The following is a 121,896-nucleotide window of genomic DNA, read 5'->3' as shown; positions in this document are numbered from 1 at the left end:
CAGACAGGAAGATGAGGATACATAGATATAGAGCTGTTTTGTTTGTAACAATAACATGATACATGCTTTTATTGTACGCCAAATAGGTGCCTGCTAAGGTTTTGTCTACATGTTGTTAATGAATTACTTTTCAATATTTCTTATTTTGATAATTGGTTTCTGTATAAGCCATGTAACTAATAACTGTTAAATGTTAATGCCACTATATCACCCACTTTACCATCCAGTATTTTTATTATAAACTCCATACATCTTTTTTATTATAAATTTCACATACATACCATTTATTATTTGTTGCAGTCATCAAAGATTGCTATCCTATAGTAAATACATTTCTTTAAATCATTACAGTTGGAATGCAAATGATGATTTGTGAATGGTAAAGGTAAAGCTGTCTTTAATGAATACTGTATTTGGAAATGGGATTTGACCAAGTATCATTTATCTAGCTAGAATTTAACCCACCTCCCATTTATACACACTTGTATATATAGGCAGATAAATAATTCAGTTGTTCCTTGACTGAGATAGAACCTAGCCAAATTCTAGGTAATTTGCTGTAGGAAGGCTTCTAAGTGGCATATCAGTAACTTGCTCAAGAAGTGGATCTGGGTCAGTTGTGGTGGCTGTCCAGGTGCAGTGGCTCACACCTGTAATCCCAGCACTTTGGGAGGCCGAGGCAGGCATATCATTTGAGGTCAGGAGTTCGAGACCAGCCTGGCCAACATGGCGAAAACCCATCTCTACTAAAAATACAAAATTTAGCCAGGCTTGGTGGTATGCAATGGTAATCCCAGTTACTTGGAACGCTGAGGCATTAGAATCACTTGAACCCGGGAGGTGGAGGTTGCAGTGAGCCAAGATTGCAGCACTGCACTCCAGCCTGGGCAACAGAGCAAAACTCTCAAAAAAAAAAAAAGAAGCAGATCTGCCTTGCCTTTGAATGTAACCTAACAGATTTGAGCTCAGGTCTATGAAGGCTGGATGGCATAAAGAAGAAAGACATCTAACTCTTCTTCCTGCTGGGTGAATGTTTCTAAGTAAATTTTCTCTCAAAGTTAGAAGAGCCTAATTTTTTTGTGCTTCTTTCAAATGCTGGAGTTTCTCAGAGTTCAATATTGGGCTCTTTTTTTTTTCTCTACACTATATTATTTTCCATAGGGGATCTCATCCACTCCCATGTCTTCAAATGCTATCTATATGCTAATGGATTATAAATTCATATCATCTGGCTGGGTCTCTTTTCTAAGCTCTAGACTTCTATATCTAACACCTTATTCTATACCTTCTCTTGGATGCATGACAGGAACGTCAAACGTTATATGTCCAGAACAGAATTCATAGTCATGCCACAGCACCTTTAAACTCAGTCCTTAACTTAGGATGGCTCAATTTACAATTTTTTCATTTCACAATGATGAGAAAACTATATGTGTTCAATAGGAACCATACTGTACCCATGCAACCATGTTTTTCACTTTCAGTATTCAATAAATTATATGACATACTCAACACTTCATTATAAAATAGAATTTGTGTTAGATGATTCTGCCCAACCACAGGCTAATGTAAGTGTTCTGTGCACGTTGAACAAAGGCTAGGCTAAGCTATGATGTTCAGTAGGTTAAGTATATCAAATGCATTTTCAACTGATGATATTTTCAATTTACGATGGGTTTACTGGGATGTAATGCCATCCTAAGTCAAGGAGCACTGTATTTCTTATAATATTCCCAATCCCAGGCTGCTAAGAGACACCACGTATTTTCACTTACCTAACTATACATATCACCATGTCCAGTTGACTCTACTTTCTGAAGGTAACTTGAGTCTGTTCATTTCAACCCATCTCCCTGGTACAATCGACAAGTTTTCCACCTGCCTACCTGGTTTCACTTAATCCACTTTTTTCTTTTTACTCATTCACACAGTAGCCAGAGTGATCTCTTAAAAATGCTGTTATGATCACAGTTTTCCTTTGATTAAAACCCTTTTGGCGTGCTACAACAGAGATGAACCTTGAAGATACTATGCTAAGTGAAATAAGCAAGACACAGAAGGGTAAATATGATTGCACTTGAGAATAGTAAAATTCATAGAGACAGAATAGTGGTTTTCAGGGGTAGGAGGCAGGAGGGAATGAGGAGTTATTGTTTCATGGGTACAGAGTTTCAGTTTGCGAAGAGGAATATGTTCTGGAGATGGATGGTACAGTGGTTGCACAATAATGTGAATGTACTTAGTGCCACTGAATGTACACTTAAAAATCATTAAAATGGTAAATTTTGTTACATATGTTTTGCCACAATGAAAACAAAATGCTTTTGTTTGTTCACTGCTGTTATGATAAAGATCTCAACACCTGACACCCCCTACGAGACCCAATATGATCAGATCTACCATTCCACCCCAAGGTTTTTATACTCCAGTTACACTAACTGTCTTTTTTCAAGTTATTGATGACACCAAATTCCTTCTTACTTTAAACTTCCCTTAATGTTCTTTCTGGAATGAAATGCTCTTCCTCTCTTTTCACCTGGCCAGGTACTATTACTCATTGTTTTATCCCTCAGCTTATATAGCACTTCCTCCAGGATATTGTCCGTGACTCTCTCCAATGATAGATCCTTCTATTTACAATCTAACAGCACCTATACTTCTTTTTTGCACTTATCACAATTATGATTTATTATTCAGTATCTGTCTCCTCCAACATATTGCAAGATCTGTGAGACCAGAAACTATATTGCATTTTTTTTTTTTTTTTTTTTTCTGAGACGGAGTCTCGCTCTGTCGCCCAGGCTGGAGTGCAGTGGCGCGATCCTGGCTCACTGCAAGCTCCGCCTCCTGGGTTCACACCATCCTCCTACCTCAGCCTCCTGAGTAGCTGGGACTACAGGCACCCGCCATGATGCCCGGCTAATTTTTTGTATTTTTAGTAGAGATGGGGTTTCACCCATCTCTGTTGGGTGAAATGTTAGTCAGGATGATCTCGATCTCCTGACCTCATGATCCACCCACCTCGGCCTCTCAAAAGTGCTAGGGTTACAGGTGTCAGCCACCGCGCCTGGCTGAGACTATTTTGTCTTATTCATCAAACACCTTTCAAAGAGCTGTCATTTACTACAAGTTCAAAACATTTATAGAGTCAATGAATCAATACACAATTGAATGAATAACATCTAAATGGTAAAGAATAATTCATTAATGAAATAATGAGGGCCAGGTGTGGTGGCTCATGTCTGTAATCGCAGCACTTTGGGAGGCCAAGGAGGGCAGATCACTTGAGGTCAGGAGTTCCAGACCAGCATGGCCAACATGGTGAAACCCCATCTCTACTAAAAATATAAAAATTAGCTGGGCATAGTGGCATATGCCTGTAATTCCAACTACTTGGGAGGCTGAGACATGAGAATTGCTTGAACCCTAGAAGTGGAGGTGGAAGTGAGCCAAGATCGTGCCACTGCACTCCAGCCGGGGTGATGGAGTGAGACTGTCTCCAAAACAAAAAAAAAGAAGTAAGGATTACCACTTAAAAGGTATTAAAAAAGAAAAAGAAAAAACATAATATTTACTTATCATTTTAAAAATAATACAAGTTCCCTATAGAAAACCTGGAAAATCCAGATAAAATATAAAGAAAATAAGTATTGCCCTATATTGCAACCCAGTGGTAATCATTGTTGCACATCTTGGTATATTTCCTTCCAGTCCTTTATGTGTTTGTATGTGTGTGTGTATGTCTGTATTTCTTGAAAAAACACTCAAGTGGGATAATATGTATACAATTTTGTTTCTTCTATTTATGTTGTACCATTTACTATTGCCATATTATAAGTAATTCTGATTTAGAATATCTTTTGATAAATCTTTGACCCACATCTTGGATTTTTATTAGAATTAATAAAAGTAGTTATACTATATGAACATGAAAAAATATGAATTAGAAAACAGATAAAAGGAACAAATACCTCACCATAATCTAACGATACAAGAACGACAACTTACTTTTTCTTTAACAACTTAATGTTTTCAAAACTTCGCTCTGTTCAGGTGGCAGACACTCAGATTTCTGTGAGCAGATATAAATCTCAGTTGACAGAGTTAGGTGATTAGGAAATAATTTTTTTTTTCAGAATTCATCTTTATTTCTATTTCATTTCACTGAGATAGCCCATCTGGGGCCATGATTAAGTACACTTAGCTTATAGAGTGCCAAGGCATTTGGGAAAAACATCTGGCCCTTGATATCAAATGTCTATGCAGGCATACAATCATCCTGTTTTATTCTTGGTCATTGGTCCACAGTGCCAGTAATTCTCTCATTTCTCTCTGTATGGGCTCATCAGATCCAGTGGCTTTTTTCCCACAGGGTAATAAGACTCCTTCTGTTGCTTTTCATAAATACTACAACTTGGAAATCTCTGCAAGTCAATTTTTGAATGTGGGTAGAACCTGTGAATATGACGATACAGTACTCCTATGAACATGTTACAAAGGGAGATTACCCAGGTAGGTCTAATCTAAGAAATGGGGACCTCAGTCCTACAACTGCAAGGAAATAGATCCTGCCAGCAATCTGAATTCGCTGTGTTAAAATCAGATCAAACCTTAAAAATTTTTAAAAGTTTAGCATGCATACAAAGAACAGTTTATAAACTGGAAGACATCTAACCAAAAGTGGCAAGAAGCCCAGCTCACAGCAGTTACAGTGCAGCTTACAAACATTGAGGAGGAAGTATTTTGACCTTTGTTACATTCTTTTTAAGGCAAGTAGAGCTGTTAAGCTGATTTGTCTATAGTCGATTGGTTTAATTTCATTGAATCAATCAAGGACATTTTGTGCTTTGTTTATGTCCAGAGCAAGAGTTACAGGGAAAAAAGGATGACTTAAGTTTTGGCTACCTGGCGGCCGGGCGCGGTGGCTCACGCTTGTAATCCCAGCACTTTGGGAGGCCGAGGCGGGCGGATCACGAGGTCAGGAGATCGAGACCACGGTGAAACCCCGTCTCTACTAAAAATACAAAAAAAAAAAATTAGCCGGGCGTGGTGGCGGGCGCCTGTAGTCCCGGCTACTCGGAGAGGCTGAGGCAGGAGAATGGCGTGAACCCGGGAGGCGGAGCTTGCAGTGAGCCGAGATTGCGCCACTGCACTCCAGCCTGGGTGACAGAGACTCCGTCTCCAAAAAAAAAAAAAAAAGTTTTGGCTACCTGGCTACGGGTGGTTGGACTTAAAATATCTAAACTGGGGCCTCTAGTTTTATTTATCTTTAACACTTGAAAGCAGATTCTTGCCAGAGCCTCCAGATAAGAACCCAGCTTGGCTCTTGACTTCAAATCAAGGTATTCTTCCCAGAGCCGTGAGATAAGAATGCACCAAGCTTGGGTGGGTTCTTATCTTGAGGCTCTGGGAAGAATTCAGTGAAATTAAACCAACTGGCTATAGACAAATCAGTTTAAACAGGTATGCTTGCCTTAAAAAGAATGTAATGAAGGTCAAAATACTTTCTCCTTGATGTTTATAAGCTGTTATATATCCATGATTACCAGGAGGCAATTGAACGTGGCCAAACCTTTTGATCTATAGAATTGGGACTTCTTATCTATAGAATTGTGACATCATAAATGGGCGTTGTTTTCAGCTGTTGAGTTTGTGGTAATTTGTCATACAGCAGTAGAAAAGTACGGGTTGAGTATCCCAAATTCAAAAATCCCAAACCCAAAATGCCCCAAAATCCAAAACTTTTTGAGTGCCAACATGACACTCAAAGGAAGTGCTCATTGGAGCATTCTGAATTTGGGATTTTTGGATTTGGGATGCACAACCATTGTAATGCAAACATTCCAAAATCCGGAACAATCTAAAATCTGAAACATTTCTGGCACCAAACATTTCGGATAAGGGATACTCAATCTGTAATACAAGGGGATTGCATAAAGTCATGATTATCAGGAGGCAAGGAACATGGGGATCATGTTAGGTCTGTATAAGGGGCCACAGTACCCTGTCCAGAACAGCAGAACTGCCAGTTAACTCATAGAATCATGAAATATAATAATGAATGGGGGTTGTCTTAAGCCACTCACATTTAGACTGGTGTGTTATACAGTTAAAGCTAATTGTTACAACTTCTGGGGTGAGAGAAGTATAGATCAATTCCTCTTAAATGAAAAGCCCCATCATATTTCCAAAGATACTGAAGAATATAGAAAGGGCATGAGATCTGAATTTGAGCCCATGACTTTATAAGTTATCATTTATTGATGATTTACTTATTAGCACTGTGGCAGGGGCTCTATATTCACTATCTAAACCACACAACTCTAAGGTAGGTATTTGGAAGGCTCGGTGAATCTATGCTATATTTTCATTTTGTGGAGTTAGATAACCTTGATTACATTCACCACTGAATCCTCAATTCTCCCTTCTATAAAATGGGCTTGATTATACTATTTAATTCACAAGATTACACTGCTCTGTAAACTCCCGTGCAAATATTAGAACTCATTACTAGCAGTCCAGGGTTCTGTTTTCACATCATATTTGCCACTGAAACTCATCTATAGTGACTGCATCAACACACTGTATCTACATAACATGTACTATATGGGCATGTATATGTACACTTGGTTTGTAAGAGTCTGCACTCTTATGGGTCCGTTCGCCTCCCTGCTTGATCAAGACATACCAATTAACCATCAAAAGAATATAATTCACAGGTGAATGATAAGATCTGGTTTTGGAACTGGGGAATGGGAGCTAATATTTTTGAAGGCCTCTATGTTTCAGGCACCAAGCTAGATGATTTACATCTATCAGCTGATTATGATTGAATTTGTTTAGACTGGGTCATTTAGAAACCATCTCAAGTAATTCTACTGTGTAATTAAACTGGGTCACAGTAGAATTCTACTGTGTATCCATGATTGAGAATTTCTGACATACAAAACCCCATTAAATCTTGCAAAAATATTCCAAAATAGGTGATATGTTTATTTTACAGTAAGGAAATGGATGCCCACAGACATTAACTAACTTTCCCAAGAGCACACATCTTGTAAAGCCAAGTTTTTTGCCACTTTACCAAAATGACAGGTTTCTTGAACAGAGGAGACAATCACTCTCACCAAATTAAGGGAGATACTAAACCGAAAAGCAAGAAAGACTGAAGATTCCTACTTAATAATCAAATCCCCTTGGTTGACCTTGCTATTCCCCGTGAAACTTTTCCAGCCATATCAGTCCTTGTTTGTTGATCTCTTCACTTTATTTCTATTACGAGAGTAACTGGCTAATTTTGATGGTGTTCATACTTATCCTTACCATATATTTGTTCCTACATTTGTCAAGTCCTCCTTGTACATTTCCTAGTTGCCAACCTGGTGTCACAGCGGGCAAATCATGGGAAGAGCCCTGGTTTTGGAGCCAGACCACCTGAATTGGCCTCCCGCATGGACTTAGCTGTGTGGCAATGAGACAAGGCATTTTATTCTTTGAATTTCCGTTTTGTAAGCATAAAAAGAGGAAAAATAAAACCCATACTTTAGTAAGGTTTAAAAACACTACACTCAGCAAGTCACAGCTAAGTCACCGTCACCAATGGTAGTCAAGTGTGTGGTGCAGCAGGAAACACTTGGAGTCGACTCCTTTACGGAACTCAAATGCCCTCACATTTAGGGAGAAATAGAAAGAATTATGACTCATGAAATCGAGCTGGGGCTGGCACTTCTGTCCCTCCCAACAGGTTTCCAGAAAGCTATTTACACACGATGCATTCGCCAAACCACTGGAAATCATTCTACCCTATACTTTTTCCACCCTGCCTCACGTCCTTGCCCTATGACCGGGTTCCTACCCCAACCTCTGCCCCAACACTTAGGGGAGGAGTTGCGGGCCTCTTTTTACAGTGGGTAGGATTCCGAAGGGGAGAGTAAGTCAGTAAGGCTCCACCCATTTCACCGGAGGCCTAGAGACGGCCGCTCCCCTTTCCCCTCCCGCCGGACCTGCCAGGAGGTGGGCTGGCGCGGAGGGAGGGCCCTGTCCCCTGTCCCTTTAAGGAGGAGGGCCAAACGCCGGCCGAGAGTGCGGCGTAGCCCCCACCCGCCGCGCCCTCACCCCAGAGCAGCTGCAGCCCCAGCCAGCCGCCCCTCCGCCAGCGGAGTCCGCCGCTCTGACCCCCGGCAGCAAGTCGCCACCATGGTGAAGATCGTGACAGTTAAGACCCAGGCGTACCCGGACCAGAAGCCGGGCACGAGCGGGCTGCGGAAGCGGGTGAAAGTGTTCCAGAGCAGCGCCAACTACGCGGAGAACTTCATCCAGAGTATTATCTCCACCGTGGAGCCGGCGCAGCGGCAGGAAGCCACGCTGGTGGTGGGCGGGGATGGCCGGTTCTACATGAAGGAGGCCATCCAGCTCATCGCCCGCATTGCTGCTGCCAACGGGGTAAGGGATGCGCGGCCCCGCGCCGCTGTGCCCCCTGGCGCGTGTGCGACGTGCGGTCCGCGGCGCCCTCCCTCGCTCGGGGCCGGCTATTTCCGCGCGCTGCCGCCCAGGTCTCCACCTCCCGCTCCTCCCCCTCCTCCGCGCTCGCTCTTCTGGCCTGGAGGCCCGACGGAGGTCGCCAGGCTGGGGAAAGTGGCCACGGGACCCGGCAGACCTGCTCGCCTGACTCCCGGGACGCGGGGAGGTGCGGGCGCACTCTCCCAAGGTCACGCCCGACTCTCCGTCTCTAGCCGCTGCTTTCCCTCTCCCCGTCCTCCGCCCCTCCCGAGGCGTCTGACATTTGCCTTAACCTTGCCGCCTTGGAAGATACGGTTACGGCGCAGTGCTGTCGCCTTAAGCAGGAAAGGTTAGACTGCCGCCGCCTCGCCCAGAGCCCCCTCGCATCCGGCCCGCCCCCTGCTATTCTCGGCTAGTACTGGCGCTTCCTGCTGGCTCGGAGCCTGACACTGTGGGGCAAGGGTGGCGAGAGCACCCATCCCCCTGGGGCGTCAGGCTGGCAGATCTCAGCAGGCGGGTGCCAATCTTCTCTCCCCGCCCCCTAGTTTGCCTTGGTTCCGAACTCCTGCCCTTTGTGCGGCCTGCTTGCTGGGGGGCAGGCTTTTGAAAAATCTAGTCTTTGCCCAGTGGTGCCCGGGATCTCTTCCACCGACGGGGCTGGAGCTGAATTTTCATTAGAATGGCAACATACTGAAAGGCGCCCTTACGCAAGCAAGCAGTCGTGGCAGGCCAGGAAATTAACTCAACACCTTGGTTCTGCCCCCGGCCAAGGGAAGTTAACTGACCTGATTGGGCGAGTCCACTCGGATAGGGGAAATTAAAAAAAAAGGTTTTTCAGTAAATTTGATAAATGGAAATGCGGGGCCGGGCATGGTGGCTCACGCCTGTAATCCCAGCACTTTGGGAGGCTGAGGGTGGTGGATCACCTGAGGTCAGGAGATCGAGACCATCCTGGCTAACACGGTGAAATCCCGTCTCTACTAAAAAATACCAAAAAAAAAAGAAAAAAATTAGCCGGGTGTGGTGGCGGGCGCCTGTAGTCCCAGCTACTCGAGAGGCTGAGGCAGGAGAATGGCGTGAACCCGGGAGGCGGAGCTTGCAGTGAGCCGAGATCCCACCACTGCACTCCTTGCCTGGGGGACAGAGAAAGACTCCGTCTCAAAAAAAAAAAAGAAAAAAGAAAATGTGGATTGATAAGTTGGGGCTAATTATTCACTTACTTTTGTAAAACATTTCTAAGGAGTTCTAAGGACCAAGTTTTCTATATTTTAAGTGAGATTTGACTTATGCCCAATTCTTCTGGAACGCATCCCCTGAAATGGATATTTTTATTCATTTTAACAGTACTTTTTTATCTTATTTTGTTGACATTGAGTACTATTTGCCAAGCACCATGGTAAGCGCTTCATTTCTGGGTCTCATTTATCCTCCTGCAGCCCTATAAGGTAGATGCTATTATGGGTATCTTCAAGTTGCCAACGAGAACACTGAAGCTTAGGTAGGTTAAATAATTTAGAAAAACTATAATGGCGGCACTAAGAGTCCAGTATAGATCTGCCAATCCCAAGAACTTGAACAGCTCCTGAGAATGAAGGGACCCTTGATCTCGAAGATCTGTTTTCCAGGCTCCAAAATCTAAACTGGGCGCTGTCTACATCTGCTTCCCTGGGCCAAACATTTATAAGCATCAGTGAGAGAAGATTGCCTGGATTTGTTTACTTTGTGCTCCTGAATTTTCAGACAAGCACAAATTCCCATGAAAGAAGAACAGACAATAGCTGTATCCCAGTAGATCCCTTCATGTCCCTGTTACCACCTGTGCTGAATTTGCATTTCATTCATTTATTCAGTCAGTCATTCAACAGATCCTGTTGAATACCATGTTCAGAGAAATGTGTGGACTAAAAGGAGGATGCAGACCCAAGACTTGTCCTTGAGGAGCTTACAGCAGAGTGGGAATTTTAGGTGTCCAGATGGAAATTTGTCCATTGGGAGTAGTGTGGGGTGGGAAGGAAAGAATTAGTTAAGACTAAAAAAAAAGTTCTTAAAACTTCATCACCCTTTAGCCATTGCCTTATTGCGCTTCTCTCAGCCAACCTTTGTAAAAGCTTTCTGCATTCACTATTTCTCATTCTCACCTGCAGTTTACTCGCCATTTCACTGCAATCTGGCTTCTGCCCTCTCCACTACTCCAGTAGAATTGCTCTTACAAAAGTTACTAGTGACTTGCCAGTTGCTAAATTCATGGAATACACTCTAGGTCTAATCTTATTTGGCCTTTCTGCTGCATTTGGCACTGCTGATTTTGTACTCTTGTAAAGTTCTTCCTCCCTTGGCCTTGCTACTCTCCTGATTCTACTCACACTTTTTGGAAGTTCCTTCAGGGGCTGCACATTGACTGTCCCCTAGGTTTCTTTTTTCTTTCTTTCTTCTTCTTTTTTTTTTTTTTTTTTGAGATGGAGTCTTACTCTGTCGCCTAGGCTGGAGTGCAGTGGCGCAATCAGCTCACTGCAACCTCTGCCTCCCAGGTTCAAGCAATTCTTCTGCCTCAGCCTCCTGAGTAGCTGGGATTACAGGCATGCACCACTACACCTGGCTAATTTTTATATTTTTAGTAGAGATGAGGTTTTACCGTCTTGGCCGGGCTGGTCTCGAACTCCTGATCTCAGCTGATCCACCCTCCTTGGCCTCCCAAGGTGCTGGAATTACAGGCGTGAGCCACTGTGCCTGGCCTATTCCCTAGGTTTCTACGCTCAGGTTGTTCGCTGATTTTGTTCACTCCGTCTACTCACTCGGGATTTAAATATGCTACTCTTTCTCTTGTGATATGATTCAGTCCAGATAGCATCTTCAGAAAGCTTTCTTGACACCCCATCCCTACCACTCTTCTCCACCTATTAAGTGCTACTTTCCCATAGATAATTCTAGAATATATATATTAAATTCTAGTGAAATTTTCTGTTTACATGTCACAGCCTCCAACTGGAGAGTAAGCTTCTTTAAGTCAGACCTGTGTTTTACGTGTATCTGCAATGCCTAGGACTATGTAGCATTCAATGAATTCTTGTTTATTTGCTCTGAACTGTGAGTCACTTTTGTATTCTAGCACTTGATTTAAAGCCAGCATATAGTTGGTGACCAATAAATTTATTCACATCAAACATTTATTATGTGCTTGCTTTGCATCAGACATTGTACTTGAGATACAAAATATTTTTGCCCTTGGGAAAGACATAGTCTGGGAGGGGTGATAGACAGGAGCAAGCAGACAGCACAATGTGTCAGGTGTTGTGATGGAGGGATGTGCAGGTGTCTTTAACCCGAAGGACTGTACTTGGGAAGGGAAGATGAAGGGAGGGAGGCTCCATAGAGGGGTGGTAGCTGAATTGAGTCTTAAAGAATGACTTGGAGTTCCCAAAGTGGGTTTGTCTGGTAGGAGGAATTCTCAGCAGAATGAATACAAATTGAGGGAGTTTAGATTAGATACAAATACAAATTTCTAATCCTTTTTTGTTTCATCCACAAAGGTTGGGAATAATACATACCCGGAGAGCCTGTTGTGAGGATTAGATGAAACAACATATTTACAAGTACCTCACTTGGAAACTATTCGCATGACAGACAGATGTGTTATCAATGTTTTGTTGGTATTAGGACACAATCCAACCCGATGCAGATATGAGCCAACCAGATGGTCTCCCACCTTCCTCTAATCCTCAACAGCCTCAACCAATATAGAGGGGTTCCGTGTTAGTCAGAACCCAATTGGGTACAAATGACAAAAACCTTACTTGGATTACTCCAAGTGAAAAAGGAATTTATTGGCCCATGTTACTGAAAAGTCCAAGAGAATCCCAATGAATTCTTTAGTTGAAACTATTCCTGGTCTCTAAAAATCACTTCTGGGTCTAATGCTCTGCAAATGATCAGCATCAGAAATTGAGGAGAGTTTAAGCTCACAAGTAAATGAATGTGTGCATATTTTGAAGGATGATTTATCACCACCCTAAGCAAACTAAAATAAATGCCTTCGTGGGAACTTATGAGTAAGGAGGGTATTTGTTGTTGTTGTTGTCGTCAAATTACAGGGATTCTTTTGTCACGACTCCTTTGCTACTCATTTGTGCAAACTGTGGAGCCCCTTCTCAGAATATATATTTTTTAAAATTTGAGACATGGTCTTACTCTGTCGCCCAGACTGCAGCGCAGTAGCGCGATTGTGGCTTACTGCAGCCTCAGTCTCCCCAGGTTCAGTTGATTCTCTCACCTCAGCCTCCTAAGTAGCTGGGGTCTACAGGTGCATGCCACCATGCCTGACTAATTGCTTTATATTTTTTGTAGAGATGGGGTTTCACCAAATTGCCCAGGCTGATCTCGAACTCATGGGCTCAAGCGATCTGCCTGCCTCGGCCTTGCCTCCCAAAGTGCTGAGATTACAAGTGTGAGCCATCATGCCCGGGCAGAGTAATTTTATTTTTAAGTGAATAAACCAAAATACAAAGCATTACAAAGGAAGCAAAATTATACTGAAGTATAATCAAAATATTAAAAAACCAGATTCGTGATATATCAAGATACATGCTTCTTTACTGACATATTAGATAGCAAGATTTGTGGAGGATTTAATACTGCCTTACTTCAGAGTAGTGGTGAGTATAAATGATGTTTTGAGACGTCTGCAATCTCAGTATTTTGAGATAAGTATAATAGGATATGAAAATATAATTTTTATTGATGATAAATTCCTAGGTAGTAGTAGTAATAGTAGCAGTAGTAGTAATAATACTGTGGTTTGCTTCCTACATTTATAATAAAAGGAGGTGCTAAATTTCAGTTAGATGTTAGTGAAAATAAAGATTGTTTTGTTTATTTTGTCATTCATATTTATGGATCCCACTGAATTCTACCCAAGCACCTCTTGAGGTAGGGGAAGGGGGTGTAAGCATCCCAAGTTAAGAACCCCACACTAAACAATGATCCTTTTTTAGTGTCAGGTGATGCCTGCACCAAAATGGACCTCAAACACATGACCCAGAGGTTAAGGGTCTCATGTTCTCAGAGCAAACTAGTGGGACTTTGCAAACTTCGCCTTATAGTGGAGGAACTCCACTGTCTCCCGCTTGAAGTGAACCACCCTTTTCTGATCTTTCATGAGATCCATCTGCAAACACTGCTGAAGGAACATGTTTCTGGCTATAGCAGTTCACATTTCCTGAAAAGAAAATAAAAGAACACTGAGCAGGAAAGGGAAGGTTTTGAGACTCTTGGGTAGTTGGAGTTAGGTGGAGGCACCTTGCTACCTTAACTTTAAACCTTATATCCCTGGGGCAGGGATGACTTGGCAGAGAAACACCTTCAAGTCACTTTTTTTTTTTTTTTTGAGACGCTGTCTTGCTCTGTTGCCCTAGGCTGGAGTGCAGTTGCAGGATCTTGGCTCACTGTAACCTCCACCTCCTGGGTTCAAGTGATTCTTCTGCCTCAGCCTCCCGAGTAGCTGGGACTATAGGCGCGCACCACCATACCCAGCTAATTTTTGTATTTTTAGTAGAAACGGGGTTTCACCATGTTGACCAGGATGGTCTGGATCTCTTGACCTCGTCATCTGCCCGCCTCGGCCTCACAAAGTGCTGGGTTTACAGGCGTGAGCCACCACGCCTGGCCCAAGTCACTTTTTAATATGCTGTAACCCCCACTTTAAAAAAAAAAAACAAAAAAGAAAACACTTTTTAAATTATGGTGAGGCCAGGCATGGTGGCTTACCGCACTTGAGTGGGTCACTTGAGCCCAGGAGTTCCAAACCAGCTTGGACAACATGGTGAAACCCCTTCTCTACAAAAAATAAAAAAACTTAACCTAGTGTGGTCGCAGGCGCCTGTGGTCCCGGCTACTTGAGAGACTGAGGTAGGAGGATCACATTCAGCCTGCGAGGTCAAGGCTGCAGTGAGCTGTGATTGCACCACTGCACTCCAGGCTTGGCGATGGCAAGACCCTGTCTCAAAAATAAATAAATAAATATAAAATGAATTATGGTGGGCTTTGAACAATTGTTCTCCCCGTGTTTACACTTTCTGATTTTGAATCAGCACTGAATGCCAGGATGGGTAACCTATTGTCCTTTCCATCCAGGAGCATACAATCTTTTGGGGGAGATAAGACAGAAGAAACACATAGACATACAAAGAACAGAATTAGAAGACATGCTGAGCTCAGCGAGAGAGAGAGAGAGAGAGAGAGAGAGAGAGAGAGAGAGAGAGAGAGAGAGCGAGACAGCGAGCGCATTTTGGATTGGGAAAGAAGAGGTGCCTGCACCTAAAACCAGTTATGTCTTGAAGAGCGGATAGTGTGCGATAGAAGATGGGGCTGCCCTTCAGGAAGGGGACCTGCTGAGAGAAGTGAGAAAGAGGGAATAGGCAGGACTCTTTTTTAGAGCCAGGCACTTAGTCACTAAACAATGTTTGTTACATAAAATATTTAAATCAACTTCCTTGGGAGTTTCTCTTTCTTGGCTTCACTAATGCTCTTGGTGAAACATCTTTTTCCTTTTTCTTTCTTTTTTAATCAAATCTAATGCTCATGAAATTTTGTCTAATAAAAAGAAAAACATTCTCCCTTTTTGAGATAGAGGGTTTTTGTTTTTGTAAACAAGATAACATAGGGAAGAGTGCTCTACTGTTTTGGAAAGAGTGACTCATTCAATAAATATTTATTGAGCACCTATTAGGTTCTGGGTACTAGGGATACAACAGTGAATTGAACAAAGTTTCTGCTCTACAGAGCTGTGGGGTTCTCGTTGAGCCTGACAGATGATAAACATGTCAAATGAAGATAAGTTCTCTGAAGAAAAATAAAACCCAGTAAAGGGGACAGCATTAGAGGATGGGCTGCTCGTTTTAGTGCAGCAATTGGGATGTCTGATAAACCTCATGACAGCAGAGACCTGAATGAAGTGAAGGAGTGAGCCATGCAGATATCCGTGAAAAGACTTCCAGACAGAGGAAGAGTTAGATGGAAAGGATAAACACATATAATCATTTAATGTTATAAAATTATGCCTCAGGTAAATAAATGTAGCATACATTTTATTGTATAAAGCGTCCCAATATACTATGACATTTTACATACAGATTATAAGTATTATTCTATTATAAATTTATCTTGGGATAATAAGATGTGTAATCAGCATTGATCTAATATTTAACAATAATTTTTTTCTCTCTTGGACTCTAGGGTAGGGAAAACTTTTCATCTACCCTCCTAGGTTATATGTTGGGGGCTTGCAAATTAAATGTAAAAGACAAATGAGCAACACAAAGACATTTGTGGGAGTTTACAGAAAAATGTGACAGGAGGCAGTTAGACTTGGGGGCCTATACATCATCTCAGTAGGGGAAGGCGGAGGAGGAGAAGAGCATTTGCTGGAAACCACGACTTTAGGGAAGATAAATCAGCCCTTAAGAGAATAGGTAGGAGATGTGGTAGTTTTATGCCAGTGTCTATTTAGTTATGGTAATAAGAGTCCATCTTCCCTGGTTGTGAAACTCCAGTGTTCCTTTGGGGCACGCTGCTTTTAAGACAGATGAAGGAGTTTAGTAAAAAGCCTATTTCTAAATGACTTTGGCTCAAAATAATTTTTATGTCACAGTGGTATAGTCTGGACCCCTTTAGACTTTAGAAGAGCTTTCAGGAGAATGATTTGACTGAGCTACACTTCTAAGAAAGTGAAGCAGGAAAGTTTGAACTGATCCCTTTATTCTCCTCCAAGTTCCCTTGAGGCCCACAGAGACATAGCCAGTTACTCTGTTGACTTTGAAGCTGTGCTCACAGTTGGGATCCACCTTTGAAAAAATGGCTCCTGAGTGTGTTAAGTAAATAATGGCTAGCCAAGGGCTTCGGTTGGGAGGACTGTGGAGAAGACTTTTCTCCCCTGTGGTCCTCAAAGCGGAAATAAATCACAAGGGGGCAGCATAGGGAGTTGTTGGAAAGGGTGAGAAGGCTGTGCTTAGTGTTGGGATATGTGGATGGATGTAAGCTGGGTTTGGTTTTGTTTAGTTTTTTAAACTTTAGCTGTTGGAAGTCCTCCTTCCTGTAGCTTCTCCAAATCACCACTGAGCTGATTCCCCAAGGTGCAAAGACAGCCCTGAATTAACACAGTGGGGAATGCTAATTAAGTCATGCCAATAAAGATTTAATCATGAATCAGAAACACTTGGAAAATTATGTTTTCATATTGGAAAGATGTTCTTTTTTTCTCCATGAGTACCCCAAAGTGTTTTTGAAGGATGAAATGCGATAGGTGGTAGGACAGAAATATTTGGTTGACTTGTCCAGTATGCTAATGGTGTTGGAACAGGGACTCCAGTCTTCTGATATTTCATCTGGTTGGTCTTTTCCATAAATAAATATATCCCAGAGCAAGTAGTTCTGGGGATTGTTATAATATCCTGGTTAATAGCATGGAGAAACTGGCTTGGGCAATGTTAAGTAGGAGTTTCAGAGCTTTTCATATACGAGTCCTGACAGTTTGTAAAAGGACCCCAAACAGAACAATTTTGGGAAATACCAATCTATACCATGCTGGGTGAATAGGACCATCTATACTATACAAGAATCTTCACACATTTAAGTTTCTTCTTTTTAAACTGCCATTTAAGGGCATGCAGGGAAGGTGAAATTTTGTTTTCGTATCCATTTATACCATATGGATTATTTTGGCAACTAATATATGAATTTGTTCTTGGCTGCTTTGAGTATGATTGATTCAGCCCAATAAGTATTTTCTAACCAGGTCACCACATGTAGGGTTATGAGGTAAGTGACAAAAGTCCTTCTGACCAAATATCAGTCCCGTATGTTGTACTCCAATATGCCCACAAGCATCTCTGTTGCTCAAGAGTGAATTGAAATGGCTACTACACTGTATGAGTCCAGAGGGCTTAATCTGCATGGTGTCATAGCCATTTGGGGGCTAAACTGACAAGTGAGAGGATTGTAAACTGGCAGGGAGCTCAAAATGAGCTGATTGGTGAAACTTTATGGTGATCTCCTAGGATGCAGCAGAGAACAATACAGGCCCAGTCCTCACATGCTTGGGACTTAAGGTGAAGGTTTGTGTTGGAGGCTAGGTGGGTTACGGACAAGTAGAGAACTGCCACAAGGTGCTGTCAGCACTGGGATGGAGGTGAGCAAAGGAGGCTAGGAAAGCACAAAGGAGGCGTGCCTGGTTCCAGCAGAGGGAGTAGGGAAATGACAACTAAAACCAGACCTGAAGGTGAAGAGCAGAGAGGAATGTTCCAGGCAGAACCAGAGGTGAGAGAATTTGGCATGTTGAAGAGAAAGCTCGCCTCACTGCCCCCCAACTCCATATTTTTGTTTCATACTCTACAAGGAGCAACTGCACTAAAAATGTACCTCATGTTTTCTATTTTACAAGTTACTGCCACATGCATGGCCTTATTTCCTGTCTACAGCAAACCTTTCAGGTGTCCCAGGTCACAAAGTCAGGAAAAGAGCCAGGGAACTGCCCCCACTTTTCCTAGAATGTAAGAGGTGTTGGGCCATGTTCCAAATACCAGGTTCCCACTGAGAGTGGCTGAGGATAATGCCAATCTGGGCAAAGTTTTAAGCAGGAAATGAGTATGTGGAGTAGGGAAGTGCAGAGATCTTGCTATGTAAGTCAGAGCTACTTTTCTTACTACTGGGTTGAATTAAAACCAGTTTCTGGAATCACAATGTAAAACAAAAGGCAAAATCCACCTCGAGGCACATTGGTTTTTATTCCTTAAATGTTCCACGTAAAAAATGAAAACTGAGTCAGCAGAACAGAATCCTAAGACCAGATGGCTTCCCAGGATCAATGGGGGCAAGCCATTAACTATCTTCTAGTTAACAGACGAAATTGCATTTTACAGTGGAATGGGTTTTAGAGTTCGAGTGGAAGATGAAACTTCAGTCAAAATCATCTTAAAGTCCCATAGGAAAGTACCACATTGGAGAACAACGTGTAACACAACAGGGTATGTCTTTAAATAGCAGAAGGACACTCAAAATGCCCATACTTTGAGAAACGTGGGGACTAAGACCGAGCTAGGGCCTGTGGTCACTGGGTGAAATGGTGGCAGAATTGCCCATGCTGTTTAAATTTCACTCTTTTCTTCTTTGTCTCCCTGAAAGTTCTATATACAACAGTTAAATTTGTGCAAGGTAAATACTTGTATGATGTGACTACACTGCACATTCTTTTTTTTTTTTTTTTGAGACGGAGTCTCGCTCTGTCGCCCAGGCTGGAGTGCAGTGGCGCAATCTCGGCTCACTGCAAGCTCCGCCTCCCGGGTTCACGCCATTCTCCTGCCTCAGCCTCTCCGAGGGGCTGGGACTACAGGCGCCCGCCACCACGCCCGGCTAATTTTTTGTATTTTTAGTAGAGACAGGGTTTCACGGTGGTCTGGATCTCCTGACCTGTGATCCGCCTGCCTCGGCCTCCCAAAGTGCTGGGATTACAAGCGTGAGCCACCGCACCTGGCCTACATTGCACATTCTTGATGCTACTCAGAGTGCACATATGAGAATCATCTCAATCATAATTCAACACATGCAACTTGGAGCACTTATGCCCTGTGCCTTTCTACCTGGCTTATATTTGAAATCTCTGTTAGATTTCCCTGTCAAGGCTTGGTCTTACCGCTGTAGATCTGTTTGGACCACTCTGAAAGAGTATAGTTTGAGGTGTCTTCCAAAGCGAATTTGATGTACACCACGTAGCCTATAAGGAATTTTTACAATTTTATAGGTTCAATCAACTGTTGTAACAGAGACTCAGAACAACAGTGGATTAAACAAGATGTTTTTCTGTCTTGTGGAATATTCTGGTGTCAGCAGGCCAAGACTGGCATGATGGATCCATGATGTTGGGACCCAGCCTCTTTAATCCTGTTGCTCTGCCATCTTGAAGGTGTTGCCCTTGCGCATCTGGTTGCAGATGACTCCCACCATCACATCCACATTTCAGCTAGTGGGCACAGGGGAGAGATGGGGCAGAGTGTCTTCCCCCTTTAAAATCAGGAAATTGCGTACCTAACAACTGCTCACAATCCACTGGTTAGATCTAACATGCAGGCCACATTTGCTTGCAAGAAGGGCTGAAAATGTAGACTCTGTATTGAGAGGCATATGGCCCCCTGAAAATGAGTGGTTCTGTTACCTTAAAGAAGAGAAGGAACACTAGAATTGTGTGCCATGGTCCACCTCTTTGGCCATGAAGACAACCATGCCCATTGTTCTTCCTGCCCATGAAACACAGCACTGCTTTCCAGTGGAGGCACCCCAAATTCCTTCCAGTTACCCAGTCAGTACTCAGTGTTCATAGTTCTCTCCATCAAGCCCATGTGTGGCTCCTTGTGTAAACTTAAAGACAAATTATCAGGCCCCCCATCCCCACTACATAACTATGTGTAACTATATAGGGAGGGAGTTACATAACTCTGTGTGTGTGTATAAAGAAAGGGGATATAGTTGTATATTTACATATGTAGACCAGTCACTAGCCATAGGAGTGTTCACATTGTCGCATTGTGCTGGCTGGGAATGTGCACTCCTGTCCTGGCAATGGAGTAGGTCCACAGTTCCCTGTGGACCACCCTTAGGGAGGAACTCTATCTACCTGCTCATGTAAATATATTTATTAAGTAAATATATTTATTGAGTAAGAGTGGGCATTGGAGAAGGCCCTAAAAGTCCTTTTGGGGCTGTACAGCTTATGTAACCTGCTTCCTGCTGATGAAAGTTGGAGGAAAAGAGGCAGGGGTGACTTTTGCAGGCCAGGCTCCTGGCTCTTTCACTGTACAGTACCTTCACAAATTTAGTAGGCTTCTGGCCTGTCCTGATCAGTTACATGTGCTGGTAATCACAGTGAAAGTTCTCACCGAGATAGTTTTGAAACCTAAAAACTTTGACTTGTATTTATTGGATGCTTTGTCCCTGCCTTGATTTCTCTATTACTGATGGCCACCTTGAGACAGGTGGAAAAGATAGGCTAGTACGAAGGCAGTATCCTTAATCTGATTTTGCTGATGGGCTAGTTCCCATTGTCTGACAGACAATCCTGGGGAATATTTTATTTATTATTATTATTTTTATTTTTTTGAGACAGAGTCTCACTGTGTCATCCAGGCTGAGTGCAGTGGTGTGATCAAGGCTCACTGGAGCCTCGAATTCTCAGGCTCAAGTGATCCTCCCACCTCAGCCTCAGCCTGGGACTACAGGCATGCACCACTACACCTGGCTACTTGTTTGTATTTTTCTAAAGATGAGGTTTTGCCATGTTGCCCAAGCTGGTCTCCAGCTTCTGAGCTCAAGCAGTCCACCCACCTTGGCCTCTCAAAGTGTCAGGATTACAGGTATGAGCCACCGCACCTGGCCCTGGGAAAGATTTTAGACACAGCCTTCTCTGCTAAGCCTGCTGCTTACTGTATAGCTGATTTAACTTGGTTGCACAAATAGTTGTCATCTCAACTCTGCGATGCCACAAATTCCTGGACTTGGGCAGCATCATTTGCAGGCCACAGTAAAAAAAAAAACAAAAACTTCCCTTAGCAGAGCCCAACCTGCCTTTATTTCTGTCTACAGAATGGCCAGCCTTTGCCTGAGCTCCCATCTTTATTGTAGCACGAGGTAGTCGACAAGCACTCATGTTCTGAATTCTCCAACCATTTGTCTCAAGCTACAAATTTGGTTGGCCAGTAGTCTGCCTTCCATGCTATCAGAGGCAACAAATTTTTCCATGCCATAAAAAGCATGCTGATGCCACATGTTTTAGATTCTGTTTTGGTACAGAATACCAACTTTTTTGTTAAAATTAGGTTTGGCTGTTGTTAGCAGAGTTTCTAAATAAAGTACTTAAAAGTTGATAGTAATGGAACCCTTCATTTCATATCCTGGGTGTGGGCAGTCCAGGGTTAATGTGTGGCTCCATTATACACGGGGACCCATGCCCCTTTTCTTCTGTTGTGCAGCCTTCCCTGGAGTGTTGCTCTTATCTAGGTCCGGGATGGCTGCCCACCACCTTACCTTCATGCCAGCCAACATGCCAGCAGGGGGAGAAAGATGGAGGAAGGCACACCTTTCTCAGAGATTGAACGTATCTGTTGCACTCATGTCCCATTAATCAAAACTTAGCTAAGCCCACCTCTAGCAGCAAGGAGGGCTGTGAAATATCAGTCTTATTCTGGGTGTCATCTGTCAAGCTAAACATTGGGGACTTGACAAACTAAATGAAACAGAGAATTGATGTTGGGAAACAACCAATAGTTTATACTGTCCTAAGCGTTCCTTCCAAATTTGGTGAAAATCACTGTCATTTTCAAGTGATAGTGTTACAGAGAGAAGACAGAACTTAATTTTATATGGGCAGCTAGATTTTTGGAAGAGACCTTGGCCATCAGTTATTCCAACCCCACTTTAGAAAGGAACCAAGGCACAAACATTGCCATTGTGCAAGAGTCTTAAACTACTTTATTGAGATACGATTCACATACTATATAATTTACCCACTTAAAGTGAATCATTCAATATTTTTTAGTATATTCACAGAACTGTACAACCATCACCACAATCGAACTTCAGAATATTTCCATGATCCTAAAAGAAACCCCTTACATTAGCAGCCAGTCTCCCTTGCTTCCCTACCCCTTCAGCCTTAAGCAGCCGTTAGTCTACTTTGTCTCTACGTTTGTGTGGGTAGACTTTACATGGACCAAACGTCCAGTTTTGGTTGCCAGGCAGGGGAAGTTACATTTACCAAGTGAAACCACAGGATCATGAGAAGCAAAGTAAGGGCTGTGTCAGGAGCAGCGGAATTAGTATCCCATGCTTCTGTATGCCTTGTCCTGAGCGTGGGAGGGTTAAAGATGTCCTCATTCGCAAGGAGCTGCCAGTTGAATGGGGAAGATTGACACATGCAAAACCAGACAGTAACCATTAGGTGTTATAAAAGCTAACACAAAAGGAAAAAGAGATGGCCGTGGGAGCTCAGGGCCAGCCTGGGATAGGCGAGTGTGCCCGGGATGGGTGGTATGCGCGGCGAAGGAGTTCTGCAGAAGATAAGTGTGTCTTTCTCGGCAGACTCTGTCCACAGCAGACCAGGCTGTCAAAAAAAGGAGGCGACATTTCTCCAGAATAGCTTCTTCATTTTCATGAGGGTAAGCAATCAGATTTCTTTTTTTATAAACATATTTGAACTTATATATCCAAATTAGTATCGTACCCTGCCAAATCGCCACTCTGGGAACTGTGCGCACACTCCAGTGATGCGTCTCGTGCTCAGAGCATTTGAAACTCCTCTATGGGAATTATCTTTCAGCTAGTCGGTTTATGGGTCACCTAGGAAAACCAGTCACATTATTTTACAGTCATGCCTCATTTTTCACCTAAAGTGATGTAACAAGATTTGATCAACCACTTTATTCATTAGACATGGCTCCAGCCAATTTTTGTCTTTTTCCAAAGTTCAAATCTGTTCTCAAAGGATGAAATTTGTCATGACTGAGGACTTTCAAAGAAAGTGCCACAGACAGTAAAAACAGTTCCCCACTAAAAAGAGAGAGATGTCAGCATTGTTTGAATAAATATGTTGTTTCCCAAGGTGATTGTTTTGAAGGAGGTAATCCTAATTGAGATGAATGTACTCTGGCATAACTGTTTAAAGGGAGTTACTGTATTTTATACTGTTCAAGCACGTTGACCTGTAGAGAGGAGCTTAGGAGACAGTTCTTGCCAAGGCAGAGTGTGGCATTCTGCTTTCTGCAGCCTACCGCAGTGGCCTGGGGATACAGATCTCTTCCATTCTGGTAAACATTTAAACCTGCTTAGGTGAGGCATTTAGGAGCTGTACAAAATGGGAAGGTTTGTTAAAATATAAACAGACAAAATGGCCAAATACCCGGCCCTGACTGAGGAAGAGAGTCCTGTCAGCTCTAAACCACAGAACCTGAAACCCAAATGCTAAGCCAGTGCCCACCTTGACTCTGTGAAATTGTCCCCTGACTTCAGAGGCCAGAAAATGGATCTGGGATGGCATAACTGGGTGGGGACAGGGAAAGGCCTTTTGATTTAGCAATAAAACTATTAGGTTACACCACCTCCATGGGGACTTTGAAAAATGCATTCTGTGGAACAAGATGAAGTGCTTTTTAAAGGAAGATTTTGAAATGAAGCAAAAGGGAAATAAGTGTAGAAAACTCAGATGGAATCAGGGATAAGATTGGCACCTGTCATGAAAGCCCAGCTTCCTCTCTGGGCTGGGCCCACAGTTCACTCCAACCGCTTTGTGGTCAAATCCATGAGAAAATCACTTACCCCACAGTTTGCCATAGACAGCTCCTCCATATGTAGAAGTGGTATTCAAAAGAGTAATCGTAATATCTGCCTTGAAAGATTCTTGTGAGGATGAAATAAAATTTGTGAAGCACTTATGGTAGGGCCTGACATTGTAACTGGTTAGTAAAGAGAAGATTCTGATGATTCTATGATTATTATGATTATCCCAAATACTGAGGCCATTGGAAGGCAGACGGAGGGGACAAGAAGATGGGCCTAGGGAGGGTCTTTGTGCCTCCTACCACCCTCACTTTTTGGCTGTCCTATCCTGCTTCTGTCCACACATTATCCCTTGGACTTTACCTGTCAGGCAGAGGTTCACAGTTGCTGTAAATCTCAGCCACAGGCCCGTCAATCTGAGATCTTCACCTGGTTTGAGTCACCAGCTAGCAGTGGCTGGCTAAGGATGGATATTTCAGGATGGATCTGTGGAATGGTTACTGGGTCCAGGCCAATGTCTTGCTGCAGATGGGAAGCTGCAAGAAATGTATGCTGGCATTTCTGGAAACCTCCCAGGACGTGTGGATGTGTTCATTTGACAAGCATTATGGAACACTCTTTGTGTGCCAGGCACTGTGCACAGTGGTTGGGGGTACAGGATGAGTAAGACAAAGTCCTTGTGCGTAGGGTGCTCATGCTGGTGGAGGAGACAGGCACTCCATGGCTAGTTACAACAACAGGGTGTGAATGCTAGAACAGACAGTCCTTGACTTACCGTGGAATGATGAATTACAGTTGTTCAACTTTACAGTGGTGTAAAAGTGATACACATTCAGTAGAAACCATACTTCGGATTTTGGATTTTGATCTTTTCTCAGGCTAGCAAAATGCAGGATGATACTCTAGGAGCGAGCCGCACCTCCCAGTCCACCATGCGGTCCCGAGGGTAAACGACCAGTGATGTACAATACAGGGTACTGTATTTAATAAATTACATGAGATCTTCCAACATTTTATTATAAATTAGGCTTTGTGTTCAATGATTTTCCGTAACTATAGGCTAAGGTAGGTGTTATGGGCACATTTAAGGTAGGCTAGGCCAGGCCATGATGTTTGGTAGGTTATATTTAATAAATTACATGAGATCTTCCAACATTTTATTATAAATTAGGCTTTGTGTTCAATGATTTTCCCTAACTAATAGGCTAAGGTAAGTGTTGTGGGCACATTTAAGGTAGGCTAGGCTAGGCCGTGACGTTTGGTAGGTTAGGTGGATCAGATGCATTTTTGACTGATGATATTTTCAACTTACAATGAGTTCCAAATGGAAGTCAGGCCACTTGGTGGCTACCTAATTTTACCACATAACTTCAGTTCATAGTAGTGGGTTGGAAGTGAAGACTTTGAGACTTTGCTTCAAATCTCAATTTCATAATTAATTGTACACTATCATGTATTCTGCTTAACTTATCTAAAACTGTTTTCTCGCCAGTAAAGTGGGATTAATTCCAATATCTGCTATGTCAGAGAATTTTATGAGGATTGAATGAAATAATGTACATACAAAGGTTTTGTGAATTCTAAGGTGCAACTCAAATATGAATTATTTGGTTGTTTTTGAAACTCCACTGTTGCTTCAGGAAAGTCACTCCACGGGACTAATTTAAGCCTCTTGCCCAAAACAAATCTGTACACACAGTTTCGTCTAGTTCTCTCAAAGTCCAAAACTCAGATGTGCTAAAGAATAATAAAAAAAAGTTACAGGCATTATGCCATTTTGAGAATCTTAGTGGAATATCAAAATTACATCTTTTATGTTAAAATTTATGTTAAAAGTATATATAATCTTTGGTGTGAGATCTGAGTTTGATTCCTGGACATGCTAGTTATTAGCTGTTTAATCTTGGGCAAATTGCTTGAGCTGCGTCTTTACTCATTTGTGAAATTAAAATAATATGTTGGGGGTTTTGATGGGAAATACACTTTAAACTTCTTGCTAAAGGTTTCCCAGCCATTACCCCCTCATTTTAACTTCTCTTCTTCCCAGATTTGCCAATGACCTGTCAAGATGCTCTACACCTGTTAGCTTATAAATTTCAGAACAGAAATGTCTTTCTTACAGAGAGTGTTTCATGCATAGAGCCTGGGGGGAGGGAGAACTGTTCTATATAACTTTAGGTTTTCAGTAATATGTCATCAGCCTGATACTTACTTTTCTCAAAAGAACACAGCAGCCAGCCCCAAAGTAAGCAAAATTGATCCTGAGTAGCTTAAGTACTGGTTACGGTGTTTTTGTATGCCAGGTCTACCCCTTACGGTTTTAGGATAGTGGTTGTGGTAAATAGTTGGTTGGGTCCACTTGCTCCAGAAACCCCCTTGAATAAGATTTGATGGGGTGCTTTCCATCCCTGAAACATTTACTGAGCGTTTTGTTATTGCTTAATACAGTGCTGTGTATTTGGGGCATGCAGTAGTGCGTAAAACGGTGTCTGCAAGTGGGCATTGCAATATAGTGTGAGAAGTGCCTCGTTAGGGTGTACTGGGGGCCCTAGGGAGGGGAACACACAGGGGTGGTCAGAGGAAGCTTCCCAGGGGAGATGTGTTTAAGCCAAGTACTGAAGGATGATGAAGAGGAAGCCAGGAAAAAGTGTAGACACGGGGGTATGAAGAAGACATTCTATGTAGAGGGAGCAGCACTTGCAAAACTAGGAGGTCCTTGTAGAAAGTGAAACCACAGCCTTAGACTGTAAAGTAGGACTCATCCTAACTCCAGCATTGCAGGAAGGTAAGAGGGAGGCCGCCAGTGACTCAGCTGCCTTAACCCCTGAGGTCACACAGGTCCTTAATCCCTGACGCTTTCTTTTATACACAGGCCAACCTAAGATCCAGTCTGGGAATTATCTTAAGGCCCATCCTGGGAATTCTCTTATGGCCCTGAGGGAAGGGAGGATTTTGGAGACAGGATCAAAAATGTAAAAAGCTATCTGTAGGCCTGGCGCAGTGGCTCACACCTGTAATCCCAACACTTTGGGAGGCCAAGGCAGGCAGATCACAAGGTCAAGGGATCAAGACCATCCTGGGCAACATGGTGAAACTCCGTCTCTACTAAAAATACAAAAATTAGCTGGGTGTGGTGGCACATGCCTGTAGTCCCAGCTATTCAGGAGGCTGAGGCAGGAGAATCGCTTGAACCAGGGGAGGTGGAGGTTGCAGTGAGCTGAGATCGCACCACTGCACTCCAGCCTGGCAACAGAGCGAGAATCCTTCTCAGAAAATGCTATTTGTAAGGAGGATTGGGTTGAAGTATTTGCCCAGTAACATATTAAGGCTATCAGGAGCTGGACGTGGTGGCTCATGCCTGGCCTGTAATCCTAGCGCTTTGGGAAGCCAAGGTGGGTGGATCACTTTAGGTCAGAAGTTTGAGACCAGCCTGGCCAACATGGTGAAACCCCATCTCTACTAAAAATACAAAAATTAGCCAGGCATGGTGGTGCATGCCTGTAATCCCAGCTACTTGGGAGGCCGAGGCAGGAGACTCGTTTGAACCTGGGAGGCAGAGGTTGCAGTGAGCTGAGATCATACCATTGCACTCCAGCCTGGGGATAAAGAGCAAAACTCTGTCTAAAAAAAAAAAAAAAAACGCTCTATCAGTTTGCTATGACTCTTATCTTTCTTTAACCAGCAGGTTGACACGTAACACCATCTGCGTGTGACCTACTGTCTTCACTGGGGCAAGCCTTCTAACTTGGGTCAACTGGCCTGAACCCATATGTAGAATGATTGATGTATAGTTCACTAAGTTAAATTATACATTTATAGACGCAAAAAAAAATTAGACATACAGTGTGGTTGTATTGTATCCTACTGCTCTAATATTAGGAAAGGGGCTGGGATGCTAGGTCAGCTGTGACCCTCTTTTTCTTGTTTGCATTCATCTCTATTTCTCTCTTACTCTCACCACTTTTCTACCTCATGTTGAATAGCGCCATGAAGACCCCTCCTTCATCACTGTGCCTGCAGTTATCCTGGGAAGCAATTATAAGCTTTCAGCCTCAACCATGCAGACTAACCGGCTCTACTTCCTTCACTATTGCAGTTTCTAGTTCTGTTCATAATTGTTGCACAAGACTTTGTGCTATTGCAGTTACTTGGAATGCCAGTTCCCAGGCAGAGTGCCCTCTGTTGCAGACACCTTGTGCTTTGGGAAGTTGTCTGTGATTAGGGGAGTAATTTTCTATTTGAGGTTGGTCTCAGGAAGGGAAACCACTCCCGACTACTGCCTGAAAACTCGCCTCCTTGCTCAGAAACACTAATTACAGGGGTCGTTTGATGCTCTCACTTAAATATTTTAGTCACTCACACATTTATTGACTATCTGTATGTGCCCAACCCCATTCCAGGTACTGAGGTTAAAAATGAGTGAGATGCAGTCTCTCTCTCCACACCACTGAGCAAAGGAGGAAGCTTGTTTGTATATATGGAGCCATGGCCCATGCGGGGTTATTTAATGCTAGAAACCAAACACTCTGAAGCAAAGAAAAGGTGTAGGGGGTTGGGGGGCAGGGTGGGGGAATAGTCTACCCAGAGTGCCTGTCACTCAGACCAGCCACTCTGCTGCAAAAGGAGTTGGCTTATCTTTATTTTTTTTTTAAGCACTTAGTTTCCTAGGGCTGCCATCTGCCGTAACAAACTGTGTGGCTTAAAACAATGGATATTTATTCTCTTGCACTTCTGGCAGCTTTGAAGTCTGAAATCGAGGTGACAGCAGGACCATGCTCCCTCTGAAGGCTCTAGGGGAGAATCTTTCCTTGCCTCTTCCTAGCTTCTGGTGGTGGCTAGCAATCCTTGGTGCAGTGTAACCTCAATCTCTATCTCTGTCTTCACATGGCATTCTTCCCTATATATCTCTTCTGTCTCTGTCTCCAAATTTCCCTGTCCTAAATCCTGTCATTGGATTTAGGGCCACCCTAATCCAGTATGCCCTCATTGTAACTTGATTACATCTGCAAAGACCTTATTTCCAAATAAGGTCACATCCCCAGGTACCTGGGTTAAGACTTCAATATATCTTTTTTTTTTTTGGAGGGGTGGGAGTAGTGCACCATTCAACCATGACATCTATGCTCTGTCCACCAAATGCAGGTGGGTTTTGTACAGACACCAAAGCACATATACTTTGCACTTGGCCAATAGCCCTTTGGGAGTCACTTGGGATCTATTTCCTCATAATTTTCTTCAAGTTTAAACAAATGTGATCATCCAAAGGAGCCATACATAGCCCAATGATGAGAAACATGAGCTTTGGCTTTAAAACTGGTGTTGAAGCCTGCCTTTCCAATTTATTGTGAGTCCTTGAGCAACTCATGTAACTTCTCTAATCCTCAGTTTCCTTATTGGTAAAATGGGAATAGTGAGAATACCTACACCGCTGAGTTGTTATTAAGCCTGCATGAAAACCTACATGTAATGATATTCACTGTGCTGAGCACTTTACATGATCTCATATAATCTTTTCAACAACTCTTAATTGATTGGTATTTAGACTCCTGTTTTACAGATGCAGAAATAGAAGCTAAGTGATTTGCCCAAGATCTCCAAGATACTAAAAAGTATCAAGAGTTGGAATTTGAACCTGGATTTCCACTGTGCTCCATTCCTCAAGACCCTTTTAATAGTTATCTAGTGCTATAGTCTAGGGGTTCCTAAACTTTTTAAGTGAAAGTCCAACTTTTTATATCCCTAAAGCCTTGCTCTCACTGAAGCCTTGATTGAGGCCAAGAGGGAATGCATTGCTGCTGCCCCCACGAACCACTGCCCATCTCAGGAATTCCCATAGATGCCCACATTTACCCACATGCTGTTTTAAAAGCTTTTGTTTATTGAGTATTTGCTGTTCACCTGGCTGCATATTACATCACGAGGCAAGGTAGCATGACAGTTACGTGTCTGGGCTCTGGAGACAGACTGCGTATGACCTGGTGTCTTCTTAGAGCAAGCCTTCTAACTTGGGTCGGCTGAATCAAATCTATATGTAAAATGAATGATATACAGTTCACTAAATCAAAGCCCATCTCCACAATCTGCCTGACCTTGGACAGATGACATAATCTCTATATCCCCCATTTTCCTTATCCCTAGGATAAGGGTTGAGAATAATAAGCCCCTATACAGTTGTGAAGATTAGATAAGTTAATGCTTGTAATGCATTTGAAACATGACCCAGCACACTGTGGCCTACTGAATTTATCTTCTACTATATACAACAACCTTTAAGCAGGCATCATTGTCCTTACTATTTTACAAATAAACTGAGGCCAGAAAGGCCATACACCACTAGAAGGTTCAAGCAAAGCCACGATTCAGATTCAGGCCTGTTTGACTCCAGAGCCCAGTGGTTAGAGCAGATACTGTACTTGATTCTTTAAATCCTCCTTCTGCTACCTGTCCCATTCCCCCAGTGCCTGGACCATTGGAGATGTTTAATCTGTATTTATCCACAGATAAACTCATTGCATCTATGCCCTCCTACCTGGGCTTACCTGCTTTCGAGATCAGGGGATGTGTTAGAAGGATGCGATCAGTCCTTATCAACACCCCTTTCTGTTTTTAGTAGTTTGAATAACATTTATTGAGTGGCTACTATATGGCCAGGCATTGTGATAATTATTTCACACATACCTTTCCTCATTTACTTTCAGAACCTTTTAAAGGAGTCTTCACTCTCTCCATTTTATAGAAACTCTGGCTTATAAGGACCCCATAGAAAAGGATGTTCCCTCTTTGTGGCCACCTTCATTCATGTCCTTTACAGCTGGACATCCTATTTTGGCCAGACCATATAATTGAAAGTGATCTTAAAAATGAGAAGACAGACAGAAAATAACCTTACCATTTCTCTCCTCTTCTTTTTTTTTTTTTTTTTTTTTTTTTTTTTTTTTGGTCACTCCCGCCTGGGTTACAGAGTGTCACTCTGTTGCCCAGGCTAGAGTGCAATGGCGCGATCTCGACTCACGGCAATCTCCGCCTCCCGGGTTCAAGCGATTCTCCTGCCTCAGCCTCCTGAGTAGCTGGGATTACAGGCCCTGCCACCACACCTGGCTAATTTTGTATTTTTAGTAGAGATGGGGTTTTGCCATGTTGGCCAGGCGGTTCACTTGAGGTCAGGAGTTCTCTCCTCTTCTTAAAAGCCCCAGAGTCCCACCATATTTTAATTATTTGATGGAGGGCCAACCACTGCCTGCCACAAAACTTAAAGGGGCACAATTTCCCTTGTGATCTTGCTGAAGGGAGCACCTAGATTTGTGCAAGGCAGCTCTGGGCAGAGGTGAGTGAAGAAGCACTGCCACTTACGAGGCTTCTGGCAATCTTGCTTGTTTTTCCATTTTCCACCACAAGAGGGAAACATTTGACCATGAATGATTTGAAAATCAAGCGATTCCTTAACTGGTTCTCTTTTTACCAAAGAATTTTAATAATTGTGCTCCTGGTAAGCTAGAACGGGGAAGGTTCTTCTGTTAGCGCCAAGTGAATATTCTTAAGGAATTGAAATTCAAATTGTCTTGAGAATTCTCCAAAAAGGAAATAAAAGACATAGAAAAATGTTATATGAACCACATAAATGGCTGTTTTTATAGGTCAAAATGTTTGAATATGGGTCATTTCTGATAAAACAGGAGATCTTCACATGTGCTTTACTTATGAAAAGCGGTTCCTAAGCCTTGCACGTCTTCAAATTGAGGAGATTGTTTTCAAATTGTTTCAGACGTAACCACATGGGTTCAGAATGGCAATTGTGTACATGGGGAATGCCTTCCATGGCTTCTCTCTGCCCTCTGAGTGCTCATAGCTCTCTTGTAGGCTCCCAGATGAGTACTTTTTACTCCATTTTAAAATGATTTGTTGGCTTATCTATCTCTCCTTCTGCACCAAAAGTTTCTTGGCAACTTGAGTCTTCCTGAGGTGTACAGTGCCTGGTGAAATGAATACGACACATAGGTTTATATAGGAAATGTTGGGTAGATAGATGGGTGAACAGATGGACAGCCAACTGACGCATGCTAAAGATTGTACACTCTCTGAGGCAGCTGTTTTGTTTGTTTTTATTTCAAAGTCTACTTCAGGAGTCTTTGTGAACATGGGATTCTGTAGAGCTCTAAGCCATCTGGCCCTTGTAATTCTTCTGACCTTGTACCTTCTTCCAATTTCAATGTAATTTCTCCTTTTCTTTAGAGAACATTTCCTAACTCTACTAAAATGCACAAAGCCAATGGCCCATCCCAATAGTTGGGTATTAAACACGCCTGCATGTTTTCAGATTCAGAGCAGTGCTAAAGGCTAATACTTACGCAGGGCTCGCAAAGCACTAGAACCAGCTGGTGCTAAGCTCTTTACATTTGTAAACTCCTGTCTCTTTATACAACAAATCTATACAGTAGCTACTTTCTTTTTTTTTTTTTTTTTTTTTTTGAGACGGAGTCTCGCGCTCTCCGCCCAGGCTGGAGTGCAGTGGCGTAATCTCGGCTCACTGCAAGCTCCGCCTCCCGGGTTCACGCCATTCTCCTGCCTCAGCCCGTCCGAGTAGCTGGGACTACAGGCGCCCGCCACCACGCCCGGCTAATTTTTTTGTATTTTTAGTAGAGACGGGGTTTCACCGTGGTCTCGATCTCCTGACCTCGTGATCCACCCGCCTTGGCCTCCCAAAGTGCTGGGATTACAAGCATGAGCCACCGCGCCCGGCCTTACAGTAGCTACTACTTTCAATCCCTGTTTCAAAGATGAGAAAATAGAGGCACAAAGAGCCTACATCCCTTGCCCACGGTCCCCTAGTCAGAAAATGGTACTCGGCCTGTCTCCTTGCTGTGGACTGAGGGAGCTGAAAGGAGAAGGGGAGGAAGTGTTCTCTCTTCCTTTTCTTGCCTGTACTGGACAGCAGGTGAGGCCTGGTTCACAGCTGGCAAACAGGACCCAGGTACTACGGAGCCCTGGTCAGCCCTGTAAAGAGATACAAGCGGCTATAAGTAGCAGAAGCCCAGTTAGGGTTCAGTGAGCCCCCATGAGGCCTGACACACAAGGACTGCACATAGAGAGAGGGGTGTCTCCTGCAGCCACAGGCTTCAAGACCCTGAGACACATTTTGGGAGGCCAGGCGGGCGGATCACTTGAGGTGAAGAGTTCGAGACCAGCCTGTCCAACACAGTGAAACCCCGTCTCTACTAAAAATACAAAAATTAGCAGGGCATAGTGACGCACACCTGTAATCCCAGCTACTCAGGAGGCTGAGGCACGAGAATTGCTTGAACCTGGAAGGCAGAGGTTGCAGAGATTGCACGACTGCACTCCAGCCTGGGAGACAGAGTGACTCCGTCTCCCCCCCAAAAAAAGACCCTGAAACAAGAGGAACCCAGGCAGCATCTCCTGTTTCTCTCAGCACATCTGCTTCATTTTCCTCTCTCTCTGCTGACCCATTTGTCAATGGAAGTTAGGTTTCTCAGTGTGTTATTTTTTTTTTTTTTACAAACTCATTTAATCAAGCACCTATGAATATTTCAAAATTTTAAGTCAAATATTTGTTTTCTTTTAAAATTCCTTATCTAATAAGGAAAACTTTTCAAGTATTCAAATTGTTCTCATGTAATCAAATAATAACAGCAGATCCTTGCCCAGGGCATACTATAGCCGCCCTGGTTTCAGAACTATCTGTTAATTGCTTCATTCAAACATGACTACAACAAGTAAAATAGAGCTGCTATCATTATCTCCATCTTGACAGATGAGGAAATGGAAGCACAAAGAGGTTAAGTAACTTGTCCAAGATCATATTACCACTAACTGGTGGAATAAGGGTTCAGACCGTGTCACTTTGGCCTTAGAGTCCATTCCCTCAAGTACTATAGTATACTGTCTGCATGTAATGACTTAAACTTATAAATGTAACACAGTCCAAGTTTTCTGGAATGTTCCACTAATGTTTATAATTTTGATAAAATTCTTCTCATAAAATTCTTCTCATACCTCCTTAAACTTAAAATCCTGTCTAAATAAGTAACACAACCTGCACTTAATTATAAACTGGAACCACAAGGCTGATCTTTAGATAAACTAATATCCCACATTTCTTAAATGTATTTCAAATACCAAATATACCTAGTTTTCCCCCACTTACTCCAAAAATATTAATACTATGTTCATTTTATTATTTGTATCCTATGCGATATACTTCATCATCTGTACACTTAATTTTGAGAGAGTATGTTTTAAAATGCCTACTTAGAAAACCATTTCTCTCCTCAAGTGATGAGGGGTTACCTTTCCAGTTGAATTGGAGTGACACCAGCTGGATGAGGTGTGGCTTGGCCAAGGGTCTGGATGTGGACGCTCCGAGTCCAGAATACCAGCGCCAAAAGGGAATCTCCAGTGGCTTGTGTTCCCAGCCCCTGTTCCCTGATTCTCAGGTCTGATGAATCTGCAAGCCCTACCTACATGAGAAGATTCATCGGACCTATTTTCTGCTTGATTCTATTTCGAATTATTTTCTGATTCTTCCCGTACATCAGATCCACAACTCTTAGAGATGTGTGAATGATCCAGAGTTGGATCCTGCATAGCTGTCACGGACTCTCGCATATTGTCAGGCTGTCGGCAGCAGTTCTGTGGATATTCTCATGACTCAACTGTTCTTGCCCCACAGCTGATAAGTTTACCTGTCTTTCTGGTTCAAGGGCTAACCTAATCTGACTAGTATACTTTTGAGTCCCAATTCTAGATTCCAAGGAGAGAAAACATGAGTGGTCCAGCTTTAGTCAGGTGTCTACCCCTTTGGCTCATGGCCTGGAGTCAGGGTCCTGGCGTAGAGACATGGCCTCAGGCCTTCACTCTCATCGCATAATTGGGGGACAGTTCTCAGAGAAGAGAGGGGATGAGTAGAAAGCACAGTATGGAAGAAGGGTCAGAGGAAAGAGGTTGTTTAAGGAGTATCTTCACAGTAGGAAAGAGAGAAAAAACAAAACAAAACAAAACAAAAAACAAAAAAAACAGTGCTTAAACTGGGCCAAGAACTCAAAGTTGAAGCTGTGTGTAGAAAGCTGGCAGAGGAACAGTGCTGGACAAGATCACATTGACTGGGACCCTCAAAGCCACCCCAGCTAAGGATGGAACCCTTTTTGCGAGGCTTGGTTAATCTTTTTCCAGTCTTCTCCAAGCCATTCAAGGCACCACTGCCAGCCAGTCAACTTTCCAAAAACATATTGGTTTATATTCTTTTTGCTTACAAATTTCCATAGTTCCCCAGCACTTTCAAAATAAAGTTGAGCACAATTCACAAGGCTCCATAGACTTGCCCCAACTATTTCTGCAGTCTCATCCCTGTCACTGCAACCTCTTGAGAGCCACAGCTCTATAAACACACCTTCAGGATAGCACCAAGGCCACCACGCTGTGATGGCTCCTTTCTGATGTGAACTTTTTGAGAACAGAGGCCCGTCCACCTTCGTTTCTATCTCCAACCCCACTCAGAATGTGAAAAAAAAATTCGTATCTTTACATCATTTTCCAGTTCATAAAGGCTTTCCTAGACATTCAGTGAGGCAACCTTCACAAAAACCTTGGGAGAGAGGTATTATTTCATGAAGAAATTGAGGCTCAGAAGGACAAGGGGGCTGACAATGACTGATAATCTACCTTATACCAGGCACAGTACTGGATGTTTTCACATGTGACCTGTTTTCAGTTTTCTGAACAAACTTCAGAGCTATCCCCATTTTATAGGCTCAGATGAGTTAAGTAATGTGCTCTAGATTGTATCTCTCATACATTTTACAGTGAAAGGTTTGAGCCCTAGTTGTATCTGGCTGCTGAACCTGTGCCCTTTCCATTAGAACGTAGTGCCTTGCCTGGGGCTGAGCATTTACTACCTGCCTAGTTACTGGTGGCTGGAGAAATGAATGACCTTTTTCCACTCTTGGGGACAAACACTTTAAGCCCTCTGGAACAGGCATCTGCAGCCATCACAAGCATAGGGCCTTAGGCTGGGGGGTCTGATTAACCCTGCTGCTTTAAGCCAAATTTCTGCCTTTCTGTCTAGTGCTTATGCCTGGAAATAGGATTATCAGGTCCATCCCTTATGCACACTGCTGGGACATTTGCTAAAAAAGAACTCTTGGTGTGAAGAGGTGAACCCATTCAGGCCAGCCCTCATATGGGGCCTGGGACATCATTATTAACTGTCCATTAAATATTTTTTAAAGAAACATAGAAAAGAAAGAGTGAATAAAGGATTGGTAAGTCTACGGTTTCTGCTGTGCTCTACGGGGAAGGTATCACTGCTGATGCGAGTGGGAGCTGGAGTCTTTGCGAGGCTGGGAGCGAAGGGGTTCATAACTCTGCCATTGTGAAATTGATTGGACCCAAGACCAGTATGGAAGTTCCTTGTCTGAAGGGAGTAATCCTTAAATCCGCCATATGGTTTAAATGTAATTTGTGTCATTGTGAAGGAGTACTGGCAATGCAGGCGAATTCATTAGGCCAAATTGGGTTCGCTATGCTTGACAGTAACATTTCTGAAGATGAAGCTCAACCTTTGCTGGAGAGCTAAAACAAATGAGTTTCTTAATAGCTGCCCCACTTAGTCTGAGTGTCTTAGGAAGCTTAATGTTTTTAATGTCTCTTCTTTTTTACTATACTTCACAGTCCATCTAACATTGCTGCTTCTGGTAATATTTTTATATGGGGTTGAGTTCTGTAGTGTTCATAAAATTATGATCAGGCCCATTTTTAGAATAGAAGCTTTTCTAGGGCAAGGATTATGTCCTTTTGGTATAGTTTTGCATATTGACAAACACCATGCCTGGCATATGTCGTTGCTTAAAATGTTGCTCTCATAGTTCTGCCCTCAGAAAGAACTTCACTGAGAGACTGGCAGGCTGCCAGCAGAGACCATGCTGGAGTGTGGTGTGTTATGTGGGCAGAGAGGCTTTGGTATGGGATGTGGGAATATCCTTGTGCCCAAGCACCCCCAAATTTACCCTGGGATTTCAAGATCTCATTAAGAAAACTACCAATTAACGTGGTTGGCTGCTGTGTTATTCCAATGAAAAGATTATTGGAATGATATTTTATAAATCTGGATCTATTATCGAATATGTCAAGACACACATGCCAGCCTAATGTACAAGCCCATATAAAACCAGGGAAAACTTGGCACAGAACTTACAAAATAGGAATTTAAAAAATCATTTATAGTAAGTTGAAAAACAGTGGTTATGTAAACTGTTAATAAAGCAGGCTTGCTTTTTCAATTAGTTTCTAAAGAATTTGATTTTTAAAAACAAATTAAGAGCCCAAAATAAGCTATAAGAAGTAGTTGTCTTTTGGCTGACTGGTTTTCAGTGTAATAGATGTGTTTTGTGAATTGTGTTAATGTTATGTCTCGAGGCATTTCCTGCGCATGGGCCAGGCCCATTTGTCATTTGAAGGGGCTCCCTTGCCAGTGGCCTACTTTCTGCCCGTGAGCCTGTTATTCCTGCTGGTCTTGTGCAGAGCAGCCCCGGAACACAGGGGCATTCTTGACAGAGGGCAGTTGGCAGCTACCAGTGCCTGTCTACTTTCGGATGCTACTTGACAAGTTAGTATAAAAAGACTCAGTTTTGTTGCTCAAGGGATGATTCACTTTTCCCTTGAAAACCTTAATTCCTCAGTGCATGCTTGGTCTGTTGTCCAGGCTGGAGTACAATGGCACGATGTTAGCTCACTGCAACCTCAGCCTCCCAGGTTCAAGCAATTCTCCTGCCTCAGCGTCCCAAGTAGCTGGGACTACGGGTGCACACCACCACGCCTGGCTAATTTTTGTATTTTTAGTAGAGACAGGGTTTCACCGTGTTGAACAGACTGGTCTCGAACTCTTGACCTCAGGTGATCCGCCCACTTTGGCCTCCCAAAGTGCTGGGATTACAGGTGTGAGCCACCATGCCTGGCTGAGAACATACATGCATATATTTAAATAGATCATTAATAAAATCTCAGGGATCAAATGGAATTGGATATGAAATTTATTTAGGTAAAATGTTTTTAAACATCCTAGTTTCTTCAAATACAAAGGACTTAAACTGCTTCCCTAAAAACATTTTATTAAAAGTCAAGGCCGGGCGCGGTGGCTCACGCTTGTAATCCCAGCACTTTGGGAGGCCGAGGTGGGCGGATCACGAGGTCAGGAGATCAAGACCACGGTGAAACCCCGTCTCTACTAAAAATACAAAAAATTAGCCGGGCGTGGTGGCGGGCGCCTGTAGTCCCAGCTACTCGGGAGGCTGAGGCAGGAGAATGGCGTGAACCCGGGAGGCGGAGCTTGCAGTGAGCAGAGATCGCGCCACTGCAGTGCAGTCCAGCCTGGGCGACAGAGCGAGACTCCATCTCAAAAAAAAAAAAAAAAAAAAAGTCAAGTATGCTTAAAACTGAGAAAATTTTAAAAACTAATCTTATATTCATATTATTTTTCTAAATAATAACTTGATCCAACCCTGTGTACTCAGAAAAACATATGTATATTTTTTTCCGTGTTTTGCTTACATTTTTAAGGATTGGTACATCCTCATGCCTATTTTTTTGTATATTCAAAGGAATGACCAAGCTTTTGGTTATTCAGGGCAACTTTGGAGGTATCTGTTCTTCTAGAACCGAACACTATTTTGTTAAATCTTTGGTGGCCAATGAATAAATCTGTTAGATGATTTTTTTCCTGATAGATTACATGCGTGAAGTAAAAAAAATTATTAGGTTTCAAAATGACAGTGATGTAGGAAAACCGGGGGTAACTTGAGCTCCCCCACTTCCATTTTAAGATTGACCTTTAACTTGCTAGGTGGCGTGGAGCAACTTTCGCTGCAGATGGCCTTCTCAGAGATGAATGCCCAGAGAGGCTCTGGTGTAAGGGGTGGCAGGAGCAATGAGAGCCACACCAGGGTGTCTTGTTCACAAACCTGCTTCGTGGGACTGCATTTGCCCTCTTTGCCTGGGCTCTGAGAGTAGAGCCTGTCAGCCACCTGGTGTTTACAACTGAAGTTGGCTGCGTGCAGCACTCCTTGGAGCTATCTCTACCCTAACAGGGAAATGAGACAAAAATAATTGAAGGGTATTTGGCTTGGTTAAGTGGGCAGAAGTGTCCTCATCAAAACAACTTTGAAGACCTGCTTTGTGTGTGGGTGCGAGTGGGTGTGTGGCCCTTAACTTGTTCACAAGGGACAACAACAACAAGGAATTAACCAAGCTTTCTCACTGAGAGTGATCGTCCAGGCAAACCCTCTGTTTTAGTTACTCGTACGACACTGTTGCAGCTTCAGGTTGGACAGACCTATTTTGGAGTCCCTTGACTGCTTTCTGGACACCCTCACTGAGCCAGTTGGTGGAAGTGAAGGATGAGTGATTTTGAAGAATGGATTTCTGAGACATACAGAAAAATGGAAGAAGGTCCTCTCCCTCTGTTGACTTTTGCTACAGCTCCCTACCACGATCAGAAACCAGGAACAAGTGGATTACGGAAGAAAACCTATTATTTTGAGGAAAAGCCATGCTATCTGGAGAATTTCATCCAGAGTATATTCTTTTCCATAGACCTAAAAGATCGCCAGGGATCATCACTGGTGGTTGGTGGAGATGGGCGGTACTTTAATAAATCAGCAATAGAAACAATAGTGCAAATGGCAGCTGCCAATGGGGTGGGTATATGATAAGTATTGTTATGTTTCTGGCTCTCCAAATAACCTTAATTTTACAGAAGTATACAAACGTACAAGGATTTATATGTGGTATACAGTTCAATTCTACTAACATCCAGTTAAGTTTCATTGTAACTTCAGTGATTGTATATTGTGAAAATACTTCAGAAATTACATTAGCCACACTGGGATACAGGAATGTTAAGTTCAGCTTCTTAGGTATTATGATCTGTTTTGTTGCTTGACAAAGTACCTGTTGCTTTTTAGACATTTAAAGCACCCTCCTGGTCTTAAGCTGTTTTATCTACATTCTAACTAGCTTCAGGGGCACCCTGTCCTGTGTAAGAGGGCTCTACTGAATGGTGGAGAGAAGAGGATTTTGTTTTCTTTCAATGGCTTTCTTGTTGAAGTTCAGTCACTTGTCAAACAGGAAAACAAAAGCCAGGGCATGCTGTTGTTTATGGATCCTTGTAGTCACGCAGAAATACTAGGAGGAGCTTGGAAAATGTTAGGTGTGAACCTTTCGAGAGGACCTGTTACAGGGGCACCTGCTTATAATGACCTTGGACACAAAGAAGCCCTGTGCATGGTGAATTTGTGCAGCAGGGTAGAGATAATAACTCCTGTAAGACTATAGTATGAGGAGGCTCTGCTAAACCTCTGCATCGTGAAAAACCGTTTTGGCTGGATTAAGCAAATGAGAAGGAATATTGTACCAGAAAGCATTGATCTTGATAATCGAACAATTCGCACAGCCCACTGGTTTACAGGAAGGTGGGCATCAGGACATTGATGTTTTTGCTCTGCAAATTCCTCTGTGGCACCAGAAATACATTTTTAGTGTTTTAGATAATGATTAGCAATTAGTTGGAGCACATAGTCCTTCAGTATCCACAAATTTTAAAATCTGTTGTATTTCTTTTCTGAAGAGATTCTGATTCTTACAAGATAAAATTTAGTATTGCAACTAAATATGTTAGACATTCATTTTCAGTGTATTTTCAAAATATGCTGAGCAGGTATGTTTGCAAAAGCCAAATTAAAACAAAGCAAAACAAAATAAAATGTACCACCACACTAAATTTAAAAGTGTTTGTAGATCCTATTGTTTATAATGAGAGTTTTCCTGATACTCAGTTTCAGAATCTGAATGCCTCTTATGTAAAAGTTGCTGATAAAGCACTCAAATATGAAATTATTATGAAGCATACACATTTTTAAGATAAAATGTGACATGCCATAAATTTTTTCTTTGAGGAGAGCTGCAAAGGGAACGGTATTAAGATGCTTTTAATCTTTTGAGAGGGAACGAATGGAACATTATTTCTCCACATATATCTAGACTGTTGAGTGGATCTGGTACACTGTCCCCTTTGCTGTGATATATTTGGCTCCATTTCATTTTTGTGTGGAGCTGAAGGATGTGGAAGAAGTGGTAGGAATGTGTAATTCAGGCACACCCTACAGACTTTCTCAGATTTGCCCTCTGAAGGTTTGCTAAATAATACATTTAAATGATAATAATTGACTAAATATGGTAGCTGCCTATTTGTTAGAGCTGTTGGCAGCCCAAGCAATATTTTCAAATCTTTTCAAGGTAAGCTTAGAGGTGAGAGCCGCCTTATTAAAAATAATGCTGCATTTAAAACAGTCATGCTAACCAACTGAATTGCTTAAAATATTAGTGGACTGATAAAGCACTTCAATCTGATGCACTTTAAACCTGTGAAATTCTAAAGGGTTTGATTTCTTCTCTTTCTAGCATATCCTAAATTCTGACTGTTTTAACATGCCTTTGATTATGGGTAGGACTGCAGGGAGGAAATCTAAAGGAAGGGTAATTATTGCCACAGATTTTGACAAAATTCAATCCTCCTTTCTCATTTTCATTAATACCCACTGTGCCCATAATCTGATTCTTGGAGGGCTTTTCAGCCCACTGAGCTAAATGGAGATCATTTTATTTTTTCCCTTTACCATACTTTATCTGGTGCATTTATGGGTTATAAGTTTCTCTTCATTTTTATTTACATAGAGCTCTCTGCTTTTAAAGGACATTTTATTGCACAAAATAAGATATTGATGGGCCCCTTTTAGAATATTGATATCTCATTCAGTCCCCAGAGCTCTAAACTGAGAGGTAAGTTTAGAGGTAAGACCAGGACCCATGTGCATGATTACAGGACAAAGAAAAAATGGAACTTTTTTTTTAATGAAACCTAAGAAAATACCAAGCCCTATTTTCAATTAAAAGGAATATTTAAAGTTTACACCCTGCCATGTTTGACTGTTAGATGTTTGGAGAACAATGAAGTGCCCATTTTGGTGGGGAGGCATGAGTTTTAAGGAAGGAAGTCGTGGGAAAGGAAGGCAGGCAGGGGAGGCCATTTGAGGATGGACTCTTAGTGCCTGGCTGAGGGGGTTATCTCTGACTTGGGAGCCAGGAAAGGTGAAATATACATAACATCAGATTTACCCTTTTAACCATTTTCACTGTATGGTTCAGTGGCATTAATTACACTCACAATGTTGTACAACCATCACCACTAGCCATCTCCAGAGCCTTTTTTAAAAATCATCCCATACAGAAACTCTGCACCCGTTACACAATCATTCCCCATTTCCACTCCCACCAGCCTCTGGTAACCTCTGCACTACTTTCTCTCTTGATGAATTTGCCTATTCCAGTTACCTCATAGAAGCAGAATCAGATAATCCTTGTCCTTTTGCATCTGGCTTATTTCACTTAGCATAATGTTTTCCAGCCTTATCTGGGCTGTAGAATGTGTCAGAATTTTATTCCCTTTTTTTAAGTTAAAAAATATTTATCCTTATGATCTGGCAGTCACATGAGAAAACAAAAAGGAAAAAAAATTATCCTATATATGTCCTTCCAATCACATCCATATCTATAGATTGCAATGTCATCTTTGAGTACAGTGAGAAATTCTTTAAAAAGTTTTAATTGTGGTAAAAACATATAATAAAATTTACCACCTTAACCATTTTTAGGTGTATGGTTCAGTGATGTTAACGGAACATTGTTGTGCAACATATCTCTAGAAATTTTTCATCTTGCCAAACTGAAAGTCTATGTCCATTGAACAACTCCCCATCTTTCCCTCTTCTGAGCCCCTGGCAACTACCATTGTACTTTGTGTTTCTATGGTGTTGACTTCTTTAAATACCTCGGGTAAGTGGAATCATACAGCATTTGTCTTTTGTGACAAATGCTGTACGACAAATTTCACTTAGCTAACGTCCTCAAGGTTCATCCATCTTGTGGCATATGGCAGGACCCCCCCCCCACACACTTTTAAGGCTGAATAATATTCCACTGTGTGTATACACAATATTTTGTTTATCCGTTCACCTGATGATAGACGTTAGCGTTCTTTCCACTCTTTGACTTTTGTGAGTAATACTGCTATGAAATTTGGTGTTTAAGTGTCTGTCTACGTCCTGCTTTCAATTCTTCAGGTATATACCTAGAAGTGGAATTTCTGGGAGGGTTTTGGAGTCAGAAAAGGGACACAGAATTATGATTTAGAAAGATGAACTAGATGGGTTTGAGTAGGTCAGATGGATCCAGCCAGGGTCGAGTAAGAGAGATTCATGTGGGAGAGAGGCAGGGGAGGTTGAGTTAGGAGCTGCTGCAGTGGGCCAGGCATCTTTAAGGGAAGGAGGGTAATAGAGCAGTGTCTCCCCTGTGTCAGATTGAGAGCAATATTCCTGAGGGTGATTCCCAAGAAAGAGCCTGATCTGGAAGGGGAGTTCTTCCACCAGATGTACCTCTTCTTGGGCTCAAGAGAGAAGCTACCTTGCTTCTATCTCTCAACTTTCCTTCTTGCTCTTACCCCTGGCATAATCCCCTCAGCCTGGAACCATTGCAAATCTCACCATAAGGAATGGTAGAATTAAGGGGTGACATGGGTGGTGTAGCTTAATATTGTCAGCCTCTCCTTCCACACCAAATACAATCTATATAAAAATTGGTATGCTTGGTGTGTAAATACAACTCGACAAGCCACCCCTAAACCCCTCCTATGGACATTCTGGAACTGCCTGAACATAGGCTTTTATTCTCATCACAACCATACCTGGAAACTGCTGGAAGGTGAAATGTCACTGTGTTGAGTCAGGAGGTTTCAATACTTTCCCCCACTATGGCCGCTAATATGCTGTGTGGCCTTGTCATGTCATCTATGCCAGTGTCTGCCATGGCACCTTTCCATTAATGCTTGTTATTATTGCTGCTGGATGGAGGCAAGAATGAATGAATGGGCAGGATCATGATAACTCTGGACCTCAGCTTCTTCATGTTTGCGGTGGTACTTGGGAGGAGCAAATGTGGGAATGGATCAAAAGTACCATGGGATGTAGAAAGCACTCTGTAGCTAGTAACAATCATCGGTATTGATTCCACACTATCTGCAGGTTCCTGTAGTCTAAAAAGCAGCCTACTGACAGCATCCACCCTGGTGGTCACCATTTCCTGGGGAAGGCAGGATATAACCAATATATTAAGGGAGCTACAACAAAAATTGTTCAGAGATCAACATATGAGAGCCAAGAGGTAACTGAAGTGAATCAGTTGCTCCCTGGGAGGTGGTTGGTAGTGGAGTGGTTGACAGTTTTCAATGAGCTATGGAAGGGTGGCAGAGCCAACAGTCCCAGAGAAACTGTCCCCAGGGAATCCAGGTATCTCATGGACATTTTCAACATTAGAAACACATCTTCCACCATCAAGTTGTTTCTTCAATCATATTTATCTTGGGTGAAGCAAAAAGAAATAACAAATGGAAAATGTAAAAAAATCCCTGTTTTTTAAGAGGAACTGACAGCACCTCAACCTTCTTTTCCAACTTGAGTCATGTTGAAACAGATATAAATTACTGTCATTTTAGCAAAAAAGATTTAGGAGCGGTACTGATACCGTCTGTAAGGGATGTGGGAAGTTAAGTTAAGAATGCAACAGAAGTCCCATCTGTCGCCCCTTCATGTAGGTCGTTCTGACTGGTTTACTCAGGAATAACTCCAGCATTCTTGTCTTAGGCCCAGGAGATAACCCAGGTACACTGTAACAGAAGTAGGTGTATCTTGCTTTGAGGAAACCCACTATATGAAAAAGCCAGGCTTGACTGGAAAGATAAATTGATGAGTCATTTTTCAATAATCTTGACATAAAATTTGCCCTTTTTACTTTAAAAAAGGCTTCTCTTTGGGTAGAATCCCTTTAACTAGCTAAACCTTTTCTTTTCTCCCATTGTGGATTGAAAGTATGATTGAATTGGATAAAAATGTGGATTTTCTCATATTCTTTCAGTGCATCCAAATTGTGACCCCGATGTGGAAAGGCTGTTTTTAATATGCTGTATTTTCATGCTGGAGCCTTACAGCGCACACACACCATACACTTCTAAAACTATAAAGTCCCAAAAACCATCTGAAGGAACTTGTTCAACATTGCTGATTCTACTTCAGTAATATGGTGGAGACATCCAAGCTGTAGATTTTTATTAAATGAAATCTTTTCTTGTCCAACAGATTATTATTATTATTATTTTGTCCATCTGCCTGTTGTCTTGGTGTTGTTTCTGAGCTGTGACTCTGGATGTATTGATGTTAAAGAGTGTGTTCTGGATTTCTTCTCCTAGATCGGTCGCTTGGTTATTGGACAGAATGGAATCCTCTCCACCCCTGCTGTATCCTGCATCATTAGAAAAATCAAAGCCATTGGTGGGATCATTCTGACAGCCAGCCACAACCCAGGGGGCCCCAATGGAGATTTTGGAATCAAATTCAATATTTCTAATGGAGGTGAGTTTGCTGTCATTTTGAGGACAGGTAAGTTTATATTCAGTAGGATAAACCAATACCTGGAGCCTTGGGAAACCAGGGTTTTGGTTCTGATCCTTTGCAGGGGGTAGGGAGATGCTCTTTGCTTCATTTCAGTGACAGTGAAATGCTTCTCATTTGACTATACCTGAATATGAAGAGCCATGCACGAATCTTCCTTAACATGATATTTTCTTTTAGAAAAATCCTGCTAGTTTGCTGGCTGAATGATGAAATGGTAGATGTGCTAGTGAAGAGGAACTGATGAGCTTTGGATTCTTTGTATTTCCATGTGAGCTGCACGAAGTGACCCACTGTTTGCTGTTTGGTTTCCAGGTCCTGCTCCAGAAGCAATAACTGATAAAATTTTCCAGATCAGCAAGACAATTGAAGAATATGCAGTTTGCCCTGACCTGAAAGTAGACCTTGGTGTTCTGGGAAAGCAGCAGTTTGACTTGGAAAATAAGTTCAAACCTTTCACAGGCATGTTTACTTTCCTCCTCTTTCTCCCCACTCCTATTTCCAAGTTGAGCGATTTTCCTTTCAACGTTTTAGTAGAGGGTCTTCAGCTTTGGAAAGATTTCCGTGAGTGGTCTGTAAGCTTTGCAAGTGTTCGTTAATTAACAAGTCTGGAATTAGGTTTGGGAGTCCAGAGACGTGGGCTCCCTGGGCCCTGCCAGGGATCAGCTGCATGACATCGGGTAAGACATTTCCAACACCCTAGGCCTCAGTTTTCATGCCTCGACTAGAAGACCTGTAAGATTACATTCATAGTTAACTTTTATTGATCTCTTGCTACATACCAAGGTCTTTACACACGTTAATCCATTTTATTCTCACAGTAGATCTGTCAGGGCAGCACTGTCAGCATTCGCTATTACAGATGAGGAAACAAAGGCTGAGAGAGATTAAGTAACAGGCTCAAGGGCACAGTCAGTGAATGGCAAAACCAGGATTTCAACTCAGGTTTGAATGATTCGCAAGACTACACTTTCCATTTTAGTTTTCCTCATTCAGTAAAATCAATCAGACCATTTTGGGAGAACCAAATTGCAACTCCCTACATAGGCAGCTGTGGCTAACACTTTGTTGTTGAATTATTATAATAGTTGACAGAATAAATATTTATAAAAGTATTCTGATTAATAAAATGAGGATGAGATGATTGGCAATGAACTTGCATTTTGACTTTGCCCTAACATGTTTTCTTTCTTCTGGATTGCAACTTTATGGAATGCATTTTATTAGTCATTCAGTTCCTGGCTAAAGGATGGATTGCATTTTTTTGTTTGAACCTACTCATGGAGAGCTGACAGTTGCATCCTAACAAAGATAAAGTGACACTTTGATCATCTCGAAGACATTCTTGAGGTTCAGAAGATACCAGTAGAGAGTTTCTTAAATTCCTCATATTTTGAAAATGTTCAGAACCCCTGAATAACCAGCAGTTCTGAAAATGTTCAGAAGCCCTGAATATCCAACAAGAACAACAATACTAAGTTCTTATATTTATATAAGTTTTATTTTTGTTTTATTCCTTAAGCAGTACCTGTGAAAAGTGATTCATTAAAAAATTTCATTTTCCACTTAGTACCATTAAGTCGTGATGACAATGGACTTGGAAAAAGAAAAGGAAAGAAAAGTAGGCATTGCATTTTCTGCTCTCTATAACACCAAAACACACCTCTCAAGATGACGAATGGGGAAGCACTGTGGCGGCATAGCAGAATTTATACAACCTCTGTTGAAAATCCCCGGTGTGCCTCATCCAAGCTGTGTGGGCAAGTTTCTTAACCCTTCACATGCTGAGTTTCCTCATCTATCAAACAGGACTAACAACATTTACCTCTTAGGAAAATTGTTAGTATCGGATAAGGATTGGTAGTATTAGATAGTATTGGATAAGGATTGGTAGTATTAGATAGTATTGGATAAGGATTGGTAGTATTAGATAGTATTGGATATCATTTAACAGTCGTATTATTGGAGCTGTTCAATAATTGTCCTTTTAAAATAGCAATAGCAGGTTTACAGCAATATAATCACATCAGAATATAATATTTCTAAATGTGTTTAGTCCTTCCATCTTTTCATGTTGCCTGTTCTCACAGTGGAAATTGTGGATTCGGTAGAAGCTTATGCTACAATGCTGAGAAGCATCTTTGATTTCAGTGCACTGAAAGAACTACTTTCTGGGCCAAACCGACTGAAGATCCGTATTGATGCTATGCATGGAGGTATACAATCATTTCTTTTCCATTCCCATCTCTCGAGGATAAGAAGTTGCCCTCTTCTGTGTGTATCATGATGCTTCAACAAGGCTTTTCTCAAGTCTCTCTGATGGTTTTTAAATAGGGTTATTTTGCAACCGGAGCAATATTCACACAGATAAAAATCTAATCGTATGTAGCAAAAAATAGTAGAGACACTCCTCGTGGTAAGCTTATGTGAAGGTCAGCGTTTCCACATTAAGCATCAGGTTCTGAGTAACATGCAACTGCTGTTGTGGACTCTCCCTCCCCCTCAGAAGATACCTTACATTCTTGCTGCGCGCCTCCATGTATTTCTGAGAGGACGGTCATTTGGGAGATGTGATACACATACTTCTGAGCCCCACACCCCCACTCACCTGCCCCCATATGCTCCTTTTCTTAGAAGAGGGCAAGAGCGAGCTGAGGATTAAATTCAGGAACAACAGGATGTGTGCAGCCCCCTCTTCTTCCTCCGTGGGTTGCGTGGTCATGTCCATAGAGAGGGCAGCGATCGCTGTGAACCAGAACCACGAGGTTTTCTCAGACATGTAGGTGTATGAGAATCCCTGAAACCTATACACATACATCTGCCTGGTTGCAGAAGCCTTTCTGCCTGCGATTGAACCCTTTTAGTGATGCGGTTCGGGGATTCCTGTGACACTGCAAACCACAGAAAGTCTTCTCCTGGTGAACTAAAACCTTCCATCCTTGAAACTTCTCCCCTTGGGTCCTAGCTGGCCTCCGGACTCCCATAGAATGGATCTACTTCCTTACTCAGACAAAAGCGATTCTGTCATTTTAAACCATTCAACAGATGTGTATTGCATACCTGCAACATGCATGCCTGGGGAATAGGCAGGAACTGGGCAGATCACTTTCTTCAAAGAATGTGCAATGTTTGGGGAGACGAGGTGGGTAAAAAACTAACCCCGGAGTCAGGTGTGGTGGCTCACACCTGAAATCCCAACACTTTGAGAGGCCGAGGCAGGTGGATCACGGGGTCGGGAGTTCGAGACCAGCCTGACCAACATGGTGAAACCCCGTCTCTATAAAAGTCTCTATAAAAATACAAAAATTAGTCAGGTGTGGTGGCACATGCCTGTAATCGCAGCTACTCAGGAGGCTGAGGCAGGAGACTAGCTTGAACCCAGGAGGCGGAAGTTGCAGTGAGCGGAGATCACGCCACTGCCCCCCAGGCTGGGCGACAGAGCGAGACTCCATCTCAGAAAAACAAAAAATCCCTAAAAAACTAACTCCTGCCAGGCCAACAAAATGAGAGTTGGAATTTCAAGTATTCTCTTTGGGGTTGGAAAAAGGCATAATTTGACTAGGGGTATAAAGAAAGGTTTCCTGGAAGAAGTGGCATCCAACTCAGTTCTTATGAAAGAAAGATCTAGAGTGATGAAAAATCAAGCAATGGTTGTTCTCATGGAGTCAGTGGCTGTGGCAAAGGCATGAAGGCTTAAAAATGGATGTCACATTAGGGAAACGAGAGGCCTGGGCTGGCCAGAGAATGGGGCATGTGAGGAGGGCATTGGGTAAGAGGAGCTTCTCAGGAAGTAGACTACTTTTCTCCAGGTCTTTTGACTGTTCCTCTAATGCTTTCGTTTCTATATGCCTCACAGCCCTGGCTGCCTTGACCTCATTCTGTGGTGTGTCAGTAACCTGCTTAACAGGTGACCCCTCATAGGACACACTTATTCCACAGTGTTCTGACCTCTGGGGCATGTACTGTATTGGGATTTGTACCATCCTTGATGAAAATACCCTCTCAGCATTTCAGAGATGCGTGTTCTTGGTAGTTATAGAAAATGCCACTGTAAACATATGTAACTGGCTTCTCCTGTTTGTTGTTGGTGGTGGGTTTTTTGTTTTCTTTTTTTTTGAGACAGAGTCTTGCCCTCTTGCCCAGGCTGGAGTGCAGTGGTGCAATCTCAGCTCACTGTGACCTCCGCCTCCCAAGTTCAAGCGATTCTCCTGCCTCAGCCTCCTGAGTAGCTGGGATTACAGGCACCACGCCTGGCAAATCTTTGTGTATGCGTGCGTGTGTGTGTGTGTGTGTGTATTTTTTTTTTAGTAGAGGCAGAATCTCACCATGTTGGCCGGGCTGGTCTCAAACTCCTGACCTCATGTGATCTGTCTGCCTCAGCCTCCCAAAGTACTGAAATTACAGGTATGAACCACCGTACCCGGCCTGTTTGTGGTTTTTTAATCAGTTTGTCAGCTAGCTTGTCATAGTAGAAAGATAACAGTTCTGAATCCCAACTCCCACTTTTCCTGGCCATGTAAGTTTGGGCAAATGTCTTTACCTCAGAACACCAGCATTCCAATGTATCTGTAAACTGCAGGTGATAATCATAATATAAACATTTATAACCTATCTGCCAGGGGCTATTCTCAGTACTGCATAACCATTAACTCATTTAATCCTTACATCAAACCTGTTAGGTAGTTAGCATTACTACCCTCATTTTGCAGATGGAAGAGACTGAGGCACAGAGAGTTTAAATAACTTTCCCAAAATTATTATACAGCCAATGATTGGCAGAGCTGGGATTTGAACCCAGACACTCTGATTCCAGAGTCCAGGCTCTTAAGCTCTAAGCTTTTCTGAAGGACTGAATGGGAAAGCACAGGTGTACAGTAGGGCCTTCATAATGGTTGGTTTCCTTTCCTTTCCCCACTCTGCCCTTCATGAACTGGCCCCACCTTTTCCAACATAATCTCTCATTGTTCCTTTTTAGAGAACATTCTTCTCCAGTCAGGCGTATCTCTCCACTAGTCCCTGAACACATTTCACACGTTCCTGTTGTTTCTCATGCCATTCTTCTCCCCAGAATGCATCCACCTTACCCCTGAATCCTCACATACTTTAAGGAGTTTCATTTTCTGATTCTGCATACTTTTATTCCATGCTGTATATAGTTGTGGGACCGTATGTAAAGAAGATCCTCTGTGAAGAACTTGGTGCCCCTGCGAACTCGGCAGTTAACTGTGTTCCTCTGGAGGACTTTGGAGGCCACCACCCTGACCCCAACCTCACCTATGCAGCTGACCTGGTGGAGACCATGAAGTCAGGAGAGCATGATTTTGGGGCTGCCTTTGATGGAGATGGGGTGGGTATAAGTGCATTTAAGTGAACTCTGGTGCAGGCCAGGCCTGATCCTGCAGATGGGGAAAAAAGTGGGCTGCTTCTGCCAGACCCAGGGAGTGACTGTTAAGCATCCCTCATTCTGACCCGAAGTCAGAACTAAATTACTAGAAGCCCCTCTTGAACAGGAATAGGAGTCATTAAATGAAACCCACACGTTTAATTTCAGACATCCATACTTGCTAACAGTGGCACGATGATTAGGTTCTGATTATGATAGAATGACTGGTATTTCCTGAGCTGGCTGAGTTCTAGATGCCTGTCTTAAGGTAGGTTTCTGCTCTCAACTAGCAGCTGGCTACTTATTTAATCTCTGGACAAGGTTTTGGTCTTATAATACACCCATTCGTTCATTCACATGAGCTGAATATTGAAGCTGTAATTTCATTGCCTATATGAAGATGATATTGAGAGAATTAACATTTTAATCATTCTCTACAATTAAAATGTTTAGAAATAAGCTGTTTTATTTACAAGGGTGACTATGTACCAGACAAGGAAGAGATGTGTCTTAGGTTTATATCCCTGGTATCTCACTGATAGTAGGCACTGTATACATTTACTTAGTTGAAAATATATTTTTGTTGTTGCTAGTGTTACCATTAGCTAGAATCCACTGTTTCCTGAAAAATAAGTTTTCCCTTATCAAAATGTTGGGAAATTAAAGGGGTTCCAGCAGACATTATTCTGTAGTACATCTTTGTGATGCAGTGCATGCTGGGAGTGTTTTTTGGCCACCCTCCCAGTTACTGTGGTACACAGACTGTGGTACACAGCTTACCCAGTAGACCTACCAAACTATGTAAACAGCCAATATTTCTTCTCTCATTGCATTTTCTCCTCCCCTGGGAAAAAGATGATTGGTTCCAGAGTCTGGAAAAAGTCTAGGAAGTTAAAGTTAGCTAGCCTCTGGAGGGAGAACAGAGGACTCAGCTCAAAAGGAGGTTGTGCTTGGATTTTAATTGAAAACAGTTTTAACTCTTTGGCATGGAGGTGTCTTTGGCCCAATGGTACTGTATAAACTCATTGAAAATAAAACCCAGTGTTAAAAAGGCAGTATGGAAAAGAGATCAATTTCAAATTTTATAGTTTTACATTTTATAAACCCCCCATGAAAGATAGTTTGATTTCTTGTAGTTTGATTAAAAGGTCTTTCTTTGATCCTCTCTTCTCCCCAAGGATCGAAACATGATTCTGGGCAAGCATGGGTTCTTTGTGAACCCTTCAGACTCTGTGGCTGTCATTGCTGCCAACATCTTCAGCATTCCGTATTTCCAGCAGACCGGGGTCCGCGGCTTTGCACGGAGCATGCCCACGAGTGGTGCCCTGGACCGGTAGGTGTCTCCATTCCCTTGGCCTTCCTGTCTCGGGTCGTCCCAGTCTTCACCGTACCCTTCACTGTGCCTGGAACATGTGTCCTTCCCTTTCAGCATGGACATCTGATGCATAGAGTGTGCTGAGTGATTCTTGTGTGAGGGGATGGGTGGCTTTTTCTGGATTCGATGCCCGTCTCCGCACTCCTTTGGCACCCTGGGCCTCCTCCTCCTGGCACTTACCACACTGTTCTAGTAGCCTGTTTTCTTGATGGGCTGCCCTGCTAGACTGTATATTTCTGCAGAGAAAGGACTGCCTTGTTCACCATCCTGGACTCTGCCTGACCATAGTGTGCCTGGCACATAGTAGGACAAACACACACACACACACACACACATATAATTTTTTAAAGTTAATGAATAGTTGAGTGTTAATGAATAACAGTAGAAGTACTCAAGACATCATTCTGGAGGATCACTTTCCTTTTGCAGTGTGTACAGAGTGTGGGTGAAAGAGCAGTTTGAAGTAATTTTAGAGTTTCAACAACTGGATCACTCATGCCCACACAAACACAGTGAATGTTTATATATCACTTCATTGTACAAAGACTTTGAGGTGGCTTGTTAGATCACACTTAAAAAATTGAAAAATGAAAGTCATAACAGATGAGGACCAGGGAAAGCATTAGTTAGAATATGTTAAGTGTGCAGGAAATGTTTGATGGATAAAAGGTAAAGAATGAATGAATGAATAAAAGCTCAAGGCCAGGGAGGAAAGTAGGCTGTAATATATCTCTAGGCTCTTATAATAATAGCTGATATTTATTGAACATTACCTTGTTGTAGACACTAAATATTTTACATGTTTTAATTCATTTAATTCTCAGATGAACCCCATGAGGTAAATGCTGTATTTAACACCTTTTTTTCTGGTGGGAAAACCAAAGGACGAAGAAGTAACTTACCCGAGGTCACCCAGCTGGTAAATGACTGACTCAGGATTTGAACCCAGAGCCTTTGCTCCCACCCACTGGGCCATGCAGTTGTTTACTGTAGAGGGGAGATGGTTATAGAATTGGTGCTGACTTTGCTTCAGCTAACAAGAAAATAGCCGCTAATATCCATATAGTAGTTTGTAGTTTGTATAGTGTTTTTTTATATTCACCATCTCAATTGATCCTCACAGCAGACCTCATTTTAAGGAAGAGGAAATGGAAAGTCAGGGAAGTTAACAGTCTTGTCCAAGATCTCACCACCAAATTAGAGCTAGCATTTGAGCCCAGCGCGTCTGCCGCCAGGTCCTGCATTTGAAATTATGAGCTGGTTTGAGGTCACACTATCATACGTTGGGCCTGTCAGGTCCTGGAATACCTTCTATGTCATCCAAGAACAGTGTAATTCCAATTTTTGGAAAAATTGATAACCCACATATAGAATCACAACTGAAGTACCTCATTACCCAGATAAAAGTTTATTGTACTTTCGTAGTTTTCAAAATCATAGATTTGATTTTTCCTCAAATATCAGAATGCAAAGCTGACATTGCTTTCCTGGAAATAAGGCAAACATTCTGGGGAGCCAATGTCACTCAAACAGTGAATGGAATTTATCAGGTAACTTTTCATGTTCAAAGGCAAAGGAATTTTTTCTTTAAGTCACTCAAAGGTTTTAAATAGTCTAAAGATACCTAGAGAGAAATAAAAGACGTGTTAGAAGGGAAGGGGAACCACTAATCAGTGTGGGTGAAGCCAGTACTTAGGGGAGACCCCACTGGGCGTTTCCCCTGGGGAGACTTCTGATGAGACAAAAGCAGCACTGACCAGACAGCTAAATACTGGGCAGTCGGTCATCCTGGCTTTGTGACCTTGGTCTGATCACATAACATTCTGGGCCCTGTTTCCTTCTCTGTAAAATGCTAACTGCCAAGACCCAGTATGTCATGATTCTGTGATTATAGGTGCATCAAAACATCATTCTTCTCTTCTTTATAGATTGATTATAGATGCAGTCTGTATCCCAAATGTGGGTTTAAATAGTCTAAACAGCAGCCCTGAACATTTTACTATGGATGCTTCTTCTAAAATATTAAACTCCATGATCTGAATTAATTCTTTCTTTTTCCGCCTTCTCTGAATCCACATATAATAGCCCATTGTACACAAGGTTTCTCTTACGATTTTCCACCAATCTTAGAATTATGTATGACTCTGAGCAATGCTAAATGGGACCCTTGATTACAATAAGGATCGCCCTTTTCCGTCCCTCACATGGCTACGCTGAGAGTCCTGCTGTGATGTAACTTTGATTTCATGCCTTTGAAGGGTGGCTAATGCTACAAAGATTGCTTTGTATGAGACCCCAACTGGCTGGAAGTTTTTTGGGAATTTGATGGATGCGAGCAAACTGTCCCTTTGTGGGGAGGAGAGCTTCGGGACCGGTAAGTCACACTCCTGTGCTAGCATTTTCCTCCCTGTAACCACTATTTCCAGTAAAAGCTTAGACTGCTAAGGTAGCACTGAAATAGCAACGGTAGCCGATGTGTCCTAAATCAAGGTACAGATTATTTATAACAACCCTGATGAAGTGTACACATTTGAAAAGGGGTGAGCACATTCAGCCAGAAAGGCTAATTTTACTTTCAGAGGATCACATCGACTCAGACAGGAAGCTGGGGGGCCTCGTCGGCAGCGTGGTCATTGAGTCTACAGGGATTAAACAGAGCGATAAAGAGATTTTTCTTCCTTCGGTGGTCAAAGAAACCTTATAAATGTTTTCATTTCTGAGAAGAAATACGGTGGAGCAAGTCGGTTTTTTGTTTTTATTTAAGAAGAGGTTTCAGCACAGCATTAAATCTTTCTCTTTTATAGGCCCAAGTTTTCTATAGCAGAGTAATCAAGGCTAAATGAAGGAAGACCATGAGGGTGGAACTAAGTTGCTAGGTGATCAAGAAATTAAAAATACATCCTTGTGCCTGAGGATGTATGTGTAATTGTATTAATATTAGAGTGAAAGAAGGGTACATAGTATTCTCAGAGGATGACCCAAGACCTATAGACCTCACTGTCTGTGCTCTCCTTCCTCCTCTCTGCTTGTCCAAATATTGACCCGAACTGCCACCTCCTTCACGACCTTCTCTGCTACCTCACGCTGCCTGTATCAGTCTCTCTTTTCTAAACATCTGTTCAGGTGTGTGGCCCTGTCCCATGTTATCAGTCTCCGGCCAGGTTATAAGGTAGTTAAGTGACTGCATCTCTTCTCCTTTTATTCCCTCTACCCAATATTTTTAAGTAAATGCGCTGATCTTGGTCCTATAGTACTCTACTGTCACCCTTTAGTGAAGAAAAGAAGATCAAAATCAAGCATTCTCTCAGCTTTGCAATTGAGTTGCAATTCATGCCAGGTTAAACAGAACAGAATACTGATTTCATTTCCTTTCCTATAAGTCTGCGGGGAGGGCAGGTAGAATGAGCTGCTAAATTGGAGGCACATATTTACAAAGTTCTAAGCAACTTGATATTTTCGAGAGTGGTAATATTCCTTGGCAATGAACTGCCTTGATAGAATTGGAAGGTATGAAGGCTGGATGAGTCTTGGGGTTGAACAACTTCCACAACAAAGGCTAGACAGTTTCCCAAAGTTGTGGGTGTTTAAATCAGAGATTACAAGACCACTGCTTAGTCCTTTTCTACTTCATATAATGGGCATGGTGCCATGCTATTCTGAGGGATACTACATGAATGCCCAATGAGCCTATGAACTGGTCTTCTCCCATGAAACTCCCCACAGTGTCATCTAGTTGAGGCCTCGCATCAGTCATTCTTTATGAATGAAGATGTCTTTGAAGGCAGCAACTGTGTCAAAACCTTTGGTTTCCTGTTCCCCTGTACCTGTATCAGTGTTGAGCCTAGTGAAAAGATAAAAATCTAGAGTCAGGTTTCCCAGAGCATGTGGGTATGTGGAAGAATACTAGTTCCATGAGAGGGTTCTAGGGGTCAAGAAAAATTGGGAAAATTGGACCACACTTCTCTATCTTGGATATTCACGATGATATTAGCATTTGAAGATTCCAGAACATTCTGCCATAAAGAATCCTGTTAGTACAGTTTTGCCTAAATATAGTTTACCACTATATATAATAATTATGATGATATTATACAATATCATCACCGCAAAAATGATTATTATTATTATCATTTCGTAGTATGTACAGTAACATCTTTTTCCACAGACGCATGTGGGAAGCCTTGGACAGGAGGGATCAGAGCCCCAGAGCCAAGTAGGAGTCCCTGGTGCTGACCAGCAGGGAACAGGCCTGAAGACAGGATGGCACAAGCTGCTCCTCTTACACGACAGGCCTTCAAATACAAGAAGCAGCTCTCAGGTCCTTCTTTCTTCAGGCCGTCCATCTTTGTTTCCTCCAGTCATTCCTCATTTCACATTGTTTATAGACTCAGCGCCAGCCTCTAGGTGCTTCTGAGTTTGCCAGTGCCACTCTTAGAAGGTGATGCCCAGAACTGAGCCCAAATCTTCCAGGGTTGGCCTGGCAAGTGAAGAGTGGGGTGGGATGATTATTTCTAGTGATTAGGACACAGTATTTTTCTTGACATAACTTTTCTTTATGTTAGTTTTTAGAAAGTTGCATAATACTGTTTAGCCCACGTGAGGTCGTGGGTAATTAAACCCTTACAGTTTTTACCTAGAACTATTTGCCAAGGGAAGTCTCTCATGTTATGTTTGTGGAATTGATTTCTCTGAACCAAAGTATTAGACTTTAGACTATTGTTAAAGTTTGTTCTCATTTATTAACACATTCAACAAATACCTAGTACCAATCATGGTTTTATATTTCATATCCAGAGAGAGAATGCTCTTCATTGTCATGGGGATAATCACAAGCTCTTTCTCTCTCTCTCTCTCTTCAAAAAAAGAAAATTGTTGTGTAATATTTCTGAGATAAACATTTAAACAGCCAGGCTGCATAGCCATAGATCTCCGCTGTTGCGAACAAGTGCAGCTGGACTTTTTGAACTGAACTCCTGATCTTCTTATTTATAGAGGAGTTAATTTTTAGCAACCATGCCCCTTGCTAGTGAATGTTTCCAACAGTTCTTTCATAGAGTTTCTCAGGGTAGACATTAGTGACTCTATGAACTTTGAAACATTTGAATTCTATAGCTTAATTGAGCACAGAGTGCTTTATTTCTGTATTTTTCCAGGCAATAGCAGAGATGATTTCTCAAAAACGTTTCCTTGACCTTTCAGAGTGGGCGAAATCCCCTGATTATTGGCTCTTGTGGCACCGTGTACCTCTTCTTTGTTGTACTTGTTGCAGCTGTGATTTTACAATTACTTATGGTTATTTGATTAATGTCTGTTGGCTCCACTAGACTGTATATGCCATGAGGACAGAGATCTTATGTGTCTTATCCTGCATTGTGTCCCTCGAGCCTCCCATAGGGCCCAGCATAGAACAGGTGCTCAGTAAACGCTTGTTGAATGAGTTCATGAACACTATTCACTTGGCACCTTCCATTTAGACAAACAGATTCCTGCTGCTGGAAAAGAAAGAACTTTGAAAGGTATCTGATGTAAATTCCTGTATGATGCTGTAACCACAGTGACTGGTCACAGCTTTCCGGCTTAACCACCCACCTCAATGGAGAATCCACACCTCACCTCTTGCCATAGTCTGGGGCCCTTGTAATGACTCAACACCACTTCCACTCCACAGTCCAGGGTTGGGAACCCCAAGGTCTTTGCGGGAAGAAATGCACTTTTACAAAAGAAAAGAAGTTTGCTTGCAAAGAGGTGCAAAGGAGTCTAACTTCAGGACTGGCCCACCGAGTAAAACAAACCACTAGCATCTGAAGAACAATCTTGGAATATTACTAACATTGTACATTAGTCTGTTACATTAGTCTGTTTGTGTACATTATACATTAGTCTGTTTGTGCTGGAGGAGCAGCAGCTTTCTCACCTGGATATGGTAACCACAGAAGCTAGGATACTTCTTCAGAGGTCAGCTTTACAAACACCAGGGATAAATGGGGACCAGAACTAGACAGGATGAGCCTGTTGTTGTTTGTTGATCTCATGGTACAAAGCTGTTTTTTCTTCCTAACCGTGGATGATTATGTACATGTTTATACACAATGGCAGAGGGCAGACTGTCAGTTCCATTCCACTTTAGAATTGTTGGGACTTTGAAAGTGAGGTCACTGAATAGTATACAATACCATGCATTTGAACCTTTCCTCAGGAAAATAGGGGGGCTTGGGAAAGAGCGATGGGAAACCAGGTTGATGATGAACTTGGTATCACTTAGAGATATGTAAGTTATGATCCGGTCAGGTCTAGAGGCTAGCAATATTTTTTCCCTGTCCTGTCTTTAAAGGTTCTAGTGCTAATGCATCATACAGGAGTGATAACTTAAAGAAATACAGCATTAATGCTTTGCAAATTTCTTTTAATTTTAGTTTCTTATGAAAAGTCCTTCATGTTTGTACATTTTGCATTGATTCATTCCTCAAATATTTATTGAACTTTGACTTTATCCTGGATACTGGGTTAGACTCTGGGACACATGGTGAACAAGGCCTTCTCTCAGAGGGCTCCATGAATTACAAGTGTGCAAAGCAATAGAAGGTGAAGTACAGGGGTACTTCAGGAGCTTTATTCTCAGGGTGCCTAACTTGGTTCTGTGGTGTAGGAGATCAGATTTTCTTTCTGGCTTTCTGCCCATTCTAACTTGCATAGCTACTGAGTACATTTCCCTGTAGGCAAAGCCCACAGGGGAAGATTGTAGCACCCCATGTCTGGGCATAGCCTAGACAGAATACCCCAGTAGAACTAGGCTTATACCCTAATTATAACTCACTCAGTTAAACTGTTATCTGCCTGTCTGTCTCCCTCACCTGTATGTCTGTGCTCATCTGTGACGGCAGGGGACACGCCTTGTGCATCTTGGTATCTTCTTATGTGCTTGGTACATGCTGGCACTGATTTACATTTGTTGAGTGTAAAGTGAAGTTTGCGTTAGGACACAGTTCCTACTTATCAGGCACGTAAACTACCTTCTTCCAAAGGCACCTTTTGGGAAGGAAAACAAGTTCCAGGGGCAGTAATGAGGCAGGTCAGGCCTCATTGCTAAGTGGAAGGCCTGACAGTTCCTGGGGCCAGCCTCCTGGGGGCTGGAGTGGTCTGGAAAAGGCTTTCCGAGGAGCTCACCTTCCTTTCCAAGTGAAGTTGTTTGTGCAGTGGAAGGCCAAGAGGACAGGACTGCAGACACAGCAGGTCAGCTGAGCCTCCCAGCCAGTTAACTGGGGCCCGGCCATTCTTTGGGCAGACTGTCTTTTTTTTTTTTTTTTTTTAATTATTATACTTTAGGTTTTAGGGTACATGTGCACAATGTGCAGGTTTGTTACATATGTATCCCAGACTGTCTTAACAACTGACTTTGGGCCAACCCCTATTTGGGCAGTACAACTCATAGTCTAGAGTACGGCGTGATCACAGGGAGTGGTAGAAGCACAGAGGACATGGGGAGGGCATCCTGGATAAGACTGAAGTTGAAAGTAATTGCAGGACATGTTAGCCAGGCTAGTAGGTGTATGTGGAATGGGCTTTCCAGGCAGTGAGAACTGTATGTTCAGGGGGCTGGAGGAGAGAGAGAAATTGACAGAAAGAGACAGACAGACACTAGTACTTTCAGGGAACTCCATGCAGCTGTTTTATGGCCGCCATGCCCCCATCCTCAGGCCTGTCTGTCACCTGGCAGGGGCAGAAGCCAGGACAGCTCCTGAGATGCCCATACTGGTAAATGTAACCCAATCCCTAACCTGTTAGCTCTTGGCTCCCTCAGGAATGGTTGACATTTTTCTTGGCTGAGACCCAGGATGTGCCCTACTGAGCCGAGTATGTGCTTATCACAAGGTGCTGATTAGGCTGAAGTAAAGTGACAGGTGTTTGAAGATGCTGAAAGGGTAGCATTCCTGTCCCCGAGTGGAGCAAGGGCGAAGAGACCCAGTGCAAAACCCACCACTGTCTTTTGTGCCAGCTGGGACTAGAAGTCCTTGCCCAGAGTGTTTTACCTTTCTCACAGTTAAATGAGCTTGGCTTCGTGTTCTTTCTAAAATTAAAACGTAATGAAACAAGTAATTTATGTTCATTATGAGAAAATAAGGAAGGAGGAAAAAAACACTGTAATCCCAGCGCCCAGAGGAAAGAGCATATTAGGTTATATTCTTCCATTTTCTTCTCCAATATGTACAATCAAGGAGCATTATTTTTAAAAGCATAATAAAGTCAGTGTAAAATGTAATAATTTTCCATAAAAGCCTTTTATTTTTCCCTTTCTTCAAAACAGTAGTAGTTATGTTACACCTTATTTATACAATTTATAAAATTTATACAATTTATAAAATATTTCTACTTGCTTTTTCGTAGTAATTTCTCAGTTATGAGAGAGAAGTTAGCATTATTTCTGTTTTGCAGTTGAAGAAACTGAGGCTCAGAAAATATGATTTGTCCAAATTCAAGTAGTTTACAAGTCACAGAGCCTCAAATTCAGGTTTATCTGATTCTTAAGTATCAAGCTTTATCTACTGAGCCACAACTGCGAAAAGAATAGCTTTAGAAACACGTACCTGCACCACTGGTATTTTCCACTGGAAACCTGGCGTCATTCATCAGAACCCTGAAGAAAATGAAATTTGCTCCAACTTCCTGAGTATTAATTGAATTACCTGGAGTTTTTGATACATCCAAGGTGATTGGTGATGAACCAGAATATCCAAAGAGGCTGAGGATTATGCAATTGGAATCAGATATTTGTTTATGTTACCCAGGGCAGGTATTTTGTTTACAGTATTAGGTGTATGATTTAGTTATCTCCAAGTAACTTGGCCAGAGTTGGGTAAGATTTTTAGATTTTATTTTCATTTCCACATAAAAGAAAAAATCAAGTTCCTTACTTAGGGCAGGAAAAGCCACAAAGGAACACTGCCTTCTATGCTTTCAGTCTAGCCAAAAAAGAAAAAAAATTAAGGAAAAAAAAAAGAAGGAAGAAAAAAACCCAGTGGAGACAAATGATTCCAAGCTGTATACTGCTGTCATGAATTCCCAATATATTAGGGAAGCTGCCAGAATCTTGCTTCTCAGGATGAACTGTTGCCAAAACATATCATTTGCAAAAGCCGTAAGAGCCAGAGAGCTTTTTGCTCCTTAAAATAGCAGTAAGGGCAAATAAAAGTCTAAAGATAGTAAAATTAGGTAAACATTTCTAAAATACGTTATATAAAGCACTAAAAATATTGCCTACTCTCTGGTTTTGCTGGCATCCGGGTTTTGAGGACTGTTAACTTCTAAAAGTAGTATCCTATTGAAGAGAAAAGTCTTTTGAAAGAAAAAGTCGTTTTTTTTAAGAACCAAAAATAGAAAGAGAAAGTGTTGGAGTAAATTGATTGGTTGATTCATTCACACAGTCTTTCATAATTAGTTATTTACCGTATTCCTTGTGCTGTGCTAGTCACCAGACTTAATTACAAGGATAAATAAGAGATGCCCCTAATAAGCACACAGTTAGTGGGGAGAAAGGCTCACAAACAGATGGTTGAGGTTCGAGGAGGCTGATGCTACCCCAGATGTTTTGTGCAGGTTGCTATAGGAGAAGAAAGAGAAGGGAGTTCATGACTGCCTAGGGAAGTTGGGAGCTAGTCTTAAAAAAGAGAGGACATTTGAGCTGGGTCTGAAAAGATGAAGAGAGGAAGGAAAAACAGCACGTGCCTCCTGCATACCCAGCATGGTGCTAGATACTCTAACAATTCCAAGAAGAATAAGACCCAGCCGGAAGTGCAATAGGGCAGGCACATAAAGAATTCAACATAGGATAATGTGAGAGCATGATTATAGAGCAATTGTATACAGTTCTATTCAGAAATCAGAAAATAAGGCTCCATGTAGACTGCTTTCTTTCAGAATAAGGAGTTTAAAGGCAAAAAAATGAGAGTTGTGCTCCATATCAGGCTCTTGGAAAAGGGTGTCCATGCATATAAGCACATTCTCTCGAGAAGCCCATTTTAAAATTTTGTTAAAGATTTTAGCAAGGACCTTAGCAGGAGACAGATGTCTCCTTTAAGAGACATCATTAAGGTTTGTTTAACCAAGGTTTGTTTAACCAAACCTTAATGGTTAAAGAACAATGTCTTAGAGTTGGAGTTGCTGGATCCATGAGTAGGTCCAGTTTGAAGGCTTTGATACTTTTTTGCCAAATTGATGTCCAAAAGGATTGTGCCAGCGTCCACTCCCACCAGCTCTATGGTGGAATCCCATTTCCCTTTTATTCTCCTGGCACTGGCTGTTCGGGTTTTTACACTTGTGGATTTTTACACCTTTTGTCAAGCAAGTAGCAGTTTCTCATTGTGGTTTTAACGTTAATTTTTCTTAAAAATAACACCAGCTTTTTATTATACTAATTGGTTGGGTTTATGTGTGTATGTGTATTGTTTGGCAAATCGCCTATTGATATCCTTGGCCTGTTTTTCTATTGAAATTCTTTTTTCTTATTCATACATAAGAATTTTTTCTATATTGAATGTATTAAACATCTGCCTTAAAATATATCAAATGTGGCCGGGCACAGTAGGTCACGCCTGTAATCCTAGCACTTTGGGAGGCCAAGGCGGATGGATCACCTGAGTTCAGGAGTTTGAGACCAGCCTGGCCAACATGGCAAAACTCTATCTCTACTAAAAATACAAAAATTAGCTGAGCATGGTGGTGGGCACCTATAATCCCAGCTACTCGGGAGGCTGAGGCAGGAGAATCGCTTGAGCCTGGGGGGCAGAGGTTGCAGTGAGCCAAGATCATACCACTTCACTCCAGCCTGGGCGAAAGAGCGAAACTCCATCTCAAAAAATATAATTATATATATATAGTATTAAACATCTACCTTAAGTGCTATCCACTTTTAAACAACCAGATCTCTTTAATTTTTTTAAGTTTGTCAATGGGTTTTTAATTTTGTCCATAGTAGTTTTACAGTATAGAAATGCTGATTTTTAAGTAGATAAATACATCAATTTTTTTATGAATACTGAATTTACATTATCACCCCTAAGATTTATATATATAAATATATAAAAAGACATGTATATTAATATAATATATACTAGTATTTAAAAGCTTTCAGGTTTTACATTCGAATTTTTAGTTCAACTGGAATTATTTTTGTTATGGTGTTCTATAGGGAAGAAAACAATTTTTTAAAGCTATTTATCCAGTTATCCAAACGCCATTTAAAAAGTAATCTACTCTTTTCCCACAGCCTTACAGTGAGACCTTTGTCATACGCTCAAGCCTCATGCGTGCTTGGATCTCTTTCCAGATGCACTCTGTTGTTCTGTTAAGCTACCAGACTGTTTGAATTGAATGGTTGGGCTCTGCATCCCCACCCAAATCTCATGTTGAGGGAGGGACCTGATGGGAAGTGATTGGATCATGGGGGGCAAAGTTCCCCCTTGCTGTTCTCATGATAGTAAGTGAGTTCTCATGAGATCTGGTTGTTTAAAAGTGTATAGCACTTCCCCCTTCACTCTCTCTCTCCTGCAGCCATGTGAAGAAGGTGTTTGAATTATTGAAATTTTATAATGGTCATGTTCTTCTGCTGTTTGTTCATTTAAGATCTATTCTGTTTTCTTCACATTAATACTTTATAACTGATATATCAAATTCCACCTAATTATCTCACTGACATTTTTATTGACTTATGCCTTAAATTTCTAAATCACTTTGGGAAGCATCAATTTCTTTTCAGTATCATGTTGCCTACTTAATATGTGATTCCTCCTGTGTACCCAGGTCCTCAGTCAGGCAGTGTGACTCCTTTATTTGGATCTGCACACCTACTGTTGAGTACTGTATTAGTCTGTTCTCACACTGCTGTAAAGAACTACCTGAGACTGGGTAATTTATGAAGAAAAGAGATTTAATTGACTCACAGTTCTGCAGGCTGTACAGGAACCATGGCGGGAGGGCTCAGGAAACGTACAGTCATGGCAGAATGATGAAGAGGCAGCCGGCACCTTCTTCACATGGCTGCAGGAGAGAGAGAGTGAAGGGGGAAGTGCTATACACTTTTAAACAACCAGATCTCATGAGAACTCACTTACTATCATGAGAACAGCAAGGGGGAACTTTGCCCCCCATGATCCAATCACTTCCCATCAGGTCCCTCCCTCAACATGAGATTTGGGTGGGGATGCAGAGCCCAACCATATCAAGTACCTTTTCAGGTACTGGGAGAAAGCACGTTTCTCACAGCAGGTTGCTCTCCCCCCGCCAGGTTCTGACCACATCCGTGAGAAAGATGGACTGTGGGCTGTCCTTGCCTGGCTCTCCATCCTAGCCACCCGCAAGCAGAGTGTGGAGGACATTCTCAAAGATCATTGGCAAAAGTATGGCCGGAATTTCTTCACCAGGTGAGCCACAGCCCAGCTGGGGTACAAGGTAAGGTGAGGAAGTGGGCAGAGAGAATTCTCGCGCATCCACAGCCTCTCCTGTCTTAAGTGCTAATAAAACCCTAGTTCATCCAGCCTCTCTCAGTTGGAGACCTTAAAAATAATTCGGTCAGGGATGAAATGAAGTCAATTTTTATGTCAGTCATAAAGAGTGAGGCTTTAAAAATTTAGCTAACATAATCAAAAGAATAAATGCTTTATAAGCATTTTAAATGTGCCCATTGGGTGGACATGATCATAACATTGGATTTGGATTCAGAGAAATGGATTAGAATTTTATTTCTTCCCCTTACTAGACTGGGGAGCCATTTAGCTTTTCTTTGTACTCAGTTTTGTCATCTGTAGAAATGGGAATAACAGTCCAGCTGTTGAGAGGATTAAACGAATAATGAGTCTGAAAATGTTTTGTAAACTCTGGGGCACTGAAAGCCTAGAAACTTTTTTTCATAAATTATAGAAACAGTTATGCTTAGTCCACATCAACTTTTCTGCCTTGTGAAATAGGTCCCCAAGGGCTATATACTTGTCAATATTTTTTTAATTTATTCAACAGATATTTACTGTATACCCAATTTCCATCGGGTACTTGGAATTCAGCAGTGAACAAAATACTTAGAATACTTAGTAATCATTCTTTATCATGCATACTTCTATTTTTTAAAAGCATTAAAAAAATTTTGACAGTAGTACTTTTCACTAATTCCAATTTGCCTTTTCCCCAGTTAGTGTAAAAATCTAACAAGAATTTTTCTGGACCTCAGTATTCCAATTGTAGAAAGAAAATATGGTAAGAAGCATATTGGATGAATTGTTTATGTATAAGAAGTGAATAGGTGTAATTTCTCTGGACCTCAGTTGCCTGTTCTATAAAATGGGTGAGTTAGACTAGAGAATTAAAAAAATATATCCCAGATTTTATAGTCCATGATCTCTGGATAGTCAAGAAAGAATTCAACTAAGTAAATTAAGCTCCTTCATCAGAATTATTTTATTAACTTTGGATGGGTTCATTGATCTCTTTCTCTCTCACGTTATTCTTTTGTGGAAGGAATAAGTAATAACTACCTGATACCACACAGTAGCCCTGGGAACCAAGGCAAAAAAATCCCTACTTTATAACAGACAGAAAAACCGAGTCATTCAGAACAGCAATCATGAACTCTCTAGAACCTAGAGTATCATAAAAACAGGGCCATGTCTGTTTTTGTACCCTAAGCACCCAACTCATAGTAGAGACTGCATAAATATGTTTTGAATAGATGAATGAATGAGTTAACAGGTGAACAATAGCCAGAGTAGAATAAGGTTAGGAGGGGTTGTTCAGAGAAAGTGTCACACCCTTGAATTAGTCACAATCCTCCATATAAAAACTACTTTAACATAGTTTTATTAATTATCAAATATAACTGCTAACCAAGTATTACAAATCAAGTCCTTAGTACCTGCATTTGTGATTAGTTAAAACTCCATTATACCTTCCACTTATTGAACAGAAGTGCTAGGCACTTTTGCATGCATTGTCTCACTTTAGCCTCAGAACAGTTATTGATAAGGTAGCTGAGATTCTGAGAGATAGGGCAACTGGCCCTGTAGTCACACAATTAATAGCCAATAGAGGCTAGATTCATAGCTCATCTGTCTGATTGCAAAACCCAGACTCTTTCTATTCCACCCCTCTGTGCCTAGGGTTTAGAAAACATTTCTCTGGAATACTCAGAGGTCAAAAATGCAAAGCACAAACACCTGGTTGTAATTTCTTGTTGTTTATCATGTTAACTGGGGGGAAAAGCTGACTTTAAGATTAAGGGGACTGTTTGGCCCTTGATTCATAGAATCCTGGAGCCAGAATAGGCTGGCCTTAATTCCTCAGCATTTCTCATGTCTCAGAGGTGTCATCTTGCATATATCGTATCTATTTCACGATTACAAATAAATATAGACTCTGCTATCTTGAGCTTCTAAAAAATAACTCTCTCAAGAGGGTGTATGCCACTAGGTCAAGAAAAGCCACCTGTACAAGTCTTTAACATCATAAGAAAGAAGTCAAAAAGAATTCTTGAAGGAAAACTCATCTTTATAGAATTTCATTTGTGGTGCACTTTTTTCCTTGGCCCTTTTTCATCCGCACTGGGCCTCCTCTGTCAGGGCGAACCCAAAGGACCTTGGACCAAAATCCACTCCCACTGAAAGGAGGGAGGCGGAACTTAAAATAAAACAAAATTTAAAAAAAAATTGGGAGAGCATCAGGATAAACAGCTAATGCATTTGGGGCTTAATTCCTAGGTGATGGGTTGATAGGTGCAGCAAATCACCATGGCACACATTTACCTATGTAACAAACCTGCACGTTCTGCACATGTATCTTGAAACTTACTAAAATTAATGAAAAAAAAAAAAAGAGGCATTTTAGATGTAAAGAGTCAGTGTTTGGCATCTTCATCTGGTCAGTGAAAACTTGGCCCTGCTTTAGGAAGCTCCTGTGGAGCTGGAACTCTCCTTAGTCAAAATCTCAGCAGCCTCAGGCAGGTCTCAGGCTGGGAGCAGGCCCAGCATTCACTCCAGAGAAGCCCAGGGAGCTTGGAGGAGAAGTGCCTGAGTCACGTGCTCCTTTCAAGAGAGTTCTCCAGAGATAACATTGCTTTTTATTTTACCTCCTCAGGATGTGGTGACTAAATGTTAGATAGCATCTTTCAAAAGCCTTTGAAACATCTTCGAGCTTTATTCTGTAGAAATGCCAAGATGGGTGTTTTCTGCTTATTCAGAAGCTCATAACCCTTCCCTGAAATCCTCCAAACCCTTCCTTTCATCCCTGGCCTGTTCCATCCCCAGTGACTGACAGGCCTATATTTTTTTTTGCCAGCTTCTTCTGAAGTTAGATAGTTTTGGGGGAGGGCCAAACAAATGATGAAGAAAGTGCTGACTGATAGGCCTTGGTGTGATCTGCAGTCAGCCCGCGGGCCTCAACTTCGTGACTTCTTCCAGGTATGATTATGAGGAGGTGGAAGCTGAAGGTGCAAACAAAATGATGAAGGACTTGGAAGCCCTGATGTTTGATCGCTCCTTTGTGGGGAAGCAGTTCTCAGCAAATGACAAAGTTTACACCGTGGAGAAGGCCGATAACTTTGAATACAGCGACCCAGTGGATGGAAGCATTTCAAGAAATCAGGTAGAAACAGACCTGTGTGTAAGTGGGAGAGAGACCTCAGAACTTCATCTCTGACATCTCAAGGGAAAAATGAAAAAGTTCCTGTTGGCCATTTTTCTTTTGCCGTGTTTTTCTATGGTAGCTGTTCTTACCTGGTTTTCTGCTGTCCCACGTGACTCTCACGTGCACTCCTTGGGACAGTGGTTTATGCCCTGGTTCTATGCACTGTCCGGTACTCTCATTCTGGGATTCTTAACCTGGACTCCAGCGGGATTTTTGCACCCTCTTGAATTATATGCAAGATGATGTGTCCATTGTACATGCAGAAAGGAGCCCCAGAATCTAAGAAAGAGGGAGAACTGTGGGAACCTAGATATCAGCTCCTCTCTTTTCTGTCAGCAGATTATAGCAGAGTGACAGCATGTAAGTGGCACTATCCTTATATATTTCTCTCATATGTTCTAATTTCTAAAGGAGAGAAAAACAGATGAGGCATTCCCAGACTTAGAAACATTGACCATCGTCATTCGCAGAACATGACTGGCACCCCACCTAACACAGCAGTACCTGGCAAGACGCCGCAGTTTAGGACCTGGAGCATCTCTAGATGTGGCCAGAATTGTTAGTGCTTCCCTCACTGTGTGCTGGGTACCCTAGGCTGCAGGCTGGGTCAGGCTTTCTCCCGGCTTCTTATGAACACTTAGGGCCCAGGGTTCTCTCACCTCTGCTTCTGTTGCCTGTTGTTGTCACAGAGTAAACTCATCTCTCACAATTCATAATAGAATAAAGAGCAGGATGAAGATTCTGTTACAACCTCCCAGTTTACTTTTTTCCAATTGACCCAAATTTTTGGCCTGGTCCTTCTCAAGGCATCTCATAGGGTTTGGAAGGGCCGGGCTGTGGGATTTACTGGAAGCTTCTCTCTGGGGAGCAGGCAGTGAATGGATGGATGGGCCACAGCAACCCTCAGTGCCTGGAGTCTCCCATCCTCAACTTCTAGCACAAGTGGTTTCTCATCCTTGTGCCTGTTTGCCATTTGTGAGAACTTTGGGTCCAGTTTGGATGATTGTAAATTATGCCTGACATAATTAGAAGAGAGACCTATGGTTGAGGAAGAAAGGGGTGTAGAAAAGGAGAGAGTGGAGCTGAGGGATGGCAGAGTGGGACAGAAGGTTGTGTAATTAAGCCTTCAGAGACAGAAGGGAAGTCCAGAAAAAGTAAATCCCAGCTCTGCAGTGCCTCTGGCATCTGCCAGGAGGGAGGAGAGGTGCAAAGGTATGTATAGGAGACAGTGGCCTAAGCTCGAGAGCTGCCCTCTGTGCTGTAAAGAAAGCAGCTGCCCCACTTTCTGTCATCAGAAAACCCAAGCATTTAGATGTGAGACCAGATAGGAGGGAAAAATATGATCCAACATATGTAGATAGAACATCTGCAATCTAGTGAAAAGAATTTTAGAGGCTTCAAGTTGAAGCTGTGAGGAAAGGAGAGCAACCCTGGTGTGTTACTAGAAAGCAAGAAATGGTCAGTGAAAATGGACCGTATCCTTGCCGTAGTGACGAACTGTGGCAAGTCTTCTGTGTATTTCATCTACTGTCTTCACTAATCAGTGCTAATGAATGGCACCATTAAACACCAGATGGGGACTGGTGACGAACAGCAGGTGAGGAGCAGCGTCTTTTTGGTCAGTCTTTGGCGTTATGCAAGGTTCTCCTTTTTGCAGAGGACGGATAGACTCAGAAAGACTGAAGAGTCCTCAGGCAACTTCTGTCCCAGCCTTCTTCCCTCAGGTTGGGAAATATCTACCCCAGAGTTCCCACACATTTTTCCCCAAGTGAGAAGATAATTGATGTGCAGAGATACTGCTGGGGAGGAAAAAGAGAGGGCAGCAGAGAGAAGGACGGGCTTGGCACTTCAACGGACCTCGCTTTGAGCCATCAGGGATCGGCAGGAGATTGGCCACTGGCTCCTGCTTGTTAGGTTGGGAAGAGCCAGTCTCTGCCATTTGGGACCTCTGGCTTCCTGTTCTCTTTTGAGGACCTTTGCTAGTGGTTTGTAAGAGTCCTTCCCCTCATCTGCCTGAAACCTCTTCTGCTCTGGTTTCAGCCCCTTTGGTCCATTTTTCCCTCTTGATCTGGGGGCTGAATTTTTGCATCTAGCAGCTTTATGTGCTTCATTATTAAGCTTCAAACTGGAATGGTTAGTCCATAAATCACAGGGAAGTGGGGAGAGGAGGGAAGCCCTCACATCACCCAGCATCACTGAAGTCAGGTTTCCCCTGACCCTGGAAATGCTTCTCCCACCATAGCTAAGCCCCCATCAGCTGGATGCAGAGAGGGTGACGGAAGGCAGGCTCACGAGGTGCAGCTGCTGCCATTTATCAAGGATTTAACCCTCCAATTGATCAAGTATGGATGAAATTACATCCCCAAATAGACCCCTCATAATTTGCCAGCCTTCAATCTCCCAGCATATGGGGAAAAAAATCTCTGCTTGTCTTTTCCAGGGCTTGCGGCTCATTTTCACAGATGGTTCTCGAATCATCTTCCGACTGAGCGGCACTGGGAGTGCCGGGGCCACCATTCGGCTGTACATCGATAGCTATGAGAAGGACATTTCCAAGATTAACCAGGACCCCCAGGTAACGCCCAGCCCTGTGCCCTGGTTAGTTCATTCTGTTCAAGGCAATGATAGTTTCCCATTGAACCTGTGTTTCAATGCCCATTTCTCAAATGGCTCAACAAGGTACCAGCTGTGCTTACTTTCTTCCATGTTTCTTTCTCCATGTCAACAGCATTATAGATAATAATTGTAATAGTAAAAATAGGGAGGCTGAGGTGGGAGGATCACCTGAGCCCAGGAGGTCAAGCCTGCAGTGAGCCAGGATCACACCACAGCACTCCAGCCTGAGCAAGAGTGAGACCTTGTATCATAAATAAATAAATAATTAATTAATTAAAAATAAAAAATTTTCTGAGCATTTGTGGTTTGCCAGGCTCTGTTGTAAGCCCATTATGAAAATATACTCATTTAATTCTCAAATAACTTAGACTATTATTCTCCCTGCTACAGATAAGGAAACTGAGGCACAGAAAAGTTAAGCAACAGTTAATAGGTTTACATGCCTAGTAAGGATAATGAATCTCTCTTTTTTTTTTTTTTTTGAGACAGGGTCTCACTCTGTTGCCCAGGCTGGAGTGCAGTGGCACAATCTCAGCTCACTGCAACATCCACCTTCTGGGCTCAAGCAATCCTCCCACCTCAGCCACCTGAGTAGCTAGGATTACAGGTACATGCCACCATGCTCTGCTCATTTCTTTTTTCTTTTTGTAGGGAGGAGGTCTTAGTACATTGCCTAGGCTGGTCTTGAATTCCTAGCCTCAAGTAATCCTCCTACCTCAGCCTCCCAAAGTGCTGGGATTATATGTTGAGCCACTGCACCCAACCCAGGATAATTGATCTTTAAATCAGCCCCTCATCTGGTGTTCTGCTCTGTCCCCAGCCTTTTGTTGCTTTGTTTGGTCTGATCACCTGCTTGGGCAGAACACACACTGGTTAGATTTGGTGGGGGCAGGGAGAGGCAGTTTCATGTGTCTTCACAGAACAGTCTGCAGACCTGCAGCCTGGTGAGCTGGGTTCCTCAGCTATTCCCCCAAAAGTCTTCAGAAGTATATCAGAGTAAGGAGGGACTCTGGGAGCAAAGGGTGGGACAGTGAACTTGAAGGACAGCCCCCAAAAATGGAGGAGCCAAGGGGAAGCAGTGAAGGACAAGACAGAGTTTCTTTAAGTGTTTTTCACAATCCTCATCTCAACCAGAGCTCCATAGCTTAAAAAAAGTTGGGAAAGTATTGTCGTATATTAGCCCCTTCTTGGTGATTCACAGCATACAATGCACCATAAAGGCTCCAAGAATTTGGACATGGTAGCCTACACCTGTGGTCCCAACTACTCAGGAAGCTGAGGCAGGAAGATCACTTGAGCATAGGAGTTCTGGGCTATAGTGTGCTATGCCTGTCGGGTGTCTGCACTAAGTTTGGCATCAATATGGTGACCTCCCAGGGCAGCGGAACCACCAGGTTGCATAAGGAGGGGTGAACCGGCCCAAGTTGGAAACAGAGCAGGTCAAAACTCCCATGCTGATGAGTAGTGGGATCGCACCTGTGAATACCCACTGCACTTCAGCCTGGTGACACAGCAAGACCCCATCTCTAAAAAAAGAAAAGGAAAGAAAAAAAGAGGGTGCCAAGAAGACTTGCAGTAAAGGTGCCTGTTTACATAGCGTTTGCTGAAGGACATTTCTCCAAAGAAAACATACAAATGGCCAACAGGCATATGAAAAGGTGGTCCACATCACTAATCATCAGGGAAATGAAAATCAAAACCACGATGAGCTGTCACTTCACCCCTGTTAGGATGGCTGTTCTCAAGAAGACAAAAGATAACAAGCGTTGGGAAGGATGTGGAGAAAAGGGAACCATCAGACACTATTGGTGGGAATATAAATTGGTATAGCTATTTTGGAATAACCAAAAGTATGGAGGTTCTTCAAAAAGTTAAAAATTTTTTAGAACTAATATACGATCCAGTAATCCCCTCTTCTGGGTATATATTCAGAGGAACGGAAATAAATATGTCAAAGAGATATCTGTTCTCTCTTGTTCATTCAATGTTATTCACAATAGTCAAGATATGGAACCAACCTAAGTGCCCATCTACAGATGAATGAAGAAATTGTGGAAAATTATTCTACCTTAAAACAACAAAAACCACAATCTTGCCAATCTTGCCATTTGCGATAATGTGGATGAACCTGGAGGACGTTATGCTAAGTGAAATAAGCCAGACACAGAAAGGCAAATACTGCATGATTTTGCTTGTATATGGGATCTAAAAAAAGTGAAACTCATAGAAACAGAGCAGAAAGGGGCTTACTAGGGGCTAGTGAATGGGGAAAATGGAGAGATATTGGTCCAAAGGGTACAAAATTTCAGTTATGTAGGATGTAGCAGTTCTAGAGATGGAATGTACAACATGATGGCTATAATGAATAACACTTGAAATGTACTAGGAGAATAGATCTTAATTGTTCTATCACCACCACAACAAAAAAGGTAAGTAGGTGACAAGATTGATACGTTAGTTGGCTTGACTCTAGTAATCAGTTCGCTATCTATTTGTGTATCAAGACATCATATTATATACCTTAAACATAAACAATTTTTATTAAAAAATGAAAGTAAAATAAAATAAATAGCATTTGTCATGCTTATTTTTCCACAAAGACTTTTTTCTTCTAACACCTAATTAAAATCCTGTGAAACTCATTTGGAAACCCCTGGCATAGTGGTTTTGAGCAAAGTTAGAGAGATCTTGTTTTAAATTCTGTTCCTGCCACTTAATAACTGTGTGTCCCTGGGTAAGTTGTTACAATTTGATGAGTCTTGGTTTCCTTGTCTGTCAAATGGCAGAGTAATACCTACTTCATCCAGTTGTTACTGGGATTTAAGGAGATAATAAATGTAAAATGTTTAAACGCTGTGGCTGGCATATAGGATTAACTTTTCAGAATAAGCAGCTCTCTTAGTTTTTTTAGTCTAATTTTAAGCATAACATAAAATTTGCTATTATAACCATTTTAAGTATATAGTTTAGTAATGTCGTACATATTCATATTGTTGCCCAACATATCTCTAAAACCTTTTTTCCCCAAAACTGAAACTCTATACCCATTGAACAGCACCTCCCCACTTCTCCCTTTTTACAATCCCTGGTACCACCTTTCTCCTTCCTGTGTCTAGGAATTTGACCATTGTAGGTACCTCACATGAGTAGTATAGTTGCTTTTATTACAGAAAGTGGGAGATGAGAGAATGCTTCACTTTTACATCTTTTCCAGTGGCCAGGCCCCAGTTTCAAGTCATCACCAGTACCTTGTTGTGTTGTAGGCATCCCTAAAACTTCAACCAAAGGCAATGGGGTCTGCATTATAGACACTTAATAGCACAAGAGAAAAGGAAGAAGGAAATTGTGTTTGTCTTTTGATCATCAAGATAAATGCCTGGCACATGGTAGATTCAAAGAATGAATGAAATTTGTTTCCTCTGAACCATAGTCCTCAGGAGGTGGAATGGCAGAGGATGATGTGAGGTTCCCGCAATGCCCAGGTATATCACCATCTAGCCGGGGAGCTGCCTTTCCTTATTCTGCAGCTGCTAGGCCATCAGCACTTTGTGGGGGCTGCCCAAGCCCTAAGGGGAATGGCACATGGTAGTTTCAGCAGGTGGAGTTGATTCTCCTTATCCAGGTATAATGAATCGGTGGAGATTTAGATAAGAAAACTAGCAGTCAGCAGTAGAAAATGTACTACTCCTGGCTCTGCTATTGAGTCATTTAGTCAAATCACTTCATCTCTTTGGGTATCAATTTTCTCATCTGTAAAATGGGCAGTTCAACTAGATTAGTAGTTTTTTTTTTTTTTTTAAATATTGAAAGCATTTATTTACTTAAGCAACAGAATTCTTTTTTTTTTTTTTTTCTTTAAGCAAGAAGTAGATGTGGGGAGGGGTTGTTGCATTTTTAAAGATTCCTGTATTAGGCCGGGCGCAGTGGCTCACGCCTGTAATCCCAACACTTTGGGAGGCCAAGGCAGGCAGATCACCTGAGGTCGGGAGTTCAAGACCAGCCTGACCAATGTGGAGAAACCCCGTCTCTACTAAAAATACAAAATTAGCCGGGCATGGTGGCGCACACCTGTAATCCCAGTTACTAGAGAGGCTGAGGCAGGAGAATTGCTTGAACCCGGGAGCCAGAGATTGTGGTGAGCCAAGATCGCAGCATTGCACTCCAGCCTGGGCAACAAGAGTGAAACTCCATCTCAAAAAAAAAAAAAAAAAAAAAAAGATTCCTGTATTAGTCTGTTTTCACACTGCTGATAAAGACATACCCGAGACTGGGCAATTTACAAAAGAAAGAGGTTTGAATGGACTTACAGTTCACATGGCTGGGGAAGCCTCACAATCATGGTGGAAGGCAAGAAAGAGCAAGTCATGTCTTACATGAATGGCAGCAGGCAAAAGAGAGAAATTGTGCAGGGAAACTCCTGTTTTTAAAACCATTAGATCTCATGAGACCCATTCACTATTATGAGAACAGCACAGAAAAGACCCACCCCCATGATTCAAACATCTCCCACCGGGTCCCTCCCACAATACTTGGGAATTATGGGAGCTACAAGATGAGATTTGAGTGGGGACACAGAGCCAAACCACATCAATCCCATTGGGTACAGTGTGGGAAAGAAACTGGAAGATGCACAAGTGGATGTGGAGGCACTCACTGCTCCAGGTAAGAGACAGGATATTGACTTAGCAAAACTTAGAGCAGGAGAGTGGAGAGAAGAGGGGGCCGTGGAGAGAGATTTAGTGGGGAAAGGTCACTTAGGCCTGCTCATGGACTGGGCATGGGGAAAATGCAGAGGAAGATGTCAGGAGCAACTCCCAGTTGTTCACTTTATGTGAAAGACTGTAGTGTTGATCCACTGAAATAGAAACTGCTGGAACTAGGTATTGGGGGAAATAACATGTGTTTGTTTTTGGATTTGTGGAGTTTGAGGAGCCTTGGAGACCTAGAAGTAGGCAGTCAGACATATGGGTTTGGAGCTAAGCATCTGTGTTTAGAGGAAGTGATGGAAAAGCTTCTCTCTATGTCTTTCTCAGGTCATGTTGGCCCCACTTATTTCCATTGCTCTGAAAGTGTCCCAACTGCAGGAGAGGACGGGACGCACGGCACCCACTGTCATTACCTAAGAAGACAGGCCTGATGTGGTACGTCCCTCCACCCCCGGACCCATCCAAGTCATCTGATTGAAGAGCATGACAGCAACAAAATGTATTCACCAAGCTTTTTAGGATTTGACTTTTCCACTAACCAGTTGATGAGCAGTGCATTTGCAAGGCACTGCCAAACAAGATGCCCCTGGGAGCTGTGAGGGAAAGAGGACCTGCGGGCTTAGATCAATCTCAATTCCTTTTCAAGCTCCTGCATTGCTGCTGTGTGGGTATTTGTCTCCTTAGCATCAGGTACAGTTTACACTACAATGTAAGCTACAGGTGGAGCATCAGCAGTGAGCGATGTGGCAATGAAATGATGGTGCAAGTTCCTTTCTCTTTCGTGAATCTTTCCCCCCATTTCCTGTTTACATGTAACCCAACAAAATGCAATTTCTGGTGCCTTCTGTCCAATCAGTTCTTTCCTCTGAGTGAGACGTACTTGGCTACAGATTTCTGCCTTGTTTTGCGACATTGTCCCATTCACACAGATATTTTGGGATAATAAAGGAAAATAAGCTACTATTGCTTGTCGTCTTTTTTTCTTAACTGCAAAGTACTTTTTTGATTTTAGAAAGAAAAACAAATTTTTTTTTAGAAGGAGGGGAGTATTGTATTTTGTTTTCATGTCCTAGTCAGAAAATGAAACGGTCTCTGGGCTGGGTTGCAAATCCTTAGACTCAAGAACTGTAAATTTTTTTATTGTCCTGACTATTCTAAAAAGTAACATAAATTTTAAGAGAATTGTAATTTAAAATCTTAGCAGGGTCAACTGAGCTCTGGATTCTTCCAAGGTAGACAAATCAAGCTTGACATGGTTAACTTGGAACAAGGGAAAGGAAGAGTGATTTTCCTCTTCCTAGTGCTTAAATAGCAAAGCACTGGTACGTGCTCTGCAGTGCTGAGATGCCTTGACGCTTATTGAAGGGATGGAGGCAGAACCCTCAGAATCTGAGAGCAGGGTTACTGACATTTGGCCAAAACTCTGAGCCCACTGGCATCGTATTCAGCTCAGAACACTTATATTCCATCCACGAGTATGTTATAGTTAAAAGCATAGACTTGAGAGCCAACAGACCCAAGACTGAATCCCACTTGAGATCTTGAGTGACTTTTGAATATCATTACCCTATCCTTAAAGTGGGGATGAAAATAGTTCTACCTTTATGAATTGTTGAGTACCTTAAGTGAGTACATTTGTGTAAAGCAGTGAGCACAGTATCTAGTGCATGGTACATTGTTAAATAAGTGAAAACTAGGATTATGTTTATGATACCATTTTTAGATTTTAAAGCACTGTATATACAGGAAAAACAAAAACTATAACACTAATATTTGTAACACATTTTACATTTCCAAGGTACGTACTTACACAAAGTCACCTTGCCATATGGGCTATTCTAAAAAGTCAGCCCAGCTCTGTACCCCTCCCCTACTCAGTATGGACTCCCTGGTACAGGTGGCAGGATCTTTATCTGGGGTAAGATTTCCATTGTTGCCAGCTCAGCAAACAAAACTGTGCTTTGACAATGATGACAATGATGGTGGTGGTGGTGATGAGTTTGTCTGGAATGTTAATCCCTTGCCAGTCACTATTCTGAGTGCTTTCCATATATTCTTTACATCTTCCCAACAACTCTGAGGTAGGTACTCTGAATATTCCCATTTTACAGATGAGGTTCAGTTACTCACCCAAGATCACACTGCTGGGGAGTGGTAGATGCCCCCAGACAGTGCAGCTCCAGCCCTACACGGTTCAAACCACTTCGGATTTCTTCTATGGACTGGCTACTTCTAGGCTACACCTAACATATGGAAGAAAGGTATGCAAATGCCCCTGTGCTTTACGCATTAAAGGGGGATACTATGTGCTCTGGATGCCAAAGACTCTGTTATTTTGGCATTATATTAGCTCCTGCAGAGATCTGGATATCTGGTTATATCAGTCAGCCCAGAAATATGTATTGACCCATATTAAGTGTGAGGTGCTTCGGAAGAAGAGCTATATAACACAGAGCCCGTGCCATCAAGCTGCCTGTAAGACTAGCTGGGGGAATCGAGTCTAGCACAAGCAGAAACTGTATGGGATAAATGTTATGAGTTGTGTAGGCAATACCTACATATTCTCCAAGCACCTATTCTATCTCAGATGTTGGGCTAGATGCTTTCCAGTAACCCTTGAAGCGAGACATCATTATTCTCGCTTTCGAGTTGAGGCAACTGAAGCTCAACAGAAGCTTATTAATTTGCCCCAGGTTCTCAGCTACCATATGGTGGAACTGGAATTCTGACCCTAGGTATCGTTCATGTTTCCTGACCCTTTTCTGCCTCCTCATCTGTTGAATCAGCTGTGGACACTCCCAGTTCTGTGGCCCCTGGAATGGCTTCAAAAATTTCCTTCTCCTCCCCGATCGTATTTCAACTGCTTTCCCTGCCTCCACTTGGCAACAGCTTGGAAGTTAAAAGCTCAGGGGAGGAAGAAGGAGCTGGCTGGAGCCATGGGGCAGTGGAGGTGGGTGTGGGTAGTAAGGATCACTGTCTCTCTCCAGGGCTTCCAAAGAGATGCTGCAGTGCGTGTGCCCCAGGGAGTGCCGGAGAGGAGTCCTGAGAGGCAAGCAGCAGGGCCCAGCCAGGCTTCCCCGCCTCCCAGCGTTGATGTGGTCTGTGAGTCAGGCTTGTTTTCTTTGGGGTGTGGTGAGAATTACAGTGAGAAAACTGGGTTGGAACTGTTGGGGGCCCAATTCTGAAATTTCACTTTTCCTCTCCCTCTTGACATTCAGCTATTCTCTCAGAGAAGCAGTTTCCTGTTCAGCAATGTGCCCCAGGCCTACACAGTGGCCAGGCTTCCAGCGGCTGGGCTCTGCCTCATAGGGAGTGAAAGCAGAGGCCAAGCTCACTGTGGTTCTGGGGAGTGTCATCTCCTTGGCCCTTTGAGGCCAGGGTTGGGGACAGGGTCCCTCCGCCTTCTCTGCCATGCTGCTTTCTTCAACGTTTCTTGTTGACTCATTAGAAGCTGGCCTTGCTTATAAGAATTCTCCAGAAAACATATTACCATGAGTAAGAGGTGCCCCCCTTGAGTTTCTGCTTTCTGAACCCCCCCAGCAGAGGGGGTTGGATATGAGTATAACAGCCTTCATGCAGGACTCACTGCATGGCCCCTGGGCTTTGGCAGGGGCACCCCATGGCCTTCTGGCCTTCCCACTTGCCCCTTCTGATCCATTCTCCACACCACCAGCTAAGTGCTCCTTCAGATGTTGAAGTGCAGAGGCCTTTGTGTAGCCTCCAGGGCCGTGTGACTCACCTGCCTGTCACTTACCTACCCGCTCCTCTCCCCCTACTCACAGCCTTAGATTCCAAGCTTCAGTCATGGGGAACCACAGCAGCTCCCTCCTGCCCCCAGGCCTTGGAAGCTGCTCTTCTTTCCACCTGAATCACCTTTCCCCTCCATCCCACCCTCCGCTACATTCTCCACCTTTCCCCTCCATTCCACCATCCGCCATATTCTCCGCCTTTCCCCTCCATTCCACCATCCGCCATATTCTCTGCCTTTCCCCTCCATTCCACCATCTGCCATATTCTCCCAACTCCTACTTGTTCCTCAGGTCTCAATTTAAACATCATTTCCTCCAAAAAGCACTTTCTGAGCCTCCAGTGTCTGGTTTGGGAGCTTTTTCTGGTGTTCCTATCACCTCTATTTCCCCATTCAAGGCGCTTATCCCACTCTGTGTTCATAACCTGTTTACTTTCCATTTCTTCTACTGCCCTGGGAACTCCTACACGGCAGAGACTGCCTTTTTCACCCCTGTGTCTGGCACATAGCAAAAGCCTCATTAAATATTTTCAGAATGAGTGAATGAAATCTACTAGTTGCACGGCAGAGTGTTTCATTATGCTGGAATCTCCCTGACCTATGAGGCAGGATTGTCTCAATTTTACAGGTGACAAGTGATTTGAGCAACTTCCGTAGCTGGTCACTGGCTAACCAAGAACTCTTTCAAAAAGTATTAGAGGCTGCAAGTGAGAAAGCACCCAGGAGAGGCGGGCAGGAGGCTGCTGGCAACAGATGGGAGTTATGTGTCATGGTCACTTTGAAGAAAACGTTTAATTTAAATGTTAAAACACATTTTATCTCCCACTGCTACAAAATTAATTGGGGGGTATAGTTGGGGAAGAGTTCTACTGAATACAGAAATGGTTGCTTTGAGGAACAGAATCAATAAAACCAGCCTCAATCCCCAAAGCCCCCCTCTGAGCAGATTCATGGAAAGGAACCCATCATGGGTAAAGTGGGTACCCTGGCACTGGGCATCATGCTGGCAGGGCACACAGCATCTACTTCTGGAAGTCTGAGAGGCTCTTCTCAGTTCCCTTTATGAGAACAAGAAGCATTCCCACAAGTCGGCGTGTCATTATCCAAAACAAGTGAGGTCACTGACGGGAGCATGTCTCATGTCTGTCTGATCGTCCTGTGGAAACTGTGGAGGGCTTTGGTTTGGTTTTCACCAAATATGAAAGCTCCACCTACATCCAGTAAGTTGTCATTGTGGGTGTGGGTTAATAACTGTTTTCCAGAAAGCATGTCTTATGTGATTCACTGAGTGCAGCTCTCCAATTAACAGAAAGGCTAGTTACGAGTAGCAATCTCTTTGCTTCTCATGACAGTGTCATTTCATAAAAGCTTCATCTTCACTGGTTTCTGACTTCATTTTTACATGATAGTAGGAGGGCTATTATTATCCCAGATAAAGAAGTGGAAGTTTTGAGAGTTTATGTGATTTGCGTGGAGTCCCACTAATGACGAAGGAGAAAGCAGACCAGCCACCTCCAATCACCCTTGGATGTTTGGACTTTTTTTTTTTTCCGTTCAACCTTTGCTGTATAACAAAGTATCCCAAAATCTAATGGTATTAAACTTTTGCATGATTTTATGATGCTCACAGACTCTGTGGGTCAAGAAGCCAGTCAGGGCACAGTGGAGATACAAGTTTGTCTCTGCTCCACAATGTCTGAGGCCTCATCTGGTATCTTTGTCTGTTTGGGCTGCTGTAACAAAATACTATAAGCTGGTTGTTTTGTAAACAATAGGAATTTATTTCTTACAGTGCTGAAGGCTGGGAAGTCCAAGATCAAGGCACCAGCAGATTCAGTGTCTGGTAGGGGCCCACTTTCTAGCTTATACATGGTGCCTTCTTGCTGTGTCCTCCCATGGTGGATGGGGCAACAGGTCTCTCTCAGGCCTCTTTTATAAAGACACTATCTCCTTCATGAGGGCTCCACCCTCATGACCTAATCACCTTCCAGAGGCCCATCACCCACTGCCATCACATTGGGGATTAAGATTTCAACATGAATTTTGGGAGGACATAAACATTCAGACCATAGGCTTTGGTCCTGGGTCCCCAAATTTCATGTTGTTCTTACATGCATAATATACTCATTCCAACCCATTAGCCTCAAAAGTCTTATTCTGTCATCAACTCAAAAGTCTGAAGTCCAGAATCTTTTCTAAATATCAGCTAAATCAGATATGGGTGAGGCTTAAGGTGCAACTCATCCTGAGTTAAATTTACTCTCCAGCTGTAAACCTGTGAAATCAAACATGTTATGTGTTTTCAAAATACAGTGATAAGATAGACATAGTATAGACATTCCCACTGTAAAAGGGAGATATAGGAAAGAAGAGGGGTGACAGGTCTCAGGACCCAGGTCTGAAACCTAACCAGGCCAACAATGTTAAATCTTAAGACTGAGAATAATCTTCTTTGGTTTGCCATCCAACCTGCTGGACACACTGGGGCAAGGATTGGGACCTCAGGGTCCAGATGGTCCTACCTCCATGGCTTTGCTGGGTACAGCCCATGCTGCAGCTCTCATGGGTTTTAGTCAAGTGCCTACAGTTCTTCCACGCTGGAAGCACATATAGGTGGTTCTACTGGTCTGACAGCAGCTGTACTAGACATTGACCTAGTAGGGACTCTGCGGTGGCCCAGCCCTCTTGGCAGCCGGCTGCCTGGGTCACACACCTGAGGCTCTGGGTAGTTCCATCCTTTGAAATCTTGATGGAGAGAGTAATGCCTCCTTGGCTTGTATACTCTGTGTGCTGGTGGAGGTGGCATCTTGTGGACACTCCCAAAGTTTACTCTCTGTGCCCTCTGGAGGAGGAGCAGCTACAGAGTACCACTATGCACTTGAACTCACTAGAGCTGAACTTGGGGCAGCCAAAGAAAGAGCTTGGCAAAGAGCAGACCCTTGAAATTGTTCTGTTCCCCCAGTGCCTTTCAGTCTGGACCTGTGAAGTGAGGGGCAGCCTTGATGATCTCCAAAATGCCTTCGGGGTTATTCCATTGTCTTGCACAATAGGTCCTGGCTTCTGTTTAGATGGGAGTCTAATCTCCCCATTGTCTGGATGAATAGCTCCTAGCTTTGATTGAGATAGCCCATCTGAACTAACTTCCTTATCAAACTTGGCCACACCCTTCATGTTCTCTCTCAAACAAGCTTTCTGATTTTTTCTAATATGGATAGGCTGAGAATTTTCCAAATTTTTAGGTTCTGCTTCCCTTTTGGTTAATAGTTTCATTAAATCACTTCTCTCTTCGCACATTTCACTATAAGCACTCAAGAGAAGCCAAACAGCACATTTTATACGTTGCTTGGAATTTCTTCAGCCAAATATCCAATTTCATTGCTCACAAGCACGACCTTCTACAAAACACTAGAATAGGAACATAATTCAGCCAAGTTCTTTGCCACTGTATAAGAAGCATGGCCTTTCCTCCATTGTCCCATAACATGTTCTTCATTTCTGTCTGAGATCTTATTAGAATGGTCTTCACTGTCCATGTTTCTGTAACTGCCCAATGGGTTCAGTTTGCCCCTGCCTAGACAGAGCCAATTTCTCAAGGCAGAGGAATTGCAATAGAGAAAGAGCAATTCTTACAGAGCTGTCTGTGTGGGAGATCAGAGTTTTATTATTACTCAAATCAGTCTCCCCAAGCATTTGGGGATCAGAATTTTTAAGGACAACTTGGTGAGTGGGAGAAGCCAGTGAGCCAGGAGTGCTGATTGGTCAAGTAAGAGATGAAATCATAGGGAACTGAGGCTCTCCTCTTGCGTTGAGTCAGTTCCTGGGTGGGAGCCACAAGAGCAGATGAGCCAGTTTATCGATCGGGGTGGTGCCAGCTGATCCGTCAAGTGCAGGGTCTGCAAAGTATCTCAAGCACTGATCTTAGGAGCAGTTTAGGGAGGGTCAGAATCTTGTATCCTCCAACTGCATGACTCCTTAACACGATTTCTAATCTTGTGGCTAATTTGTTAGTCCTACAAAGGCAGTCTAGTCCCCAGGCAAGGAGGTTTGTTTTGGGAAAGGGTTGTTGTCATCTTTGTTTAAAACTATAACTATAAACTAAGTTCCTCCCAAAGTTAGTTCAGCCTGTGCCCAGGAAGGAACAAGGACAGCTTAAAGGTTAGAAGCAAGATACAGTTGGTTAGGTTAGATCTCTTTCACTGTCTCAGCTATAATTTTGCGGAGGCAGTTTCTTTTCTACCAATGTTCTGCTCACATCCATATAGGTGTACTTTAAGAAGACTGAAGCTCTCTCTACAGCTCTACTCTTTTTTTTTTTTTTTTTAAGAGAGAGAGGAGTTTTGCTGCAGTGCAATGACGCAATCTTGGCTCACTACAACCTCTGCCTCCCAGGTTCAAGCGATTCTTCTGCCTCAGCCTCCTGAGTAGCTGGGATTATAGGCATGTGCCACCACGCCTGGTTAATTTTGCATTTTTAGTAGAGACAGGGTTTCTCCATGTTGGTCAGGCTGGTCTCAAACTCCCAACCTCAGGTGATGCACCTGCCTCGGCCTCCCAAAGTCCTGGGATTACAGGCGTGAGCCACTGTCCCAGCCCAGCTCTCCTCTTTTTCTAAGCCCTTACCAGAATTGCCTTTTATAGTTAATTCATGGCAATGTAAGTATTTTCTAGCATGCAACACAGACTTCTTTCAGTTTCTGTTGATTACCCCGTTCCAAAGCCACTTCCAAATCTCAGGTAATTGTTACAGTAACACCCCCACTTCTCAGTACCAATTTCCTATCTTAGTCTGCCTGTCTGCTATAACAAAACATCATAAACTAGGTAACTGACACAACAGAAATTTATTTCTCACAGTTATGGAACTGGGAAATGTGAGATCAAGGCAGATTTGGTCTTGTAAGGACCCATTCTCTGGCTTTGGTAGTGCTGTCTTGCTGTGTCCTCACATGGTGGAAGGTGTGAGGGGTCTTTCTTGGGCCTCTTTTATAAGAGCACTCGTCCCATTCATGAAGGCTCTGCCTTCATAACCTTATCACCTCCCAATAGGCTCCAGGTCCTAATACCACTACCTTGGGGCTTCGGATTTCTTTTTTCTTTTTTTTTTTTTTTTGAGATGGAGTTTTGCTTTTGTTACCCAGGTTGGAATGCAGTGGCACAATCTCGGTTCACTGCAACCTCTGCCTCCCAAGTTCAAGCAGTTCTCCTGCCTCAGCCTCCTGAATAGCTGGGATTACAGGCATGTGCCACCACACCTGGCTAATTTTTGTATTTTTAGTACAGATGGGGTTTCACCATGTTGGCCAGGCTGGTCTCGAACTCTTGACCTCAGGTGATCTGCCTGCCTTGGCCTCCCAAAGTGCTGGGACTATAGGCTTGAACCACCACGCCAGGCCAGGATTTCAACATATGAAATTCAGGGGGACACACATTCAGACTATAGCACCTGGAAACACTGAAACAGCTGGGAATGACTCAAATAGCTAGTGCTAGAGTCATCTGGAGGCTTCTTCACTCATGTCTAGTATGACTCAATGTCTTGGGTCAGCTGGGATTGTCAAATCTCACACCTGCACATGACCTCTCCATGTTGTTTGGGTTTCTCACAGCTTGGTGCTGGCTTCCAAGAGAGTATCCCGAGAGCAAGTATGCCAAGAGGGTCCAGTGGCTGCTGTATTTTCCTTTCCTTCCTTTGGAAGTCATGCAGCATCACTTCAGCCATATCCAATTGATCACCATCAACTCACTCAGCCCAGCTCAGATTCAAGAGGAGGGGAATTACCCTCTACCTCTTGTTGGAAGTGTGGCAAGGTCATATTGCAGAACAGTATGTGAGATGGGGGCTAGTGTAGCCACTTTTGGAAAATACAGTGTCCCAACAGGATTTTCCTATTCTAAGCATTTCGTCTCATTGGAACTGTGTGATACATGGCCTTTTGTGTCTGTGGAGCTCTTATTTTAACACAAGGCAAATGCCCCTAAACTAAGTGCTTTGCAAAGGTGACCTCACTATACCTTTATGAGATGAGTACGGTAATATCCCCATTTTACAGATGGGAGACACAGAAAGTTTCAATAACTTGCTGCAAGTCCCAGCTGGTGAGTGGTGGAGCCGGATTTTGAACCCTTGTCCCTGGCACTGCTGAACTGTATGCAAATGAATGTCTTTTAGAGATAGGGTTTAATCTCCTCTATCTACAGTAAGAAAATGGAAGTGTATGATGCATTCATAGCTATTTATTGAGCCCCTACAATGTGCCAGACACTGCTACATCAGAGCCACAGATTAGGCAAGAAGAAAGGTAATTAAACCAATAATGGGAATTCCCTGCATCAGGCCTTGGGATAGAGGTCTCTGTGCATTGAGAGCTGTGGGAATAGAGGGGTGAAGGCATCTGTTCAGGGCACACAGCCCAGGGCCCGAGCCAACCTTTCTATCTCTGCCATTAGCAAAGCACACTCCCAGATGTGAACTCTTAGGGTTCGTTGCCGCCCTCCTTCAATGCCCCCAGGGCCTGCCTGGGAAAGGTGCCTGGCTTCACCTGGCCTGTCAGGGTCCAGGCAGAGAATCCTGCCCTGGCAGTGGCTGTCAAGGCCCTGCCTTAATCTCTCAGGTAGGCAAGCAGCTGCTTCCTCCCGACTGCAGGGCAGGGCGGAGCTGCCAGCTCAGTGTTTCTGGCCCACTCAGGGCCTTTCTCTTCTTACAAAGACTGCTGTGTTGGATCTGTTTTTCTAAGTCAGATAGTTATTTGATTTCCACCTCAGAACTCAGTGCCAGCATTCAGTGTTGCCAGCCTCACCGCCACCGGCCATGGTGCGAGAAGGAATTCGGGTTCCTGGAACATGGTCAGAGAATGCACTCCTTGATTCAGGTGGGTGGAGGTCAGGAGTGGCTTCCCGCACCAGCGGCCTAACACTTGCCTGACTTGAGCTGGACTTGAAGGGGTTCTGGGGTCAGGAGGAGCTCAGGCTGTACTCGGCCACGTCACCTCTGTAAGTTGCCACAGACTGTAATGAAGACCAACCCAGAACATGCTTCTAATTTGTCTGTTCCCTCTGGGTCAAGTAAGCCGAGTCAGGGCAAACAGAGAGGGCATCATCCATGTGGGGTCATGCCTGGATGTGAGGTCATTCCTGGATGTGGGGTTATACCAGGATATAGAATCCCAAGGCCAGGCTGGGCCTAAGTGGTGGAGAAATATTGTTAGTGGGGGCAGCCAAAGCCTCATAACAAAAGGGGACCCCAAACTAGGTTAAGAGGGAGGCAGGAGGTCTGAGCCAGACAATGAGACAAATATGAGGTCTCTGGCTGGCTCAATTCAGGCCACAAGCAGGAAGGGGAATGATGAGGACAGAAACTAGGAGGGTCAGAAACAGGTTGGGAGGGGGCCAGGAATGCCCAGTTGGCTGGCGGCCAGCTAAAAGTGAAGGGCTGGCTAAAGACACCAGCTTGGGATTGTGGGCCTGCGCTCAGAGAGCATTTCTGTGGGTGCTTGTGCATCCTAGGCAGAGGGTCTTTGTCCAGAGAAGTTGTATGTGTGTTTCTTACAGATGCCTCAAGGGTATAGCTAGCCTGGAACCCTTTTTAAAGCCAATTTATCAGTTTAGGGATTACAGGACCATGCAAGCGGAATGAAGTTTAACCCCAAACCCATGAGCATATTCATGTTTAGAAAGTTCCAAAAGAGATGGCTTTGTTCTACCCAGAGCCCAGGCCAAGACACAAATGGTCTCTCCGTGGTGATGGGTACATTTTCCCCCCAGTCCATCATTTCATCGTTTGCTGAGGTGCTCAGCTCTAGGTGGGGTTTGGGTAGTGGAGAGAAAGGATGTCAGATCTAATACCCATCTCATTTAGGCCCAAGACCTTGTCTTATTTCCCCATGCAACTTAAAATCCAAATCTCTTGGTTACCTAAGAACTTCCTTTTCTTTTCTTTTTTTTTTTTTTGTGACCGAGTTTCACTCTTGTTGCCCAGGCTGGAGTGCAATGGCGTGATCTCGGCTCACTGCAGCCTCTGTCTCCCGGGTTCAAGTGATTTCTCCTGCCTCAGCCTCCCGAGTACCTGGGATTACGGGCATGCGCCACCACGCCTGGCTAATTTTTGTATTTTTAGTAGAGACAGGGGTTTCTCCAAGTTGGTCGGGCTGGTCTTGAACTCCTGACCTCAGTTGATCCGGCCACCTCGGCTTCCCAAAGTGCTGGGATTACAGGTGTGAGCCACCATGCCCTACTTACCTAAGAACTTTCTAAGGGAGCTACAGCTTTAGCTTCTCACTCAACCTTGTTTCCCTGTTTCCACCTTATCTTTGGCACATGAGGATTTCTCATACTTTCTTGCAAATTTTATTGTGCATTTACAAGGGCCTTTGCTGTGGTGTATGGAGTATTTCTGGGTAACTCATAGATAGCTGGGAGGTGTTTCAGTGTGCCCAGAATCTGAAGTCCTTTTGCTTCCACTCATGCCCCTCCATTCCACCCTTACAATAGCCAGTGTCATCTTAAAAAACAATAAAAAATTTTTTTTTCTCGTTTTTCACTTACAACTTTTCAATAGTTTCTTACAGCTTTTTGCTCATTATAATATTGTTTTGTTAGTGTTTTTGGGTATCCCACAGTGTTCTTCATTTCTCTTTCTATAATCAGCACTCTCTTCCTTGGGCAAAACTCCTCTCAGATTCCATGTGGCCCCAGGGCTGTCAGTCACAATGCCTTCTGCTTCCTTTCCCTTCCACCCCCATTCCTGCTACAGGGGCAGGAACTTGGCCCAGGGTAGACTAATCATTGGACCACATCCCTGTGGACATAGTGATTGGGCCAGTGAGTGGGCATGTAAACCAAGATGGACCAATCAGAGCCTTTCCATTATGTTTTTTTCCAAATGGAAGGTAAAGGGATAACCTTTTTGAATCATAGGTTACAAGGATATAGGCCTGATGAGTATCAGTGACTCTTTTCCTACCAGATTGACAGATCCTGTCAGTGCAGGAGAGAATGAGGTAAACTAATAAATTCAGAAACAAGCAGAGATAATAAATTAGTGGAAAAGAAAGTCCTTTTAAATTTTTTCATTTTTTTAGAAGATGGGGTCTCACTTTGTCACTCAGGCACCATCATAGCCCACTGCAGCCTCAAACTCCTAGGCTCAAGTGATTTTCCTGCCTCAGACTCCTGAGTACTTGGGACCACAGGCGCATGCCGCCACATCTGGCTGGAAAATAAAATCTTTTTTTTTTTTTTTTTGAGACAGAATTTTGCTTTTGTCACCCAGGCTGGAGTGCAATGGTGTGATCTCGGCTTACTGCAATCTCCGCCTCCCGGGTTCAAGTGATTCTCCTGTCTCAGCCTCCATAGTAGCTAGGATTATAGGCGTGTGCTACCACACCCAGCTAATTTTGTATTTTTTTTTTTTTTTTTAGCAGAGACGAGGTTTCACCATGTTTGCCAGGCTGGTCTTGAACTCCTGGCCTCAGGTGATCTGCCCGCCTTGGCCTCCCAAAGTGCTGGTGAACCATCGTTGTTGTCTGGGGTAAATACCTGAGGTTCATTGTCTTGTGCCAAGACAATTAAGGACACGGACACACGCAAGGAGTGAGTTTAGGAGCGGAGGTTTAATAGGCAAAAGAAAGAGAAAGGAGAACAGCTCTCTGGCTTGTGAGAGAGATGGGCGCCCAAATGGGAATTCCGGCCTGTGGCAGAGTGCACCAGATTTTATAGACCGGCTTGAGGAGGTGGTGTCTGATTTATGTAGGGCCCACAGATTAGTTGGTCCAGGTGTGACGTTTACATAGCGAGGGGGAAGGTTGGCCACCCCATCCTCATCTTATTACGCAAACGGCCTTTCCATTTGGCCGGCGCCATGTTGTCTGCTTCTTACTGTAAACGTGGCTGGCAAAAAGGGAACATGAAGCCTACATTTTGAACATGCCTAGTCCCAGGTAGCCTTTTCCTATTGGCACAACTGCCGGTATTCACCCTTGCAGTCTTCCAGCTTGCTTATCTATGTCTGCAGCTCAATTTTACAAGCTGCTCTTTGTTAGAAAATGATTTGGGGGCTGCTTTTCGTTAAAAGGAAAACCTTGCTGAGAACTTCCTTACCCTCACTGTCTGCCTACATAATTTCTTCTTAACTCCTATATCACTGGGATTACAGGTGTGAGCCACTGTGCCCTGCCACGAAAACCCTGGGCTCCTGGATTCAGCCATATCTGGAGCTTCAATTACATGAACCAGCAAATTGCCTTTTTACTTAAATGAGTTTCCATGTAACAAAAAGAGACTTGACCAATGTAGAGCCACATTCTTCACTTGACACTGGAAGACAAGGCCCTGTGTGATCTCCACCCTCACCTCACACTACTGTTTTCCTCCTCCCAGTGATCCATCAATACAGAACTTCTTTTAGTTTCTTTTTTTTTTTTTAGATGGAGTCTCACTCTGTCACCCAGGCTGGAGTGCAGTGGCGCGATCTTAGCTCACTGCAACCTCCGCCTCCCAGGTTCAAGCAGTTCTCTGCCTCACCTCCCGAGTAGCTGAGATTACAGGTGCCTGCCACCACGCCCGGATAATTTTTGTATTTTTAGTAGAGACAGGGTTTCACCATCTTGGCCAGGCTGGTCTTGAACTTCTGACCTCGTGATCCACCTGCCTCGGCCTCCCAAAGTGCTGGGATTACAGGTGTGAGCCACCATGCCCGGCGTTCTTTTAGTTCTTCAAGCAGGCCATGCTCCTTCTTATCTCATGGCCTTCTCACATGTTCTTAACTAATTCCTATACATCCCTCAGCTGTCTGCATGTAGGTCATATCTTTAGAAAAGGCTTCCCTGACTGCCTGACTAGGCCAGGGCCCCCCTGCGATCCTCCTCTCCAGTATAAACTCCTGCAGCACCAATGCTTTTCCCTCTCAGCACTCATTGCAGTAGTAATGAATACATTCTTTGTTCACGAGATAATTCCTTGTTTACAGTCCATCTTCACCACTGGACTATAAGCTTCATCAAGTTAAGGACCATTTGTCTTTTTAAAATGTTTATCTCTTTTTTTTTTTTTTTTTTTTTTGAGACAGAGTCTCGCTCTGTCGCCCAGGTTGGAGTGCAGTGGCGCGATCTCGGCTCACTGCAAGCTCCGCCTCCCAGGTTCACGCCATTCTCCTGCCTCAGCCTCTCCGAGTAGCTGGGACTACAGGCGCCCGCCACCACGCCCGGCTAATTTTTTGTATTTTTAGTAGGGACGGGGTTTCACCGTAGTCTCGATCTCCTGACCTCGTGATCCGCCCGCCTCGGCCTCCCAAAGTGCTGGGATTACAAGCGTGAGCCACCGCGCCCGGCGGTGTTTATCTCTTTTGAGACAGTCTCATTCTGTTGTTCAGGCCGGAGTTCAGTGGTGCAATCATGACTCACTGCAACCTCCACCTCCTGGGCTCAAGCAATCCTCCTGCCTCAGCCTCCTGAGTAGCTGGGACTACAGGTGTGCACTACCACATCTGGCTAGTTTTATTTTTTGTAGAGATAGGGTCTCACTATGTTTCCCAGGCTGGTCTTGAACTCCTGGGCTCAAGTGATCCTCCTGCCTCAGTCTGCCAAAGTGCTGGGATTACCAGCATGAGAGACCACGCCTGGCCACGACCATTTATGTTGATCATCCTTGTGTACTCAGTGCCTAGCACAGTGCTTGGCACAAAATAGGTGCTCAGTAAACATTTGTCAAATGAAAAAAAAACGAATGATTGAATGTTTGACTTGGAAACCCATGCCTTCGATCTCCACAGGCTTTGTAATCTAATACACAAACACAGGCAATCCTGATTCATAACCACAGAAGTTTCCCTGGGGTGGTAGAGAGCCTCATGCATGATTTAGTCAGGTATTTTGAGCTGGGATTCTGTCTGACCAGGCCAGAGTGGACCTTGCTCCCAGGAGATGGCAGTGTTGTGCAGTCTCTGACTCGTCAAGGCTCCCACACTGACTTCCCTGAGACCCTGGAAGCTATCGAGCTGGACCTTGACTTCTCAAGCCGTGGACGCCAAGTCCCAGGGCTAGCTTTTTAAAGGAGCTGTGTGTTCAAAGCAACTGAGAAGCAGAGCCTTTGTTCCAGAGACTGGCAGTCCCCCAATCCAAGATAAACAGCCCTCCTCCCCAACTCGAATGATGGATCTGGTTTGGTCTTCTGTTCAATAACTCTCTTTCCAAGAGTGGCTCAAAGGCTCCTTTGCAGCTTTTAAATTTTACAATCTCTTAGGAGAGAAGACCCAGGCCACAGAGTTGCTACCTCCTGGTGCTTTGGAAGATTCTCCCTATTCATACTTTCTCTCAAATCCCACAGCTGCTACTTGCTGTGAGTGCAGACTAGCACAACCACCAACACAGACCCACAGGTAGACCATCCTGTTCAGATCCTGGCTCTGTCACTTACCATGTGACTCAGGACAAAGCCCTTCCCTTTTCTCAATAAAAAGAATAGTAATACCTATTTCTCAGGCTTGTGCTGAATGATTAAGCAAACAGTGCCTGGCACCGTGCACCTGGCACTGTGCCTGGAGCATAGTGGGTGCTTAGTAAACATCGGTTCCCTTCCCTCTCCCCATCCCACACTGCGCTGCTGAGGGGGTTGGGGGAGGGAATGTGAGAAAGCTTCCGCAGCAGGATTTCACTAGCAAATGTCTAAAAACAACAACCTTCTTCATTTCCCTGGAGCACCTTCCTATCCCCAGTGTGACCGTAAAGCCAGATTAAAAAGCGCCCATGGTCATTGGAACTCGCCCCAGTCAAATAATCCAGGTTACCAGTCCGGTCCATGTGAGCCCGGCTCCTGCTGCTCCCCACTGTGGGGAGCCAGGTGCTCCTGGGAATCCTGAGGTTCACCCTGGCCCAGGGGCCTTGGCTCCCTTTCAGTTTGTTGCTTTCTTTTGTGGTGGAGCATCTGGGCTGTAGCACTGGAAGCATTTTGGCCCTGGTGCCGGGGCCCTTATCTCTGTGCTGTGTGAGCCCCATTCCTGCCATGTCAGAACCCATTAGGGACCACTGTGCTGAGGCTTTTGAAGGAGTAATCAGTTTTTAGAGGGAAGGGGCCGTGCCAAGCCAGGCCAGATGGAGTAAGTAATGAAGGCCCCAGATTAATCTCGCCTGTCTCTTTTTTCCAATATGAAGGCTCAACCCAAGAGCTTGGCAGTCTCAAGACAAATTATACTTGTCAGCTTCAAAGCATAAGTTCCCTTCCAAGCCAGAATGCACTTTCTCTCTTTCTCTCCCCATCTCCTTCTCCCTCTCTCCTGAAATACAAAACTGGAATAAAAAATGGGGTGCATATGAGATGTTGTGACATTTTTGCATCATCGTAATAATAAGAGCCTCCACTGGGCATTTACTATGTACTAGGCAACACACTGAGTCCTCTACATGCATTCAGCTTATTTATTTCTCACCATAATTCTACAAGATATATACTAGTATCCCCGTTTTATGGATTAGGAAATCAATGTTCAGAGAAGATGATTGATTCAAGGTCACATAGTAAGTTGTGAAGCAAGGATTCAAACCTAGGTTTGTGTTACTCCAGCCGCTACGGTATACACACCCTGTAGTTTTTGGAGCTGTTAATCTCTCTAAGTCTTCGCCTGGAGGGAGAGTCCAGCTCTGAAGCCAAGAACACAGTATCCTGCTCCTTCCCATTGTTAAACATTTTCCCTGCAGTCTTGGGGTGAGAGCAAGGGATAAGGGTTGTGTTCTCAGAAAAACATTTCCGGAGGTTACTTTTAAAAAATCCTAGTCTTTGAGATACAGATACATGGGAACAAAGATCCTGTGGTTAAATAAATTTGGGAACCACTACATGTAATTGTTCGTCCTGGAGTCACAAGACATGTGAGCAGGCAAGAAGTCTTAAGAGGTCCTCAAAGTAAAGACGCTGTATCCACTGTCTCCCCAAATTATTTGGCCCATTTGTGTTTTTCAAGGCACACCTAGAAAGCCCCACGTCTGCACTATAGCCTTGCTACTTCAAGTACTGCGCTCAGATCAGCACGGCAGCATCACCTGGGAGCTCGCTAGGAACGCAGAATCTCAGGTCGCACCCCAGACCCAGTAAATTCCCAGGTGATTTGAATGTCGGAGACTCCGGGCTCTAGACTACAGGATAACCAAACTAAGCTCAGTAGACCGGTTATCTCACTCAGGAGACAAGCATCATTAAGCCGCCCAATTTTTGAGTGACATCAACATAAGTGCTGTACATTTGGAAAACTAAATTAGAAAGGAAGGACCAGTTTCTCTTTTGCCGAAACAGCCCCAGAATCACAACTAAACATAAACATGGCATAAAGAGTAGAATGCCATATTTTACTAGGGCACTGGCCCACTTCTAGGTTTTTGGTAATTCCTCACTAAGAAGAGTTAGCTCTGTAAACTATTGTTTTCACCTTTATTTTATACGTGCTGCCTCAGAACTGAGTTCTTATCATTCTGGTTATCTTAACATTCTGGGTCAGATCCAGTACCCCCACCATCTGCCACACCTACTACCCCTTCTCCCCAGCATGATCTCAGCTCACTGCAACCTCCGCCTCCCCGGCTCAAATGATTCTCCTGCCTCAGCCTCCCAGGTGGCTGGGACTGCAGGCGTGTGCCACCATGCCCAGCTAATTTTTGTGTTTTTTAGTAGAGACTGGGTTTCACCATGTTGGCAAGGCTGGTCTTGAACTCCTGACCTCAAGTGATCCTCCTGCCTTGGCCTCCCAAAGTGATGGGATTACAGGTGTGAGCCACCGCACCCGGCCTTCCCAGCTCTTGCTTTCCATGTCCCTCCAGTGTCTCTGATTAGCTGAACTCAGCCAGCATCCTGTGGATAAGGAGCCTGAGAAGTGTTTGCCCAGACAGCCCGTGAGACTCAGCGTAGGGCAGGAGAAGGGTGGCGAGTGGATCTAAGAGCTAGCAGGCAGATGATTGCACGAGGCCCTACCCCTTATGTGAAGGAGGGCAGCAGACAGTTTCTTTCCTTGACAACGGGGCTGTAGCAGGGAACAAAGGGGATCTGGTAGGAGGAGGACAAGAACACTAATGGAGCGGAGAGAAACCATAGGTGAAGAATGGACCTTCCCAGTGTTGCGGTGCTTCAGTGTTGCTTGGAACGAGGCTTGACTCTGGTCATAAAGTAGTACCTTTAATGCTTCCAACTCACCTAGCTATTGTAGTGTCAGTAGCTCCTGTATGCCCCATTGCGAGTAGTTTCCAGTATCCATTCAGATCAGCTCCCCTGCACTCATATGCGGCCCCGCTTCATTGTTCTCTTCCTGGCTTTCTGACCCTCTTGGCTCCAGAGGCCCCGTCTGCTGACACACCACTTCAGGCCTCTCTTGTTAAGGAGATTTAGGACGCTTTTCTTTGGTTTGCCCCCAGGCCCTCTCCTGGACCTGGTTGCAAAGAATTTTAACTCATGGTCTCACATGGAGACCTAGGCATTCTAATTATCTTTTTTTTTTTTTTTTTTTTTTTTTGAGACGGAGTCTTGCTCTGTCGCCCAGGCTGGAGTGCAGTGGCGCGATCTCGGCTCACTGCAAGCTCCGCCTCCTGGGTTCACGCCATTCTCCTGCCTCAGCCTCTCCGAGTAGCTGGGACTACAGGCACCCGCCACCACGCCCGGCTAATTTTTTTGTATTTTTAGTAGAGACGGGGTTTCACCGTGGTCTCGATCTCCTGACCTCGTGATCCGCCCGCCTCGGCCTCCCAAAGTGCTGGGATTACAAGCGTGAGCTTAACTGGCAGGATAAAGTAACAAGCAATTCTTGAATGGCTACTGTATGCTCATTGCTGTATTTGGGATCATGTGCAAGGCATGCTGGTCACTGGACAAGGATGCCAGTGGATTACCCTTTTGTCATTGGACAAAGATTACCCTTTTTTCTAGGTAATCGTTTCTCAAAGAAATTAGCTGCCTGCATGCCTGCCTTCCTTTCTTCCCTCCTCCCTTCATCAAATATTTATATGCCAGCTGGGGAATGCAGTGGTGAACAGGACATAGTCTCTGCCCTTAAGGAGCCTCAGTCTGGTGAGGGAAAGAAAATACAATTATAGTTAAATGAAAGAGGTGCACACAGATGGCTGTGGAAGCACAGAAAAGGGGCATCTAATCCAGCCTCGGGGAAGGGGAAATAGGGCTGTCAGGGAAGGTATGGATACCTGGCAGGGTCTAGGGTAAAAGCAGGAGTTGACGAGTTTAAAATAAAGTTGCAGGCCAGGCACAGTGGCTCACTCCTGTAATCCCAGCACTTTGGGAGGCAAGAGGTGGGCAGGTCGCTTGAGGCCAGGAGTTCAAGACCAGCCTGGCCAACATGGCGAAAACCCATCACTACTAAAAATACAAAAATTAGCCGGGCATGGTGGTGCACGCCTGTAATCCCTGCTACTCAGGAGGCTGAGGCAGAATGGCTTGAACTCAGGAGAGGGAGGTTGCAGTGAGCCGAGATTGCACCACAGCACTCCACCCTGGGCAACAGAGCAAGTGAGTCTCTGTCTCAAATTAAATAAATAAATAAAATTTAAAAATAAATAACATAAAATGAAATAAAATAGGGTTGCCAAACTTTTCAAATAAAGATACAGAATGCCCAGTTATACTTGAATTTGAGATAAACAACAAATAATTTTTTTAACATAAGGATGTCCCAAATAATGCTAAAAATATTTCCATTATTTAAATTTAACTGGGTGTCCTGGATTTTACCTGGCACCACTAGAACTGTTAAGAGAAGTGGAAAAAGAGTTTCAGGCAGAGGGAGGAGCTTATTAAATGCTGGGAATTAAGAAGACAGTGAGTCAGAGAAACCACAAGATGTTCAGTGTCCAGGAAGAGATGCTTCTGTTTCCCAGCCTAGAACAAAGGGATCTAATAGCTCCTCAAGAACGGAGCTCAAATCTTGCTTTTTTGTCTATGCCTTCCTCTAGCATCTACATGGACACCTGTGGGCATAAGGAGTCCTTCCAACTTCCACTGCCCTTGCCCACCTTCAGGCCCGTCCCATTTCAGATCTCCCAGCAGATTCTCTGCTTTCAACCTCTCCACCAGCATCCATTCCTGTCACATAAGGCTGAAGCTTCCAGGGCCACCTTATCATCATAGATGGCTAGAACTGGAAGGGCATTTGCATTTCAAAGATGAGGCAAGAGTGGATCAAAAAGAGAAAGTGGGTTGTACCAAGGACACCCTTGATATAATCAAGGTTAGTGGCAGAGCAAGCATGAGAACTCACATCTGTGACACTATCCAGGTTTCCTTCTTCTGTTACCCCTCAGCACTCTTCCTGAAGTCTTGCTGCTATGACCCCTCCAAGCCTCACAATGAAATTTGGTCCCCAGTGTTGGAAGTGGGACCTAATGGAAGGTATTTGGGTCATGGGGGCAGATCCCTCATGACTGGCTGATGCTGTTCTCATGGTGATGAGTGAGTTCTCAGTCTGTTAGTTCCTGAGAAATCTGGTTGCTAAAAAAGAGGCTGCCACCTCCCTTCTCTTTTCACTTCTCCTCTCACCATGTGATCTCTGCACACACTGGCTATCCTTCATCTTCCACCATGAGTGGAAGCAGCCTGAAGCCCTCACCAGAAGCAAATGCTGACACCATGCTTCCTGTACAGCCTGCAGAACTGAGAGCCAAATAAACTTCTTTTAAAAAAAATAAATTACCCAGCCTCAAATATACCTTTATAGCAACACAAATAGAATAAGACAATAGCTGTACCCATTTTGTCTAAATGTTTCTTATTTCTTCATTATCTCAGGAGACAATTAAACCATCCACTCAAACTTTGTCTTATTCATTATGGATGATTGTGTTTTCTCACCTTGAGTAGGTTGCTAACTCTCTGAGAACAAATTAGGTATGTCTGGTGCTTGGGTGTCATGCCCTTCTCATGGGAACTTGTGAAGTCCAGGTGAGTTGATGTTAAGTTTTGGGTCCCAGAAGTCAGAGTTGGGCACAGAACTCTTACCACAATGACCAGGAGTACAAACCACTAGAACAAGGGCTGAGCCAGAGTTCTTGGAATTATCCAAAGATCAAACTGCAGAACTATTATATTGGTGCAAAAGTAATTGCATTTTTCATAATTAATTGTGGTTTTTTGCAATTAAAAGTAATTGCAAAGGCTGCAATTAATTTTGCACCAACCTAATATCTCTATGGGTGCCCTGAACAGGAGCATGTGGGGTCAGGATCTGGACAGAAATGGAAAGAAATGGATGTAAGTCCAGAGCAGAGAGAAGAGGCAGCAGAATTAGCATGGCGTTATGGGATGAATTATATCCTCCACAAAGAAGATTTTGAAGTGCTAACCTCCAGTACCTCAGAATGTGACCTAATTTGGAAATGGAATCTTTAGAGAAGTAGAGTTAAAATGAGGTCATCAGAGTGGTCCCAATCCAATATGACTGGTGTCCTTCTAAAAAGGGGAGATTTGGACACAAGGGACAGACATACCCACAAGAAAAATACATGGACATGAAAGTGGAGATTGAGGTGCTGCATCTATAAGTCAAGGAATACCGAAGGTTGCCAACCAACCCCCAGGAGCTAGGAGAGGGGCATGCAACAGATTCTCCCTCACAGCCTCGGAAGGAACCAACCCTGCCGACACCTTAATCTCACACTCTGGCCTCCAGAACTGTGGGACAATAAGCTTCTCTTGTCCTAAGCCATCCAGTTTTTCATGCTTTGTTATGGCAGCCCTAGCAAATGAATATACATAGAGTATCTTGGAGTGCCCCAGGATTCTGCCATGGACCCTTGCTGTCCTCTGACTAGGTGGCATCTTCCAGTTCCGTGGCTTCAAAGCCATCTCTAAATCAGTAAATTCCTAATTTAGATCTCCAGCCATGGGCTCATCCCAGAACTTGAAGCTTTTGTATCCCACTGTCCATTTGTCACTTTTCTGGATGTCTTTTAGGCACCTCAAATTCATGGGGCTCAAACAGAAATCTTGATCCCTTGCACGATCATAGTCATCTTATTCTTTCCCTGGTGTGATGGTTAATTTTATGTGTCAACTTGGCTGGTCCAGAAGGTGCCCCAATATTTAGTGAAGCATTATCTCTGGGTGTGTCTGGGAGGGTGTTTCTGGGTGAGATGAATATTTGTGTTTGTGGACTGAGGAAAGTTGATTGTCTTCCCTAAGGTGAATGGACCTTATTCAATCGAGGCCTGAATAGAATAAGAGGCTGAGTAGAAATAATTCTCTCTATATATCTGACTGTCTTTGAGCTGCAACATCAATCCTCTCTTACCTTCAAACTTGGACTGGAACTTACCCCATGGGCTCTTCTGGTTCTCAGGCCTTCAGACTTGGACTGGAGCTCTACCATCAGCTCGCCTTAGTCTCTAGTTGCCACCTGCAGATCTCGGACTTCTCAGCCTTCATAATCACATGAGCCAATTCCTTACTTTCTCTCTCTCTCTGTCTCTCTGGTGTGTGTGTTCTGTTTCTCTGGAGAAACCAGACCAATGTATGTAGTTTTTCCCATCTCAACAAATAATCCCCAGGCATCCAGATGCTCAGGCCAAAAATCTAGGAGCTATCCTTCAGTTCTTTCAGTTCAATGTACCTGAGAGTGCCATCAACTTGACCTCAGAAATATGCTCTGAAACTCTCCACTTTTCTCTGCTGGTGCCACAAAATTCAAGGCACCCAGATTACAGCAATGGGTAATCCACAGCTTCCACTCCTGCCTCACCCCCATTCTCCACACAGCAGCCAAAATTAACTCTTACAAACAAAACCACAGCATGCCACTCTCCTTTTAAAACCTTCTAATGACTTCACAACACACTTAGAATAAAAACCAAACATCTAGCCCCAGCTCATAAATGTTGCAGGATCTCGCCCTGACGACCTTTTCAACCTCCTCGCCTGACGCCCTGTCTACCCTGGCCTGTCATGGGTTCCTCACACACTTTGAGTTTCTTTTTATTGAGACAAGGTCTCACTCTGTCACCCAGGATGGAGTGCAGTGGCACCATCTCGGCTCACTTCAACCTCCGCCTCCCCAGTTCAAATGATTCTCATGCCTCAGCCTCCTGAGTAGCTGGAATTATAGGCGTGTGCCACCACATCCAGCTAATGTTGTATTTTTAGTAGACATGGAGTTTCACCATGTTGCCCAGGCTGGTCTTGAACTCCTGAGCTCAAGTGATCTGCTCACATTGGCCTCTCAAAGTGCTGGGATTATAGGAGTGAGCCGCCGCTCCCGCCTCAAGCTGCTTTTTGACGGACTCTGCACTAGCTGCTTCCTTTTTGCAGAAACCCCTTCGTCCCCTGCCCCCTGTTAATATTCTCATGATGGCCCCATGTCCTTCAGATCTCTGCAAATGCCACCTCCTCAAAGAAGTCTTCCCTGACCAGCCATCCTGAAGCAGCTGCTTCCTGAGTTACATACCCACAGTGCAATTGTCAGCATGAGTGGTATCTACTACTAGCAAACAAGTTGTCTGTGTTTTTGTGTGTTCATTTCTTTATTTATTTTCTCCCCCTCACAAGAGTATACAGTTCAAGAGAGATACAAGGTCTGCCTTGTTCACCATTCTCTATTCAGTTCCTAAAACAATACCGGGGCCATGGTGGGTGCCTGACAGGCATTTGTTGAATGACTGCCGTGTGGCTTTGAGATGTATATTCATGGCTCTTTGGACTATGCAGGTGGATCAGCCTGGTTTAAAAATAGAGGATTAGACAGACATTGACTCCTGGTACATAGCTGATATTTGTAGCAAGCATTCCCGAGGGCCCGTTCCACAGCCCCGAAGCCCACCTCTGATTTCAGCTGCAGCTGTGGTGGGCGGTTCTATGCTTCCTGCTCCCTAAGCTTTTTTTTTTTTTTTTTTTGACAGAGTCTCACTCTGTTGCCCAGGCTGGAGTGCAGTGGTGTGATCTCGGCTCACTGCAACCTCCTTCTCCTGGGTTCAAGCGATTCTCCTGCCTCAGTCTCCCAAGTAGCTGGGATTACAGGTGCATGCCACCATGCCTGGCTAATTTTTATATTTTTAGTAGAGATAGGGTTTTGCCATGTTGGCCAAGCTGGTCTTGAACTCCTGACCTCCAGTGATCCTCCCGCCTTGGCCTCCCAAAATGTTAGAATTATAGGCATGAGCCACCACACCTGGCTCCTAAACTTTTCTTGGGGATTTTGAAGAGGCAAGGCAAGGAGAAGCAAAAAGAAAAAGGCACCGTCCAGAAAAGCTAGAGAGTTCATGCCCCTAGGATAATCTTCAACAAATGAGAGGTGGGAGTTTATGGATAAAAAGCCTCCAGTCTTACAGAGGAACTACCCGAGGTTTATGCTACACAATTTTTCATGGGGGCTCCCGTAGAAGTGAACCGTAGTTGTCCATAGTAGTAACTAGTTCATACTCTTCTGTTGGCTGTTCCTCCTCCTCTGTCTTCCTCTCCCTGCCCCCTCCTTTCTGTTTTCTGGCTCACCTCCCAAGTAAACTACCTGCATCCAAATCTTTGTCCTGAGCTCTGCTTTCAGGGGATAAGATAATGCTTAATAGTTTTTGGATGCATGAGTGATTCAATTGTGGTAGACAGTTTCAAAGCAATTTAAGAAGTGTTCTTTGCCATATACTTGGAAAATATTATTAAAAGCTATTCTCAACTGCTTGTATAGCCTATAGATTAATATGTTTTTGTTATGCTGTTCCTTTTTTAAAATAGATTTTTATTTGTGTGGATAATGTCGATTTACAAAAGGATAATTTAGGTTTACATGCTTAAAGTTTCCGAGGTACCTTCTTTCCCATGGAATTCATTTGCCCGTTAGGCTCTAATTATTCCACTCTGTATGACCTTGACCTAAACACTTCACTTCTCATTCTCCCTGCATATAAAATGAGTGGGCCAGATAGATACTTTCCGCGGTATATTTAGGTGCTGAGTTTCCGTAGGTCTATATGCAAGACCAGATTGTGTTTATTGAAGGCAAAACAGTCCTATTTCGAGGGAGGGGCTGCTTCTTATGACCAGAGGTGGATGTATCATGAGGCTAGTGAAGCCTAAGCTTCAGGATCCTGCCCTTGCTCTGGCCCCATGCAAGGCCCCACTGGGAAGCACCCTAGCAATGTGCTCATGTGGTTATATGCTTTGGTAAAATGTGCAATCATAATATTGTTTCTTGTTTTTCTCGATGAAGGTCTCCCTTTTTTATTTTTGGAAATGGAGATTCGCTCTTGTTGCCCAGGCTGGAGTGCAATGGCGCAAACTTGGCTCACTACAACCTCCACCTCCTGGGTTCAAGCGATTCTCCTGCCTCAGTCTCCTGAGTAGCTGGGATTACAGGCATGTGTCACCACGCCCGGCCAATTTTTGTATTTTTAGTAGAGATGGGATTTCTCTGTGTTGGTCAGGGTGGTCTTGAACTCCCGACCCCAGGTGATCTGCCCGCCTTGGTCTCCCAAAGTGTTGGGATTACAGGCGTGAGCCACTGTGCCTGGCCAGGTCTCCCTCTTTCTTTCTTTCTTTCTTTTGCCTCCCAGTTCAAAATTCTCCTGCCTCAGCCTCCGAGTAGTGGACAGAGCCTGCCACCAGCCTGGTAATTTTTTGTTTTTTATATTGGCCAGGCTGGTCTCGAACTCCTGACCTTGTGATCCACCCACCTCGGCCTCCCAAAGTGCTGGGATTACAGGTGTCAGTCACTGCACCCGTCCAGATCTCTTATAAGCTCTGCAAGCCTGGATCTGCCCAATGGCCTCTTCCTGTGCCCTGGTTAAAGTCTGTCATGACTTCTTGCTGTGGCCACAGTCTAGCTGCAATGACCGCAGCCTGAGGGGTCCACATGGAGAGATGCAATCCACTCTTATTTGCTGTGTAAGTAAACAATGGGTGCATTTAGATTTCAAAATGACTCTATCTTCAAAGTCCCTGAATTGAAGTCCTTGTGCTGCTGAACTATCTTTTGGATTTTAGAATCGGGGTGGTTCCAACTAATTTTTTTGATTATGGTCTGATCGGATGTCTGGTCCCCCCGCCTCTAAATCTGGATTACAGCTTGACCACACTCGGCACACTTTAGTCTAGACTACTTCTGTCTCCCTGAAAATGATTTTAACAAATGATAGGTCATCTTGTTAGGTGGGCTCTTGGCCACAAAAGGCCTCGAATTAATCTGCTCCACAGTATTTATTTATATGTAAAGTTTACCTATGATTATTGGGTGTTAGGCACTGTGTTAAGAGCTTTACAAGCATTGGTTCTCCACCGAAGAATGTTGTAAAGCATTATCTCCAATATGTCGATGAAGAAACCTAGGCCCAGAGAGGTTAAGAAAATTCCCCAAAATCTCATAGCTCCAAAATGGGAAAGTAAAAAAAAATTTTTTTTTTTTTTTAAATTTTAGACAGATCTCGCTCTGTCGCCCCAACTGGAGTGCAGTGGTGCGATCTCGGCTCACTGCAACCTCTGCCTCCCGGGTTCAAGCGATTCTCCTGCCTCAGCCTGGCCCAAAGCACAAATTTAAAACAAAGTTTCAAGATCCTGCTGGCAAAATATCCATAGACTCTTGGAGATGACACATTTGAGGGACAACATTGGTTTTCAAGTTAAGATTTTGATATACTTTTTAAAAATCACTACTTTTTCTTTCTTTCTTCTTTTATTTTTTGAGACAGAGTCTTGCTCTGTCACCCAGACTGGAGTGCAGTGGCATGATCTCGGCTCACTGAAACCTCTGCCTCCGGGGTTCAAGCGATTCTCCTGTCTCAGCCTCTGGAGTAGCTGGGACTGCAGGTGCACGCCACCACGCCCGGTTAATTTTGTATTTTTAGTAGAGATGGGGTTTCGCCGTGTTGGCCACGCTGGCCTCGAACTCCTGACCTCAGGTGATCCACCCACCTCAGCCTCCCAAAGTGCTGGGAATACAGGTGTGAGCCACTGTGCCCAGCCAAAAATCGCTACTATTTTTGTACTTATGTTTTACAAGTGACTATTATGCCATATATATGCATCATTCATCCCTTCATTTATACATCCACGCCTCCATCCATTCACTTACTCCTTCATCCATCCATCCATCCATCCATCCATTCATCTATTTATTTGTCCATCTGTCCATCCAACCATCCATCCATCCATCCATCCATCCACCCACTCACTCATGCATTGGTCCACTCATCATATTATCCACACATCTATCTACCTGCTCACCCACCCACCCCTCCATCCATCCATCCCCCATCCATTCATCCATTCACCATCCATCCTTCCATCCATCCATCCATCCATCCATCCATCCTTCCATCCACTTCTTCATCCATCTATCCACCCATCCATCCATCCGTCCATCCATCCATCCTACAATCTTCCCTGCACCAGGTCCTGTTCTAGGTGCCAGACATCACACATCCATTTCCATGACACATTGCCTTTCATATTATTTCTCACACTCAGAACAGCATCCCTCCTCCTCTCTGTCTGTCCAAATATTACCAGCTCTCACATGCCATTCAGATTCTTCATCCGCATTGAAATTTTCTCTCCCTACATTAAACCAAATAATTTCAGTCCAAATCTGGATTTGATGTAATATTAGGACCACAAGGCTGGGTGTGGTGGCTCACATCTGTGTGAGGCACTTTGGGAGGCTGAGGTGGGAGGGAGGAATCCTTGAACCCAGGAATTTGAGACTCACCTGAGCAACATGGTGAGACCCTGTCTTTACAAAATAAAAAAAAAAAAATCAGCTGGGTGTGGTGGCATGTGCCCATGGTCCTAGCTACTGGGGAGGCTAAGGTGGGAGGATCGCTTGAGCCCAGGAGGTCAAGGCTGCAGTGAGAAAAAAAAAATCCACAAGACTTAGAATTTGACAGATTTGGCTTAAAATCCCAGCTCTGCCCCTTCAATGGCTGTGCAACCAAATTGTTTTATTCTGTCTCTAGTTTCCTCATTTGTTAAATGGAAATAATAATAATTATTAGAATAGTAATTATGATAATATCTATCTTAAAGGTGATTGGAAGGTTCAATGCAGTTGAACGTGAAATACATGGCAGGAAGTACATGTTTAATAAAAGTTATTTTCTCTGTCTCCCTGTCGCTCCTTCTGTCTCCAAAAAGCTGACCCAGTGGTCTGTACTGCAACTGACTCTGATTCAGGTTGTTAATTAATCATTTAATGTGTTTAAATCATTTCTCTAATAAGAAGCCTGTGAATTCCTCAAATGCATAGACTACATCTTATGAATCTGAAACATCTTTCTCCTTGCGTGGGGATCCATATGGCGCTAGGGATACAGGAGATGCCCCCTAAGTAGCTGTCAGTTCAAACTGGACTCAGCGTTTCACTCACTTCCCTCAGTTGCCATGAAAAAAAGGGATGAGGAAGTTCTGCAGGAGGTTCTGGAGGCCCTGAACCGGCCAGGGGTCCCGCGTGCCTGCTTGCTCCTAGTCCCCAGCAAGGCTGCTCATGTCTTGGGGGTTTCTCTGTCAAGACTCTTATTCTCCCACCCAGGGTCTGGGGAAGGGATGAGGGTCAGGTGGAGAGGCAGGCGGTTGCAGAAGTCATGTCCTAAGTCTGAGTCATGTGCAAGGCTCAGCTTGGCATCTGGCTGTGGAGCCCCAAAGCTCTTGTCTATCAGGATCTCTTAATGCTGAAGGGAAGGCAGCCCAGACAGCACCAAGAGGGCAGGTGAAGGTGAATACAGGGACAGCCAGGCGGCCGCCAGCCAGGATGCTGAATTACACAGGGGACCGAGACATCATTGGATTAAATTGGCAAGACGTAAACTGGTTCTGCTCCCACCGAGGGAGATGGCGACCATCAGTGGGAATGGAATGAAGCACACACTTGCTGGCCCAGGCTAATCTCTGCTGAGTTTTTGTGAAACTCAAAAATTCTGTATGTGTGGGACTCATACATAATCTGCTGAAGTTCTAAAAACCACAGGATGAATGCGTAGTTCGTGCTATTTGCCGGGAACTTTCTAATTTTCAAAACCTTTTAAAGTGCCTCTTTAAGAAGTCCACTTTAGGAAGTCAGCAAAGAAAACCCAAGAGGGAACCAGAACTCCAGAAAGGATGGAAATATTGTCAAATTTTCCTGAGCACAGATTGTGCTTTGGCCAGTAAACAAGAAGTAGTAATTGGGTCATTTCTGTAAATAGTATTTGTTCATAGGAAATCAGCATTTACTTATGACATTTGTCCATAGGAAATCCCCAGCCCCACTTAGTCGCTGTTAAATAAATAATTCGAAAATAATTTCTGATAGCACAGCAAATGATTGGCGCCAGGGTGTGCCTCTGAGGGCAGGGATGTAGCTCATCTTGAGGGGGGCTTCCTCACAAACAGGTTCCAAGACTAAGATAGTGCAAATGGTTTATTTAGGAAGTGGTCTCAGGCAACTGTTGTAAGGGAGTAGGGAGGCGAGGCAGGGAAGGGAAGGAGGCCAGTGAAGAATGAATTTTTTTTTTTTTTTGAGACGGAGTCTCGCTCTGTCGCCCAGGCTGGACTGCAGTGGCGCAATCTCGGCTCACTGCAAGCTCTGCCTCCCGGGTTCACGCCATTCTCCTGCCTCAGCCTCTCCGAGTAGCTGGGACTACAGGCGCCCGCCACCACGCCCGGCTAATTTTTTTGTATTTTTAGTAGAGACGGGGTTTCACCGTGGTCTCGATCTCCTGACCTCGTGATCCGCCCGCCTCGGCCTCCCAAAGTGCTGGGATTACAAGCGTGAGCCACCGCGCCCAGCCAAGAATGAATTTTTTAAATCACCTTACCGTCTGGGAAGCTGGAGCTTAATCCCACTGGGGACACACTGGGAGCTAATGTCAAATACCTGCCTTAGAGTTTACCTGCCTGAGGAGTGGGGGGAGCTAGAGCTGCCCTGGGAGTGTTAATTCTAAGACTTGTCTGTTCTGTCTTGTACATGGGTACAGCAGCTTTCCTCCATTTAAAAAAAGAAAGTCCTTAAAGCAAAGACATATGGATGCTGAGAGTCTGTTGGGCCAGTTCACCCCAAAATGAGAAGATCTGAGGGGGCATAGCAGCTCTGCCACCCTGCGGTATCACCAGCCCCTAGCACAGTGCCTGGCCACAACAGGCAGCCTGTATTTTTCCACTAAATGAATGAATCCACAACAGCACCCATTTTAGAATGGCCACAGTGAAGGCTGGAGAGGTAACCCAACACACAATAGCAGGGCACCCAAGTGCAGGCATTTCTCCACATCCCAGGCTTTCAGGTACAACTATAAGACAACTTTGACTTGTGGTCTTGGGACTCTATTGTGACGGAGATGAAGAAAAGACTGAAAATTCTAAAACCAGTTAAAGCTAGAGAGGAAACAAGATACTCGCCCAAGTCCAGAACGCTTCCTACAGATGTCCAGGAAATGCTGCCCCAGACTGATACTGTGTTTGCATCTTAGACCCAGAATTAAAAGCAGTCCCTCATTTAGGAACCAAGCCAGTTGGTGTGGAAGGCAACGTTTTATGGTATTAGAATCAGATATCAGAAGAGGTGAGGTGGGGGATGGGGCCAGAAGAGGCAGGGGATTGAGAAGAAGACCACACCCAAGCTCTTTGGCTTCAGGAAGCTTCCAGGCCACAGTGGGGACATACTTTGGCAATTAGGCACACTGATTAGCTAACCTTGTCTGGATTGTAAATCTAGTTTCGTCATCTATTAGCTGCCGGCTTTGGACATTTTCTAGACTCTCAGCCTTAGTTCTCTTATTTACACATGGGGCTAATGCCCATCTCAAGGCTTTGTGAGAATAAAATGAAAGAATGGATGGATGACTTTGCACAATGTCTGCCAGGAACAGTGCTGAACACACAGCCGATGTTATTCTGTCCCAGAGACTCTGATCTGTTGGGCTGCCCTCAGGATCCTCAACATCTAGCACAGTAACTGGCGCAGAGCAGATCGTGAGAAAGAATGTGGAATTGAGTGAATTCATTTGTATTCTCGAGTATCAATGAACTCATCACCTTCTCGCCTTCCATCCAAGAATTGGAGTTTACTTTCAATGCCCTGAGCAAGTGAAACTTGAACTGAAAGTTTACATGAAGAAAACTTCATGTACCAAGTGCCAAGGCTGGGGACAGATTTACCGATTTTACCTTTGTGCCAGGCACCGTGATAAGCACTTTCTATGGAAAGTTTGATTGAATCCTAAAAACAAGTAGTAGGTTAGAATAGGTCAAAATGGTTTAATGCTTACAATTTCATATGCTTCTACCGTATACATGAATTAGGTCTTACTATTTTTTACATTGTACACATGAAAACTCTGAGACATGAGAAAGTAAGCAACGTAATTATGGTCTCATAGATGGTGTTTCTCAAACTGTAATGTGCACTAGGGACCTTGTGTAGGTGTAGATTCTGATTCAGTAAGTCTGGGGACCATTTGAGATTCAGTGTTTCTCCAAGTTCACAGGTGGTTCCTACTGGATGGACCACATGCTTTGAGTAGGTGATTTGAGTTTATCTGACTCAACTCTAGAGCTGAGATGGGGATCAGGTAAGGAGACTACCAAACAAGCATCCTGTAATATGTTAATATTTTTCATAAAGGAACTTTTCTTTGATCCAACTTTAGTGCCTAGTATACATTGAGCATATGATAGGCACACATTTGCCAAGCAGAAGACTCCAGGATTTTTCTCTTTCATCTCCCTCCCTCCCTTCCTTCCATCCTTTCTTCCTTCCTTCCTTTTTTCATTCTTTTTCTCTTTCTCTTTTTTTTTGACTTCTCTTTTCCTTTGCTCATTATAAATTCATTAAATTTTTTTCAGATGCAAGTAATGCAAGTAGCAGAAACTGATTTTGGTTTAGCTGAGTCAAAAGGGGAATTAATTGGAAAGTCTTCCAATGTGCGCTCACAAAATTTCCAGAAAGTCTGGGAGACCATGTTTGGAACAGAGGCTAGAGCCAAGATGTATTAGTCAGGGTTCTGTAGAGGGACAGAGCTAATAGGATAGATGTATATATAAAGGAGAGTTGATTAAGGAGTATTGACTCACAGGATCACAAGGTGAGGTCTCACAATAGACCATCTGCAGGCAGAGGAGCAAGGACACCAGTCCGAGTCCCAGAGGTGAAGAACTTGGAGTCCAATGTTTGAGGGCAGGAAGCATTCAGTGCAGGAGAAAGATGTAGGCCAGAAGACAAAACCAGTCTAATCTTTCCATGTTCTTTTGCCTGCTTTTATTCTGGCTGCGCTGGCAGCTGATTAGATTTTGCCACCCAGATTAAGGTGGGTCTGACCTTCCCAGTCCACTGACTCAAATGTTAATCTCCTTTGGCAACACCTTCACAGACACACCCAGGAACAATACTTTGCATCCTTCAATCCAATCAAGTTGACACTCAGTATTAACCATTACACAAGACAACTCCAGAGGGCCAAGATGCTGGAGCCCCAACTTTCTTTTTTTTTTTTTTTTGAGATGGAGTCTCGCTCTGTCGCCCAGGCTGGAGTGCAGTGGCGCAATCTCGGCTCACTGCAAGCTCCGCCTCCCGGGTTCACGCCATTCTCCTGCCTCAGCCTCTCCGAGTAGCTGGGACTACAGGCGCCCGCCACCACGCCCGGCTAATTTTTTGTATTTTTAGTAGAGACGGGGTTTCACCGTGGTCTCGATCTCCTGACCTCGTGATCCACCCGCCTCGGCCTCCCAAAGTGCTGGGATTACAAGCGTGAGCCACCGTGCCCGGCCATGGAGCCCCAACTTTCACTGTCTGGAAGGTGCTATGTCTGGGGCATGGCCTCCTGATGGAAGCATGGACTCTCCAGCCAAGCTTATCCCCGAGTCTGTGCCCTTCACCCCCAAAACTACTACTATAAAATAACTGTAATGACCTTTCAAGTTTCACCATCCCCTCATGAGTCAAAGAGTATTCAATTGGCTGATGTTGGCTTACATGCCAGGTTCGTGGCTGCCAGGAGACCAGGAGAAGGAGACAGGGCAGGGCACTGTCCCCTTCAAGCTACCCACAAGAGGTGTTCCCCTAATGGAAAGGAAGATTGATGCTAGACAGCACAACCTGCAAATGTCCATCACAGCTATGCATGACTAGTTTCTTTGATTCTGCCTTCTAGAAAAAAAAAAACTCAGCTGCTCTGCAATTAGCAAGAACCTCAAAGAAAAAAAGTGAAAAGCACAGCCTGAGAGTCTGAGAGCCTAATGACCTTGATTTAAACAACGTCAGGCATTTCATTCTGCTCAGCTACAGGAAAAAGAGGCAAAGGGAAAAAATAGTTTTTACCCTGATTTTAGAATCTGCTGATGAAAATTCGGAAGCACTTCTTGATGACAAAACCAAATGTGGCTTTCCACCGTTTGCCATGAGCTGAGAGACATACAGACCATCTCCCTCTCTTGGCCAGGCACGGTGGTTCATGCCTGTAATCCTAGCAGTTTGTTTGGGAGGCCAAGGCGGATGGATTGCTTGAGCTCAGGAGTTTGAGACCAGCTTGGGCAATACAGTGAGACCTCGTCTCAAACAAAAAAAAAATGAAAAGAAAATCTCCCTCTGGAACTCCCTTCCTTTCATGCTTTAATTAATTTCCACAGACATGTATTCAATGAACATTTATTGTGTAACTACTCTGTCTCCAGACCTGTGCTAGGTGCAGAGGAAACAATGATGAAAAATTGAGTTCCTTAGGAGAAGCTCTGATGGAGTGAAATTGTAGGATATGAATATGATACAATGAAAGTACAAGTTGCTGTAAAGTTAGTCCTGGAGGGCCCTGAGAACTGGGGAAAGATTTTTATTTAGGTGAGTAAATCGAGCCTGCCACTGGCTGGTAGATTTACTGTTGAAAACAAAATGTTCTTAGCTACAAAAGCAACTGAGTATTTTCAAGGCAAAAAGCCTCCATGCCCTAGCCTTATAGAACAAGTCACCTTCCATTTGTCACCAGTAGAAGGCGACAACACGATGGATTAAAGCTGGTTCTTAGTGAAGGAAACCAACAGGCAACATCTAACTTCTGATGTAAGAGCTGGAAAAATAGTCTGGCAGTAAAATCTTTTCTTTCTTTCTTTTTTTTTTTTTCCTTGTACAAAGCTATTTCAAAACTTTACAATCTGTTCTCAGGGAGTAGGCCCTTATGTTAGTGAGGAAGGAAATTCACATAAAGAAATCAGGTCCAGTGTAAAATCAATGGGACTTAGGCTACAATAAAAGTCTAGGAGACCAAAAACCTAACAAAAATATTCCTCACTGTCAAGATATAATGTGTCTCTATGCACCAATTGATTAACAGTATTTATAGAGCAACTACTTGGTGGCGTTCTAGGGACTCAGGGGTGTTCAAAAAAGGTAACCCTTCAAGAGAAATATGAATTTCAAGGTTTTTTTTTTCTTTTAAGCACATGACATTTTTATTTTGGGCTGTACTTTATAAGGTATGAAAAGTAAATGGGATTTGCAATCACCATTTCTGCAATGTAACTTTGGGCTGCTGGTTTATACAAACACCTCCATACTCAAAAAAAAATGCAAAATTATTTCTGTAGTTGAGTCATCTTATTAATCAACCAATTAATCAATACTGCATAAGCACTCATGTGTTGGGATACTGAGGTTTCAAAGGCACATTTTCTGTTCAGAAGGAAATTGCGATCCAGCTAGAGAAGAAAAACATAGGAACAAACATGCTATTTAATAACAAGTAAAGGGCCTGGCACGGTGACTCACATCTGTAATCCCAGCACTTTGGGAAGCCAAGGTTGGTGGATCACTTGAGATCAGGAGTTCAAGACCAGCTTGGCCAATATGGTGATGGACTGAGACTGACTCAAAAAAAAAAAAAGAGATAAATAATGTGAGGATTGCCACTTAAAGGGCACTCCAACATATTGCAAACTCTGTGAGACCAGAGACATTTTGACTTGTTCATCAAACACCTTTCAAAGAGCTGGCATTTAGCGTTAAGTTCTAAGCATATTTACAGAGTCAATGAATCAACACACAAATGAATGAATACCATCTAAAGGGTAAAGAATAATTCATTAATGAAATAATATGAGGGCCAGTCATGGTGACTTACACCTGTAATCCCAGCACTTTGGGAGGCTGAGGCAGGTGGATCACTTGAGGTCTGGAGTTTGAGACCAGCCTCGCCAACATGGCAAAGCCCCATCTCTACTAAAAATACAAAAATTAGCCAGGCGTGGTGGTGGGTGCCTGTAATCCCAGCTACTCAGGAGGCTGAGGCAGGAGAATTGCTTGAACCCGGGAGGCAGAGGTTGCAATGAGCAGAGGTCGTGCTACTGCGCTCCAGCCTGAGCGACATAGCGAGACTCTACCTCAAAAAAAAAAAAAAAAAAACAAGAAAAAGAACCGAGTGGTGGTTTGGATGGACAGTTGGGTGATGGAAGGCTGTCTAGAGCAGGGGGTGAAGCATGGGCTTTCAGATCAGGGGGTACCACCTGTGCTTGGGGATGACCCTGGGCAAGTCATCATCCTCACTGGGAAGCCAGTGGGGCTGGATTTGATCCTGGATGCATGACCTAATCTCTGTGAGAATTTGAATAAGTTCACCATTCTGAGCCTTGGGTTTCTTGTCAGTTCAGTGAAAATGATAGTAACAGTACCAACTTAATGAGGTTGTTGTGAGGATAATCTAGATAATCCATGGAAAGAATTTAACCCACTGTGTAGTACATGACTAGCTCTTATGTTGATGGGGATTTCATTCCCTTTTCTGTAAACTGGGGATAACAATAGCCCACATTTAATAGGCCTCTTGTAAAGATTAAGTAATAAATGTAAACATATTTTACATTTGTTACATACAAATAATGCATGAATGTAAATTGCCAAGCACAGTTCTTAGCATACAATAAGTATTCAAGAACTGCTGGTAGTGAAAGTAAAGACCACTTATGCCAGGGTAGTCAGGGGAAGCTTCTTGGAGGAAAAGAGGCTTGAAGGATGAATCATCTTTGGAAAGAATACAGAAGCAGGCATTCTTGCAGGGGCCCAGGCATATAAGCAAGTTATGGAGATAGAAATATGAAAGATGTGTGTTCGAGAAAAAACAGAATCCCTAAAGGAAACACCTGATCAAATCAGAAACTTAGAAAGGCCATTAGACTTAAGGATGGTCACACTTGCAGCAGCCAAAATTGAGACTGGGTCATGAGATGAATCACTTCAACAAGCCACTTTCCCCTCTGGGCCTCAGCTTCTGGGTTGGTAGAGTAAGACAGGAGTGGTTCCTCATCAGGGACTCTTTTGAGTGCTAACATTCTGTAAATACAAGTTTGTTCCCACAGTGCAGTGTGAGCACACATGTTTATGCAACCCCAGAGGACTTTAAAATTGATGTGCGAATGTCTTCAGTGCTTACACCATAGAGGCTAGGTTTCCTTCAAGCCATTCATTCATTCATCCATTTTTCTAAACATTTACTAAGCTCAGACTATATGCAAAATACTGTTCTAGATGCCAGTGCTTTCTTTCTAAAACCAAGATCTGACTGCATCCCAGTCCTGCTTAGTACTTTCAATGACTTCTGGTTGACAAGCGCAAACTCCAGGCCACATAAACCATGTCCTTCCCTATTGCCATGCCTTGCTTTTGTTCCTGCAGTTTCCTCTCTCTAGATTGTCCCTCCAACTCATCTAGACTGGCCAGCATCTAATGATCCAGACTCCTTTAAAATTTCCCTTCCCTTCTGAAGCCGTCACCAAATCTGCTTGGTCCTTGTCCCTAACCCAGACTGGTGTAATGCTTTCTCTGTGCTCACACAGCACTTTGTATCACCTCTGGTTACTGTGCTTGGCACTTTTTCAGTTCATCATTTGTGTGGCTTTCTTTCCTGCTAGATTTTCAATACAATGAGGCAGGAACAGTGTTTTATTCTTCTTTGAAACCTCAGCACCCTGCATACTGCTTGGCACATGAGCAATAATTAAACATTTGATGAATGAGTTTGTTGAAGCTTTAGAAGTGAATGTGAATGGTGATATGAATAATATGACAATAGTGACTATTTTATGTCATGTACTTCTTACACATCAAATTCTGAGCCAAGTGCTCTACATTCATGATCTGTTTAGTTTTAATCCTCACAACAGGCTGTGAGGTAGGGGCATAGGGGATTGGTGAGACACGGTGTCTCTGGAGTTAGAGAGGCCAGGGTTTGAATTCTGGCTCCCTGAGTGCCTTGTACACTCTTGTACTTTGTGCCTTGCAGTAGGGGGCTTGGTTCAGGAGATGAGCGGGGCTAAATGCTCCCTCTGCTTACCAAACCAAGTACTCTGAAATGAGGCTGCACCTGCCCAGAGGAAAGCCGGTGCCTGCCCATAGGGTGCCCTTTTTGGAAGTGGATGGGAATGGTGATTTCATATTTGAAAAAGGGCACGCTATGGGCAGGCACTGGCCTTGTCTAGCTCCAACCCATGCCAGCCATGTGGCATTGCACGACTTACTTAACCCTGCTTTTTGCCTAGCCTTTCTCATCTTTATAATGAGATTATGACACCACTAACCTCATAGAGTTTTTGTTAGGGTTAGGCAGGATAATGCATGTGGTATGCTTGGCACTTGTCTCAGATATGTATTCCATAGATGTTAGTTTTTATTATTAGTAGCAATAATAGCCCTATTTGCCAAATAAGCAAATTTAGAGAGAAAAGAGTTGGCTGAGAGCAGAATATGGGGGCACTCCTCCATTTAGGGGCAGCAGAAAGAACCAGGAGAGAGAAGGGCTGAAAACATTGCACAAGGGTGAGTTAGAGGAGAGGCTGGTCAGGTGTCAGGAACTTCTGAAAGATTAAGCTGGAAAAAGCCTGTGAACAGTCCCCTGGACTTGACAGTTAGAGATCACTAATGATCTTTGAATGAGAAGTATCATGACAGCAGTGGGAGAGGAAGCCAGATTGCTGTGGGCTAAGGTGTCAATCAGTGGTAAGACAGAAAGAGTAACTCTGACCTATTCATCAGAAATTAACCTGCGAAGTGCTCGTTTCTGTGCCCCCCAAATTCATATGTTGACATCCCCAACCCTAAGGTGATGGTATTAGGAGGTGGGGCGTTTGGGAGGTGATTGGGTCATGAGGTTGGAACCCTCATGGATGAAATTAGTCCCCTTATAAAAGAAGCCTGAGGCTGGGCGCAGTAGCTTACGCCTGTAATCCCAGCTACTTGGGAGGCTGAGGCAGGAGAATCACTTGAACCCAGGGGAACAGAGGTTGCAGTGAGCTAAGATAGCACCACTTCACTCCAGCATGGGTGAAACAGCAAAACTCCATCTTGAAAAAAAAAAGAAGCCTGAGACAGACCTCTTACCCCTTCTGCCATGTGGAAGGTGCTGTCTATGAGCCAAAAATTGGGCCCCCACCAGACACTGAATCTGCCTTGATCTTGGATTTTTCAGCCTCCAGAACTGTAAGAAATAAATTCTTGTTGTTTGTAAGCTACTCGGTTATAATATTTTGTTATAGAAGCCCAACCGGACTAAGACACGAAGGGTCAGAGGCAAATAGGTCAGTTGCTTTAGGAGGATTCAAATTGATAAACGCCTTCCACGTACTTTATTTCTTTTTTTAAAATTTTATCCACATGCTCTATTTTAGGTGATAGGTATCCCCTTCAGAGGGCCAGATCAAGGGAGCTCTAGGGAGACGTGGACCCCTGCCTGAACCCCATATCTATCTGGGGAATCTGGGTATCTCTCCATCTCTCCAGACTCCTGAGATGATAAGCAGGATGATTTATCTCAGCTACTCAAACACTGAATGGGACTGTCTTGTATTTAAGGAGAGAAGAAAGTTGAATATATTTTTTTTCTTTTTTTTATTATTATACTTTAAGTTTTAGGGTACATGTGCACAATGTGCAGGTTTGTTACATATGTATCCATGTGCCATGTTGGTGTGCTGCACCCATTAACTTGTCATTTAGCATTAGGTATATCTCCTAATGCTGTCCCTCCCGCCTCCCCCCACCCCACAACAGTCCCCGGAGTGTAATGTTCCCCTTCCTGTGTCTTCCACCTATGAAGAGAAATCATCGGTTTTTGGTTTTTGTCCTTGGATACTTTACTGAAAAAGATGGTTATTTCATCCATGTCCCTACAAAGGACATGAATCATCTTTTATGGCTGCATATATTCATGGTGTATATGTCCACATTTTCTAACATCTATCTTGTTGGACATTGGTTGGTTCAATCTTTGTTTGTGAAGGACTCAAAAAATACTGTCATGTGTCTTTATACACATGATTATATTCCTTTGGTATATACCCATAAGGGATGGCTGGTCAAAGGTATTCTATTCTCACTGACTTCCACAATGGTTGAACTAGTTTACAGTCCCACCAACAGTGTAAAAGTGTTCCTATTTCTCCACATCCTCTCCAGCACCTGTTGTTTCCTGACTTTTCAATGATGGCCATTCTAACTGGTGTGAGATGGTATCTCATTGTGGTTTTGATTTGCATTTCTCTGATGGCCAGTGATGATGAGCATTTTTTCATGTGTCTGTTGGCTGCATAAATGTCTTCTTTTGAGAAGTGTCTGTTCATGGCCTTCGCCCACTTTTTGATGGGGTTGTTTGTTTTTTTCTTGTAAATTTGAGTTCATTGTAGATTCTGGATATTAGCCCTTTGTCAGACGAGTAGGTTGCGAAAATTTTCTCCCATTCTGTAGGTTGCCTGTTCACTCTGATGGTAGTTTCATTTGCTGTGCAGAAGCTCTTTAGTTTAACTAGATCCCATTTGTCAATTTTGGCTTTTGTTGCCATTGCTTTTGGTGTTTTAGACATGAAGTCCTTGCCCATGCCTATGTCCTGAATGGTATTGCCTAGGTTTTCTTCTAGGGTTTTTATGGTTTTAGGTCTAACATGTAAGTCTTTAATCCATCTTGAATTAATTTTTGTATAAGGTGTAAGGAAGGGATCCAGTTTCAGCTTTCTACATATGGCTAGCCAGTTTTCCCAGCACCATTTATTAAATAGGGACTCCTTATCCCATTGCTTGTTTTTGTCAGGTTTGTCAAAGATCAGATAGTTGTAGATATGTGGCATTATTTCTGAGGGCTCTGTTCTGTTCCCTTGATCTATGTCTCTGTTTTGGTACCAGTACCATGCTGTTTTGGTTACTGTAGCCTTGTAGTATAGTTTGAAGTTAGGTAGCATGATGCCTCCAGCTTTGTTCTTTTGGCTTAGGATTGACTTGGTGATGCAGGCTCTTTTTTGGTTCCATATGAACTTCAAAGTAGTTTTTTCCAATTCTGTGAATAAAGTCATTGGTAGCTTGATGGGGATGGCATTGAATCTATAAATCTCCTTGGGCAGCATGGCCATTTTCATGATATTGATTCTTCCAACCCATGAGCATGGAATGTTCTTCTATTTGTTTGTATCCTCTTTTATTTCATTGAGCAGTGGTTTGTAGTTCTCCTTGAAGAGGTCCTTCACATCCCTTGTAAGTTGGATTCCTAGGTATCTTATTCTCTTTGAAGCAATTGTGAATGGGAGTTCACTCATGATTTGGCTCTCTGTTTGTCTGTTATTGGCGTACAAGAATGTTTGTGATTTTTGTACATTGATTTTGTATCCTGAGACTTTGCTGAAGTTGCTTATCAGCTTAAGGAGATTTTGGGCTGAGACAGTGGGATTTTCGAGATATACAATCATGTCATCTGCAAACAGGGACAATTTGGCTTCCTCTTTTCCTAATTGAATACCCTTTATTTCCTTCTCTTGCCTGATTGCCCTGGCCAGAACTTCCAACACTATGTTGAATAGGAGTGGCGAGTGAGGGCATCCCTGTCTTGTGCCAGTTTTCAAAGGGAATGCTTCCAGTTTTTGCCCATTCAGTATGATATTGGCTGTGGGTTTGTCATAGATAGCTCTTATTATTTTGAGATACGTCCCATCAATACCTAATTTATTGAGAGTTTTTAGCATGAAGGGTTGTTGAATTTTGTCAAAGGCCTTTTCTGCATCTATTGAGATAATCATGTGGTTTTTGTCTTTGGTTCTGTTTATATGCTGGATTACATTTATTGATTTGCGTATGTTGAACCAGCCTTGCATCCCAGGGATGAAGCCCACTTGATCATGGTGTATAAGCTTTTTGATGTGCTGCTAGATTTGGTTTGCCAGTATTTTATTGAGGATTTTTGCATCAATGTTCATCAAGGATATTGGTCTGAAATTCTCTTTTTTGGTTATGTCTCTGCCAGGCTTTGGTATCAGGATGGTGCTGGTCTCATAAAATGTGTTAGGGAGGATTCTCTCTTTTTCTATTGATTGGAATAGTTTCAGAAGGAATGGTACCAGTTCCTCCTTGTACCTCTCGTAGAATTCAGCTATGAATCCATCAGGTCCTGGACTCTTTTTGGTTGGTAAGCTATTGATTATTGCCACAATTTCAGAGCCTCTTATTGGTCTATTCAGAGATTCAACTTCTTCCTGGTTTAGTCTTGGGAGGGTGTATTTGTTGAGAAATTTATCCATTTCTTCTAGACTTTCTAGTTTATTAGCGTAGAGGTGTTTGTAGTATTCTACAACGTAGTATTCTGATGGTAGATTGTATTTCTGTGGGATCGGTGGTGATATCCCCTTTATCATTTTTTATTGCGTCTATTTGATTCTTCTCTCTTTTCTTCTTTATTAGTCTTGCTAGTGGCCTATCAATTTTATCTTTTAAAAAAACCAGCTCCTGGGTTCATTAATTTTTTGAAGGGTTTTTTGTGTCTCTATTTCCTTCAGTTCTGCTCTGATTTTAGTTATTTCTTGCCTTCTGCTAGCTGTTGAATGTGTTTGCTTTTGTTTTCTAGTTCTTTTAATTGTGATGTTAGGGTGTCAATTTTGGATCTTTCCTGCTTTCTCTTGTGGGCATTTAGTGCTATAAATTTCCCTCTACACGCTGCTTTGAATGTGTCCCAGAGATTCTGGTATGTTGTATCTTTGTTCTTGTTGGTTTCAAAGAACATCTTTATTTCTGCCTTCATTTCATTATGTACCCAGTAGTCATTCAGGAGCAGGCTGTTCAGTTTCCATGTAACTGCGCAGTTTTGAGTGAGTTTCTTTTTTTTTTGAGATGGAGTCTCGCTCTGTCGCCCAGGCTGGAGTGCAGTGGCGCAATCTCGGCTCACTGCAAGCTTCGCCTCCCAGGTTCATGCCATTCTCCTGCCTCAGCCTCTCCAAGTAGCTGGGACTACAGGCGCCCGCCACCACGCCCAGCTAATTTTTTGTATTTTTTAGTAGAGTCAGGGTTTCACCGTGGTCTCAATCTCCTGACCTCGTGATCCGCCCGCCTCGGCCTCCCAAAGTGCTGGGATTACAAGCGTGAGCCACTGCGCCCGGCCTTGAGTGAGTTTCTTAATCCTGAGTTCTAGTTTGATTGCACTGTGGTCTGAGAGACAGTTTGTTATAATTTCTGTTCTTTTACATTTGCTGAGGAGAGCTTTACTTCCAACTGTGTGGTCAGTTTTGGAATAGGTGTGGTGTGGTGCTGAAAAGAATGTATATTCTGTTGATTTGGGGTGGAGAGTTCTGTAGATGTCTATTAGGTCCACTTGGTGCAGAGCTGAGTTCAATTCCTGGGTATCCTTGTTAACTTTCTGTCTCATTGATCTGTCTAATGTTGACAATGGGGTGTTAAAATCTCCCATTATTATTGTGTGGGAGTCTAAGTCCCTTTGTAGGTCACTCAGGACTTGCTTTATGAATCTGGGTGCTCCTGTATTGGGTGCATATATATTTAGGATAGTTAGCTCTTCTTGTTGAATTGATCCCTTTACCATTATGTAATGGCCTTCTTTGTCTCTTTTGATCTTTGTTGGTTGAAAGTCTATTTTATCAGAGACTAGGATTGCAACCCCTGCCTTTTTTTGTTTTCATTTGCTTGGTAGATCTTCCTCCATCCCTTTATTTTGAGTCTATGTGTGTCTCTGCACATGAGATGGGTTTCCTGAATACAGCACACTGATGGGTCTTGCCAATTTTCCAGTTTGCCAGTCTGTGTCTTTTAATTGGAGCAGTTAGCCCATTTACATTTAAAGTTAATATTGTTATGTGTGGATTTGATCCTGTCATTATGATGTTAGCTGGTTATTTTGCTTGTTGGTTGATGCAGTTTCTTCCTAGCCTCGATGGTCTTTACAATTTGGCATGTTTTTGCAGTGGCTGGTACCGGTTGTTCCTTTCCATGTTTAGTGCTTCCTTCAGGAACTCTTTTAGGGCAGGCCTGGTGGTGACAAAATCTCTCAGCATTTGCTTGTCTGTAAAGTATTTTATTTCTCCTTCACTTATGAAGCTTAGTTTGGCTGGATATGAAATTCTGGGTTGAAAATTCTTTTCTTTAAGAATGTTAATATTGGCCCCCACTCTCTTCTGGCTTGTAGAGTTTCTGCCAAGAGATCAGCTGTTAGTCTGATGGGCTTCCCTTTGTGGGTAACCCGACCTTTCTCTCTGGCCGCCCTTAACATTTTTTCCTTCATTTCAACTTTGGTGAATCTGACAATTATGTGTCTTGGGGTTGCTCTTCTCGAGGAGTATCTTTGTGGTGTTCTCTGTATTTCCTGAATCTGAATGTTGGCCTGCCTTGCTAGATTGGGGAAGTTCTCCTGGATAATATCTTGCAGAGTGTTTTCCAACTTGGTTCCATTCTCCCCGTCACTTTCAGGTACACCAATCAGACGTAGGTTTGGTCTTTTCACATAGTCCCATATTTCTTGGAGGCTTTGTTCATTTCTTTTTATTCTTTTTTCTCTAAACTTCCCTTCTCAACTCATTTCATTCATTTCATCTTCCATCACTGATACCCTTTCTTCTAGTTGATCGCATCAGCTACTGTGGCTTCTGTAGTCTTCACATAGTTCTCGAAGCTTGGCTTTCAGCTCCATCAGCTCCTTTAAGCACTTCTCTGCATTGGTCATTTTAGTTATACATTCGTCTAATTTTTTTTCAAAGTTTTTAACTTCTTTGCCATTGGTTTGAATTTCCTCCTGTATCTCGGAGTAGTTTGATCGTCTGAAGCCGTCTTCTCTCAACTCATCAAAGTCATTCTCCGTCCAGCTTTGTTCCGTTGCTGGTGAGGAACTGTGTTCCTTTGGAGGAGGAGAGGCGCTCTGCTTTTTAGAGTTTCCAGTTTTTCTGCTCTGTTTTTTCCCCATCTTTGTAGTTTTTTCTCCTTTTGGTCTTTGATGATGGTGATGTACAGATGGGTTTTTGGTGTGCGTGTCCTTTCTGTTTGTTAGTTTTCCTTCTAACAGACAGGACCTTCAGCTGCAGGTCTGTTGGAGTTTGCTAGAGGTCCACTCCAGACCCTGTTTGCCTGGGTGTCAGCAGCGGTGGCTGCAGAACACAGCGGATTTTCGTGAACCGCAAATTCAGCTGTCTGTTCCTCTGGAAGTTTTGTCTCAGAGGAGTACCCGGCCGAGTGAGGTGTCAATCTGTCCCTACTGGGGGGTGCCTCCCAGTTAGGCTGCTCAGGGGTCAGGGACCCGCTTTAGGAGGCAGTCTTCCCGTTCTCAGATCTCCAGCTGCATGCTGGGAGAACCACTACCCTCTTCAAAGCTGTCAGACAGGGACATTTAAGTCTGCAGAGATTACTGCTGACTTTTTGTTTGTCTGTGCCCTGCCCCCAGAGGTGGAGCCTACAGAGGCAGGCAGGCCTCCTTGAGCTGTGGTGGTCTCCACCCAGTTCGAGCTTCCTGGCTGCTTTGTTTACCTAAGCAAGCCTGGGCAATGGCAGGCGCCCCTCCCCCAGCCTCGCTGCTGCCTTGCAGTTTGATCTCAGACTGCTGTGCCAGCAATCAGCGAGACTCCATGGGCGTAGGACCCTCCGCGCCAGGTGTGGGATGCAATCTCCTGGTGTGCCGTTTTCCAAGCCCGTTGGAAAAGTGCAGTATTAGGGTGGGAGTGACCCAATTTTCCATGTGCCGTCTGTCACCCCTTTCTTTGACTAGGAAAGGGAACTCCTTGACCCCTTGCGCTTCCCGAGTGAGACAATGCCTCGCCCTGCTTTGGCTCGGCTCGAGCACGGTGCGCTAAACTGACTGTCCTGCACCCACTGTTGGCACTCCCTAGTGAGATGAACCTGGTACCTCAGATGGAAATGCAGAAATCATCCCTCTTCTGCGTCGCTCACGCTGGGAGCTGTAGACCGGAGCTGTTCCTATTCGGCCATCTTGGCTCAGGAGATCGAATGTATTTTTTTTAGGCAGAGTACAGTCAACAGAATACAAAGCGAGAGAAGGATGAGGTCAAGGACCCAGGTGCATGGATTCATCCTGGTGGGTGGTGGGGATGGAGAATGCAAGGGAGAAGACAAATAGACAAGTCAAGGATGCAGCAGAAGGAAGATGAAGGACTCTCTGATGGTCTTTCTTGGAACAGAAAAAGGTAAGGTCTGTGGAGAGTTCAGGGAGCAAAAGGTGAAGGGCCGTGCATTGGTCAGGACAGGTTAAATGCTGCAACAAACAATCCTCAAGTTTTAATGGCTTACTATAATGAAAATTTATTTCTTTTCATATCAAGTCCAGACAACATAGGGTTGGCAGGAGCGTCTGCTCCATGCAGTGATAAGGATCCAGGATCCATCCATTTTATGATGACTTCCTCATTTTGTGGGGCCTCAAAGTCCTTTTCTGAACCTTCTTCATCTGCTGGCAAAAGCAGGAAGAAAGAAAACGTGGAGGATTGTGTAGGAGATTTTATAGGCCACTCCTGGAGGTGTTGCACATCACTTTTGCTTATGTTTTCTTGGCCAAACTTCAGTCACCTGACGAATCCTAACTGCAAGGGAGGCTAGGAGGCATCATCAAACAGTGTGCACAATACCATCTTGTCTGTGTCCTCAGTGACCAGTGCCTTGCACAATGTCTGGGCAATAGTGGATACTCAGAAACATCACTGAATAAGTACATAGGTGAACATGATCTCATTTGGTCCTCACTATTCTCTCTACTGGTACCCTGCTTGAGGTTCAAAGACAACATAGACCTAATGTCCTAGATATGAGCTAAAGTTTGGGCTTATGCTTAGAGCTGGTCTTCCTATGATGCTGACATACTGCAGGGATCCATTCATACT

At 43.4% G+C, this 121,896-nt stretch overlaps 1 protein-coding gene across 2 annotated transcripts; it reads left to right on the top strand.

Annotated features, from left to right (window-relative positions):
• Positions 1 to 8,076: 8,076 nt before the first annotated feature.
• PGM1 (phosphoglucomutase 1) lies at positions 8,077 to 76,072 on the top strand. 2 transcript variants are annotated; one of them, XM_032137255.2, is made up of 11 exons: positions 8,077 to 8,442; positions 45,170 to 45,332; positions 45,687 to 45,833; positions 47,462 to 47,587; positions 50,528 to 50,718; positions 51,933 to 52,087; positions 54,388 to 54,503; positions 64,407 to 64,542; positions 67,564 to 67,747; positions 70,230 to 70,364; positions 75,439 to 76,072. In XM_032137255.2, exons 1-11 carry the CDS (start codon positions 8,197 to 8,199, stop codon positions 75,526 to 75,528), a joined length of 1,689 nt encoding a protein of 562 aa, XP_031993146.1. In that variant the 5' UTR covers positions 8,077 to 8,196; the 3' UTR covers positions 75,529 to 76,072. The 2 variants fall into 2 exon arrangements, with proteins under 2 accessions (XP_031993146.1, XP_031993147.1); XM_032137256.2 differs by lacking the exon at positions 8,077 to 8,442 and adding an exon at positions 39,200 to 39,512.
• Positions 76,073 to 121,896: the final 45,824 nt, after the last annotated feature.

The sequence above is a fragment of the Hylobates moloch genome, unplaced genomic scaffold, assembly GCF_009828535.3.
Source record: "Hylobates moloch isolate HMO894 unplaced genomic scaffold, HMol_V3 SCAFFOLD_18, whole genome shotgun sequence".
Taxonomy (NCBI): Eukaryota; Metazoa; Chordata; class Mammalia; order Primates; family Hylobatidae; genus Hylobates; species Hylobates moloch.
The sequence above is the reverse complement of the archived record's forward strand: the minus strand, read 5'-3'. Positions and strand labels throughout refer to the sequence as shown.

Coding starts and splice junctions, on each gene's coding strand:
- PGM1 (XM_032137256.2), top strand. CDS start 39,213: ATGAGTGATTTTGAAGAATGGATTTCTGAGACATACAGAAAAATGGAA. Junction 52,088..54,387: donor ACGAGTGGTGCCCTGGACCG/GTAGGTGTCTCC, acceptor ATGCCTTTGAAG/GGTGGCTAATGCTACAAAGA. Junction 67,748..70,229: donor GAAGCATTTCAAGAAATCAG/GTAGAAACAGAC, acceptor TGTCTTTTCCAG/GGCTTGCGGCTCATTTTCAC.